The 140,569-nt window shown below is 34.4% G+C and overlaps 8 protein-coding genes across 13 annotated transcripts; 5 read left to right on the top strand and 3 right to left on the bottom strand.

The window, feature by feature from the left end:
* Positions 1–2,993: 2,993 nt before the first annotated feature.
* On the bottom strand, positions 2,994–13,934 carry LOC128992215 (collagenase 3-like). Its single transcript, XM_054415680.1, has 7 exons — positions 13,751–13,934; positions 9,925–10,051; positions 7,621–7,719; positions 6,432–6,600; positions 5,481–5,617; positions 4,902–5,050; positions 2,994–3,186 (listed from the first exon to the last, which is right to left on the bottom strand). Exons 1-7 carry the CDS (start codon positions 13,865–13,867, stop codon positions 3,163–3,165), a joined length of 822 nt encoding a protein of 273 aa, XP_054271655.1. The 5' UTR covers positions 13,868–13,934; the 3' UTR covers positions 2,994–3,162.
* A 5,872-nt stretch (positions 13,935–19,806) lies between these two features.
* Positions 19,807–27,134, bottom strand: LOC128992554 (matrix metalloproteinase-20-like). Its single transcript, XM_054416185.1, has 7 exons — positions 26,947–27,134; positions 24,632–24,758; positions 23,737–23,841; positions 23,297–23,465; positions 22,150–22,298; positions 21,666–21,811; positions 19,807–19,997 (listed from the first exon to the last, which is right to left on the bottom strand). The coding sequence occupies exons 1-7, from the start codon at positions 27,034–27,036 to the stop codon at positions 19,980–19,982; spliced, it is 804 nt and encodes a 267-aa protein (XP_054272160.1). The 5' UTR covers positions 27,037–27,134; the 3' UTR covers positions 19,807–19,979.
* A 9,080-nt stretch (positions 27,135–36,214) lies between these two features.
* Positions 36,215–42,699, top strand: LOC128991968 (collagenase 3-like). Its single transcript, XM_054415282.1, has 7 exons — positions 36,215–36,427; positions 37,315–37,441; positions 38,380–38,493; positions 39,276–39,444; positions 39,649–39,797; positions 41,185–41,333; positions 42,505–42,699. Exons 1-7 carry the CDS (start codon positions 36,344–36,346, stop codon positions 42,520–42,522), a joined length of 810 nt encoding a protein of 269 aa, XP_054271257.1. The 5' UTR covers positions 36,215–36,343; the 3' UTR covers positions 42,523–42,699.
* A 7,636-nt stretch (positions 42,700–50,335) lies between these two features.
* LOC128992551 (matrix metalloproteinase-20-like) lies at positions 50,336–61,451 on the top strand. Its single transcript, XM_054416182.1, has 7 exons — positions 50,336–50,470; positions 51,747–51,873; positions 55,140–55,244; positions 57,090–57,258; positions 59,816–59,961; positions 60,480–60,628; positions 61,311–61,451. The coding sequence occupies exons 1-7, from the start codon at positions 50,393–50,395 to the stop codon at positions 61,338–61,340; spliced, it is 804 nt and encodes a 267-aa protein (XP_054272157.1). The 5' UTR covers positions 50,336–50,392; the 3' UTR covers positions 61,341–61,451.
* An 11,992-nt stretch (positions 61,452–73,443) lies between these two features.
* LOC128992550 (interstitial collagenase-like) lies at positions 73,444–82,159 on the top strand. The gene is made up of 7 exons (XM_054416180.1): positions 73,444–73,813; positions 77,118–77,241; positions 78,086–78,190; positions 78,350–78,521; positions 78,997–79,142; positions 80,958–81,106; positions 81,917–82,159. Exons 1-7 carry the CDS (start codon positions 73,703–73,705, stop codon positions 81,932–81,934), a joined length of 825 nt encoding a protein of 274 aa, XP_054272155.1. The 5' UTR covers positions 73,444–73,702; the 3' UTR covers positions 81,935–82,159.
* Positions 82,160–88,186: 6,027 nt separating this feature from the next.
* LOC128991307 (matrilysin-like) lies at positions 88,187–98,197 on the top strand. Its single transcript, XM_054414103.1, has 8 exons — positions 88,187–88,325; positions 88,686–88,832; positions 89,736–89,856; positions 90,928–91,029; positions 93,588–93,756; positions 94,607–94,752; positions 96,658–96,806; positions 98,009–98,197. The coding sequence occupies exons 1-8, from the start codon at positions 88,218–88,220 to the stop codon at positions 98,024–98,026; spliced, it is 960 nt and encodes a 319-aa protein (XP_054270078.1). The 5' UTR covers positions 88,187–88,217; the 3' UTR covers positions 98,027–98,197.
* On the bottom strand, positions 98,119–136,323 carry LOC128991305 (matrix metalloproteinase-2). 6 transcript variants are annotated; one of them, XM_054414096.1, is made up of 11 exons: positions 136,044–136,323; positions 121,239–121,368; positions 115,874–115,981; positions 112,338–112,506; positions 111,298–111,434; positions 109,956–110,104; positions 105,729–105,900; positions 104,939–105,217; positions 104,427–104,608; positions 103,328–103,499; positions 98,119–98,945 (listed from the first exon to the last, which is right to left on the bottom strand). In XM_054414096.1, exons 1-11 carry the CDS (start codon positions 136,167–136,169, stop codon positions 98,815–98,817), a joined length of 1,755 nt encoding a protein of 584 aa, XP_054270071.1. In that variant the 5' UTR covers positions 136,170–136,323; the 3' UTR covers positions 98,119–98,814. The 6 variants fall into 6 exon arrangements, with proteins under 6 accessions (XP_054270071.1, XP_054270072.1, XP_054270074.1 ...); XM_054414097.1 differs by having other exon boundaries at positions 103,415–103,499; XM_054414099.1 differs by lacking the exon at positions 98,119–98,945 and adding an exon at positions 98,956–99,635.
* Positions 126,576–128,559, top strand: LOC128991306 (piggyBac transposable element-derived protein 3-like). The gene is made up of 2 exons (XM_054414102.1): positions 126,576–126,626; positions 126,773–128,559. Exons 1-2 carry the CDS (start codon positions 126,581–126,583, stop codon positions 128,449–128,451), a joined length of 1,725 nt encoding a protein of 574 aa, XP_054270077.1. The 5' UTR covers positions 126,576–126,580; the 3' UTR covers positions 128,452–128,559.
* Positions 136,324–140,569: the final 4,246 nt, after the last annotated feature.

Raw genomic sequence — 140,569 nt, 5'->3', positions numbered from 1 at the left:
TAATTGTCAAGGTCAAAATGGCCCTCGGACATCTGTCTGTTTTTTAAATCGACCAGCCTTCTACGAAAACGGTCGTAAAATGCTTTTGACCACTTTTAAAACTAAGATATTCTTATTACTTGGTAAAAATCCCAATTCTACCAAGGAAAGGTGGGCTGATAATACCTCGATCTTGGTAACTATTTACTTTGTTATGGGGATTTGAATAATATCTCGAAAACTAGCAGAGTACCCGTCCTTCGTACGGGGTTGGCATATAAGTATAAATGCTTATTGTAGTTATGGGAGAGGACACGGTTTAAGAAAATTTTGTCTTTTAATTTATACGGTATCCTATAGTGTCCTACAGTATCTACCATAGCCCTAATTTTCTACCACTGCACCTAAACCATGAAAAAAAGTTAAGTTCTCATTGTGTACCACAACTTTTTGTTGCTAGTTGGTTAAAATTAGCGTTAGTATTTTTCGCGTTTACTTGTCACAAACATCCATCCATCCATCCATACATCCAAACTTTCTTACTTATAATATTAGTAGGATAAGTAAACTGTTGTAATATTGCTTGTTTATGGATCAATTTTTATCAAACTTGGCAAATGTATTTATTTCATAGTAAGCTAATGATATGTTCCTTAAAATCACACTTCGTTGCCCTCCCTGTAGGCAGCAAAAACCTAGGTACTCGTTAAACCTAATGTTATCGTTGGTGCAATTAGTAGCGCCATTTGAACAGCTACTACAAATCAGCGCTACTATTCTATTTGCTAGCAGCTATACCCGGGCCTTGCATCGGGGTCAGTATGCAAAAGAGACAATGTTGGTTCTTAGAAACATACCAAATGGTTTTCCAAATGCCAAATTTAGAAACAAAATTTAACTGTACTACTTAACTTGATAATAGTACGTTTTTGTTAAATCTTACTGTGATTACTTATTTATGCTACCTACCATACAAAACCAAAGATAGATTTTAAGGTATAATAAAAGAATGTATTTCATGGTTTGCACTGTAAACGAATAACTATCACAATAAACCTCATAAAACTCAGAATAAGAGCCTAGATTGATAGGGCAATGATTATAGAATCTTAATTATTTCCTATATCCATGAACAATTTTTTACAACGAATTATTCCCTCTAAAATATTATTACAGCATTTCACAAATATTAGAACAGACTCAGTATAATAGATCATAAACATAAACAAATGAAGTAACTGAAAGATTCATATACTAATGAAATTCAAATTATATTAACATATGGTTAGACAGCTCCATTTAAGTAATGTCAAATAATGTTTACATTCGGGCTAGTGACATCATTATTTTAAATTTATAATCCTTACCCTCTCTGTTCTAATATTCGTGCAGTATTTAATATGTTTGAACCAGCTGTGTGGAAATATGAAATCAACATTCATTTGACAGTTAGTTCTGCTTGTTTACATTTTTAAACTTTGTAGGTTTGTTCTTTGTTACCATGGATACCATCAATCAATATTTACTTTTAAATCTCTCACCTCAAATTTTTGAAAGCCCACGGGGCAGAGCCCTAGGACAATATCGAAGCGGGAATAGTTCTATATGTATCCTCGGAGCTGTAGCTTCATTTGTGTGCAATTTGAGCCCAGTCGGTTCAGTAGTTTTTGAGATTACCTCATACAAACACACACACACACACACACACAGACACCACCTCTTCTTTATAATAGTATAGATTACTTTATTTTTAAAGTATTGTATTGATATTCAATAAAAACTCAATTTTTCTTCCTGGACGTTGTATCAAACCTGGATCCAGATGTATTTGATCAGTGGGCTTTTAATAAATAGTAACAAAGCCACACAGATCATCTCGTACAATGACTTTACCATTCTACATTCACTAGCATACCATCTGTGGTTTAGTTTATATGTAGTATAAAGAGGTTACGGTAAAATAGTGTCGTATCATTTTAACAATTTGTGTTTATCATCGACTATCGGGTTAAGTTGTCTATTACTACAAATATGTTCCCTTATTGACATTTAGACGAATTTAATCTCAAAAGAATTATTTTTGCCGCTACGTTTGGTAATAGTAGCCTATATTACGTTACTAGTCCTGAAAATAGGTTTTTACCGGAAAAGTGTGGTAGTTTCCGTGCGAGACGAAGTCGAGTGTGGGATTACCATACGAGTCCGGTAAACACATTTTGCACGAGTGACGTACGATATTTTACGCCAAACTACTCTAAGTTAACTTAAAAACAAAAAAATCTGTACACATCCTAATATATTCCCACCGACTAAATGACTAACAATTTTAAGTGAGGTTGTGTTTTTGTTTATAACCACTCATTTCCAAATATAAACAGCTAGTTGGTGTCCGCTAAAAACTCATTACAGTACAGTAGTACGTATTGAAACCCCATTTGATTAAGCTGGCGGCAAACAGCTGTTTTCTTAACTAAATCCTTGAGTAGGTAGTTCGTTAAAACAGTGCAGTGTGGCGTAAAAGTATTATCAAAGTGGTACTAGATTTTTTGTGTTATAGATGTGTCACATTGTACATTTTACTAATAAACATTATTCGTAATTAATATTTACTAATTAAAAACTTTTGAAATCAGTACATTCATCTTGAAATTTTAATTGCGTTTGTGGAGTAAAAATCCAGCGAATATAGCGCCCTTAAAATAACAAAAACATGCTAAATACTAGAAAACATCAGTAACAGTTGAAGTATGGCAAAACAAAACGTTAGCGATTCGGGTGTCAACTTAAAGGCTAAGATAAACAAAAGACACACATTTTTGTTGTGCAGTTTATCAAGGGGACCAAACGTTTTAGCAGCCCTTGCTCATTTCCCAAACTTCATACCATAGTAATGAAATATATTACAGTATTGTTAAAAAGTCAATAAAGTAAATCCAATGTAGTGTAATTAGTTAAAATATACTTAGTATTACCTTTTAACAGGAGTGTGAATCTGAAATTAACTGTAAAACAGATAAGGTATTAAAAAAAAACATTTAATCAAACATAAAAATAGTTTTGTTACAAAATCACAGATAAAACTATAACATAGTACATGAGTGAGTAGTTTTTATTAATAATAACCTATAAAATTGGATAATACATTAATGTTCTCGATCCTGATGGCGACCGTAGAGAGAAGTTCTAGGACTGATTTGGATACAGGCGCTGAAACATCAAACTTATTAATAAACGACTGATTTCAAATCAAGTTTCTTTTATCTAGTTGTGTTTCTTGTACAAAGAGTTTTATTGACCCATTGCGCACTCTGACTATTTAGACAGTCCATCCCCATGTTAAATTTGTAGCCAGTTTTTTTTTATCAAAATCGTCGTAGTTGATGTGAGCCACCGAAAGATTGTGCTGATCTAAATTACTAAATTCTGCCGAATACACAATCTTTTTAACCAAGTCAAACTTAGGGAATGACTTAAGATGAGTTATAGCAACTGGTATGACCCGTCAACCTGGTCAGAAACAAGAAATAAGGTATAAAATAGAATTTTACCCAATAGCGCATTCTGTGACTGGCTCACACAACTACATTCTTTTTTAATTACAGCTGGTCCATGTATGGGAAGTCTACTTCAGTATCCAATAGTCAATGCTATTACTTTTCTCGCTGTAAAACTAACAGCATTTACAATTCAAGCAAATGGAAAAGAAATTGCAAAAAGTCCTTTGATGCAACTATCAAAATAACTAAAAACAATGTAAACGTATTCTTTGGTTAAGTAGTTTTGTAACATGGAAGTTAAATGTTTCTGATATTTTGACCAATTTAATCGCATCGTCAAGACATGATATAATTCCAGTTTATTAAATTTACAAATTTTTAATTTGATTGGCATGTTATGAAGATCTCGTGTGGCCGAAACTCCAATAATAACTGTAACATTGACGATTGGTCGTACTAGACATTCCATTCCTATGTTAAAGTTGTCGCCAGTTTACCAAATTGGACTTAGTGAGTTGAGCCACCGATAGAGAGCGCTTATATAAATTTAACGAGGCTGCACTTTAGTCTATATTCGATTTTTCAATACATTATTTTATAGTTTTCAATTTTAATATTTTTGTTGTTTCCTTTTTTTATTGTTTATATTGAAGTATTTTTGGTCAAAAGTTATATATTGATTATATTAATGAAACGGTTCTGAACTAACCTAAGATAACTAACCAAACTTGCTGTAATTTTTCAAAATTCCATTTGATATTCCTCACATGCATTTTCTGTTATCAAACGGGATTTGGAAATGGTAGGAAGTTGAAGTTCGGTTAGTTATGTTAGGTTAGTTTAGAACCGTTTCATTAATCAATATATTAATGAATATATTAATGAGCTTAGAGCAGTTTCATTTCTTAATCCATTTATATATTGTTTTTGCCTAAACAAGATCAGTCGTCAATTTGTAATTTAAATGCGTTTGCTTAAGATATTAAAACAGAAAGATAGGATATTTACAATCGAATGAAATAATCAAAATATCTATAGGTATAATCGATCGTTTTATTCGAATGAATGTTCGATTAAATGTAGTTATAGTAAACTAAAGTGCAGCCTTCATGTAACACACATTATCTAAGCAACAACGCCCGAATCTGAGACTAGTGCATTATGTGAGTGGATCAATCAACTATGTTCTAGCTGAATAAAATATTTAGTTATAAAATTATTTAGTTATATAAATAATAAAATATTTTTCGATATTAGCAACACCTGATCCGTACTACTTCAATATCCAAATGGTCTTTAGTCCAGAGTACTGCGTTTAAAATTCCCACTATTACGTAGCATGATGCACTATTATCTTTAAGTGTTCTTTGTAAAAGACGAGCTTTGACGTTTTGAGAGAATGAATATTTTTGTGTAAAAGCTCACCTGGATAGCTCTGATGTCATCGTTGCTAAGTCTAAAGTTGGGGTCGTACCCTTGCGCGTAAGCATACATGAGTGCGTTCTTGTACTTGGAATGCTCAAGACCCAAAGCGTGTCCGATTTCATGGGCTGCAGTCAGTAGAAGGTTTACGCCTGCAAAGTACAATTCACCATGAACAAAGTGAAAACACAGTACCTGATAGTAGAGTCTACTTGGTGTTGAGAATGAATATTTGAAAGACAACGAGTACGTATCAAAAGGACCAGTTGAAGAGATACGGTTCTATGTTTTACTCTTACTTATCAATAGAGGACTTTTCCTACCTTTACTTTAAATTATTTGAATCTATATTTATAATTCCATTTGATTTCCCTAATAAAAATATTCAATTTATGTATGGTTTATAACTGTGTGTTATCCGCCATTTAAAACTTTACCATAACAGTACAGGAAATCACTACTTTCCAACAGTAGGCAGCAAGCACTGTTCGTGCATTGCATTTATAGCCACCAATAAAAGAATGTGTTCTACTTTGTTGTATTTTCTGTTTGTACTATTGTATGAAACTAGTTGAATATTACCTTCGTAGGTGTTGATGGTCCATGGCTCGGAGTCGTCGAAGTGTATGTCTCCTCCTGATATGGGGTCGAAAGCGTGAGCTAGAACTCCGAGAGGGCCTTTGAAAGGTTCACAGCTGCCATGCCTTCCTCGAGCAAACCTAATTCGTAAAAATTGTATTATTTCAGTGATACGTTTACATCCAAGCAATGCCTTATTTTTTAGGTTTGTAATATTAAAGCTTGATCATCTCCACCGTGTCTGAAATTCTTGATCTTTCTTTTAAATTAAATGCTTTAAAAGAGATAAAAGTAAATATTTTCTGAGCACAATTTTTTTGGAATATTATGTTTTGTGTTTTTAATTAGAGTATATGTCTGCATTTCCAAGAAATGTACAGGGTATCCCTTAATGACCTAGTGTTGGTACTTAAAACATAAAACCTGCTTTTCACAAACAAATACAAAATATTCCACCGCAGTTTTACAAAAGTACGAATAAAAATAATATTTTCTGTTTGCACATGAATAGAGCTTTTAAATTTTCTGTGTGTGTACAAACACTAACATACTTCAGTACTACAACACTACTGTACTTGTTGTACTTGTGTACTGTACTGTACTTGTTGTAGTTAGGTTAGGTTATAGAATATGTTAGTGTTGAAGAACGCTGGGGCTCTAACTTGCTTTACTCGACCTTCAAGTTACCCGATATTACAACTCTCAAATGAAGATAAAAAGCGGAGGCGTACCTTTAGAACAGAATATGACAAAACTACTTTTTTATAAAATTACAACCAAACTAGGTTTAAGGACACATATTTGAAGTATATGAACCGAAGCTCTTATGATTTTTTTATAGGAAGATAAAGTAAAACCCCGAAAAATGGTTTGTTCTCAAATAGTCCACGCAAACTATGACCGGTATACATAGTGATCGCCAAGGCAAAGTGGCATACAGAGTTAGGTTCTCACTTGATTTCGATGTGTACATTTCCTCTGGTTTTTCTGATAAATTTAAGAGGTGTCACTCTCGACCAAACTTGGAAGGCTTCCTTAATGGTTCTGTCTGTCTCATCCCGGGGAAAGTCGTCTGGGTACTTGGTGATCTTGTAGGAGAGAGTGTTTGTTTTCCATTTGCTACCTGTGAACAATGATGTAATGAACACAATTGTGAGTATTTTATAACCAAACCAACTGTTCAACTACTAGTAAAACTCAAATTCACAGGATAATTATTCTGTACTATTTAATCCTAGGACGATAGACGCAAGAACGCAAGAGCCTGGGATTTTTTCACATTTCTTCAGGCTAGACTTGTGGCATTATCACTTAGAAGGCTAAGGAAGACAAAGTCCTAAAACAGCCTCAGTCCAGTAGGGTTTCAGCTCACTGGACTGGAACATCACGACCACCACCATCGCTAGATAAAACCATTGACTATACACGGAGAAGACTTCCCATCCAATGTACAACTTTGAAGCAAAAAAGTGTGGTGCAATCTGTTGAGATGGTATTCAAACTAATTACAATATTCTGTGTCAAGTGATACAATCAGCTGTTGACATGAATTTTAATTCATATTTCACCCAATACACTAGTACCTTTGACTATTAATACATAGTCAATGCTAGTACCCTCTCGTGAGATGGCCCTGAACTTCATCTATTTTCTTGGCTTTAATTTTTACATTGGATGGAAAGTCTAGATAGATTTATATTGGTAATTTGGTGGGATTTGAACCAGGGACCTCAGGGACCGAAGCCCCCACTCTGACCACTAGAACAGCTCGCTCCCTATTCAGTACTATAACTATGAATGACCTAATGTCTAGTCTTTCAATTGTCATTTCCCCACAATTTCTTCTGAAAAAAATATTCCATTTACAATGACCGTAGGATTCATTTACACTTACTTGTGTGATTTAGAATAGTCTGAGTAACTAGTTTCTCTTTGCTTCACAATCAGATTAGAGTACAGAACTGATAATGTGGTTCTGGAAATGTTCAGTAAAACTAGTTCCAAACCCATTATTGATTATAAAACAAAGATCAGTCGTACATTTTCCTTTTAACTAAGTAAACAGACTGGACTTTATGTTCCTATTAACGTTTATAGATGTATTTTCAAAACCCATGAACGCTGATTATGATTATGATGTTACCCGTGAGCTTGTATGAGCTGGGTCCATTGATGGTTGGTTGGTCCTTTATCCCACACCTTGGCTTTTTCATTAGTTTCTTGGTTTCACGGTCTAACACACCTGCAAAATATTTAGGTGTTAAAACATCAATAGCACATAATATGTTGTGATTTAAATTATTATTTCATTACAAGACATCGTTCTCTAAAGCAAGATTTATATTTTTTTAAATTCCACTTAACATTTTGTGCCTCGAGTTTTGTTGAAATGAAAATGGGCTTGCTCAATCTTCGGGTTAAACTTCTATAGTACACATCCCTGTTATAAAGGGCCCTGTAAAAAGGGACATATGGCTCTAACTTTGCATGACAAAATTAAGACACCAAAGCATTTTCATTTCATTTGCCATAGTTTGGGGCTTGTTTTGATAAAAAGCTGTAAATAATATTGTTAGTAAAGGAGTTGTAAGATTTTTTGTCCTCGGACGCTAGGCCCGTGCACGGGATTGTTTCATTTCTTCAGGCTAGAGCTAGGGGTTGTGGCATTATCACTTAGATAAAATCCATTGGTGATTGAGCGGGATTTGAGCCCGAGACCGAAGTCCCGCGCTCTAATTACTCTTCTATGATTAAGGAATTTTTTTTTTTTTTTTTTTTTTTTATTATTTAATACCTTTTGTTTTTACTGCACCTAGAAAAGTATGTTAGAATTAGTTTTAGCCGTAGTAAAGGTAGGTACTAAACATTCAAGAAAATTAAATTGGTATGATACAAATCATTCATACTTATAAATAAAATATTGAATTGCATTAATTAGTCCATAGAAAGAAAAGCATAAAGATCACCAATAGCAAAAAAGATGTTGACCATTTACTAATAGATACTTTTAAATTTTATATATTTTTAAAGTTTTTTGATAACCTATGACTTTTAATTTAATTTTTAACAACTAAAAAAAATGCATCTAAATCGGAGGTAACATTAAATATCATTAGCCTCACCATGTCAAATGTTTTGATTGTGAAAGTGAATAAAAATGATTCATCCACCTCCAAGGGTTTGCAATTCGACTCTAAGAAAAACTTAACTGGGAAACCAGTGTTTACATTTAGTTTATTTTCAGAGTAATCGACATAATTTGGGGAAATCATTTTTTTTTAATCTTCTCGTAATATTTTACCCTCGATTATCTATTGAATTAGTATTAATAACAATTTATACCGTTTCGATTCTACCCATGGATTAAAGATTTTCCCTTTCTTCCTTGCTCATCGACCTTCAAGGTGAAAGCTATGCCTCAAGAAACATAGCCTGGCAATCACTATTAACACTAGGCCTATTTCCTTCATCGAAACTATAGGAAAGGATTTGGGGTTTGAGAACACAATTGACATATGATGCCAAAAACTCCAGGAGGCCACCCGATACGTTCCTTAACTAAGCCAAGTTGCAGCCCTCTTTGACTATACAGGGTGAATAAAAAGTCAAGACCCCCCATCTAATATTTTTACAAGTAAATATTCAGAGATATCCTTTTAGGGGTCGTGCAATCTTTGCAGGAAGTTTCTTTTTATGATTTTGAAATTTTTGAGTGTCCCCCCCAAAAGGGGGGATTTGGGGGGTAACTCAAATATTTTAAATGTAAACCCCCATCAAGTGACACCTCAGTTTGAAGTGTTTACAAAAACTTAAAGAATGGTGAAAACCAGAGTTCGCTATCTCTTTTCTATCCAAAATGGTAGCCAATATTACCATTACGAACCAATATTAACCATTAATTTTCCACAACATTTGACGGGCTACCATTTTGGTCAGAGAAGAGATAGCGACCTCTAGTTTTCACCAATCTTTAAGTTTTTGTAAACACTTTAAAATTAGGTGTCACTTGAAGGGGGTTTACATTTAAAATATTTGAGTTACCCTCCAAATCCTTCCTTTTGGGGGGACACTCAAAAATTTCAAAATCACAAAATGAAACTTCCTGCTAAGATTGCACGACCCCCAAAAGGATATCTCTGTATATTTACTTGGAAAAATATTAGATGGGGGGGGGGTCTTGACCTTTTATTCACCCTGTATAATTGAGTAGGTTAGGCTAGGTTAGGTTAGGATAGGTTATGTTAGGCCAAATTAGGTTAGGTTAGGTTAGGTTAGGATGACACGTAAACAAGGGCATTGCTTCTTCCAGCAATTCACCCCTACCTGGCTTGGGCTTGGCGCAACTAAGGAATATATTTGGGACCCTTGGAGGGCTTAGCGCAATTAAGGAACTCTTTGGTGCAATTAATGCACGACCGACATGATAACTCCTCTGCTCACTGCTCACCTGTTTCTTCAAGTCCCATGAAGGTTTGGAATTCCCTTATGGCCTTTGCTAGAGTTTCGGCTGCTATGATTTGGCTTGGACCATTGGGATCGGATGGCGGAAGGTAACCAAATTCTGCCAGGTAAGACTGTAAAATTGAATTAAATATTATGGTGCAACAATTAACTACTTGAAATTAGGCAAGTTTAAGACTAGTTTTAAAATATAAACACATAGTTTTTATCTATGTATGTTAAAAATAACTATTTAATCCTTTTTCGTTGTAATACAGCAAAAACAGCCGTGTTTAATACATGTGTTGTGGGACTAAGTAGCATTGCCCTTCTAGTCCCTAGGAAGTTAAAGATTAGTTAAAAAAAGGTTCTATCGTAATCAATCGTATGGATTGTAATTATTTTATCGATTGATTTATTAAGTTAGGATTTAGCTCATTTTTCCACTCAATGTCAATAGTTCGACATATCGATAATGTACACTAACACAATCGTAATTGACGAAATGGTTGAATCACTTACTAAAGAGCTGCTTACTTACATTAGCAGAATTAGTTACAAGCTGGAAGTTAGTTTAGAGTTTACATGAAAAGTTTGTTTTTAGTTTTATAGGCCTACCTTAGTTTGTTAATTAATGATGCAATATGACGAAAAATATAGATCGTCATACGGACAAATACCCCCGCCGCAGCAAACCTGCAGACTAAGCGAATTTCTAATTACCCGACTGGAGTTTCAATTAAATCTGTTTTATTTTTAAATAACACTAGGTTTAACAAGTACCTAGCGTTGCTGCTACAGGGAGGGTAATATAGTGTTTTCTTTAGTTGAGTGTGAATAACTTAGTTTAAAGTAAATACACTTGCCAAGTTTGATGGAAATATACAATACAGTGTTAACAAAACGTGCCGTCGGAGACCTGTGGGGGTGCGTGCGTTTGAAGGGACTTGACCTTGTCTCCATCGACACTCCGATTTTGCTAACACTGTATAAACTGAAAAAAATTGACTTATTCTCCTTAAGAATAACATAGGAATTTTAAATTAACAATTTATTGAATCTCCGTAACCAATAATCGTAAAAACAAACTTAAATATACTACATTATTTGTTTTATCAATATATTAAAAGTTTTAAACAGAAATTGAGGGCCTATGTTTGGTTGAGGGCCAAAAATGAGAAACCCCTATTTTCACGCAAGGTACTAACAATAGTACCCTACTAACAATAGTAGGGGTTATATTATCTGTGTTTGCACGCACACACCTATGCAAGGTGTGTGAAGGCCTCACATGTCTGAATACGGAAGTAGAAGAGAAAGGACCAACACTCATTGAACAAACATTCTTGAAATAAGGCAAACCATTTTTGTGAAGATGTTAATTAGTATAAACCACTCGTTTATTTTGCTTATAGTCAAATGATTTAACATAAGTTTGTTCTTTAATCTTTTATATCATTACAATATATTCTTTATTACCTAAACTGTTTATTAATTTCATATTGTATTTACCGATTATTCATACTTATATTAATACCCAAAGGTATTATGTAAGTATATGCCCACTAAGTGGGCATACTTAGTGCAGTACATTTTACCATCACCATTTTTTATGGTCAAAATCTAGAAATAGCACAGGAAGACCCCAATATCTTTATGATATACTAGCTGTGTACCCGTTCTACGTACGGGTTGAATACAATATACAGTGCAATCCAATACAACAATACAATGAGGAATCTTATAACGTCGATTATCAATTCAAGCACTTAATTTACAGTAATAATAAAAAGATACCCCCGCCGCAGCAAACCTGCCGTCTAAGCGAATTTCCATTTGGCTGAATTGATTTTCAATCGAGCTATTTAAATAACATTAGGTTTAACAAGTACCTAGGTTTGCTGCTACAAGGAAACTGATAAAGTTTGTGTTTTAAGTAAAATAATTATTGCTTAGTAGAAAATGAATATATTTGCCAAGTTTGAACAAAAGATATCCATAAACAAGCAAACTACAACATTTTACAATATTCTCCATAAGAATAACATGGGAATTTTAAATTTACAATTTTTTAGTTTTCTCCGTAACCAATAACCGTACAAAAACACTTTGATATACTGAATTGTTTGTTTTTTTAAGTTCTTTAAGAAGGTTTAGAGAAAAATTGGGAAATTTTGTGTTTTGAGGGTCAAAAGTGAGAAAAACCAATTTTTACCTCATAAAACCCCCCATAAAACCCTGTTCCCATGGTCCGATCATGCTGGATCGCGAACTCATTCAAGTTTATCCCGCCTTACACCTTCAAACCAAATTTCATCAAAATCGGATAAAAATTACTCAAGTTATCGTGTTCACGGACACATATATATACAAATCTATATATATATATATACATATATATAAATTTGAACGAATGGTGTTTTTGGCCTCTGGGGACATCAAAATGAAAAAGTAAATCGGTCCCGGGCCTAAGTCTTACCATGAGACCTACGGTAATAGCTACTTCCCTATAGGGAAATTCGCTAAAAGTGTCTTTTCAATCCTCACTCATATTTCGACCTCGGCTTCGCCACGATCGTAAAACTTGACCTCGGGGTGTAAAGAGTCACTTTACACAATAGTGATGAAATATATTATCATCAGATTAGCTCAATAATGAGCATTTTTTTTAGCTTACAAATCTTTCTTGTAGAACAACTTTGTAATTGCAGTAATTTTTTATAAATCCATAGTATAAAATCGTATTTTAATTATCTAAAATTACAATTTAATTGAAAAAGAAAGCTGTCATCCTCCCCTCTTATCTAAAGTACTCAACATATTTACCAGATTTTTGGGAGAATTAATTGAATAAATACACAATGTTTAATAAAGCTCTTATGTAAAAATCCACAGGGGAAATTTTCGTTTCTCGGGAAAAATTAAATATAACTGCAATATACAGGACGGAAAAATTCCCTGGACTGTTAAAAATTTCAAAAAGTAATAAAGATAAGAGCTTAAAAACTTGGTACACAGTTACTGGGAATTAAAATAATTTACACATTATTTAGTGATGCGCTACCTCTTCAGGAAGACGGCATCGGAAAAAAATCTTAAATGTAAGCATAGGTTAAATAAACATATCAAATTTAAGTTCTTTACTAATAAATACAATGCCGCAAATCTGAACTCAAAACGTCAACCGAGTCAAAAATGGTAGCCGTATAAAGATATCTTAAATCTGCCATTTTGAATATTTAAACGGCTGCTATATTTTAGCTCACATTTGTGGCATTGTATTTTAAGAATTAAGACCTTTAATTTGATGTGCATATCAACCTATGCATACGTTTATGGTTTTCTTCCAACTTCTAGCGGGCGCCTCCCTGAGGAGGTAGTGTATAATAGCGATGCAAATTCAATGCTTCATTGAATAGCTGTCATTTTTGTATCAGTTTTCGTTTGATCTCGGGTTTGCGGCATTGTATTTTACTAACAAAGACATTTAATTTTATGTGCATTAGCACGTCACTGAATAGTGTGTTAAAACTATTTTAATTCCCACTAACTGCTGTGTACCCAGTTTTGAAACTCTATCTTTATTACTTTTTGAAATTAACCGTCCCGGGACTTTTTTCCACCCTTATACACGTGTACAGTTTTGTCGTTGTTCATTCATGTAGAGTTTGCAAGAGGATTAGTTCGTTAACAATCAACAGGTATTTTAAATAAATTTGAGATACTTTGAAAATATGTCAAGTAATTTTTAAATACCTTATCTAAATACATGTTTCATACTATTTCCCAAAGTACCCTAAGTAAATCGAAACTGTTTCAATCGTAATACTCACTGGTGCATCCAGCGAGTCTTCCTCATTGTCTTGAGTGTGTCCCACAGCGGGAGCCGAGTTACCTGACGAAACTAACATAAACACTGTTAAAACACTACAGTAAACCGACACGAACATGTTTAATACTTCAAAATATGACTTTGAAAAAAATAATTTGAGACCTTCTTTAATGAAAAAGCAGCATCGAGCGACTGACTACAGTTTTAAGTTTGTAAGTTTATATATATCTTATGCAGATACCGATACCACTAACTTTGACCCCGGAAAAATCAGTTGAAAACCCCTTTGATAATATTATGGCATTCCCAAACACTTATGCGTTAATTTGATGTGTTGTAATCTTATCTTACTCGACTTCTTACTTATAGTATTACAAGCATAAACCGTCGCGGCGTTGCTAACAGTTTAAGCAAAAGTATTATATCTGATGAGAAATAGTAATAAAAATATTACGGATACGATTAAAAAACTAAATGTAATTTTATTACTTCAATCCATTTACAATCGGTAATGTTTAACATGTGCTCGCCTTCAAATCTGAAGGTCGCCCGGTTCGAATCCATGCGAGATCGTTTTCAGATTCAGATGCCATTTGTCATTGGACTATGAATATAACAAAAAGGCCATCGTTAACAAGACCAGGGTTAGGACTGTTCCCTTTCAAAACGTAAAAAAAATCCACTGGCGTAAAAACACAAAATCATATGTATGTAACTACTGAAGTTAAACTAATGGATAACTTCTCTTACAGGATTACTAATCACTTCAGCCTATTTATTCTGGATTAACCTACACAATTGTTTTGACCGAAATAATATCCGCACTGTAACTCCTTTCACTTAGGATTGAAACTATAAACTGTATCCCTTAGTTGCCACTGCATGATTGTATGGCCTTTCAAGGAACACTACGGGTTATCCAACGTGGGATTAATTTCGTTTTTATCTTTTAGCTATACATCTTAAAACTGATTTCTATTGTATACATTTTTTTTTGTAAACATTTTCTATTTTCTTCGAAATAAAAGATTTTCGATTTTATAACACATGTCGGCCTTAGTCACTATAATAACAAGACTACAAGATCGCGCCACTTATTCTACACTCTTCCTTCACTCATATTTGAGTTAGAATACGCACATAGTGGTGTCCCTATCTTAAATAATTGATTGAATTGATTGATTGATTTTTTAATGCTATTTCTGTCGAATATAGCTCGTCACCTAGCAAAACATTTATTTATATAGGATGTTTTAACCAAGTGGAATGTACACACATAAGTTACTTCTTGGAACTCTCCAGCATTCCAAAATTCATTCTTCCAACTTGATTTCTTTCATCTCAAAATTGTTGCGTTCACCACAAAAAAACAATACAAAAATATTTTTTATTCCCTCCTACCGCTGTTACTGCACATAATCCACAAACATTTGAACTCGTATTACATCAGCGGTATACTGATCTGCCATTACATGATTTTGACCTTTTTCGTAGTCTATATGACATTAATCTTCTTCCCAATAATGGAAACAACGTTCAACCCTAATATTACGAACAAGAACCTCTGAAGATCTTTCTTGAATAGCTTTCATAAATGATAAAGTGATAGTAAAGGCAAGTGCCGTCCCCTACAACACATCAAATGTTATAAGGGAAAATTGTACTTTTGATGTCGGGATTTGACAAAGATTCAATACAGTTATTTAGTTGCAGTGAAACGTGAAAGACACATTGTGAAAACATTTGGTGTAAGTTAACTTGAATTAGAATTTCATCTATTCATTAAAAGCTTATCTTATCTTACTAATATTATAAATGTGAAAGTTTGTGTGTTTGTTTGTTTGTTTGATTGCTTGTCTGTTTTATTGTTTGTTTGAAGTTCAATCACGCTTTAACTACTGGTCGGATTGGGCTGAAATTTAGGATGATGAAACCTCACATTCCCGATTAACATATAGACATATTCTTATCTCAAAAATCCATTCGGGCTCCGCCCCAGTGGCTCTGGAGTTTCCCATGTTAACCTTCTGAGTATTCATATTTAAAAGGGATTAAAGAATTTTGTCAGCTGTTTAATTACACAAGTTGTTCTATGATATTCAATATTATTAAAAGTTATAAGGTTCACCGACAGGGTGCAGCACTATTAATTTTTACTTTCTCCCCCTATACCATAGTACCTATGGAGAAAGTATTGTTTTCGTCAACATTTTCGAGTTTGAGTTTTGAGTGGATATATTCGTTTTGAGTCCCCCTGGACCCAAAAAAGTGCTTTTCGAAGTGATGTCTGTTGTGGGTGTGTGTGTGTGTGTGTCTGTGTGTGTACAGAGCTAGGGACTACACCTGTGGTCCGATTTCGATGAAATTTGGTATGTAGGTTCTAATCCATGGTATCTCCAGGCATTTTTTCATTTTTTTTAAATTTTGATTTTTAATGGGGATTTTCCCATAAAAACAGGAAAAATCTAATTTTCTCAAAAATGGCCCGAACGATTTTGATAAAAATTTTGTATGTTGTAGCCCTTTAAATTCTGAACTAAATGGTACAAATCCCATTTCTGTAAAAATTACGGTTCAAAAGTTATAGTAAATTATGTTATTTTCCCATTAAAAAACCCATAAAATAACGAAAAATAGGATTATCTAAACAAATCCGGTTTTGATTTAACATAGTATGTTATGGTCCTTACCGTTTTGATAGTTTTTTTTTTTAATTTTTTAGAAATGCAGATTTTTAATGGGGATTTTCCCATAAAACCCCATAAAATAACGGAAAAATAGGATTTTCCCAAAAATGGCCGGAAGGATTTTGATAAAAATGTAACTAGTATGGATTAGTCCTCTAAATTCTGAACAAAATTGTACAAATCCCATTTCCGTATATTTACTCTCACCACTTACACATGATAAAGGTCGTTGACAAACTTATGGGGAGAAAGTATGTGTCAGAATGCTGATACCGTATATTTTAATTTATGACAACATAGCAAATTTGAACCAAGCCGCAACAAAGGCTGTGATGCACAATAAGAGATGTTAAAGTAGGATTGTTTACAGTTAAGTTTATGTTTTTAATTTATAAATATGTTTTTGATATTGTGCGAACCTTCGATAATTTCCTTTTTTATTGTTTAGGTGTAGTGGTAGAACATTATGGCTATCGTATATGTGTTATACTATAGCTTCTGTAAATTAAAAGAACCAAATTTTCTCAAGCCGTGTCCTCTTCCATTGCAAACACAAAGTATGAGTATAACTGCAATAAGCATGGTATACTTATATGCCAACCCCGTACGAAGGACGGGTATTCTGCTAGTCCATATATAAATCCCAAAGTTCCCATGAACTTTGGAGAAAACTACAAGTCACGCCCCATATGCTTTATATGTCCGTCATGACGAGAAACCTTGCGCAAAACTATCCATTATTTCATAAATTGCCCTTTAATTCGTCGTAATTCCTTTCTAAAGGGAACTTTCCATATACTTAATGTTAAAAATACCTCAGCTTTACTTATTTGCATGCTATTCTTTCAATTTATTACCTTATTAAAATCAGGTGTGATTATGTGTGATTATTTGTTTATTATTGTATTCTGTTTTGTTTTATTTCACCTTAACTTTACCAATCAATACTTTATTAATACTTATGAAGTCAAACGGGGTTCAGCGCTTACCACAGCAAAAACAGCCGTTTTTGATGCATGCGTCTAAAGTAGCATTTCTACTCTCTAGGGAGTAAAAAGGGTTTTTTAGCCCCTAGGGAGTAAAAATCAGCTGTTGTCAACTCAGTTGTAAATATCTATTGTAAACAAAATTGCATTTATCGATTGTAGTTAATTATTGGCTTATTGTAAATAGTTTTCCACTCATCCTTCACTCCGCACATAGTGGTGTTCCCATCTTATATCTTACTATTATTATATTAATGTGAAAGTTTGTGTGTTTGTTTGTTTGTTTGTTTGAAGTTCAATCACGCTTTAACCACTGAACGAATTGGGCTGAAATTTGGCACGATGATCGCTCACGTACCCGATTAACATATAGGCATATTCTTATCTCAAAAATCCTTTCGGGCTCCGCCCCAGTGGCTCTGTAGTTCCCATGTTAACCTTATGTGTGTGTAGCCACATTTAAATGGAATTAAAGAATTTAGTCAGCTGTTTCAACTAAAAAAGTTGGTTCTATGATATCCAAAAGCATTAAAACTTAAAAGATTTACCAACAGGGTGCAGCACTATTTTTTTGCATTTATGAAAACAGCTAATTTGAAATAAACAGCAACAAAACACTGTGATACGCAATGAGAACTGTCAAAGTAGGATTGTTTACAGTTATGTTTATGTTTTTAATTTCATGAATAAATTGTGATATTTGTGATTTATTGTAAATTATGTTATTTTCCCATATAACCCCATAAAATAACGGAAAAATCCGATTTTCACAAAAATGGCCCGATAGATTTTGATAAAAATTTAGTATGTAGTCCTTTAAATTGTAAACAAAATTGTATAAATCCTATTTCCGTATATTTACTCTCACCGCTTACGCATGATAAAGGTTGTTGACAAACTTATGGGAGAAAGTATGTGTCAGAATGCTGATACCGTTTATTTTCTATTATTTAGGTGAAGCGGTAGAACATTATGGCTATGGTAGATGTGTAATAATATAGTATACCGCAAATTTACAGAAGCAAAGTTGATCAAACTGTGTCCTCCCCATTGCAAACGCATAGCTCGAGTATAACTGCAATAAGCATTTTATACTTATATGCCAACCCCGTACGAAGAACGGGTCCTCTGCTAGTAATTAATATAATTGATATTTGATTGATTGATATCGATAGTATGATGTACACTTACACGATCGCAATAGACGAATATACTGTTTGAACCACTTACTCACAACATCTGCTTGTTTCCATTAGCAAATTAAATAGAACACAAGTAAGAAGTAGTTTTGAGAGGTTATCTTTAAATGTAAACTATTATTTTATTATCAAAGGCTCTGACAACAAATCCAAATCAATATGGCAAACAATAAAGACGAATAACAAATGTGAGGACAAGGGAAATAAACCGATTAAGAGTATTTATGATATTGGTCAAATGGTAAGCGATCCAACTGCTGATGTGGAGATGTTTAATAGGCTATATTTTTCTTAACCGTTGGCAACATGTCCAAAGGAGTTCAATGAATAAATCCCATAAGTTCGGTAAGGGATTCGTCTTTTCTTCATAAAACAAACAAAAATGAGATTTTAAGAATAATTTATCAAATTTAAAAAAATAAATCCTCGGGGGCGGACAAAATGTTACCCAGATTGGACGTTTATTGCAAAGCCCCTAACCAACGTAGTCAACAGTTCGTTCCCTGACCTATGAAAGATATCAGTTCTGAAACCACTGTATAAAAATGGCAAACCAACCACTGCTATAACTACAGACCTATCACTCTAGTTTCAACCATTTCAAACATGTTTGAAAAAACAGTAATAACATGATTAATATAATTTTGAGAAAAATAATATAACGTTTTAAAACCAATTTGGATTTGTAAAAGGGAAATAAACCACCAATGCAATGTTTACCCTTATAACAAAGGTTTTACGGACTCTCGACTCGTGAGAGAATACTTTAGGGATTTTCTTTGGACTGTGCAAGGCCTTTGATACTGTAAATCAAGATTTGCTCATCAATAAACTTAAATCTATTGGAGTGAGGGGGCTGGCACAGGGGTGGTTCTCCTCATACCTTCGAAAAAGGGAGCAATTAGTTGAGGTCAGAGGAGTTGACGGCACTGGGTGTGCTCGACCTTTCGTCTCCTCTCGGGACATCGTCACTTGCGGAGTTCCTCAGGGATCTGTCCTCGGACCTGTGCTAAGTTTCTCATGTTGGTGTGGCGTGATCGTATGCTAAACGACATTTACATAGTACATTGCTTTATAATAGCAACAGATATTCAGTTTTTGTGAGAATTTTCAATACCTATATGTTTTGTATTCTACCATTAGTTATAAGGTTATCGAGATATAGAAGGTATCAGGGATATAGATATGTACAAAGTACTTTATTTAGTTTAATAAATTTACGTAAAAATTTTTACAAAAATGTATTTGCTATTCAACATTGTTGCTGATAATAATAGAAGATTGCAAGTAGGAAAGATACTGGTTCATCATGGTATCCTAAGCTGCTATCACTGTTGTTAGTGTGTGGAATCCAGCACTCAATTTGGGTAGAGGCGCTGAAACATGAAGCATAAATGATTAACTCATGCCCATAAACTTATAACCCATAACCCATCGAAAATATGCACAACGCTTAAGAAATTGTGAAATCAATATAGCTCGATGGACCCAAGACGAATAAAAAGCGCTGAGCCTTGTCACGCCATTGGTTCAAATATTTGTATATGTCTTGATCTGCTATTCTGGCAATTACAGTCTACGTTTTACAAGGACCACAACTTAAAAATTTTAGCCTACCACATCATCATATACACCTTGTGATCACTAAAGCTACAGATCTACTGAGTCTATGATTTTTACCCGCTTGATTAAAAACCGTGTTGAACTTTTCCGAATACAAAAGTACTTTATCCGAACAATATACGATTTAAACTACCAAGATAAATACATTTAAATAACAAAGTTGACATTTTAAATTCATATTATTTTAACATGTTAACTTAACCTCATCGTATAGAAAACATGATTAATTTTTCTACCTGACTAAAACCCGAATATATATTTTTTGTTGCAGGGGCAGAGGCAACATCTATCTACCCAAACATATAAAATGCAAAGCTACTTGATACTTGATAATTGAACACTGCATCGGTAGCCGACAATGTCGGAATATGTCGGCTACTGACTGACTCACTGACTGACTTACTCACTTCAACTCACTGACTCACTTTCACTTACTCGCTCACTCATCACTAATTGTCCTACTTCCCATTTCCCTAGGTGGCTGAAATTTGGTAATCTGATTCTTTAGACATTAAATAGGAAAACTAAGTAGTGTTTATTCTGATCTGACTTTCGGACTTCGCCCCAGTGGCTCTGGAATTCTCCATGTTAACCTTATGCGTATTCATCTTTTTAAGGAATTAATGCATCTTAACAGCTGTTTCAGTTAAGTTGGTTCTGTGATGTCCAATAGCATTTTAAACCAATCAAGGCCCCACTAGAAAAAGTTTTTTTCTAGTGGGGCCTTGAACCAACACGGTGCAGCACTGTTAATTTTTTGTTTGAATTTATGACAACAGTTAAAAGCAGCACCAATCTGTGATACACATTGAGAACTGGTAACTTGTTTACAATAATGTTTTGGGTTGCTAATTTAATAAATAATTTGTGGTACAGTATTGTGAAAATAGGGCGATTTTATTTTTTAAATTCACAATTCATCTACTTATTGACTTTATTATTTTCCAATAAAAATAAAAAATAAATATTGTGTTTGTTTTAGCCCAAAGAAATTTCTAGGAAACGGAATAGCGTGTCAATAATTAATTTTAGTGCATTACTGATCAAGCCAATGACTTGGATGGAAGGAACTAATATTATGGATATGCATGTTTGGGGAATATCAATAACATGAAAAACTACTTGACCGATAGAGCTGTTTTTTTTTTTTATACAAAGCCAATATAACCAGAGGCTCACCATACATCGATGAGTTAAAATTGTCATCTTACATCTTAATACTCTCCTAGGGCTCTGCCCTGACAGCTAATTAAGTCCAACCAATGTAACCATTAAACGCCTTTCGAAATGCCACCCAAACCGGTACGGCAATCAATAGTCTTATTAATAGGCCTACTTATGAAGTCAAACGGGGCGAAGCCCGTGGTTAATAGCTAGTCTAAAATAAAATGCAATAAAATTCTCAAGTTTCAAAGTTTTACCTGTATCGCTGTGATGTCATCCTGGTGGAGTTGAACATTTGGTTGATATGAGCTCGTGGGAAACATAAGTGCTGATTTTATATCGGAATGTTCAAGCCCCAAAGCATGGCCGATTTCGTGAGCTGCCGCCTGTAGAAAGTTGACTCCTGCGTGAAATAGTAATGAGTTTAGAACAAAGCTACGAATAAACCCTTTATTAGACAGACAGGTTCTTTAACAAACATTGTGAGAAATTACAATTATTGTAGTTTCTTTCTAAATTCGAGTTCAAATAGATATCTTTGTGTTAATTAATTGTTGTGAACTCCCCACTGCGGTATTGCCAACTGTTTTTGGATACTGAAGACGACATACTATAGCACTATACTATATAATATATTATACCAGGTCAGGTGTCCCATAATAGTCCCCCCTTTTATTGAGAAGAATAATACCTAATAATATACCTGAATAAAATAAATACCTGAAGTACATAATAGAATACCTGATTCAGAATCTTTATTCCAGTTTTCAGCGTCGTCGAAGTGTATCCTTCCCCTATTTATGGGGGAGTAAGCGTGGGCTAGAGTACCGAATCTGCCATCAAACTTAACACAGGGATCGTCACCGTTATAGTGCTTACCTTGTTCAAATCTAAAAGAAACAAAACTTGATTATATATGGGTTAGTAGAGCGAAAAATAATCGAACTAATTTGAATAATGGTTCAATTTAATTTATATAACTAAATAGTAGTAATTTCACTATCAATATCATCTGCAGTTCAAGCTACTGTACTACACAAATAACAATAAGTAGGTATAGGGTATTCAGCTAAGGATAATTCTGGTATGTGCTTGTTAGGATATCACATAGTTTAAAACTCTAAGAGAGGAAATATTTTAGATAATAATCCATACCAAATTCATTAAAACAAATGATTTGCAAAACATAAATTTTAATTTCAAATAAACTTATAAACATTGTTGTTAATTAATTGTTCTATGAATATGCGATTTCTGGCTGGGTAGCTCCTAACAATCACGAGGTTGTCGGACCGATCCTGAGAAAAATATGTTGCTTTTTGATGAATCGGAACTGGACCCAGCTGTTCCTGATCATTAAATCAACGATCCTGACTAAATGAACCAGGAGATTTGAGTCAGTAACAAAGCTACACGGATCATCTCACAACAGTCTGCACTCATCCTTCACTAATTTGGGTTAAAATACGCACCTAGGTGGCGTCCCTATCTTAATGATTGATAATTGATTAAAATAAGGAAAACAACAAAGGCATAAGCCCGCCCTAAAAAAGGTGTTAAAATATTTTAAACAACACACCATAAGCTTGCATCATCGAATTTGCAAGATTTAAACTCATTTGACTGAGGAAAATTGGTGATACAGGTTTATATCCTGAGCTAAACATACTACCAATAGGTGTAAAAAAATATACTGCGTTTGAGTCATACAAAATGTTAGTGATAAAACCAACGTGGAGTTTTTAGCTTGGACAACACAATCCCTAGTAGTAACATTAATAAGAGTGAGATGTAACTGACTATCGGTAATAATCACTTTACTTATTACAAGAAAAAGAAGACTTAACCGTCATTGCTTTTAATCTAATGATGGAATTAAATCAATGACCTGATGTCAAAGTGGACAGGTCCTCTTCTTTTCCTTATGAATCTTAAAGGAGTCACATTTGACCAAAGATTGAAGGCTTTTCTAATTGCTCGGTCTGTTTCTCCTCTAGGATATCTGGTCGAGTATTTGGAGATCTTGTAAGACAGAGTCCTCACTTTCCATCTGCTTCCTGGTAACACGAAGATGAATTTTGTGTAAACGTGGAATGTATTTGAAAATATCTTATGTGTCGATCGATATTTTTTATTTCCAATTCCAGTTTAAGGGTTAGGAGCTAGTTACGTAATGGAGGAACAATTATGTCGAGGAAATAACTATTAATTAAACAAAGATGTAAAGCTTTGTTTACAATAAATATAGTTAAATTGTTTGTGATTACCATTGCAGTAAGTATAGTAAAACATTGGCAAATGCAATAAATGATTAACATAGCGACTTACCTCCCAACTCGTAGCTGCTAAGGCCATCGGGATTTGGAGGTGATTTGTCCTTTACCCCACAACGTGGTTTTGCCATTTGCTCTTTGGTTTCATCATCTAGCTCCCCTGAAAAGAAAACAATTTTAAAATTGATCAAATTCAAAATTTCAAACCGTCTAGTAACCATAATATTTTTCCCTACAGAAAAAGTACAGTTTTGGTAATCAGTTTTTTGTCTTAATACATGTTTATGACTTTGCAACCTTTACGTACAAGTATCAACTAATAAAATTAGATACATATTTAAACATAATTTTCAATTTCGCATGCAGAACCCTACAGCTCATTCTATGTTCTATTAACTTACGTTTGTTCGTTTGTACGGATATGTTGCTTGCAGGAAACATCGTAAAAGCATGGATTGTCAGAGTAAAATTGAAAAAAAAAATGTTTTTTTTTTAAACCAAACTACTTTTTGATCACCATTTATACTTCCATTAATACCTCCTCCAAATCAGCTTAAATCGTGTCTGAAAAAGTAAGGTTTGTGCGTTTAGCATGTATCTAGCAGCGCGGCGGCCGCGGCCGGGACTGCAGTGACGTCATCGCGCGCAGTCCGCTCTGTCTGGCCCACCTCGGATTTTACCCCCCTCTGAATTAACACCTTACAACCAAACTACGTCCTACCTTTGACCCGAACGATTCTGATAAAAATTTAATATGTTATAGCCCTTTGAATTCTGTACAAAATGGTACAAATCCCATTTGCGGAATAATTAACCGGGATTATTAAAGTATTAAAGTAGTATATTGTGTCCTATACTACAAGAACTCTGTCTTTTAGTCTAATATTTCTGATAACTCTAGTACTTACTACTATATTTTATTGTGACATTTTCGTTCTTAAACCACTTACCAGTGACTGTTAGTCCCATGAACTTTTGGAAATCCCTGATAGCGTTGGAGAATTTATCGTCAGAGATTATACTTCTGGGGCCTTCAGGATCGTCTGGCGGGAGGTATCCATACTGAGCCAGATACGACTGTAAATGACAATAAAGTTTAAAATAAAACCATTGACTATTGGATACTGAAGACTATTGTTGTATTGATAGTCAAAAATAAAACTAGGGATAAAAATAAAGAAACAACTGTAAAACACTAAAAACTTTTCTTTTATTATCAGAATTTATTTTACAATCTGTTCATAAGAATATGAGAACAATTGTTCAACAACATTGACAGGAAGCAAGCACCTGTTCATCAACAAGTCTTGCCAAAAATGTTATTAATCATTTAAAGATTTAAAGAAACTAGCTGCTACCCACGGGCTCCACCCCGTTTTACTACATGAGTATTAATAATAAAAATATTGATTGGTTAAGTTAAGCTGAAATAAACAAAACAGAATACAGTAATGGTAATACAAACAAATAATAACAACTGAGGTATTTTTAACATTAGGTAAATGGAAAGTTCCCTTTGGAAAGCAATTACGACCTTAAAGGGCAATTTATGAAATAATGGATTATAGTTTTGTGCAAGGTTTCTCGCCATGACGAACATTTTAAGTATATGGTTTATGGGGGTGCGACTTGTAGTTTTCTCAAAAGTTCATGGGTACTTCTGGCTTTATATATAGATCTGTAGCTCAGGTCCAACACATGTAATGAACAACACTTTTTAGTCTCGTAATAAGAAATAACTGGTACACTTCCGTATCTGTTGTCAAAAACCACCGAATGAAAAATAATTCAATATATCGATTTTTTATTCTATATATCGTTTGGTAAGTTATGTAAGGTTAACCTAACTAACCAAACGATATATAGATTGAAATAATGCGATATTTTCATTCGGTGTTTTTTGACAACCTAAATGTGTTTGTTATTGTTTTTTTTTATATCATATGGTAAAATTAAATTAAATGCGATATTTATATCGAAATGATTATCACCAATATATATATTGATATATAAACCTATAATATCATCCTATCTTACTAATATTATAAATGTGAAAGTTTGTGTGTTTGTTTGTTTGTTTGAAGTTCAATCACGCATTAACTACTGGACGGATTTGGCTGAAATTTGGCATGATGATAGCTCATATTCCCGATTAACAGATGGGCATATTCTTATCTCAAAAATCCATTTGGGCTCCGCCCCAGTGGCTCTGTAGTTCCCCATGTTAACCTTATGAGTATTCATATTTAAAGGGAATTAAAGAATTTAGTCAGCTGTTTCAACTAAAAAAAGTTGGTTCTATGATATGCAAAAGTATTAAAAAGTTATAAGATTTACCAACAGGGTGTAGCACTATTATTTTTTTGCATTTATGAAAACAGCTAATTTCAACTAAGCAGTAACAAAAAACTGTGATAGGGAATGAAAACTGTCAAAGTAGGATTGTTTACAGTTATGTTTATGTTTTAATTGCGTAAATAATTTGTGATATTTTGCGAAATTAAAAAAAAATTGTATCTATTGTTTAGGTAAATTGGTATAAGATTATGGTTATGGTAGATGTGTAATACTAGTATACTGTAAATTTAAAGAAGCAAATTTAGTCAAATTGTGTCCTCTCCCATTGCAAACGCTAAGTTAGAGTATAACTGCAATAAGCATTTTACACTTGCGCCAACCCCATACGAAGGACGGGTACTCTGCTAGTACAAATATATTTATAACAACTGAAGTTAGCGCGGTTTTTATTAAGTGGCACCGGTGATTTTATCGGGTTGGAAAGCCTGAGGGGAGTACAATTCGTTCTTTGAATTACTCAAAACTATTTAACGACTCGTCAAAATGTAAAAAATTGTAATTTCTATGTTATAATGTCTTTAGATTATGTTAAACGTTTGATTATATTTAATGCAACTACTTTTTTATTCAGCAATTCTAAAATCAAAGACATTTTTACCCATTCAAACGGTCTCTCATAATCTAGCTTAAGTTTAAATAATTTACTTTATTGTAATTGTATTTTAATGTAACTAAACATAAACTCCTGAACGCGCATGTAAAGAAAATAAATGTATGCAGCGATTCATTCGATCATTTAAATTTGTTAATATTTAACCTAGCAACTTGTTAATATTCAACCTAGCAATTTGTTCCCAACTAAATTTATCAACACGAGTAGATTACTCCTGTGACCAAACAAAGTATCGATTAACTTTACTATTAATTGTTGATAACTTTATTTAACACTAGTGACTGTATGTCTTACCGTTGGACCTGATGATATTGCAGCAGAGTATCCTGTAAAAACTAACACTGCATATGTTGTAAAAAATACGAACTTATTGAATGTCCGCATATTAAACAAATATATATATATATTTAAGACTGTAACGTTATGGCTATTAATTTAGAAAACTCGGAACTGCTAACTCGCGAAGTTGACTTGCAGAGCGCGAAACCCGCAATGGATGGTTATATCCCCTCCCGACAGATAGCAACACGCTGAACCAGGAAAAAGTATGATTTAATCGTGGATTTTTATTATAGAGATCGATGGATGTAATATGAATACATTAAATCCAGGCCTTCCCAAACATACCAGCACTATCACTTGATAACATAAATCAAGGTACGTTCAGGTCAAACTAGATGGAACTAAGTAAAGGTGTCATAAAAATATGTTGTCAATTTTTAAACACAGTTACAAGTACAGATTTTGTAGTTAAAAATATGCTCTTAAGTTGGCAGTAATGATTTCTTTACTTAATTACCAATCATCTGATATGCATTGTCACATTGTTGTCTTGTTTTATTGGGGATATTTTGGGTACAAGACTGAAGATGGTTGGTCTAAAACGCAACGCATGTTTATTTGTTATTAATGTAGCCTACATATATTTGTGTATTAAGAGCTGTTGTGCACAATGACTGTTTGTGCTCATCGCACAAGATGTTTCCTACCACCATAATTAACTTACAAGCACACAGATTAACTTTTTAGTTGTATATAATAATACCATGTAGGCTATGTTGGATTTTTTTAGGTTATGTTATTTGCTTACCAGTTTTTTACGTACCTGATGAGTGGCTGTAATTGGTGTAGAAACGCCAACATTGAAATCAGCTGATTAGCGAGCGGGAATGATCCATGTCCCGCTTTAGAGCATAAATGGGCTTTTTTGTGTACTGTTTACAGCTGTGGCAATGTGATCTTTTCCATGCAGTGGTACTGGTAGGATAGCTTATTTACAAAACTCTCTTGGCAAATAATGAATGGTAGATTTACTTTTATCCTTCTACAATACATACTTTTTGATATTGCGGTGACACCGTGTTGATTCTTCTCACAACGAATTCCCAGTAACACTATACCTTGTTGACAACAATGTAAATGCATATCAGCTTATCAGTAATTAGGTATAGGGGATCGTGGCCGCCAACTGTTGAGTATGTTTTGTACCTACAAAGGGACTCTCTGTAGTTGTATTTCAGGTTGTGGCAAACAAAATCCATGCATGGTTCACCATCAAGTGTAAAAAAATAGCTACGGATAAAAGTATTCTTTAAGTTTATTCTGCACCTCGGCTACATTTCATTAGTATTGTGCAATATTTGTATACTTATGAAACGAAAATGTCTTATGAATTTCCTGAAATTACACCAAGTTAATGCAATATTGAAAAATAAATAAGTGGCTTAGGTATCAATTATACAGGGCCAGTGGGGAATTGCATATTAATATTAATATATTAATAGGCAAGCACGTTTCATTCAAAACTTTTTTTCTCAGCATACGGTTAGAAAGATATTTTTCTGTAGCCTAGGTGTGCATAACTCCTTATAAATTAAAATTGATTTAAAATTTTGAAAAAAACTGACATGGACCTTATGGGTTGCCATGCTGGTGACAAAATAATATAAAAAAATAAACAGAATATCAAAACAAATTGAATAAATTCCAATCACATGTTTTATTTACAGCGTGCGGGGAAAGTAGAGAAGTCTGTACGTTACATATTTTTGGTCGAGTTTTCGACCAATGTATGAAAGTTTTCAGAATTTCCTTAAAATCTTCGTCTTTTTTGGCTACGCTCTACATCCTTTGAAGTCAATAGAATTTTAATAACAGAATTAAGGTGATTTAGGTGCATTCAAATTTAAATTATACTAGTGTACCTGTTGCTCGAATTCGAGCAATTGCGAAGCATTACAGGTGACTCAAAGATTATGGAAATACTCACGATCTACACAACAGTTAGATATAATCAAAATCTTTTATAAAATATCTTATCTTTTTTCAAAAAGCTGATCTTGTTTAGTGTTTTTAGTGTAAAAAAATATTATTTATATTTCTTCTACTTGGTTGTGTTATATGACTTTTTCTATGTTTCCATTGTTTGTAAATCGGTTATTTCAATGATTGCTCAAGAAATGTAGCACAGTGTTAATTCAGTTTAATTTTTAGCCTATATCAAATTGTCCAGGATTTCTCGCTCTTTTCCATTGTAATAATTACACCAACCCAAGTTTCGTCTACAGATGCAATATGCCAAAGAATATCACCTACGTACAATCTCCAAGAAGTGGTAAAAAAGACAGAAACCAACCCATACAATAGATATAAGTTAACTCCATAATAAATAATTTTAAAAGTTACTGTGATATTAGGATTTTCCACTGATTTGGTAATAGAACTTTATGTTGCAAAACATGACATGATGCAGAAGAAAATCAATTTTAAAATCAGGAAAATCCATTGCAAATACCGTACTTCATTTTGAAAAATTAAATAAATCACAATTTAAGTATTAACAGCTGTTGCATTAAAAAGTAGTGTAGAGTTATGCATATGGTAGTACAGTAAACAAATCTGAAGAGGCAACTTTAAAGGCTTCTGGGGTAGAGCCCCAAGGGAATTTACCTCGTTCCTCTCTTGATGGCTCATCTACAGACCAAGACCTTTCTTTAGAGACCCCTACCAAGTTTCTACGCCCAGCCGTTCTCTCAAAATAGCTGTCACAGAGAAAACAGTTTCAAATTAATATATAGATAAACTTATATTCAGACAGAATAGTAGACTATAGAGGTGGAAAATAGTGTGGCATTAATAATAAATCAATTATAAAACAGCTTGATAAGGGGATTGTAGAGAAAATACCCTTGAATTTAAAATTTGCCCCTTGACTCTTCTAGATATCAAGACTATGCAATACGGCAAGTCGTCTTCCACAGAGTTTTCCTCTTCTGACTATCACGTTTACACAAGATTTGAGGGTCAATGGAGTGATCGTCTATCTGTTATCGTAGCTATGTTATCTGCAATATCATTAATACAGGTCAATTGATGTTTAAGGAAAATTGACACAATTTTTTACAGTCTCTTGTGGTTTTCGCTATTTTGTAAGAGGAAACGCGTAAATGTATAAATACGCGTTTCTACAGGATGTCTAGCAAATGGCAGGTTTTTGGATTTTTCTTACCACTAAAAATTAAATATTCTTCAACGCCCAAAAATTACAAAAATCTCCCCTCCCCCCCTAAAATTACGGAGGTTCTTATAATTTACGAAAATTGACTGAGCAAGCAAGCACATGTCCACAAAACTCATTGATATTACAATATTTTTGTAACGAAAGTAAAAAAAAATGTAATTTAATGGAAACAATGCAATGGAAAATTAATTTATTTTATATGGTTTAATACAGAAGTATTGATTCTCCAGCTTTATCCAGGTAAAGCCGAACACTGATACTTTCTTATAAATATATACTTTTTGTGGTTTATGTGAAGGTATGTTAAAGGTCTGGAATGTATGGTTTACATAGGAAACGTATCGAGTTTATTTTGTAATATTACTGTTATTTAATCTATAAATATAAAAGAGGAAGTTTGTATATATATTTAAACGTTATGGACTCCGCAACCGCTCGACAGGTTGTAATGAAACTTTCAGGCATTATTAAGCATTATTCAAGGATGGTTTGTGTGAAGTTTGGTGCAACCATCAATTTCGTGATCCGTCAAAAGGGCTTCGCCCCAGTGGCTCTGGAGTTTCCCATGTTAACCTTATGAGTACTCATATTTAAACGGAATTAAAGAATCTTAACAGCTGTTTCAACTAGGCTAAACGATTTCATTCTGTGACGATCAATAAAATTAACAGGTTACAAAATGTACCAACAGGGTGCAGCACTATTAATTGTCTAAATTTATGACAACAGTTGTTGCTAATTTCAATCAAGCAGCTTTGATACAAAATTAGAACTGTCAAAGTACGATTGTTTACAGCTATGTTTATGTTTTTAATTTAATAAATAATATTTGATAGTGTGTGAATAAGGGGTTTTATTTTTTAAGTGCGTAATTCATAAATTTATTGACTTTCTTTTTCCAAAATGTTTATATAAAAAACTATTGAGTTTGTATGGTTTATTTCCCAAAAAATAATGTCTGGGAAACGAAAGTAGCCAGTTAATATTTTAAGTTAATACTTTTAGTGGATTACTAAAAGTTTATCTACGTACTGCAGATCTATGGAATAATAATTATTCTCTTATGCGTTCTCTTCCCGTTGCGGAGCACGGGCAAAGTGGCTTGTCAACTTATAATTTCTTTATAAATTGACTATTACTACAAGCAATTATTTTCACTGCAGTAATACAAATTAAGTGAACATAATTTAGCTTACATTGACGCGTATTCAATATGAAAAACAGTCTTTAGGTTCTCAGTCTGAACCTCTGAATATGAATATTTTCTGTTTGAAAACTGCACAATTAAGTTGAAATCCACTGCTTAAAAACTCTCTTTCACAACTACATTGATTGTATGGATTCGAATTCCACAGTCTTTATCTCTAAGATAACCCCCTAAATAAAAGGGCCACATACAGATTGGCCAATGGTTTAAGGGTCGTTTCTAACATACAGATTGACCAAAGGTCCTAATGAGCAGGGTCAAAAAATGGGGGAGGAGCTTACAGCAGCGATGTCCCGTGTGGGGGAGGAGCTTGTCCATTCAAGTCAAGTATTTGTTAACTTTTTATAATCTTACCAGTCACAGAGGTGGCCAAACTCAAGAGAAGAATTTTACTTTTTAAAACACTAAGTTTTATGTAAGCTGTTAAGTAAACAAATAAGGTTTTTACATTCAACTGTAGCTTAAACAAAACAGTGCGATATTCTAATGCAAATAATAGGCTATAAAATCTAACTAATTGCTTATAAATTCAATATCAATTTCTTGTCAAGTACACAAAGTAAGTTACATTTTTTGGGAGGTCGAGTTGGTTACGAAATTGTTAGTTTGTTTGACCTAGTTATAACAATTAAGATAATGTTACCATTTAAAAGTCCTGAAGTGTTCTTTCAAGATTCAAAGCATAAGCATTCTCGTTTTTATGTGTATACACATTGTTTGAAAATTACCTTTAATATCTGTCTTAGTATTTCGCACACGATGTTCATTTTTAAGTTCAAAAAACCGATCCAGCAATATTCATTATAGTAGTAGTATTTTAACTAAAGTTAAAAAAAGGAAAAAGATATTCATTCCATTGGAAGTGAAATAACCCGAACAAAATGTTCTACCACAGAGTGTCAAAATCTATTCACTTATTCAACATTCAACTAAACCAAAAATTAAAATTCTAAACTTCAAATAATTCTTAACATTTTACCTTAAAATCCTCAAATAAATAATAATTTGTTATTAAATTACTTATTCAGTCAGCTACATTTTCAGTTGCCATTAAAAGAAAATAATAACTCCAAATTGCATTTATCACAGTTATATATTTGTTAATAATTAAGTATTTTTGTGTGCAGCAAATCGACACCTAAATACTTATTTTCCTACAGTCACCTGACAAAGTTGGCTTCCTTGTACTGTTTGTAGTACATAAAGATGCTAAATGCTGCATATTTACACTTTTTCGTACGATTTATACTTTGTCGCACGGTTTATACTTTGTCGTACATCAGGATTTCAACCAAACAACACAAAATAGCGTGATTTTATTTAGCTAGTAATCCGTGTACGCTTGGAAATAGGTTGACAACACTTAAAGATAATAATACTATGATCAGCTGATTGACTATTATAACTACGATTTAACCTGTCATTTCGTGTTTGTAGTTTATGTTCTATTTTCGTTCAACGCTTCGTTTGAACACAACTTGAATATTGTAGTATTTGAAAGATGAATTATAAGTGGGCCTAACATGTTTAACAATAATGAACTCAGTAAAAGTAATTGTGTATATAATGGTAGACAGAAATATCAGAAACTAAAAACATGTTTCATTAAACCTATTACCTGAAAAATCAAGAAAGAAGTATGAACGAGCATACAAACTGTTTTCCTCTTGTCGCGTAAGTAAGAAAACTACAAAACTCTCAGAAAATGTTTTATTGCCATATTTTGGAGAAGAATCTACTTGTTTATTATGTGTTTATACTGATTATTACTGTTTATACTTTTACTCTTGAAAAAGTAACACTTAAAGATATTTCGACTACAATCAACTGGTGCAGTATTTCACATTCCGTTCATGGCTTGAGTTTAGATGTGCCTTTTGCGCGTTTGTATGATATCCCGTGAAAGCATATTTAAGCTCGTCATATTAGCTTTTAAAATTGCATAGTTTGTGCTGAATTCTGTTGTCAATCATCAGAACTTTTACAAGTTTAGAACAAAATTTTTTTTACATCAAAACATATGTCCATAGTACGATTTTGTTTACATCCATACGAAAATGGTGTTATCTGTAAGTCGGTGATGTTTAAGTTAAATCAAGAAAATGTTGTATTATTTTGTATGAAATGTAAAGAAGAAAATGGTTTACGTTAGATTTTGTGTTATCATAGTAGGTGTCATTAGTATTATTTATCTTTCTAAGTTACCTTGAAGAAATTGCGCACGCAATGAAAATAATATAGATATGATGAGACATCATTTTTTCACCCTTATCAACTACAATATATCATAGTACTAATATTGTGAAATTTTGTGAGTTTATTTGTTTGTTTGTTTGTTTGATTGATTGATATCTAATCATGCATTAACTACTGGTCTGATCGGGTTGAAATTTGGTATGAAGATAGCTCACATTCCCGATTAACATATCTAGACATATTCTTATCCCAAAAATTATTTCGGGCTCTGCCCCAATGGCTCCTTAGTTTCCCATGTTAACCTTATGAGTATTCATATTTAAAATGAATTAAAGAATTTTGTCAGCTGTTTGAACTACACAAGTTGGTTCTATGATATTCAATAGCATTAAAGAGGCTACCTCTGTGTCTGGTAAGATTAGAAAACGTTAACAAACACTGTACTTGAATAGACAAGCCCCTCCCCCACATGGTACATCGCTGCTGTAAGCTCTTCCCCCATTTTTTGTCCCTGCTCATTCGGACCTTTGGTCAATCTGTATGTTAGAAAAGACCTTCGAACCATTGGCCAATCTGTACGCGCGCAATAAAAGCATTAGGACTTTTGTACGCTTTGTGTGTAGCCATGGGTGTACAAATTCTTTGAAATATCCAGCGTTACCTTTGTTAATATTGCATGTTTTGTCTATGGGCTATAGCATAGTTTCTTTCAGTCCTTAAAATACAGATCTAGACGGAAAATTACTACGGTAACTTTAGGAACTAAAATTTGCTGTTGCTGATCTTAACTCAACCCTATTTAAACCTTGCATCCAGATATGTTTTCATACAGTTCAGTACTTTTCATTCGAGTTACGTTGTTTATGGTTTGTTGTAAAACTTTTATTTAGCGTAGGCTGGGGACCGTTTCCTTCACCGCTTTTAAGGCCCGTCCAAACCAAAGCGGGAAAGCGGCGGGAGCGGGAAGGTGGCGGGACGAATTCCCGCACGGGATTTTAAAACACATAGTGTTAGATGTGAGCACCTACACTAGAGCGGTACTCCCGCCGTCCCGCAGCGTTGTTCGATCGTCCCGCCGGTTTGAAACATGTTGGATTTTCCCGCTCGTACCGCCGCGGGAACACATGGGTAGATGGCTCATGATGTTAAGACTTGTTATTTTTTAGCCACCTCACCATAAAATTATTGAAATTTAAAGTAGTTTTTGGGTAGTAGATAACCCCCTTTGAACCCACCTTTTGTCTTTCCTTAGATTTGGCATAAGGGTATGGTGGTATTTTGCCAAATAAATGTATATTTTAATTAAATTCATGAACCCAAACAGATCGCCGTCTTGCAGCTTCATCTTCATCCTCAGCTGTTGCTAGCAAGAGCAAAGCTTCTTTTAAATTACGATTCATGAAATGAACGCATAAACCACAAACATTCACTTAACACAACCACTCTGTAGCTAAGATGAAAATGAACTGAGGAATCGTCCCGTTCCCGCTGCTTGCAGCTTCGGTGTGGGCTACCTCTTTCCCGCCACGTATCGCTGCCGCTGGTTCCCGCCGGTCACTCACCCCCTTCCCGCTACCGCACCGCTCCCGCCACTTTCCCGCTTCGGTTTGGACGAGCCTTAGGAAACTTACCATGGGACTGCGATTGCCCAAATCTGTGGTCATTGTTGACTGAACTCACCCCTAAATAAACCCATTATTGTCTGTTACTTTTTCTAACTATTGTGTACCTTAAAAAAAAAAAACAAAAAAAAACAACAATCTCTGTTTGATTGGCATGGAATAGCGTTTATTCAGAGATCACTGTTAATGTTGTTTATAATACGTGTGGTTATACTAGGTTTTATAAATATGTAGTTAATTTGTGGATACAAGGTGGCAGTTTGTATTGCCCTGTTTGAGGGCGCTTGACCCTTATGTTTTATTCGTGAGGCGCAGTTAGTATACATGTAGCAATTATTAACTGAAGTGTTTTCCCCGTTGACCTTTAAACAACGGTTTTTCATTGGCTCGGATAGAAAACTGCAAGATTATGAAAGAGGAAAACTCATTCCATTAAATCTCTTTACATTTATCAAATTGATAGGCTAACACAAACGTTTCAATAGGTTTTGTAGATCTGTGAACAAAATTATAGGATTTTGGGGGGGATGGCACGACACAATAAAAATAACAGGGTTGTATTGTTGAGAACTAACAAAGGAGGGATTGCACTCTCCAGACAAGGTTTTTTACACGGTCATTTTCAAAAAGATGTTTTCCAATGTGTGACCTTTTAGTGACAAATATGTAAATATGTGTGTCTGTGTAAAGTCATTAAAAAAAATCCCGGATGGCCTTATCACTTTAAAATGGTTTTCAAAATGGTCCTATAACTTGTAAATACCAAACTCCTATGTTAAAAAAAAATAATCTAAAATTTTAACACTCATATTTTTTTTTTCCAACCTATACCTACATCAATCACTAAACACGTAACTTAACGTCGTGAACTTGAAAATTAAGTAAGATTTGTGTATGATACAGTGCGAACGCTAGCCTCATTCCTTTTTTTGGAGTGCAGCAGCCTCATGAATATTAACTTTAGTGCCCCACTCTATAAGGAAAGAGCTGAGATATATAAAAGGTCAAGTTTTCCGGGATCAGTGCGGCGTCGTCGTCAGTTGGCAGATATTGCATGTAGATATAAAGACGTTTAACCTTGGTGGTCAAATCAGTCACATAATTTGACTGCAGTGAAAGAGTGTTTTTGTATAATAATTAGTTATAATGTTTAAGTATCTATCAATCGTGGGTTTTCCAACATTACTTTTGTCGATCGTAGGTGCAGCGCCTCTCGATCTTGACCCAGTGGTAAGTAGCCTATTACTCGTAACGAGTTTCAGTTACGAAGTTATAATCTTAACAATCGTTGTATGACAGTTGTTTGCGTATAGTTACTATTAAGGTTGTCTTTTACATAGTTACAACTTAAAATAACTTACTATTAGGAGAAATAAAAGTTTGTGCAAGGAACGTTGCACTGATATTAAGGGTTTCGATTAAAGCCACATTCGATACACATAGTGAATCTTTTGTATTTTGCAGAAAAATATCTTTTGGTTTAGCTCACACAATCGTCGTCTATAATATTGCATTGCTAATGAATTAAGAAATTTTAGCCATGTTTAATTGTTCATATCTTTGATAGTTGCTCTACAAATTGTTCTTGTTAAAGTGTGGTTTTGAAGGGGTATAAGTAGAGTTGTTACAAAATTTGCAAAAACAATGAAGTAGTATATTTCATCACTAGGGCCTAAAGTGACTTTTCGACCCAATCTCAAGTTTTACGATGGAGGTGAAGCCGAGGTGATGAACATTACACATTACTTTTTCGTCATATTACATCATTAATTAACAAACTAAGCTATGAAACGAAAATACGTATCTAAAGATAACTTCTCAAAACGACTTGGAGCTTGTTTTCTATTTTGCTAATGTAAATAAGTGGCTGTTATTCAATCATTTCGTCTATTACGATTGTGTTACTGTACATTATACCGTCGATATGTCAAACTATTAACAAGAATACAACAATAAGTTAACTAACCTGATAAATCAAACAATCAACAATATCGATCCATATGATTGCTACAATCGACATTTACAACAGCTGATTTTTACTCCATGTAAAAATGATACTTTAGACCTTTTTAACAGCTGCTTTTGCCGCAGTATGACGAAAATAATGTTGTTTACAGTCACACCTCTCTGAGTTTGGATACCTTCCACCACCTGATCCGAACAAACCCAGCAGCCTCATCACAGATCAAGCTCTTGCCAATGCTATCAGATCCTATCAGGAATTCATGGGACTGAAGGTGACGGGTACGTTTTGACCATAACACTTCTATCCTCGGTTAGTGAATAAAAATTCTATTAATGTTTTCGAGTAACTTTTTCGACCACTAGAAACAATTAGAAGATTTGCAAAGAGATGTGCATGTGTGTGTTTTAGCACGACAACTCATGTAAAAACCATCCGATGTTGATTCAGTTTGGTTTACGTGTAAATTTACGTCTAGTTGAATTAGTTCGCGGGCCAGCAAGATCTAATCGTAGTAGGTTATAAGGTTTTAAACTTTTCAAAAATTGTTTTATTTATATCCATAAAAACATTAATATGACAAATTGTATTACACCTATTGTGTACCTGTAGAGCTTAAAAAACAACTTTGCAAGCGTTTTTGCACGATTAAAGGTTAAGGAGAAAATAAAAAAACAACTGTACATTTGAAAATTCTCATGTTGTTCTTATGGAGAACAGAAAAACGTTATAGTTTTCTTGCTTGTGGATATACTTTGATCAAATTTGGCAAATTTATTTATTTTATCCTATACCATTTGACTATCACATAAAAACACTTTTCCCTTCCCCGTTGCAGCAAACCTTAGTAATCTTTAAATCTAATGTCTGCAGGTTTGTTGCAGCGAGGTTTTCAATGCTGAGAATGGTTTAACACTACATGTTTCACTATGTAGGTCCATGCAACATGTTTTATACTTAGAACTTAGACTGAGAAAAGCGTATTTCAAGCTAAAGCAACATATAAAACAAGAAAAATAAAAGAATAAATATCTACGATTGCGTTGCAATAAAATAAAATTACTCATTCAAAAACTATACACCAGTTGAAGACAATACTAAGATTAGTTCATGTTTATTTTGAGAGCGTTTCGTTTATTTCTTTAATTTAATTTTCAGCCTATTTTAACCAATGGTGATTGACTACGATCCTATGATTGTATTTTGTTTAATTTGTCAGGAACACTGGACAGTGAGACAAGCGGACAGATGCAACAGCCAAGATGTGGAATGGTGGATCTGGAACAAACACCTCAAAATAACCCCAACTCCCCCAACTCTTTTACGCTTTTTGGTAAGAAATTTATTAATATTTTATCGTTTTACTCTCTACTCTATACATAGTATATAGAGAAAGTATTGTTTACGTAAAATGTTCGAGTTTAAGTTTTGGTGGATATACAGAATGTTCCGTAAGTGAACAGCCAAACTCCGGGAAATTGTTCTACGGGTTAAAGTAGAAAGAAAGTCAAGGATACAATTTTTCCCAAAATCACTTCGTTAACCACATATCCGCAATTGTGCATTTTGTACACAAACGTATGTGTGTGGATGTGTACAGAGCTACAGACCACACCTGTGGTCCGATTTAGATTAAATTTGTTATTTGGTACAAATCTATTGTATCTCCAGGTGTTTGTTTTCATTTTTTAAGTTTTGATTTTTTATGAAGATAAAAACTCAAATAATGAACAACTGGAATTTTACAAAACAGCCCGAACGATTATAGTCCTTTTAACTCATGGTACAGCCCATATCGCTGTAACAGTTGCGGTATTACAACTTTTGTGATTTTACCCATAAGAAATCGTAGTTATTGCCACTGCTTTCCCATGATAAGGGTTGTTGATCAGCTATTGGGATAGCTAATTGGAGAGAATATTTAACAGATTTCCAATACCATTTATTTATATAAACAGTTATACCACAATGGCTCTATTGATTGGCTAAAGTAAAAAAAAACCGTTACACTAAGGCCTGGAGCTAGACTATTATTGGCGTAAAACTATTATTCTTCATTTGCACTTAAACTAGTTAACGTTAAAACTGAAGGTTTGAATTTTTACCCTGTTCCAGGCACACGCTGGTCTAAGAAGCAGCTCAAATACAAGATAACAAAATACCCAAGCAACTTTTCAAGAGAAAAAACAGACAGTGCAATAAGGAGAGCGTTCGACGTCTGGTCGAGCGTCACTCCCCTGACCTTCGTCAAGAAAAACAGTGGTCCTGTCCACATTGAGATCAGGTGAATCAGCTGAAATAGTATTCACCACAGATATAGGTTTTTGGAGACTTTGAGTAAAGCACTAACACTATCTAAGCAAGTACTTGGACTTACTAGCAACATTATCAAGCTCATTCACTTAAGCACCCAAGATTAAGTAAAGTAATCAATTTTTATTTTTATGACCGAATATGTTTAATTATGAATATAATTTATTCGGTATAGGTTTGAAAGAGGACATCACAACGAGATTTGTAAGCCATTCGACGGACCTAGTCATGTTCTAGCCCATGCTTATCAACCATCCTCAAACCCCATTGGAGGAGACGCTCACTTCGACGACACTGAAAATTGGACCCTCGACTCAAGCAAAGGTAGATTTTTAAAAATTGCATGACGTCACCAAAAATTTAAATGTATGAAAATATTACAAAATTTAATCCTGAAAAGTTGATGTAAGAATGAATAATGTACCTGTTGGTTAAATCTAGAACCCGTTGCTGGAGACGGATTTTATGTGGTATAAACGCTTCTTTGAGTTCAAATCCCAGGCTGTGCTGCAACCCCCTTTAAAAAGTTGAAATATTGAATAGTATGAAAAAATAGATTTTTTTCATTGATTAATTTGTATCATTTCAAAAGGTGATTGTCATTTGCTTACTACACCCAGAGAGAGAAAATAAAAGCTCAATACGAATTGTATTATCTTTGTATAAATAAAAGTCCTACTATTAAAATTGAATAAAAGCCCACGTTTAATTTTTTTTTAATAAACCTATCCGAGTAATACGTTAGAGATTTGGAAAAATAAAACACCCCCATAGAAGAAAACCTGAAGTCTAAGCGAATTTTCATTTGCCTGCTAATATTTTCACTGAAATGTCTCCTTAAAAATGTCATATTTATTCCAAATTTTAATAACATTGGATTAACGAGTGCATAGATTTGATGCTTTAGGGAAGAGGGACGGAAATAAAGTGAATTGTTAATGGTTTAGGTTAAAATAAATAAGTTTTCCAAATTTCATCAAAATACGTTTGTAAACAAGCAAACTATAACAGTTTACTTAATTTCCATTTTAAATTATAGTTTTTTTTTCATTTTATCCTTACCTATCAAGTGCATGGCAAAGCTTCAATATACTAAACTATTTGTTTTAGCTCTGCAAATGGTTTAGATGGATATTGCAATTGTCTTTAGGGTCGAAAATGAGAAAAACAATTTTACCCCATAAAACCTCCTATAACATCCGATTCCATAATCATGCTGGTTCATGAGCTAGTTCGAAAAAAACACAGGTTTACTCAAGTTACCCGAATTTCATCAAATTTGGATCATTTTTGCTTGAGTCATCACACTTACTAATTATTACATATATGTATGTAATTTGATCGGATGGTGTTTTTGGCCTCTGGCCCTGGGGACCTCAAAATGAAAAGGTAAATTGGTCCCGGGTTCAGATCTTACATGTGACCTATGGTAATAGCTTACTATTCCCTTTATGGGAAATTCCCAAAACACACTTAACAGTTCTAATTTACGATTATCAAGTTAAGTACAAACCACGAATACTACAAACAGATGTCTCAAGCGTATGAATAATTGAATTCAAAATAGCAAAGAGGTAGCATACATCAAAGGATATAATATTTTAGTACCGATTATTTACGGGTAATTTTAGTAAATACGAACTGAAGTCTAATCATACCTGATCTAGTTGAATCTATTGAAATCTAGTTAAGGAAGTGGGTTTTGTTTTAGGGAAAGATCTCTTTCTCGTAGCTGCTCATGAGCTTGGGCACTCTTTAGGACTTCGCCACTCCAAGAAGAAGCGGGCCCTGATGTATCCCACATATCACGGGTTTGGGTCTCATTTCGAACTTCACCCTGACGACATCAAAGGAATCCAGGTACTGCTACTCTGCGGGCTTATAATAATAATATTTTGTCCTTTCATTATAGTATATCATGATAGACTTAATGAGACTAAAATGAGACATAAACGATTATGACAATTACATGTAAAATTAAACAATTTTATAAAAAAATGGTTATTTATGCTATGTATTTTTGTTCTCCAATTAAATTGTAAAACTGAATTTAAGGACATTTTTAATCACAGCAAGTAATAATAGTAATACAAAGATGTTTAAGGTCCATCTTTTAAATTGGTAGTGTAGCCGTTGATACTTGCTTAAGGTACTCTAAGGAATGTACTCAGAAAAAATGTAACATGGGTTATTTCAAACTTATTGGGTAATCTATTTATTCTTTTTCTGTGCGTTTGGATTTACTATCATACTAACTTTCCTTCCATTCTAGCATTGAGCTAGATATCTATATATTAATAGACAAGCATGATTCTTTAAAACCTTTTTTCTCAGCTCGTTTGCACGCAGGGAGAATCTATGAGTACTGTTGGAAATATATTTTTCCTATAGATGTGCATAAATTATTAATACATATTTTCCCTTCATAAATTAAAATAGGCTCAAAAATAAGCACAAAAATTGAATTTAAAATCTTTAAAAAATTAACTTTGACCTTATGGGTTGCTTTGTTGGTGACGAAATAACAGCGCAATGTAAACAGAAAATCAAAACAAATGGAAGAAATTCCAATCACATGTTTTATTTACAGTGTAGGGTGGAAATAGAGAAGTCTGTACATTACATAATTTTGGTCGAGTTTTCGACCACTGGATGACCTCTAGTTATATCAATGGTTTAAGTTAGACCATTGACTATTAATAGTCAAAGGTTAGACTTTGACTACTTCCAACGTGCCGCTGGTTTGTAAAATTGGTAAGGTGGCAGTGTACGTATAATACTATGTGTCTTGTACGTATAAACCAACCCAAGTACACTACAACATTTGTGCTACCTACTACCCTAGTAGGTATAAACAATATCTAGTACTGTACCCCTGCAGCAGCGCTACCACATATTCTTCATAGACTCGGTATTACTGTATCTCAGAATAAGGTATAGGCCTAGGTGGTAGAGGAATCTATTTAGAATGCCCACCTCTTTAGTAACTAATTGTTGTAAAGCCTATTAATTTATAATGTCATTGCCTTAGACTCTCTATCCGAGATGATTTCCATCAGTGCTTCAGTAAGTTCTGAAGGAGACAATTAAACAACATCGACATAATTTGAGAGGAAGACTACGCTTTGAAGATTTATTTAGTATTTACCTCTGATAATATTGCTGTTTTGATAACTATAGTGTAATGGATGTTGGTGATGCAATAAATGATAACCCAAAACCACAATATGTTCATATTTCCTTCACAAGATGCTTTTTCATTATGGACTAGCTGTTGTCTGTTGGCTTCGCCCGACATACTTTCTAGTTTTATTGTGCTGAAGTTGTGACTTCACTACAGGCTAACATGAACTTTTGAATTGATTTCCTTTATAGTAACAATTACTACGGATTAAATCCATTCATATATTATAGCCTTATCACCTAAGCTAATTAAAAATATGGGACTACTAAAGTCAAACTAAGGGAGAACCTCATTTACAAAATAAACTGTGTTTCTACCAATAGCTTCGAACCACTCTTTTTGAAACAAAATCAAAATTTTCTTATTAAAATAATCTACCCAGTCAATCTCCTTTTACTTATAGTATCAAACTCTTACACTAAATTTGCCAACAGTACAGTTTTGTTTTCTCATATCTTTATTGAAAAGTGTAAGGCTGTTAAAGTAGTATAAAACTCTTTATTTTGTGAGATAATGTTCTCTAATATATTTAAAACGTCTTGATGTTGCAAGACTAATTGTGTCACTAGGATAGAAAGCAGAGAAGATATGGAGATTCTTCACCACCCTGTCCAATGCAAACCGCTGGACGATTAAGCACTAGTTCTTGATGTAAATTACTTTTATTATTGTCCATGTCACAAGGAAAAATACTAACTACGGATGCGTTTTTCCCAGTTGGAACACATAAGGTTCAGTCCAAACTCTGTGGTTCTCGTACCACTTGATTATATAAATATTCTTAGGATAAATAATAGTAAACTAATAAGTAAACAATTAAACAGAATTTAAAAGTTTGAACACTATCCCACATTATAAGATAAACTAGTCCAGGCGCTAAACGGGTTGAGTATGCACTGAAAGTCTGACAAAATTTGACTTTTGATTATTGTTGGGGACATCTAGTAGATGAAAAAAATCGATGATGTCGCATTTCTAGGGCGGTCACAACTCGGGGGGAGGGGGAAAAGTTGCGCGGGTCATCGGTTTACGTTTCCGCGTCTAACTCACAAACGGTTAATGATAGAAAGGCGAATTAAGCGTCTATCTACGCCTAAATATATTGCATTTTAAAAAGGTTATTACAACCTTTCTTCTATCTCTCATACTTTAGGCGCTAATCAACATTTATTGCAAAAAAAAATTTAAAAATACTTTAAAATGAAATATCGGAAATATTGCGCTGGTTTAGGGCATGTTACAAACTATTTATTATTAGAAAAACTAACAAGTAGTACAACAGCACCAAGTTTAAAGAAATCTGTGCAAAAACAACAGAGCTACGTTAATTTCAGTGAGAGTAAACGTGGAAAATTCGTAGTAGTACCGAGGCGCGCATGGACGGTACGGAGCCCACAGTCAATAGGTTTGATGTTGTAAGTAACTATGGGAAAGCTGAATTTTTCTATGTTGTTAGACCATGTTGAGATGATCATTTTCCTGAAAGTCAACACTCCTCCCCCCTTGTGCTTTCCTTTAACCCCCCTTTTTAGATAAATTTACAGTCTCTTAGAAATTAAGCTATAACTTTAAAACGGGTAAGGATAATAACGCAATCTTTTATTAATCATTTTGCGTAACGATATTCTACAAAAAGTGTATTTACCATGGTATCCTAAATATTCATAGATAAAAAATATCATAAACATAAAAAAATAATTTTTACGGATTAATTTATGAAACTTTTAGATTTTTTATACGAGGTCACACAACAAAATGTTTGATACAAAATTTGGGGTGCATAGTTTACATTTTAAAATGATACATAGTTATTAACAGTTTGTTTGCATATAGTGGTTATAGATAGTACAGTATATTGATTTTACAGGACTCTGGCTTTTTTGTGCACCGCAACAATGAAAAAAATTACGTATATCATGGTTTTTGTATTTGAATTTGCCGCTTTATATAGATTATATTAACGTTATGTAGCTCATTCAGTACATATACAGACTGTAGTGGATACATATGAATGAATATCGTGCATTTGCTGCTGTACGCCAGACCCTCATTTTATTATACAGGATGTCTCACCTAAAGTGAACCAATAGATAACTTTTTTATTATGAGATATAGAGTTAACTTCTTATGGGACACTACCCTTTATTTTAAGATGGTTTTTTAGTGGTTTCGAATTTTAAAAATATGTTCGCCATTTTCCAATATGGCTGACAACTTTGTTAGTCCTATGGAATACCCTGTATTTTATGATTGTTTTAGAATGTAACACAATTTTTAAACCTTTTTATTCTTGAGATTTTTCTCTAAAGCTACTTGTTTAGGAGTTACATCGAAGAAGAAATTTTTTAAATTACATAGATTTTTCCCATTTTTGTATTGATATCTCAATTTTTAAATTTAATAATTATACTCCATTATCAATTCCCACCCTTTACTCTACGCCTCTTTAAGATAATTTCCAAGTGCCCGCCAATCTTTGCCATTTAAAAATTCAAAAAAACTCATATTCATTTAAATATAACTTGTTAGACCAAAATTGACGTATCTTTTTTTTAAATTGGACATTCTGCTATAAAAGGGTACACGTTTCATCCAGGTTGAGATTACATAGTGAACATACATAAATTTGATTTTCCATATAGAGTTAACTTTTTATTCGACGACCCCCTTTATTTGTAAAAAATGTTTTTAGGGATGGTTACGAATAAAAAAAATATATCCACCATTTTCCAATATGGCTAACAACTTTGTTATTTCTTATGGAGTACGCTGTATTTTAGTATTCTTTTAGAATTTAAAAGCAATTTTTTTATTCGTGACATTTTTTCTATAAACCTACCCCATTTAGGAGTTACAGCGTGTTATATCTAAAAGAAAGGCTTGTGATGTACATTCGGCATCCTGTAGCTCATAAACGAGTAAGTTGAGAGAGAAAGTGCAAAGAATAAATAAGTCACATATAAGTCCTCGTTCAAAAAAATATATAAAATACGTTAAAAAATACTGATTTTGTTGTTTAAAAAATGTTCACCATTTTCAAAAATGGTAGCTTACTTTGATATTGGCACAATTTATTTTATGTTTTTTTTTTAAATGTAGATGTGTTTAAAAACTTGTTTATTCTTTGTATTTTCGCTCTTAAACTTACTCGTTTATGAGCTACAGGATGCAGGATGTACTCACAAACCATTTCTTCTTCGATGTAACTCCTAAACAAGTAGCTTTAGAGAAAAATCTCAAGAATAAAAAGGTTTAAAAATTGTGTTACATTCTAAAACAATCATAAAATACAGGGTATTCCATAGGACTAACAAAGTTGTCAGCCATATTGGAAAATGGCGAACATATTTTTAAAATTCGAAACCACTAAAAAACCATCTTAAAATAAAGGGTAGTGTCCCATAAGAAGTTAACTCTATATCTCATAATAAAAAAGTTATCTATTGGTTCACTTTAGGTGAGACATCCTGTATAATAAAATGAGGGTCTGGCGTACAGCAGCAAATGCACGATATTCATTCATATGTATCCACTACAGTCTGTATATGTACTGAATGAGCTACATAACGTTAATATAATCTATATAAAGCGGCAAATTCAAATACAAAAACCATGATATACGTAATTTTTTTCATTGTTGCGGTGCACAAAAAAGCCAGAGTCCTGTAAAATCAATATACTGTACTATCTATAACCACTATATGCAAACAAACTGTTAATAACTATGTATCATTTTAAAATGTAAACTATGCACCCCAAATTTTGTATCAAACATTTTGTTGTGTGACCTCGTATAAAAAATCTAAAAGTTTCATAAATTAATCCGTAAAAATTATTTTTTTATGTTTATGATATTTTTTATCTATGAATATTTAGGATACCATGGTAAATACACTTTTTGTAGAATATCGTTACGCAAAATGATTAATAAAAGATTGCGTTATTATCCTTACCCGTTTTAAAGTTATAGCTTAATTTCTAAGAGACTGTAAATTTATCTAAAAAGGGGGGTTAAAGGAAATCACAAGGGGGGAGGAGTGGGGACTTTTGGGAAAATCCTCATCTCAACATGGTCTAACAGCATAGAAAAATTCAGCTTTCCCATAGTTACTTACAACATCAAACCTATTGACTGTGGGCTCCGTACCGTCCATGCGCGCCTCGGTACTACTACGAATTTTCCACGTTTACTCTCACTGAAATCAACGTAGCTCTGTTGTTTTTGCACAGATTTCTTTAAACTTGGTGCTGTTGTACTACTTGTTAGTTTTTCTAATAATAAATAGTTTGTAACATGCCCTAAACCAGCGCAATATTTCCGATTTTTCATTTTAAAGTATTTTTAAATTTTTTTTGCAATAAATGTTGATTAGCGCCTAAAGTATGAGAGATAGAAGAAAGGTTGTAATAACCTTTTTAAAAGACAATATATTTAGGCGTAGATAGACGCTTAATTCACCTTTCTATCATTAACCGTTTGTGAGTTAGACGCGGAAACGTAAACCGATGACCCGCGCAACTTTTCCCCCTCCCCCCCGAGTTGTGACCACCCTAGAAATGCGACATCATCGATTTTTTTCATCTACTAGATGTCCCCAACAATAATCAAAAGTCAAATTTTGTCAGACTTTCAGTGCATACTCAACCCGTTTAGCGCCTGGACTAAACGAACTGTCACTTATCTTGGTGCAATATAGAAAAATCTATTGTAGAATCATAAGGTTATAAAAGTAAACAAACAAACTAAAACAAAATAAAATCTAACAGCTGAAGGATCTTCAATATTTTAAATGTGATTAAATACAGCCCTAAAATTAAGTTCCTGCCCTTAGGCAAACTCCCCTAACTGCCCTTAAGAAATTATCGAAAAGCTGATATTTTTCGGGAAAGTTTCACACCAAGACCTTTCATTTCAATTATGCGGTTGATACAAACGGCCTTACGGTTTTCTCAAACGTTCAGATCCTTCTTAGCTTTATATAGCCTAGATAAATAGATAGAACAGTAACAGGAACAAAAAAAGTAAACGTAACTTCTGATCAGCTGTTACTATTTTATCATTCTTGTTCAAAATCTGTTAGGTATCGGGTAGGTACGCATGTTTGCTTCAATTTCAACCTGTATTATTTTTCAAACGAAAACTATCACTATTATGCTTCAGTTTGTAACAACTAGAACTAAAAATAAGTTTTATAATAGGAAATTTGCAATGTTTTAATGAAGTTACGGGCTATATTTGGTTTAGCTGCTGTACTCGTGCTTTGCAATAGGGGGGGGGGGATTTGTGCTGTCCTCTGTTGTTGATCTTAAAAACAGTACTAATTTTTTACTTTTTAATACTATTGAACTCCATAGAACCCAACTTGTTGGTTTATTTGAAGCGGCAACCTATAACCTCACATCAACAAATTACGAAAAAAACTTTCTTCAGCAATTTTTTCTCTCAGAACAATTTCTCAAGTCACTGACACTAAAACTCAATTAACAGTTTATCACTCATATTTTTTATCTTTAATCTCATACGAAATTCTTGTGTGGGGAAATTCTTGCCATAGTAAATCGATGTTTAGGCTTCAAAAAAAGGCACTTAGAATTATTGCTTAAGTACCCCGAAGAAGTCCATGTAAAACCATCTTTCAGGCTTGTCAAGTTTTAACATTTTACTACCTATATATTTAAGAAGCATTATTTTGGGTTTTCAACAATTTTTCCATTTTCAGGGAGAGTCACACAAACCATATGTATAACACTAGACATAAGAACCTAATTAAGCCCACTAGCCATAGATTATCACTATTTGAAGCATCACCTCAATATATTGGACCTAAATTGTACAGCTTAGTTCCTGATAATTTAAAAAAAAACATCACCAATCCAAATAAATTAAAAACAAAAATGTAAAAACTGGTTGCTAACCAAAACATTTTATTCTTAAAATTAATTTTTAAGTGGAAAATGGTAGGATTTTAAGTTTTTAAATTATTCTGTTTTAATTTGAATATTATTATTTAGCTTTAAGTATTAGAATGTAATTGACAAATGTCCTGTCATTTTGTGATGTAATAGCATTCTGTAAATAAATAAATAAATAAATAAATAACATAATATTCTGTAATTTTTTTAAATATAAACTAGCAGAGTACCCGTACTTCGCACGCAGTTGGCATATAAGTATTCAATGATTTATACCAGAAGAAGACATTCCATCTATATGGACCAGCTGTAGCCAACTTTTTGTTAAAAAAGAACGTAGTTGTGTGAGCCAGTCACAGAATGCGCTAGTGGCAAAATAGTTATTTGTGAAACTAGTGAGCAAAGTGAGCAATTGGCAAGTAGATAATTTTATTCTTAGTTAGTTTAAATATTACAAATAAGTTGTTTGCATTTTCATATTTTTAGGAATTTTTACATGCCACTAGTTGAACTCTAAACAACTAAATCCTGGATAGTGACACAACTGATCTAGTCCGTAACACAGCTACACAGATCATTTCACTATCCGTCACTTATACAGGGTGAGGCAGTGAAACGGCATGATTCCTATACCAGCTGACAAGGAATTGGGGGCTATCAGAGTACGGGGGAAATGGCCATAGCCGTCTAGAAAAGTGGAAATTTCAGTAGCCATGGAGCGTTGGACGAGTGCACAACACACGTTTGCTGGAAAGGCATATTTATAAAAACGTGTATATAATGGTTTGTGCTCAGCGCGCTTTTTGTTGTGAGTTCAGTCTATCGCAGCGGGCTCCCGTGCCATCAAGGAAAGCTACCCTCCTTTGGGTGAATAACTTTGAAGCCACTGCTAGCACGATAAAGCGCTATAAAACGATTGCAGACTTTATGGAAACGCTAAAAACCGTCATGGGGTCATTTCAATTCATAATTAAAAAATGTGTGCAAAACCTAATACGCCATTTTACTGACACTGTATTAAACAATACCTATTTTTATTTTTAAGGTGAAACATTAATTTCCACCCATGTACTTAGGATTTATGTTAAAACAACTATCTTTTTCTTCTGAATAAATTATTCATGATTTTTTTAAATTGTGCCGTTCCACTGCCTCACCCTGTATTTGGGTTAAAATACGCACTTATGGCGTCCCCATCTCAATCGATAAATGATAATAATTAATATGGCCTGTTAAATATTTTTTCCGTATCAAATGTGGTATATTATTATATATTTATTGTGTTTCGATTATAGGGTGTGCTAGTTATAAAAATAACATGAAATCGTATACAGTAGATAAGAGTCATAACTGTTGCTTAGATAAACAAAGTCTAACAACAACAACAATTTTACAGATTACAATACACTGCAAAAGAATATTTGGTGAAATGACATTGAACAAAGATTACTCTCGGAGTACAATATTGATCTACCCCGAGCAAAGCTCGGTCCCTAGGTACTACATATTATAGTGAACAAGTGAATCAGCCCCGGGTCAAGGCCCTACCGTGCCACCCACGGTAATAGCTACTTCTTCATAGGGAAATTTGCTAAAACTGAATGCATTTTTGTACGGGAAAGCTGTGGCTTGAATCCAAAGGATACAGTCGTAAATTGTGATACAAAACCAGTTTGTTGCTGACAGAAATACAAGCCGGCTTTCCGGGGTCAGCGCTGTCGTATGATGGCGATACCCCTGCCTATATAGAGCAGCAGTGGCATCGTCTTCAGCTAATAGTGTTTGTTCTGCCATCACTACTGTATCCTCTCCCTTATTAACCATGTTTGTGTGTAAAACGTTCATCTTCACAACACTTGCGCTGATTTCTACTGGAGATGCCGCCCCTTTGGATGTGACGGTACGTGTTAACAATAGAACAATACAACAGTTTTCAATTATTATGTTTCAAATAATTTTCAGCATTGTGTTTGCACATTATTTTTGTGCTAAAGTTGGGATAATTAGTGGTTATAAGTTTATAGAAAACCAAATGAAACTCAGTAATCAGTAATATATTTTATATGGCCTTTAGATAAATGATCCTAGGTAATGAAACAGCTGATCTTAGTCAGTAACAAAGCTACACAGATGATTTCACCCCATTCTACAACCTTCCCTTACGCAAATTTCGCTTAACATCATAGAGATGAATGGATTATTCCGCCTAGAGTCACCACTTTGTGTTTAAAAAGAACTAGAGGACGTCCAACGGTCAAAAACTCGACCAAAAATGTACAGACTTCTCTATTTTTACCCCACGCTGTAAATAAAACATGTGATTGGAATTTCTTTAATTTGTTTTGATTTTCTGTTTATATTTCTTTGTTATTCGTCCCCATCATGACAATCCATAAGGCCTATGTTATTTTTTTAAATTTCAAACTAATTTTTTGTGCTTATTTTTGAGCTTATTTTAATTATAAAAGGATTCTGCACCTGTTTTCGCTATCGTGTTGTTATAATGACCATTGGATAGCTGTCAAGTTCATTCCATTCCAATCTTTCCAAACATGTTAGTTGGGGTTATTCGATGGACTTTTATCAACAATTGATTATTGCACGTTAAAACAACGTTAAACCAATTCCGCTCGTTAAAGTAATTTTGTAACAAATGTTAACACTGAATACTAACTTATTTTCCTCTTGTCAAGTTCTTAATTATTTATGATGAAAATAGTTATGTTTCCTGGTTTGGAGATATTGGTGCAGGCCTACACATGGGATTCATTTAAGAACGACCAACGGGTGTACAAGAATGGTGCAAGTTAAATTATGCGTGTATTATTAATTTTTGTTTTCATCACAAAACCTGATAAACATTTCATACAGTATAGAACCATCGCAAGCACAATGTTGACTAACAAACACAGGGAGACTACTCTAATTTGACAAGTCCAAAGTTCAACCAAACCGAGACAGTGTGAACAACAAAACACATCAACAAGTGGCCATCTTGAAGGCTCGCTAATCGTTAAATGTTAAACCAGAGAGTGACTCCAGTTATAATCCATTCATCTCTATGGTTAAAATACGCACTTGTCCGTGCGTAAAATTGAGGTGGCATACCCGCCTCAGTTGATAATTGATAAAATTTATGGTTTTTGACTTTGCCACAAGTTATGTTTTAAATTTAGAAACACCTGGCGCAATTTGGATACCTTCCACCAATCGATCCAAACAAACCAAACAGCATTATATCTAATGAAGCTCTCTCCAGCGCTCTTAGTGACTACCAACAGTACATGGGGCTGCAAGTAACCGGTAAGTAACTGGCAGACAAAAATGTAGCAATTCAGCCGTATAAAATGAATAAATCTAAATACTAAAATGCTAGGAGTTAGCTTGAGGTCACTTACCATTTACATAAAAAACTGAATGCTAAAACAGTTTGAAATATCCTACCTTCGTCTTGTTTGCATCGTCGTTTTCAAAACGGCTATCACTTTGTTTTAAAGGTAAATACATATACATATAAAAATTACGAGCTGTTAGCCCGTCCTACGTACGGGAATTCAGTAGTCAGTTAAAACCGTGTACAATTCAGATCAGCTAGTTTACACATATAAAGACAAAGTTTCTTACAGTTTTAATGTGACAAATCATCTTGTAAACAAATGTTGTGTGACCAAATATGTTTTTATTCCATCATAGGCCTATACGATATGCATTTTATATCCGATAATTTTACAATAAAACAGCAATTCTGCAATTTTTATGATGTGAAAAGCGTTGAAGCCGATTCGCACAGACGCACACTGATTATAAGTAGCCTACAGTAGAGAGAGTAATAGGGTAATAGTCAATTAATTGAGAAGTGTATAGACCTAGTCAACGATACCACCTTCCATAGCATACCTGCCTCTTCCATAATTATTATCACCACAATACAACTACTATACACAATTTCCAGTAGGTCTGAAAAGAAACGACCCAAAATAAAACGATAATATCCAATAAAATTCACAGTACACATAAATTAACTTTGGTGTCCTAACATCAAAACTAATCGTCACACCTATCCTTTATATCAATTTCACTGCATTAATTGCTAAATAAATAAGTGTAAACAAAGAAAAGTAAAAACAATAACAGTTTGTTTTGAAACAGCTGTTTGGTTCAAATAACATTCATTTGAAAAAAAAGAACTGAGTAGCAGGAATATAAAAAGTAAACACGCTAGTAAAGCTAATGACGTAATTGTCAATGTTAACTATCCATACCGTTATCAGTTCTATCCTTGATAATTACCCACCCTCATTGATTAATGTACATCGTAATTTCCCATATTATTTAATTTAAACTACAATATATTCATAGTTGAAATAAAAGTGATATTTTCACATTTGGGGGCGCTGATATGGGCAACCCCAAACGTAACCACAACTGAACACGATTTCATAAAAGGATGGTTTGTCTAATTGCAGTATCCTAGGTCAATGTTGACGTTGTGTTCAATCTATGGCATCCACATTTTTATCTTTGTATAAAACCCGGCTGAGGTTGTGGTGGTAATTTAAAATCGTGATTCCTGATTATTCTTGATCTTTTTATGACATCAATATTTCCGGGCCTAATCCAAACAAAGTTAAAGCAGACAAAGCTAATTGTAAACAAAAAGCTACCATGAAGAATTAAAACATGTAAACATTCTTATTTTTCTAATCTTTCCTTGAAAAGTGGAGCAGTAAAATAATTTGCATTTATCCTTTTTTATTAAGATTCGTGTACAGAGCCTCGATTTGTACTGTGGTTTAATTAATTTTGGTCTAAACTATTTTAAACTGTGGTCTAATCATCTCTACTAATCTTACTTATTTCCCATAATCAATGACAAAATAAGAGTAGATAAAATAACGTCGTAGTTCCATAGTTTATATTTAACCAGCTGTTAGTTAAAACAAATTATATTGCTCTAAAACAAATCGAAGAATACAAAGATTGCTTTAAAAATCATTTTAACATCCTAGTATTTTACTATGTATATTTAATTAATCTGTCATCCTCTTACAGAAGAATTGAACGTATCAATGATTAGCATTACACATAGTATAAATAAGTCAACCCTAAGTCTTTACATTTTTATCCAAATGCTGAATTTGTGACACAAAAGCTGAATGTTTACAGCTGTTATGTTAAGCAAATTATTTTATGCCAAAAGGTAGTTTAGAATCTTAGCGTCGGCTGCTAGACTTTTTAAAAATTAAAACTTAATTTCAAAAAAACTGGGACCCTAAACTAAAATTATGGCTTCGACATTCCCTAGCTCTCAAAATTATCTTTCTTTCAACACAAAAATCATGAAAATTCGTCGAGTGGTTGATTCAGAATCGTGAAATAAAAAAACACTGTTTCGTTTTAATATTATAGATAATATCAGTTACCAACCTATGTAAAAACTCTAAAATAAGGTTGAGAAATTGAAAAATTGAAACAATTTGCAGATACGTTGCTTTTTAATCTATGTTAGTGCTGCATCATCGAGGTTTTACTCGCCTTAAGGAAAACATGGAAAATCTAACATGGATCAAGCATAGACACATGTATTAGATACACTTATATACGAAACAATATAATTTATTCAAGCCATCCATAATAGTGTCGCTTTTCTATGGTTCTATACACTGCGGTAGATCCAAAGATCCAAACTTAATATCAACTAATTCTAACGTAATGTGATTCTAGTTAAATTGTGTAGTGTTTGTAAGGTGTTTTCTAATTCAATCTCGACACTCATAGTGGATGATTTTAATAATATCTTAAAAAGCTTAAAAGCGTGTTGTTTTACAACTAGTTTATTTCTTTTCTTATCTAAAATCACTCAGAATCGATTAACATAGTTTTAACGTCAAATGGTTCCAATAGTTTTAAAAATGAACCAATTATCTTTAACATAACAGGATCATCTTAATATTGTTTGACTATTTCCTTTAACGTTTTACAGGTTTAACCTACGACCGTTATCTCAAAGTGGTCATTTCAGTTCAGTTCTTAGAATTAAAACGATTTACTTAAAAGCATTGTTAATTTACTAACAACACGGGTAATGGACCAATGAGGTTTAAGGATTGAGAAAGAGTACAATTGTAATGTTTCGAACGGCAACTAATCAGCTGTTTAGACCAATTTAATTGTCAATGAATGTTGAAATTAGTGTTTGTTACAATGATTCGTTCAATGTCAGTGGTAATGAGAAACCTCTAATTATAACCAAAAACGAAAACTTAACCTCTCTTAGAAGTTTTGTATAATGATTGTTAGTAATTAAAACACTGTCGTAGGTAAAGTAGTGTAGGCCTACGCAACTCGCGTTAGTGTTAACAACACTCGTAGGAGTTTTTAAGGCACTCACCAAGGCTCGTACCTTAAATTTTTGACTCGTGTCGTTAGCACTATCTTTACGCGATCGTTGCATAAACTATATGTTAACACCAAGTAAAGTAAAAGTAGCCTTTACCATACTATAGAGCTGTAATGTTATTTTTTTATTTATCAGTTGTGGACTAACATGGTTGGATGAATACTTGCAGGTTCTCTGACTGATGAAACTAAGCAGCAGATGATCAAGCCTAGATGTGGCATCAGGGACAAGGCACCCCCAGGTGGTGGGAACGTCAACACTTTCAAACTTGGAGGTAGCCTTTGCCTTTTAAAACTATTATTATTTTAGTATTCATTGCTATTACTCTATTTTAGTATTTTTTAATTTTGTAGCTACACGATATTAAAATCTCATCTGAATAGTTCGGGCCAATTCAAGGGCGTATCTTCCTTATAAATTTTAGCGAATAGCGTGAAGAAATTTCAATCGGTCAAAAGAGTGTTGGATGTTATTGAAATTTCCTTTACTCTTGACCACCTCTTTTACGGCTCTAGCAGCATTTTCTTGTCAATAATTGTCCCTGGAACTTCCGTTGGCAGGTTCATAGTGGTAAGCTACCTTCCCGGTCATCGGATCAGGGTAAGTTTGAGAAGGCTTTGGACCGTTCCCTTACAATAAAAGTCAAAAATGGCGTTGAAACAAACAAAAGAAAAGAAAATTGACAGCGCAAACTAGATTTCTTCGTGCAATTTCAAAACCAGTTATGGTACGGATTGAGGTCGGATGTGCTACGTTGAGTTTACTATCCTAACTAGACTAACCGGACAAAAATGGTACTCTCGGGTGTTAAGGAAATTCCTATGCCACGTCTGTTCCTTGTACCGTTTTGATGAGGTAACACATTGTTTTGTGTTTATATGCCTACTTACCGCTTGGAACAAACCATCAAACATTTGTGTGGTAATAAACTAACCAAACCACTGGTGCCTTACTACTTTTAATAGTCCAGTTTTTAAATCCAAATTTAATTTTCGCTATGTTAATTAATGTAAAGAAAGATGCTTTGATTTGGATTCAAATCAGCAATTTAATTGGAAACAGATAATCAAAATACGATCAGAGGAAAGTTAAACTCAAATGAACAACAGAAATTGACCTTGTACCCAAACAGACCCACGTTTAAACAGATTGTCAGCACACAAGAATTTATCTTTAATAAACAAGGTTAAGATTAGAAATCATGCTTGGATCTATTTTCGTTTGAAATATCACTAACACATTACTATACATTACTAGAACTTATGGGATTCGAAGTGTTAAACTGTAAATCATGTGCGAAATAGAATTAACGAATTTTTAAAATATGAATTAGTCTGTTAAAACTCAATAAGTACGTATCCATTTCCAACCGAAGGATAAAGAACATCAACATACAAACCCCAATTCAATGTTGTTTAAAATTATTTGAAAATCATAGATGTTTTATTGCTCCGCGCTCTTACATTGTAATATTATGTACTGTACTGTCATGAAATAGATTGTATTATGTACTATACTACCATGTAATAAATTTTATTATGTACTATACTACCATGTAATAGGTTGTATTATGTACTATACTACCATGTAATGGATTGTAATATTATGTACTATCATGTTATACATTGCACTACCTTTATTACTATTTTAAAACCATTTTCTACGGTTTACAATGTTTTCTTTTTTTCATTTTGAATAATTGGATTGTATTAGTAATTTGATCGTTGCACCCAGATAGCAGTTGCTTACAGAAAGGGACCGGTAAAGTCAGTTAGAGCCTGGTAAATTTACCAATAACTCACAACGTTTTAAAAAGGCATGTATGAGTTTTTTTATTAGTTTCTAGAAGCTATACAATGTTTGACAGGTTTGGCCAGGTACATTGCACTTAATAAATAATGTTTGAAAGTTTTAGAAACGTTAAACATCATATGCAACTCATCCGGTAATGTGTTAACGGAACTAGCATGAAATCACGCGCTCAACAAACGTCGTATGGATACTATTATGCGCGTACAGTAAACATTTACTTCCCATCATTATAGCTTGTAGCGTAATTTTTTTGACTTTATGTTCGATTTTAATCTGTACCACACCCTACACTTATGTTGCTGTTTAGGTACCAGATGGAGTAAGAAGACACTGAGCTACAAAATCACTAAATATCCTAGAAACTTTCCAAGGGACGAGACTGACAGAACCATAAGGAAGGCTTTAGACATCTGGTCCGCTGTGACGCCACTCACGTTTGTGCGAAAAGACTCTGGAAAAGTTCACTTTGAGATCAGGTGATACCGTTTGACTAAGCTGTTATTATAGCTACACTGCGGCTACCCCGCCTTAGCTGTGGCTAAGCTACACTATGAATGGTACCCCTAACAGAGAGGGGGTTTTCTTGAGGGAAAAATACTAGACCATTTTTAATTTTATAACTCGAGGAAAAATGATCCGATTTTGATGAAATTTGGTATAAACGTGTAAACCTACATTTATCCGAACGAGTTCGCGAACCATCATGATCGGACTATGGAAATGGAGGTTTATGTGGGTTTTTATGAGGTAAAAATTGGTTTTTCTTTTTCCCCCATAAAACATAAAATTTAGCAATTTATTTCCAAACAATTTTGTAGAGCTTAAAAAAACAAATAGGTAACTTAGTATAATAAAGAGTGGTTATGTGCCTAATGGTTACGGAGAGAATCCAAAAAAAATTAAATTTACAGTTTCCATGTTATTTTTATGGGGAATAAGTAAACTGTTGTAGTTTGCTTGTTTATGAACATATTTTGAACAAATTTGGAAAACGCATTTATTTCTTACTAAACTATTAACATTTAAACGTAAAAAACACTTCTATCCTTCCTGTTGCAGCAAACCTGAGTACTCGTTAAAGTAATTATATTTAAATAAATAAGGAATGAATGTGATGTTTTTAAAGTGATATTTTACTGATATTTTATGTGTAAAATTTTTCTGTGTCATTGGCAACCTTAATTTTAAGGCAGAGGTATTTATTTTTATAAATAAATTCTTTTCTCTCTGATCAGGCAAATGGAAATTCGCCTAGTCTGCAGGTTTGCTGCGGCGGGGGTATTTAAAATTAGTATATAATGGTATTACAAAGAAAAAATTTAAATGAAGCTATAGCTACTGAACTTAGTTTAGATCACATCCTATTAATTCTCAAATTATGTTAGTGGATTTGGTCTAAGTGGTAACTTGGACTTTTGATACCTTACATTGGACTAGTAATTTTACTAACGTTTTAAGTAGCCAGTTTGTTAAATATAGCAAAAATTAGTTAAACAAGGGCCATGATTGAAATTGAACATTATGATTCTAAACCTGATTTCAAGGTAAAATATAAATCCAATACTCTTTTACTTTTCAAAGATCTAGCTCTACAACATAAAATCGGAAGATTTGTTGTCCACCTACCTCAATTAGGTTGCAACTATCAAAAGGGTAACCTATTTAAACTTCATTTTCAAAAACTGGTTTGTCTGTGCCCTGTGTCTTATTTACAATCTGACTGTATTTTAACTTAAGGATCAGCTGCTGGATTACAATGCATATTTAAACCGTTATAAAGAAAGTTGGTCAGCAACACTGGATCTTTGAAAGTTAAGTCTAGAATAAATTTAAACGCAAGGGGGTTGAAGTTCTTAAGAAAATTACCGTTTTCGTCACCTTTCCTATATCTCTTGATTTCTCGCCCATTTTAACCAAGCCAAAATGAAAGTTGGCTCATTAGCCATAGGACATTCGGTGACCCCAAGAAGACTCAGTATGGAAACTAAACTAAATTCTTAACAGAATAGATTCTGTATGTACAGCGTCGGCTATCAAGACTTCAAACAAATTAAACCCCTCATTGAACAATGTTTTCTCAAATTCAAACCTATAGGTCGCTCATTTCACTGAGATGTGATGTATACTGGAGTATCCAAAGTCAATTATGTGACTTACAGTCATAATTACGAGGTTTTCCCTCATACATTCCAAGGGCAGGAAACAATGTTCAAAACTTACTTGTCTGGGTGTTAGTCAGAGCGAAATTTCCATAATATGATGCTCATTTTCCTCTTACTTTAGCAATCTTCTGATCTCGACTCAGCTGATACTCTGTCAGTAAAGTTATAAAACTTGCATTTTAATTGTGAAACACTTCTGCCCACTATGGAACCTAGTTCTACAAGATCGACGAACATAGAAACTTCGAAACATAGAACTTATTGATTTTAGATCGTATGTTAATTTGTTAACAAAAAATCTTTTTGTGGATTTTTTTCAAAATCGGTCGTTTATCTTAATATGTGTCTTTTTTTAACGTTTTAGCATATGTCACAATTACTTGAACAAACGGATTATGTCAGGTATCCATCTGTGTATTTGTAGATTTTCAAGCATCTTGACCTTGATTTACACTTCAGTTTTCTGTGATATCGATTTTTGAGGCAAATATTAAGTTGTTTGAGAATCATATAGAAAGTCACAAACGGACATAATCAGTACTCAAAATGAACCGTATTTGAGAAACGTATTTCACCTATTGAAACTTATTTTTAAAACTTGTTGAACCAATCTCTTATTGAATTGTACGTTCAAATTTTGTTCTCGAAATCAAGGTCACCATTCTATAAACCCATTTTGCCATTTTTGTTTAATGGAGGTGACAACCCAAAACAGAATAAAGCGTTCCTCTATTGTTAACATTTGTTTTCGAGCTGAATTGCTATTAGTCAAGAGAGGAACCTCTGATTGCCATTTTTTCAGTTACGAAGAGTCTTCTCCAGATACTCAGACTTACCTGGTATAAAATAACAATTATTTTATCTTTTGTAGGTTTGATGTAGGATCTCATGGAGATGATAATCCATTTGATGGTCCGGAAGGCGTTCTCGCCCACGCTTACTACCCTACATCTCACACCATCGGGGGAGACGCTCATTTCGACGACACGGAGCAATGGACCATTAACTCTCACTCAGGTATGGTAACATAACATTAACATAACCGGTATGGATTATAAACATAAACGAATGAAGTTGCTGGCTCGTAACCTATACTAATAGGATTGAAATGTAAAACAGTTCCGTTTAAGCAATGTTAAATCATTTACTTAACCCGCCATGTTAAACTTCCCTATCCCAAGCGTGATGTATACTTACTTTCGGGTCAGTATCATCATTTGTTTATGATCCATACCGGGTCTGTTATAGCATACGTGGCATAACTGCATTCTATTTTGATCGAGGGTTTATTTGATTACAGGATGATTTGTTCTGCGATTCTTTAACCAAAAAGTCAATTGTAAGCAGATAATTTTGTAGCCAATTATTTTTTTGTTTAATATGCCGATTTTTTAAATTAAACTTCGAAGGATCATATGGTTTTGCAGTATTTTTTAACTTTAAACGAAACACGACCATTTTAACACATTATACGTTTAGGGGCCTACAATATAAGCCAGATTTATTTTTAAACTTTTGAAACATTTTTCCTCCAGGAACAAACCTTTTGCAAGTGGCGACACATGAGTTCGGACATGCCCTGGGACTTGATCATTCCAAGGTTAAACGTGCCCTGATGTACCCTACTCTCCAAGGCTACGACCCGAACTTCAGTCTTCACCCTGACGATATCAAGGCTATCCAGGTATGGCCTCCTTGTTTTCAAAGATATATTTCTTTCAAATCGTTGTTAAATATATGTCCATAGGGGATTTTCTTTGAAAACAAGGTCTATACAATAATAGTTTTACAGTTGACAAATTTTAAAATTTTAACATCCTTGTCAAGAATAAGCTCCTAATGCGAAAGTCAAATATTTTTCTTAGTAAATAAAATACGTATTCTCAATGTGTGTGTCAATGCTGGAAATCAAATCATATACAAGTTTGATGTGTAAGAATATTCCTTCAATCACAATCGAGTGTTGAGTAGTTCAGTTTATTTAAATATTTTATCAATGACGTATTTAAAGTTTTTTTTTATATACACCGTACGCCTGTTTTGACCATCCATAAAGATAATTTATGTTTTTTAACCACAACACACACCATACTAATGTTAATCTATCAAAAACTTGTCAAGATTTTAAATCTGTTCTACTATTGTATACTACTATATTATAGCTTCGATCAAACTACATAGACTAAACAACCGTCTACTATAAACATCGAATCATCAAAATTGTTATTAATCTATTCTATTATATTTACGATACATGTATATCCATCTACATGCAATCATTCAACAACTACCAAACCAATTAAGATGTATTTGAGTTGGAATTAAGAGCACAGGTCTTATCACAATAACATAAAACTTTTTTTCAGACTCTCTACCCAAGTTCGTTCACCGGTTGATTTCTTCTTCTACTCTTCAGAAGTCACCATTGGGACTGAAGACTCAAGATGCTTGTACAAGAAATTATTTATTAAATTATTATAGTAAAATATATATTTCATATCGTTTTATGACTGTGTGATTATTAACACGAATTAACTTTGGAAACAAACTTTGATGTAACCAGGTTTGCTCATTTTCACTTTCCTCGCTCCAATAGTTATTTGTGTAACTATTGGGTGTCGCGTTACACCTTATATTTTCCCTACAGTTTCTATTAAGCATCTATAAATTTAATAGGCGAACACGAATTTTGTGAAAATTGTTTTGAAGCTGCTATTCATCCGATCACCAAGTTCAAGGTGTCGTTGGATGGATCGTAGCACGTAGATTTTCCATCTATCAAATCTTAGAAATTCCATAAATTTCCTATCAAACTATACCAAGTTCAAAAATATTGAATAAAAATAGCCATAATATCACAATACTTAGTTGTAAAATAAAACAGAATGAGGCGCAACCTGATTAGCTTAGCCTTTTTGTTCCTCATTTAAAAAAAATTAAAAAAATGTCGATCACGTTAGAAGTGGGAAGAAAAGAATTCTCACATATTGCCCCTCATTTTACAACAGACTACTCTAGCTAGAGTCTAAAAACTGCTGCACCAAGCAATACTTTCAATATTTACTTTCAATAGTTTTTAAAAAGATGTTTAGCTGTGTCCGACACAAGTTTAGTTTACAATCTATATCTATAAAATAAGAAGTATGTATCTTATGGACACCGAAACCACTCGACATATTTTAATGAAACTTTTAGGCACTATTAAGCATTATTCAAGGATGGTTTGTGTGAAGATCCGTCAAAAAGGCTCCACCCCAGGGGTTCAGGGGTTTCCAATGTCAGACTTTTGGAACTGCAATGTTTACAAATAAATATAATTAAAGTGTACTTTTACCACCTGTTTTGTAGGTTTGAATAATCACAACATTCTGTATTAGTCATGAAATTTGAAATAGTGCCACACTGTTTCCCCAGAATGCAGCACAGAAAGCTATTTTACTTTTGGATGATTCCAAATATATTACACCCCAATCGCAGCACACCTGTGCACTCAACCACTTTTAAATTCTCCACCATTAAATATGTAAACACTAGCTGTAACCCGCGGGCTTTGCCCCGTTTAACTTCTTAATTTTCAAGATTATCTCGTTCGCATGGCTCAATCACGTCCTGGTTGAAGTTTGTTCGCTACGCTCACTCACCTTTAGGTTGGAGCTCGTTCGCTACGCTCACTCACCTTTAGGTTGGAGCTCGTTCGCTGCGCTCACTTGCCTTCAGGTTAGCTCGTTCGCTACGCTAACTCGCCTCCAGGTTGAAGTTCGTTCGCTACACTCACTCACCTTTTGGTTGCAAATTAGCTGTTGTCATAAATGTAAAAGAAATAATAGTGCTGCACCCTGTTGGTAATCCTTGTAACTTTAATGCTATTGAACATCATAGAACAGAACCAACTTGTTTAATTGAAACAGCTGTTAAGATTCAATAATTCCATTTCTCATAAGGTTAACATGGGAAACTCCAGAGCCACTGGGGCGGAGCCCGAAAGGATTTTTGAAATAAGAATATGCCTATATGTTAATCGGGAATGTGAGCTATCATCATGCCAAATTTCAGCCCAATCCAACCAGTATTTTTCGAGTTTACTTTTCCCATACACACATACACACATACAGCAACCACCTCTTTTTTATAATAGTATAGATAAAGACCCCTTTATCAAAGTATTATAAACAATAAAAGAGGTGACAATCATGGTGACAATGCCTTAATATTTTTATCTTTTGTTCTATACCCACACAATCTAACATAAATGTTTAAGTGAAACATAGATAAGAAGAATTATAAGAGTGCCTGCTACCTCAGGTATTCATTAAAAGAAGGAACTCCAATATTATTAATGCGAAACTTAAATCCACCCAAGCTGTGCAACGGAACCAGACTGACGATAAAAAAATGACACCAACTTGATCGAAGCAACAATTACCAGTGGTAAGTTTAAAGGAGAAATAGTCTTAATCCCAAGAATACTGATGATTTCATCCGAATTACCCTTTGAATTCAAGCAACTACAATTTTTATCCGTCTTGCTTTTGCAATCACAATTATAAGGCACAAGGGTAATCCCTGACTATCGCCGGTTTAAAATTAGAAAATGCACGCTTTTCACACGCACAGCTGTATGTTGCGTGCCTACGTGGAGGTAGGTACACCTAAAAATTATATATTTATACACCTAATGAAAAAAAAACAAAACACATTGTTTATCCACTGTCAATTAAATAAAATAAATATTATATTTTGTTTTTGGTATACATTTTTATTATTTATACTAAATAACAAATTACCATATAAAATAATAGTTGTTAGCGCAGCAACGCGTAATGGGTAACTGTTAGTAACTGATAAGAGAACAAATGTATCAGAGAAACACTCACTAACCAAGACATTTGTTTTATCACTTAAAAATAATTGCAAACACATTCTCCTCATCCTTATCACTGTTCGGAAATAGGATTATAATTAAAAATCATCACAACATAAAATACGCCCTCCGCAGCAAATCTGCAGACCTAGCGTATTTCCATCTTGGGTAGATTTTCTGGGGAAAAGCATAAAACTATTAATTTGTGAATACATAATGACAACTTCTATAAAATAATCTTGGGGTTTAAACTCTACTAAGTACGAACTGGACGATTTGTTTTATGTATACAGTTTCATGTGTTACCTATTTAACATCACAAGTAAAATGTGCATCAAATTAAATTTGCTATAGACGTTTAATATCTGCGGTTGAAATCATGGTTTAGACGATTTAGACGAATATTTTAACAATAAAATTTTATATTTATTAAAAACTTAATAAAAATTTTATATTTTAGCTAACATTTGTAAGCTAATTGTTTAATTATAGATAATACTATATAGTTTTTGTAAATTGTTTTTTCTAGGTACAATAATTTATTTGATTGATTAGTTTAAAATGCCAAAAACCCGTTACCTGTTCTTTTAGGATTGAATAATAGGTACTATTTAATCTATACTAGGCCCTATGATATAAAAATCTAATGGTGTCTGTCTGTATGTTTGTTACTAATAGGTGCAAAAACTAGTTAACCAACTGGGCTTAAATTTTACAAAAATATAGCTACCATACCAAGGACCATTATACGACTATTCACATTTCGATACTGGCCGTAGGCTTTGCCCCTTTGGCTTTAAAACTTCTGAGGTGAAGATTTTAAAAGTAAATATTGATTGGTCTCTATGGCTGCGATGAGAACACTAACAATGTTTGTTTACATTTGCTTTGACATTTAAATGTAAACAAGAAGAACTGCTAAACTGCGTATTTCACAATTTCAGACAGCTGATACAAAGAAAAATTAAATATAATATTTTCCATAACTATGAGGTAGGTTTATTTTAATCTAAACTTTTATCATGGATTATTTATTCTAAAAGTATGTCAATGTTTATAGAAAATAATTTATAAATAAAAAACTTTTTTAAACAAAACGTTTTTAAACGCCCTAAAAAGTAGAAAATAATTTTTCAAATAATTTATAAATATGTTGAGAGAGTATAAATACTTGTACGATTTAAAACGAAAAACGTTGGGTGCATGCAATTAATTGATAATAATACATTAGTTGAGTAGGTGAAGGTAATTGTAAACTATCTATTGCATGCACCCCACGTTTTTCGTCTTAAATCGTACAAGTATTTATACTCTCTCAACATATTTATAAATTATTTGTAAATTATTTTCTACTTTTTAGGGCGTTTAAAAACGTTTTGTTTAAAAAAGTTTTTTATTTATAAATTATTTTCTATTTTTTAGTTTTTTAATGCGTGAAGATGTTAAATCTATTTCAAGCATCTATATCAGATTAAGACAAAGGCATGTGGGAAATCTAAGGTTTATGTGAGTTTCTTTTCATATAATTATGTATTAGATTGAATGTATGGCCTACCTACTAACTATAAATATATCAATCTATTTAATTTATTGTTTACTTTATAGAACATTAAATAAATAACAATTTACATTATTAACGAACTTTTTTATATCTGCAATCAGATTGTTTATCTATATTTTGAAATGTTTGTATAAAGAATCTCTTGGTAGCATAACCTGTACCTCTTAACCTCTGCTCTTTGAACTGTCAAATTTAAGTATTTACAGCTGACTTAAATTAATTGATATATTTATTTACATTCTTTCAAAATGTAAACATGAAAAATTTGGAAGCCCATGGGGCGTAGCCCAAGGGAAATATGAAAATTAAATGATATAATATTGCATTGTCATGCATTTGTGAGCTATGTTTCAAATTTCAAGTCTCTAGCTTATCGGGAACATCGTTTAAAATTGATATCAAAATTTGTAGGAAAGCGAGCTAATAAAAACAAGCCCATGGGGCGTAGCCCGAAAGGAAATATGAAAATTAAATGATATAATATTGCAATGTCATCCATTTGTGAGCTATGTTTCAAATTTCAAGTCTCTAGCTCATCGGGAAGTATCAAAATTTGCAAGAAATCGATTTAATAAAAACAAGCCCATGGGGCGTAGCCCAAGGGAAATATGAAAATTAAATTGTATAATATTGCATTGTCTTCCATTTGTGAGATATGTTTCAAGTTTCAAGTCCCTAGCTCATCGGGAAGTTAGTCTAAAACCGGTTGCAAAATTTGTAGCGGACAAGAAAGCGACCTAATAAAAACGTTTTAAAAAGATTCTATAACTGTTGCTGTATCAACTTCGGCTCTGCTTTGGATTTTTTTTAAGCGTCTAAGTTATGAAAATAATGTTATTGATATGTTTTCATGGAAACAGTATGAAAATTACAATGTATAGATGTTCTATATGAATTTGGAGGCTACTTTAAATGAATTCTAACTGCTTAACATGTGTTAGATTAAATTAAACATAACTTGCACATCACATTGTTTTTTGTATGTATAGGCCTATTTAGGTAAATTAAGTTAAACTTTTAAACGTTTTGCTAAACCTATGCTTAAATTAAACTAAATAATATCATCAATAACTAAATTATACATCGTTGATTTTTGTTTTCTAAAATCTGTTGTATATGTGTAACTATATTTAATTATCAAATGGTAATACTAAATACTCTTATTTTATCTTAACATAGCTTTCAGTTCACATTTACTTTATTTGATACATTTATTATTTGTGTTTTGCCACACCACTGATTAAATTAAACCAAGGAAAATATCGTAAAACTAAGCAGTACACAGTGTTCTTTTGTTTCCAAAATCAATTAAATATCTGTTACTATGTTTACTTAATGGTAAGTGTGAAAATGTAAAGGCAATGGGACGATGCAATCAGAGATGCACATACTGTATTTGCTGTTACATTTTTTACTCCTTGATGCTTTGATAATTATATTAGTTTTGTCTGCTGTCTTTAATGCTAAATTATTTGGTTGAAATTTTTATAGCAGGTACCTATAGATATAGTTTCTTTCATATTTCATAATACTGTATTGATTAGGCACAGCAATATTTCTTAAGTTTATAACAGCTGACTTAGTTTTGCTAATGATTTATTGTGAGTAAAAAAAATCCAATGTATGTTTGTTTGTTTGTTTGTCCATTATGGACTCCGAAACCACTCGTCAGATTGTAATGAAACTTTCAGTCATTATTAAGCATTATTCAAGGATGGTTTGTGTGAAGTTTGGTGCAGATCCGTCAAAAGGGCTCCGCCCCAGTGGCTCTGGAGTTTCCCATGTTAACCTTATGAGTATATAATTGAGCGGAGCGAGCGAAGCGAGCGAAGCTCTTATACGTCGACTTTTATGCATTTCGTAATACGCAAACTCCTCCTAAACGGCTGAATCAATCGTTTTCAAATTTTGGATGGTGGTAAAGACCATATCGGTGAGTGCCAACATCTATATGACGTTAAAAATAACTCTCAGGAATCCGCCCCACTGGGTCTCAAAGTTTCAATGTAATCCTTATGGAAGCAGTATTTGACACATAAACAAAGACATATGATCAGCTGTTGACTTTTGAATGCAGTAGATAAATAAATAGCTGATAGCATTATTCCACAGATATTAGAACATAAACGGTGGTATAAATCATAAAATAATCAAATGACGACACTAGCTTGAGGTCCGTGACGTAGGAAGTGTTAAAGGAAGTACTAAAGGTGAACAATCTGGAGTGTGGAAACCACAGACAATATGGAAACTGTTTATGACGATTAGATTTAGGTATCTGCATTCCTAAAATTCTATGGGAAGGGAGGAAAACGGATCCGCGACGTAGAAAGTGATTAAGGAAGTAGTAAAGGCGAGCAGTCGGGAGTGTGGGAACTGTTTATGACCATTAGATTAAGGCATTTGCAATCCTATAATGCTATGGGAAGGGAGGGAAACATGTCCGTCACATAGGAAGTGGTGAAGGAAGTAGTAAAGGCGAGCAGTCCGGAGTATGGGAACTGTTTATGACGATTAGATGAAGATATCTGCAATTATAAAATGCTATGGGAAGGGAGGATAACGGGTCCGCGACGTAGGAAGTGATAAAGGAAGTAGTCAAGACAAGCTGTCCGGAGTGTGGGAACTGTTTATGACGATTAGATTAAGGTATCTGCAATCCTATAAAGCTATGGAAAGGGAGGGAAACAGGTCCGTGACGTAGGAAGTGGTGAAGGAAGTACTCAAGGTGAACAGTCCGGAGTGTGGGAACTGTTTATGAGGATAAGATTGAGGTATCTGCAATCCTAAAATACTATGGGAAGAGAGGAAAACAGGTCCGCGATGTAGGGAGTGGTAAAGGAAGTAGTAAGGGCGAGCAGTCCGGAGTGTGGGAACTGGTTATGACGATTAGATGAAGGTATCTGCAATCCTAAAATGATATGGGAAGGGAGGAAAACAGGTCCGCGAAGTAGGAAGTGGTGAAGGAAGTAGTAAAGGTGAGCAGTCCGGAGTGTGGGATCTGTTTATGACGATTAGATTAAGGTATCTGCAATCTAAAAATGCTCTGGGAGGGAGGAAAAACAGGTCCGCGACGTAGGAAGTGGTGAAGGAAATAGTAAAGGCGAGCAGTCCGGAGTGTGAGAACTGTTTATGACGATTTGATAAGTGTATCTGCAATCCGAAAATGCTATGGGAAGAGAGGAAAACAGGTCCGCGTCATAGGAAGTGGTGATGGAAGTTGTAAAGGCGAGTAGTTTGGAGTGTGGAAACTGTTTATGACGATTAGATTAAGGTATCTGCGATCCTAAAATGCTATGGAAAGGGAGGGAAACGAGTCCGTGACGTAGGAAGTGGTGAAGGAAGTTGTAAAGGCGAGTTTTCCGGAGTGTGGAAACTGTTTATGACCAATAGATTAAGGTATTTGCAATCCAATAATGATAAGGGAAGGGAGGTAAACAGGTCCGTGACGTAGGAAGTGGTGAAGGAAGTAGTAAATGCGAGTTTTTCGGAGTGTGGGAACTGTTTATGACGATTAGATTAAGGTATCTGCAATCCTAAAATGCTATAGAAAGGGGGGGAAACAGGTCCGTGACGTAGGTAGTGGTGAAGGAAGTAGTAAAGGCGAGTTGTTCGGAGTGTGGGATATGTTTATGACCAATAGATTAAGGTATTTGCAATCCAATAATGCTAAGGGAAGGGAGGGAAACAGGTCCGCGACGTAAGAAGAGGTGAAGGAAGTAGTAAGGTGAGTACTGTGGAGTGTGGGAACTGGAAACCGTTTGTAGCAGTTAGATTAATGTATCTGCAATGCTGAGATGCTATGAGAAGGGATGGAAGCACGCCACGGCATAGAAAATTGCGAAAGAAGTAGTAAAGGCTAGCAGTGCGGAGTGGGGGAAATGTTTGTGGCAATTCTAGATTAACGTATCTAAAATACTAAAATGCTATGGAAAGTGATGAAAATAGGTCCACGATGTAGGAAGTGGCTTAGGAAGTAGTAAAGTATGAGCATAGTGTGAGAACCGTCTGTGGGAGTTAGATTAATGTATCTTCAATCCTAAAATTCTTTGAGCAGGGAAGGAAACAGACCTCACGACGTAGGAAGTGGTGAAGGAATTAGTAAAGACTGGCAGTGCAGAGTGAGGGAACCGTTTGGGCAGTTAGATAAATGTATCTAATACTTAAATGCTATGAGAAGGGAAGGAAACAGTTCTATGACGTAGGAAATGGTGGAGGAAGTAGTAAGGCTTGCAGTGCAGAGTGTCGGAAGTGTCTTTGGCAATTACATTAATGTATTTGCAATCCTAAAATGTTATGGGAAGAGAGGGAAACATGTCCTCGACGTAGGGGGTGGTGAAGGAAGTAGAAGAGGTGAGCAGTGTTGAGTGTGGGAATGGATTAATGTATCGGCAATGCTAAAATGCTATGGGAAGAGACTGTTGACTGTAGGTTAAAATGATTACGAAACACGAATCGATACATATTTCGATACATGCAATTTTTTACAATAGAAATTTAAAACTGAGTTGACAACTGCTGATTTTTACTCCATAGAGGATAAAAACGATTTTTCCTCCCTAAAGAGTAAAAATGCTACTTTAGACCCGCAACGCATGTATTAAAAACGACTGTTTTTACTACAGTATGACAAAAACTATATAATATGAAACCTTGATGACTCCGCTCAATTTTGTGGATGCCTCTGCGAACGCCACCTAGTTAAATAAAAAATTAAAGAATCTTAACAGCTGGTTCAACTAAACAAATTGATTCTGTGATGTTCAATAGCATTAAAAAGTTAATAGTTTCACCAACAGGGTGCAGCGGTGTTATTTTTTTATGACAAAAGCTAATTTGCAACCAAAAGGTGAGTGAGCGTAGAGAACGAACTTCAACCTGGAGGCGAGTAGCGTAGCGAAAGAGCTAACCTAAAGGCAAGTGAGCGCAGCGAACGAGCTCCAACCTAAAGGTGAGTAAGCGTAGCGAACAAACTTCAACCAGGACGTGATTGAGCCATGCGAACGAGCTCATCTTTGAAAATGAACGAGCATTTGCTATAAAACCACATTAGGACAGGACGACGTCTGTCGGGCCAGCTAGTTTAATATAAAGAAGTGTGAAATAAAAAAAATCTATTATATTATTAAAGTGATACGATGAAATTTTATGTAAACGGTTAAGGTCATTTACCAAATAAAAATATAGGCATATGGCACTTAAAAATGAAGCTTAGAGTATGTAGATTTGCCGAAAAGTATTGATATGTACGAATTTCCTTAGGGCTCTGCCCCACAGGCTGATTTCCAAAGGCCTACGCCTGGCATACTTTTAATGATTACCCGATTTAATTTAATTTAGTTAATGAAACAGCTGATCAGTACAATGAACTGGTGTTTGTTTATTTACTCGAATAAGATGTTCGTGACGCTTTATGTAGATTGAGGAGGGTTATGATTGGTTTTAAAGTGAGGTTGTATACGTTTTGTAAAGTATTGCTCAAAGCTTCATTTTTATATATACATATAGTAAGCTGCATGTGAAGAGGCTTGACTAAAATTGAAGAAAATGGTAAAACATGTCATTCATAAAGCATCAATATGAAGCAATAATTGATGCTATTGCTACACTAAGGTATGTTGTCGTATTCTAAGGGATCTATTAACATCAAAAGTAGGGGTTTGAAAGTAAGTAGGTTTACGCTTTTAAATCAGTTTATATTTTCAAACTAAATCATAGAGTTGCTGTATTTTAAAACACACATCAGCACCACTTAAATAGCTCTCTAGGTCACATTTTCTTCCCATTGCAAAGCACGGGTATAGTAGCTTGTAATTAATTTATAATCTTAGTTACTATCATTGACTTATTTAATCTTAGTTACTTTGACCAGTAGGCCTAACTGGAATTTGATACTTTTAAAAATACTGTTTACAATTAAAAAGGAAACGGAGATACCAACATATGAGCGTGTTTTGTCGTTAAAAAGTGTGTCATAGCACTGTAGTTTGAATTGTAAAAACAAGTTGTAACTGGATAGCTTTGAAGTCATCTTCATGAAGTTCGACGTTGGGTTGATGAAGTGTAGGGTACATGAGAAATACCCTTAAAATTTATAAAACATAAAATATCCACAAAATCTGAAAGCTTAGACAAATTTAAAAAGTTAAATAGAAAATATAACGATTTTAACAAACTAATGGGTTTTAAGTAAAATAATCGTATAACACAGTTTATGGTTGGTGTTAGATAAATGCTGACAAAACTAACTGCTGATAAAACTAGATAACTACTAGCAGAGTACCCATCCTTCGGACAGGGTTGGCGTATAAGTATAAAATGCTTATTGAAGCTAATCTTGCTTTGCGTTTGCAATGGGGGAGGACACGGTTTAAGAAAATTTGGTTCTTTTAATTTACGGTATGCTATAGTATAACACATCTACCATAGCCATAATAATGTTCTACCACTGCACTTAAACAATCGAAAAAATTAAATAACATAATATTCGGACAATATTACAACATTTTAAAATAAATAACTTAAGCATAACAGTAAACTATCCTACTTTGGCATTTTTCCTTTTTGAGTATCACAGCTTTTTGTAGGTGCTTGGTTCAAATTAGCTGTTATCATAGATGAAAAAAATAATAATAGTGCTGCACCGTGTTGGTAAACCCACTAATGTTTTATTGATGCTATTGAATATCATAGAAGCAACTTGTGTGATTGAAACAACTGGCAAAATTCTTTAATTCCTTTTAAATATGAATACCGATAAAGTTAACATAGGAATCTCTAGAGCCACTGGGGCGGGGCCCGAAACGATACTTGAGATAAAACAATATCCTTTCGGGCTCCACCCCAGTGGCTATGGAATTTCCCATGTTAACCTTATGAGTATATCTTTCCTCATATATACCTTTCTATCTGCATATATTATAGGCAAGCATGTTTCTTTAAAACCTTTTTTCTCAGCTCGTGTGCATCGCAGGGAAAATCTACGCATACTGTTGGAAAGATATTACCTTATGTGCATTATCCCTTTATAAATTAAAATAGGGTCAAAAATAAGCCCAAAAAGTATATTAAAAAAAAACATAAATAACATGGGCCTTTTGGGTTGCCTACCATGCTGGTGACGAAATAACAATACAATATACTGCAAACAGAAATTAAAAACAAATGGAAGAAATTACAGTGTGGGGCGGTAATAGAGAATTCTGTAAATTACATATTTTTGGTCGAGTTTTTTTTCGACCATTGGACGACCTCTATTTCATATTTAAAAGGAATTGAAGAATTTGGACAGATGTTTTAACTATACAAGGTCATTCAATAGCATTAAAAAGTTAGTTGGTTCTATGATATTCAATAGCATTAAAAAGTTATAAGGTTTGCAAACTGGGTGCAGCACTATACATTTATGCATTTTTGACACGGCTTATTTGAACTAGCAGCAACAAAAAGCCATAATATACAATGAGAACTGTCAAAGTATGACTGATTACAGTTATGTTTTAATTTAATACTTGGCGACAAGCATTCAACAGAGATACTTGGTGTGTGTTTAACAATTATTCAATGGATTACCACGCAACAATAGACTATAAGCCACACAAATAAACATATCGAATGTACAGCATCGTGTATACACTTCAAAGGATTAAAATGGAAAGATGAGCCTGCTGGAATGTTTTGTTCTGGTTGAAAAGTTACTTTACACGTATTGGAATAGCTGACACGGCTATAAAAAACCGTACTTGGAGAAGCTGAAGAGTCGCGGCATTTGCAGTTTCAAGATTTTATGTTGTAAGATTTTTTAGTCGGAGATGAAACATGTAGTTTTGTGTTAAATGGTTTTCATTTAGTTTTTATTAATTGTAATTTAATCGCCATGGAATTTTTTATCGTAACATGATTTTACATGATTGTAATACTCTGTTTATTTCTTATGCTGTATATACCTGCGTAGGTGAAGCCGCGGGCACAAGCTTGTGATTTATAAACGTAATAGATCATCAAAGAACAAGGAAAACCGCAAAGATATTCCCCCACCTCCCGGCTGTACGACCCGCACTGGCCACGTCCAGTGTGTTCAGCAAGACAGTTATTATAGTTGTTCAAGCGACGCCTCCAATGCCATTTAAACGTATCAGACGAAATGTGGGAAAATCCGACATTTAATCGCTGAGGGATATTATCGAGGGTTTTCCGGGGTCACGCCGTTGCTCTCTGCCAGAAGATAGATATAACACCAGTAGTGGCCTCGCCTTTAGCCGGAGTGGACTGTACTGTAGTGAGGCTGCAGTGAGACGAAGACGTCGGCGTCAACTGTGGTCAACAATTATCTCAATATGTCTGTGTTGCTAAAGTTGGTGGTGTTCACCATTGTGTTGTTCTCAACAGGACTCTCTGCCCCAGTGAACGAGGACGGTTCGATAGACGAAGACGACATTGACATTACAGTGAGTTGAAATTATTTAAAGTTGGACAGTTATGTCCTGTTAAGTAGCAATTAATTAGACAGCTTTGTACACGTATATTTTTTCGCCTTTAGTTAGATGCGTACGATACTCTCCGTTAGTAAATTTACTAAAAAGATAGCACGAGTTCTAGTAGTTTGTATCATAGGCTAATCAACATAAGGCAGTAGGGTATGTTTAGTCTATGTTTATATTGAGTAGTTATATGAGTACGAGTACAGAAGTTTATTTTGCTATAAATCATAAAACTGAAACGATATGACCGTAGTAGGAAATATTCAGACTGTATTGTAGAAAATATACCAAATCATATTATGAATATATAGAAGTTTGAGGAGATTTAAGTCAAATAGCCTATTATAGGGTTTAAACGTTGTTTCAGAGTCAATTAAAACTATTCCATTCCAATAGGCTACTATTTTACATTGCAAAGTTTGTGTTCGTTTAAGGCAGTCATTAGGTGAATAAAAACTACTGATCAACTACATTAGTTTTTAGATCCACACTATTAAAGAGTACTTTACCTACTTAATCCATGTAAAATCCATTTTCATTAACTGTTTCGTCTCTTGTTCACAATCTGACTACGTTTGACATTCAACTGAAAAATCATATATTAAATTAGGATTCACATTCAAATTGTTGTACATAAAGTCAGTTGGTCAGTATCACTGGATCTTTGTAATAAAACTCTAGAAATAAATGAAACGATAGGGGCGAAGCTCTAAAGGAGCTTTAAAATGATACCTTGATCGCGAATTTCTGTAAGTAGGACCGAAAAAAGGCATAATACAGAGAACCCTCATATTGTATTAAGTAGATGGAAGATACCTATTAGTAATCTAGCATTATATTAGCACCCTTTGTCAAGAATAGTAGTAATAGCCAGGAAAAATTATACGAGTTACAGTTTTTATCTTTACACAACTGAAGACTCAAAAACATGACTCTATTAACAAAAATTACGCAAATTGGTAATGTAAACGAAATTAGATATGGTAGTTTTCTACACTACAAGTGACAGTGGCTCTGTTCGGTACGCCATAAATACGATTAAGTACCAAAAAGACATTTTCGCTCGTATGATGAACAACTATTTTCATTATACAGTGGAAATCACCTTCTAATCGTCACAAAATTATACCACATAATTTGAGGTTATACAAAGTCGTCATCAATGTTTACATTTCTGTTGTTTACAAACATAACTTAAAATAGCGATTGATTAGCTGCGTTTTCACAATGTACTAATAAAATGTTGAGTTTAGCGAACTGAAAAAAATACCATATGTTTTTCTGTTCCCTATTTGAATTTACCAAAAACCCATGTTTTTGCGGACGATTTAGAGAACTAAATAGTATATTTCGTACCTAGGGCCGAAAACGAGGTTTTGCCAGCTCGAGATAGTTTTTCGAGACGAAGTCGAGAACCTAAATCGATCGAGAGCTGCAAAACCATTTTCGGTCCGTGGTACGAACACTATTTTTCACCACACTACTACTATTCACAATAATAATAATGAAAACAGATAGTCATCTCAACTGTAAGGTTATGTGATGAAGTAATTTCAGGAATCAGCAAAAATAATAATAAAAAGTTGCTAGGCAACGGTGAAAATAAAACAATTCTATTTCAATACTATGGATACTGTTTATGCAAGCGGACAGCTGATTTTGCGGCCCCGAGATATAAAAACCTGCTCGGTCCCCAAATTACGATGACAGCTGCTGGTATGGCCAGCAAAACGTAACTTTCAGCCAACAATTAACCTATGTAATACAGTACACTAAAAAACATCATAGTGTTGTGAAAAACCTCTTTTTTGCTGACAGTATGATGAAAATTGTATTATCATCTATGTGAAGTGTTTGTGTACGCAAAGTTTACAAGACTATAATCTAAGATTGACTAATGAAGCTTACCACCATAAATAATTTGATTAGATAGTTACGTTAGGGATGTGATATTCAGATTGTCATTTGCTAAACTTATAACCTGTACAGATATATCACACTTTTCCATCAATAAGCAAATGACTAACTTACTTGAAACTGCTCACAAGGGAAAGCAATTTAATTTGTACTATCTTTCTACAAATATTTGCAGACATCGCTTCCAATATTAATAGATACATTTGACACACAAGCCTAGTGGCCTTGGGTTCGACTTTAGTTTTCCTGAATACCTAACAACCACAAAACCAGACCGGTCTGTTCACCATCAAGTCAAGGAAAGTGATAAAAATATTATATCTGTTTACAAAGCTAAGAGATGAAATAGGTATTGACATTTCTCTTATATTGTAAACATTTTTAAATCGTAAACATACTTGAGATTTTCCTGTATCGGTCATACGGTTACTAGTTTTTTAAAACACACTTAAACCCCTGTAGTCTAGTTCAGACTAGACTAACTCTTTAATGTTCACGTAAGGACTATCAGGACAAATACCCTGAGTTTAAGGAAGACAATTAAATCAATGCTAGGATATCCCAGACCTAAGACTCATAGAATGGCATATTTATATTTAGACAAGGGAAATATGCATGAGGTCACATTCTTCATACATACACATTATATTACCAAAATTAGACTGGGACGCCACCTACCTACAGGTGCGTATTTAATCCAGATAACAAAACTCATTTTAAAGGATGAGTGTAGAATGAAGTGATATGTCTTTTTCACCACACTATCATGTTTTTGGCTGTATTACATACGTTAATTGGTGGCCGAAAGTTACGTTTTGCTGGCGATGCCAGCTGTCCATAATTTGGGGACCGAGCAGGTTTTTACAGGCCGGGGCCGCAAAATCAGCTGTCCGCTTACCTTACTTAAAACATGAATGCATTTTAAATACACAATCAAAATCCATAGCATTGCAATAGAATTGTGTTATTGCCACCGTTGCCTAGCAACTATTTATTTTTCTGATTCCTCAAATTATTTCTTAACATAACCTTAAAGTTGTAGTTGTGTTGACTATCAGTGTGTATTATTATAGTGGTGAATGGTGGTAATAGTGTATAGTGTGGTGAAAAATAGCGTTCGTACCACGGACCGAAATGGTTTCGCAGCTCTCGATCGATTTAAGTTCTCGACTTCGTCTCGAACTTAAAAACTATCTCGAGCCGGCAAAACCTCATTTTCGGCCCTAAGTACGAAATATACTATTGTAGCTTTGTTGTGACCAAGACCAGCTGTTGCATTAGCCAGGGTCATTTATTACAAGCCTAATGATCAAGGACAGTTTCAAATTGATTGATTTATTGTTTATCTTTACAGATGCATCTCTCGAATTTCGGGTACCTTCCCAAGATTGATCCTCAGAGACCCCAACTTATCTCAAATAATCAGCTATCTAATGCTATAAGAGACTATCAAGAGTATATGGGACTAGAAGTTACTGGTAAGGAGTAAGCTTTCATTTAACTATTATGACCTACAATATCACATTCTGTCAGTGGCTTTATTTATTTCTTTAAATTTTTCTTTCACAATAATGCGTCCTCACACCAATAATACAAATAAAACTGACTACTTGTCTAGGCTAGGGCTATTTTTTACTGAACTCAACAAGGCAAATATTTTTAGCTTTTTGGCGTAAAATCTTGTTTGCAGTTCTAGTGACAGTTCCAAAGATGACCTTTATTAGTATTTTGATAAAGCGTATTCAGTCATAGTGTCATTGTTGAAAACGGGTTCCCTTCATTTTTAGCCATAACGGATTCATTTCCTTTTACTTTTGATTTCCAATAAACAATCCCTTTTGTCATATAAAAAGTGTTGAGTATGCGTTTATTTATTTATATTTAATAAATATTTAGTAAATAACAATTTTACATTTAGGCTTTCATGAAGCTTGATACAAATATATTATGCAACATGCATGGCTTAATTGATTTGACTAAATAGGAGGGCTTTGTCACCTTGTGGTTCAAGTTAAATTGGAAAAACTTGGACCCCTGTAGGCTATAGTTTATACGACAATGAAAAACTTGGTCCAGAATTGCGTCATCAATTCTTTCCTAGTTTGCACTCAATTTAGTCATGAAACTCCTGATTTAAATCTATATTTTATGACTCTTTTATTCCAACTTATTTTATAGTATGTAGTTTGCTAGAGAATTGTCTTCATCTATATATTAAACAATACAAACCCTAGCACGATAGCTAAGTTTTCAATTCATTTAAGAAGGTGAGCTGTGATTCTTTTGGAAGTTATATAATGTTTATCTGTTTTATGTTTACAGGGAAGCTAGATTCCCAAACAAAGAAGCAGATGGCCAGACCGAGGTGTGGAATTCAAGACAGAGTCCCTCCGGGTCCAAATGGCCTCAGCAACTTCAAACTTGGAGGTAAAGCTAAGTCCTCTTATTAAGATAAACATGCATTCTCTTTTATGTGTACCTGACTACCAACATTCATAACCGTAGTATTCAAAGGAGAAAACTGAATGAATACAATAAAATGTATAGCTGGCCGTTTCCCTAATTTTACTTTATAATGATTTTCAGGAAGTAGGTGGAAAAAAAGAACTCTGTCATACAAGATCACCAAGTACCCCAGTAATTTCCCAAGGGGTGATACAGACAAGACGATGCAGGCTGCTTTTGACATCTGGTCCAGAGTCACTCCGCTAAGATTCGTGAAAAAAGGCCAAAACGCTCGAGTCCACATTGAGATTAGGTATGTACGGAGAAACAGCGTCTTCAAACATATTGTAAACATATTGGGCTTAGATGTGTTTTCTAAATCAAACTATAAAATTACTCTTTTTGATCAGAGCTCAAGTTTCAGAAGGGAGATGAACTAGGGCTGAAAAGCGGTTTTGTCGCGTGATGAACTTTTTCGTCTCGGTTGTGAAACTTGAACTCAGGTCGAAAAGAGTCACTTTACGTCCTAATGATGAAACATACTATATTGTTTTCTGTAGTTTTTTAGCCTCCTCAAAAGAGTTTTTACTTTTCAAATTAAACCCTGTCACAAATTAAGTTGCGGCAGGATACCTTACCATAAGGGTAAACAACACTATGGCTGGGGAGGTCTAGTGGATTTATTTATCCATTAGCCTGCTTCAACACAACTTGAGATAAGGTATACCTATATTCATCCTACAGAAACTTTTCCTAATTAAGTTCTAACTTTGGTCAAAATCCGTCAGGTTTGAGAAAGGAAGTCATGGAGATGATGCGGCGTTCGATGGGCCTGGGCAGACGCTAGCGCACGCCTACTACCCCATAGCCAGCAGATGGGGTGGAGACGCTCACTTTGATGACACTGAGCGGTGGACTATAAACTCTGCACAGGGTAAGTGAAATAATAAGATTAAATCACCCTTGAGTTCTAGTTAGACACTAATTACTATTGGAAAGTATGGGAAGGAGCTGGTCTAGTGGTTAGAGCTTGTTTTATCTAAATGATAATGCCGCAACCCCTATGTCTAGCCTGAAGGCATGCCTAACGTCATTGGACTATACAAGTACTACAAGTGCCTTAGTGCCTTTATGCTGGGGAAGTACTGTTGATTTCTCTATTTTAGGCACATATGAGGAAATCTAAAGGAAGTGCCTCTACAGACAGGCAAAGTAGTTGACGCGGTTACCTGCAGAAAAGTATATGCTTTGCTTTAGCGAATTTTCCTTCCAGGGAATAAGCAATTGCCGTAGGTCTCATGGTAAAACCTGCACCCGGGACCGATTTACTTCCTCGTTTTGATGTCCCCAGAGGCCAAAAACACTATCCGTTCAAATGTATATACATATAAAGCATGATAACTCGATAAAGCATCCGATTTTGATTAAATTTGGTAAAAATGTGTAAATTTACGTTTATTCGAACTAGCATGATCGGACCATGAGAACGGGAACTTATGGGGGGTTTTATGGGGGCAAAATTGGGTTTTCCCATTTTTTACCCTCTAAACAACAGATTTTTCAATATCTCTCAAAACCATTTTTAAGAGCTTAAAAAGGAATGAAACACTTTTTTCATACTAAGCTATTAATATCTAAAAAAAAGCACACGTCATTACCCTCCCTAGTAGCAGCAAACCTAGGTACTCGCTAAGCCTAATGTTATTCAAATCAATTTAATTGGAAATCCAATTTGCTTAGTCTACAGGTTTGCATCGGCGGGCGGGGGTATTTATTTATTGTATGTTATGCATATTTTTTATAGGCCTGTATTTTAGATGTGTGCATATTAATCTACGCTCTGTCCCCAAAATTCAAAATAACAGTATGCAAATTATTTTATTGATAGGTATGTGTATAAACAGTGGGAACATTATTAGATTTGCATAATTTGAATTATTTTTATAGTTTTTGTTTACAATTTGGAAGTACTTACATGTGTTTGGATTATACCATAAAATATACATGTTTTTTCTTTCAAAGAAATTATTTTAGTCACATATTTTTACAAATGTGATGTAATAATGTTTACACCGTTTGCTTTGTTATTCAAATTCATAATCATACTTTACTTATAGACTACCAATTTCCCGATGGTTTATACGCTATCCCTGTGAGAAGGACGGACACTCTGCTAGTATTTAACATCGCTATGTAGTAGTTATTCAGTTTGCAGTCTTGCTAACTGATTTTAGCTATTTTTACGTAGTTGATGTTTTTCCACGAAATGCAATAACTGAATAAATTAGGCCACTTTTACACGATGCAAGTAGGGCAGGCAGGTTACGGAGCAGGGTACTTGCCTCTAATGTATTTCAAGTTACCTGTAGACGGTCGAGGTACCAGCCTCAGGTAACTTGAAGCAGGTACCATTGCCATTGCTACTACTGCTCTGCCACGTTTACACGAGGCCTAAACATAGATGAAGTAAATCTATGGCCTAAAGACGTTTTGCATAGATGCTTAACCTCCAGTAGCCTTAAAACTTAATCAACACAAAGAAATAGGTCCTAAAAAGATTTAGTTCCCCTGATAATTTAGTAAGCGTTATCCTTGTTTGAGTTATTTTTCGCACAAACTAATCTAAAACTGTGTTTTAGGTGAAATTAATTATCCACTGCTAAACAAAATAGGTAGAGATTCCTTTATAAGCCAAGGCATATTTCAAAAATGTTGTTCCATCTAATTAACAAACCTGAATCTGTTACAGGGACGAACCTTTTGCAAACTGCTGCGCATGAAATTGGCCACTCTTTGGGACTCGACCACTCAAACATCGTGGGTGCTCTCATGTTCCCTACACTTAATAGCTATCAACCCAACTTCGAACTTCATGAGGATGACATTAAAGCTATCCAGGTACATAGTCACTATTAAAAAATGTATTTCATATTTCGATATGATTTCAGTATATATCTGAATATTTTTTACATATTTAAATAAATGGCAAATTCACTTGTGCTTCACGAATGGGTGAGAATGCAGAAGATCACAGGCTCTAAACATTCCCATACATAATGTCACATTGATGTATGAAACATAAACGTAAACAAATAGCGTCAGTAACTCAAAAGATAAACCAACTTTGTTATTATAATGGGCGTACGTAAACGGAAAAGGAGTACACGTCTAAAAAAGCTCAAGCCTACCGTTAGACTTTGGCTTGCCACTGAAATGGAAAGACAAATAAATAAATTTACCTTAATGTTCGTCAAAGTAAAAATCAAAACCAATTTGAACTGGGACGAACATAACGGTATTTTAAAGCTCTATAGATAAAATTAGTCTCAGATTAGATTTGTCATTACTGTAGTCTGCTGAAAATCCAAACATAATGCACAAAAGGTCATTACAAAGTCCAAAGATAATGTCTTATTGTGCTGTGAGCAGAACAGTGTTTGTGTTTTCTTTCTCCAGCTAACAGAAACGCAAAACTGTACCTCACAATGTTCTGACAAGATGAATAGTTTTTTTTTTTTCATTTTTACGGAAATGTTCAATTGAATGGCCCTAGAAAAATCTAATTTTCATAACCTATATAATAAGAACATTAGACGATATTGATCGAATAATACTAGTTTGTGCTTAATAGCTTATCCAAATCCAAGAATAATTAAGTTTCGATTTGTCATTATTTCTCTTGAACTAACTGTGTTCTGTATTTTGCAGAGACTCTACCCAAGATAATATCCCTGATTTTGGCTGACGTCTGCACCAAAGGCGATAGACCAGAACAATCGATACTATGCTTTTAAATCAATGTATTTAGATTGTACTCCTGGTTTTGGATCTTACATTTCTGTAATTGTTATTATTACTTGTTTTACTTGACGACTATCTGTGATTTATTATATATAGATACTAGTTTTTACTCTCCTTTATTAAATTAAAGTGGGTCTTTTTTATATGTGTGATGGGTTTCAATGATTTTCCTGAATGGTTCTAGGGTCTTTAAATATATGTATTTTTGTCTACGGAAGTTTATTTAGGTATCCTTTGATCCACTCTGCAGGGCGAGTTTTAATTGTCCCCCCTCCAACCTTTTTCTATCCCAGACCACTTCCAAACATTGTTGGGTGGTAAGTACTTAATTTTGACAAGGTGGTCATTTCCGGCCGCCATCTTGGATCCGCCATATTGGATGCGAAATATTTTTTCAAATGGACAGGTGGGGTTGTTGTTCATTATTTCAAACTAGATTTTTACCCTGATTATAATCCCGCAATCTGTTTAGAAAAATCTTGACCCATTCCAAAGTTATGAGGACTTTTTATAACTTTATTTTTAGCCCATTTTAACATTGTGCATTTACAAACTAAGACAATAATCTCAAAATAGTGCTAGGTAAAGATAAGTATACACCACCAGTCATTGTCGACCTATTTTCACTTGGTTATGACTGATGTAATTTTTTCGGCCACTATCTTGGATCTGCCATTTTGATATGTGGGTAAATTATTTCATATATGAAACTGGTGTTGTGACCCATAATTCCGAATTACATTATTAAGCTGAACTCAATGCCGCAATCTGTTTTGGCTATCAAGTTTTCTTTGTGAAATATTGGTTTTTTTTTTAAATAAAACTGTCAATATTTCAAAAACAAAACATTATTTGGGACAATGAAAACTCACCCTGTATGTTCTAGCTAATATAAGTATTTGGAAGGAGTTAAAAATCAAATCTGTATATACGAGGAGTGTTCAATAAATACTGACGATAGTGTTCATGCAAACAAACGAAATACAACAATTAGTTTTTTTCCAAGTTGGTATGAAGCATTGAAGTATTAGCAACAACTGAATCAGCTGTTAACATTATAACATACTTATTGTTGTCATGGCAACCGATTAATAAACAGTTGCAAATTGTTTCCTCTAGTTTACTATGGATGATTTTCGTGAGCAAAGATATGCAATACAGTGTTGTGTAAAACCACGATTAAAACTGAGGAAAAGTGCTACGGGTAGCACAGGGTAGTGATAAAATGAGTGAAAGCACCTGTTTTAGGTGACATAAAGACTTAAAAAATCTACAGGAATTATGTGAGTTGGAAGGTGGACCGATGCCAAAAGCAATGGTGATTACGTTCTTTGATTATCATGGTATGGTGTATACCCACACTGTACTACAGGGTCAGACAATTATATGGGAAGTACTACATTTTAGCATTGAAACAACTAATCCAAGACCACATCACATCCCCAAAAAAGTGGCCAGACCTCGTCAGACGCTGGAAACTGCATCATGACAATGCTCGCCCCCATGTGTCAATACCGTGCTTCAGTTTCTTGCTAAAAAAGGAATCGACACTGTGCTACACCCCCCCCCCCTAAAGCACTGATCTGGCTCCTAATTACTTTTTTCTGTACCCTCAAGCCAAAAAGGAGCTCAAGGGCCAACGTTTCCCAACTGCTACTGCAGCTGTTAAGACTTTGGAGGTGATTTTGAACGTTGTGTTTTAAGGAGGGCTTTGAACACGTATTCAAGAAGTGGCAGAGGCGCTGGAACAACTGTGTGGCTTTTTATGACACTCGAAGTAGATACAAGTGTTAAAGTCTAATCTTTTATATTAAATGTGTTGACAGAGTACTACCAGTCTTTATTGAACAGCCCTCGTACTTCAAGTTTAATTCCTTAAAACCTTCGAGCGTTGAATATTATTTTGGCCGATTATTTAAAAAAATTTAACAAAATGTCCCTATAGCTTTTTGTACTAATATTAGTGGCTCTGCTCGTGCTATGCAACGACTGCTATGTAAATACTGAAGAGAATAATTTGGCTCGTTACATTTTATGTAAAAAAAAAACAGTCACTTACTCATTGATTTTAAAGGCAAAGTACAACAGTACTTATTGCATGTTTTAAAAGTCAATAATTATAATAAGGTCTATTAACCACACTAACATCATCCCCGCTGTAAATAAAACATGTGATTGGAATGTTTTCCTATTGTTTTGATTTTCTGTTTATATATCTTTGTTATTTCGTCACCAGCATGGCAACCCATAAGGCCCATATTAATTTTTTGAAGCCTATTTTATACCTTATTTTTGAGCCTATGTTAATTTATTAAGGGATTCTGCACATCTACAGGAAAATATATTTCTAACAGAATGGGTGTATTTTCTCTGCGATGCACACACGAGCTGAGCAAGGTTTTCAAGAAACATGCTTGCCTATTAATATAGAGGATACTTGGCCGATGTAATTGAACAGTGTTAATGATGCGATGAACATAAAACTAACAAATTGGTTTCAGTTTTCCTCTCAAACCTTATCACAACTGATGATAATGCTTGAACTTTCGATCGAAACTATCTAACATAAATAAATAATACCATAGCCTTCTCTAACACAAGAATTCTCATAGACGAATGGGTTTATTAAAGTCATAATTGAATAGATTTTGAGTATGCATTAAAAATGTTGATGCAATTTTTTATGCAAATAGTTCGATGCAAAATGAAATAAAATAACGAAAAGAACTAATTTTACAAAGAATTTATGGGAGGTATATAAATATGAGCTATTGTGGATGTGATTTTAAAAAGGTAAATATTTTTCGTCAGTTAAGAAAAGCTATGGGACTGACAATACAATCTAACACAAGGTAATTAAATTGAATAATGTACAACTCCGAATCGCAATGGATATTTGTAATTGTTGCTAATTATAACCAGAATGCTGCAGAGTATATTGCAGCTAAAGTTCGTTTTTTGTAGAACAGATAGAAAACCTAACCTTCCTGAACGATACTTTAATTTTCCTTTCATACAAAGAGGACACGGACTCTAAAAATGTTTAAGTCCTCAAATCAACACAAGGTACTCAATCCAGATGAACAACGGTCAAGGTTTAGACGAAGTAAAGTTGCGAAACCAGTCCTCGGACCTGAACTTGCTCAGTCGTCGGCCATGGTACGTGATGCGTGCCAAAAGTATTGCCAAGGTGTTTCTTTTACATTTTATTCATTTATTCATTCGCAATATACTTTATAGTTGTCATTTATTTTGTTAAATAAAGGACTTTTTCATTTCATTTAAATATACTTTTAACATTATGATAATGTTCGGGCTTCGCCAATATTTGACAATGCTTTGGTTTTGTCAAAACATACGAAAATCTACTGATAGTGGACATAAAACGCAGAATCTAGTATAATAATCGTGTCAGCTGAGAAACGGTGTTTATTATGACTGATAAACTGTGCTTGACTATGGTAAAAGTCGGTTAATTAGGACGGGTGGACATGGGATTTTACAGAGACTTCCTTATAGTATTAAGGAGAGGTCTTATCTATATATTAATAGGCAGAATGTTTCTTTAAAACCCTTTTTTCTCAGCTCATGTGCATTGTAGAAAAAAAAAACTACGCATACTGTTGGAAATGTATTTTCCTATAGGTGAGCAAAATCCCTTCAAAAAAATCAAGTAGACTAAAAAAATAAGCACAAAAACGAATTTAAAATTTTAAAAATTAACATGGCCTTATGGGTTGCCATGCTGGTGACGAAATAACAACGAAATATAAACAGAAAATCAAATCAAATGGAATAAATTACAATCACATGTTTTATTTACAGCTTGGGGTGGAAATACAGGAGTCTGTACATTATATATTTTTGGTCGAGTTTTCGACCACTTCACGACCTCCTGATTGTAAAAACTCCAGCTACAGATAGACCCTAACAATACTTTGAACAATGTTTTCATATAGAACACACTGTATTCAAATAACAATGAAAGTATGCAAAGTGATTGTGTTGGTAATATAAACAATTTACCAACTGGTTAAATACAATCTGTCTTTTCTATATTACAGAACCGAATAATGAAAAGTATGAATTCTTAATAAAAACACATATTTGAATTTTTACTATGTTGATTCTTATTTCTGAATTTATTAATGCCTCCACTTATTGTTGCAATAATTAATCACACTGTTATTAATCTCTTAACATTTAATATAAATAAATAAATAAATAAATATGGTCAGGTTTATTTTGTACCAAATTCCTTGTGAATACCCAAACGCCATGTGGTCGTCTATTTTTTTCAGCTGACTAAATATATTTCATGTCCGGTGATTTAAAAACTGCATCTTTGCTGATTTGTAGGACAAGCCCTGAACCCAAAGTAAAGTTATAGGACATAGTTTCGTTGGAAAAACCTTTCGCTAAAATGCTGATGGTTATTTTGTATTACATATTATATAATTCATTGTTATTTTATAGACGAAATATTTAGTAAACCCTAGAAGAATATTTGTCCAATATCGCAAAAAATGTATTTTTTCGTAAGTTATTTTATTTACAAAGCTAGGCCATATTTAAATAGCTACAGATATTCTCGCAAATTCGGTAAAACGAGTTTAATCAGTGCTCTAGTTTTCCCGGAGTAGCCCGAAACCCGCCAGTTTCCTGGAGTTTTCCCGGTAAAAGTAGCATTTTTGCATTATAGACACAAACAGATAGACAGAAATCGAAATAAGAATCGCACCGACATTTAGGCTAAGCCTATGAAACGTAAAATATCCAATAATTCCATGGTCTAAAAATATTTAGAGATAACTGTAAACTTATGTAACATACTGTATATCAAACATTTAAAAATTGTTGAAAAGGAATACGCTATGTTATAGGATATATATTTCTTGAATTTTATACCTCCTATTTGTATTTGGCAGTGTATTTGATTCAATCAATCCATCGCCAAAGAATTGAAAAAACAAAGAATCTAAAGTGATGAGAACATGTTAAGTATCAACTGAGCATTGACGTATATATAACTTAATTGCATTAACAGTCAATTTGACACGGTATTTACAATGGCATATGTATCAGAGTGAACAATTTTGCTCAAAGGGCGTGTCTAAGGTACCACCAATATTCCTATACTATCATACAAGTGTATTTCCGAGTGAGCAAAACTATTTGTAGACAATGAATATCATTTGACTTTTACTTAACAGATGTTGATAGGCCTACTGTTGTTCAGACTTCAAATAACAGAAAATCATTGTTTGATATGCCATGTCTAACTATCAAAATTCGTACAAATAATGCATTCCGGAATGCACTTTACGCTGAATTCTACAAAGGCCTGAAAATCAGCGTACATAAAGGAGATTTTATATAAACAAAAATTATATGTTTCATACATGTGAGTTCAGGACGCAACCTTCATTTTTCCCCATATTTCCGGACACCTTCAAGAGTAACAAGGACCCTGCACGTGTTAATCAATGACCTATCAACATGGGCAACTCTCAAGAGGATAGCTAACGACAAAGAAAGCTTTGTAGGTTTGGCGATATGCTTATCCGAGGCTAACGACATAAACATAGACAAGAAGGAAAATACAACTGCAATTCTCTAGATAACCTTTAACGTTTGGCATTCATAAAAGGGTTCGGGGAAAGCTCTCTGAAATTTAGAACTCACTCCAGTAAACCATGACAATAGCGTTAGCAACAATAATAATAGTAATTCGTGAATTTAAGCGAAGTGAAGAAAACTACCAACCAAACAAAAATACAAAATGATATTTTTTATATTATACATTATCTGCATAAATCTGTGACAATTCATGCGTCAGAGAATTTTCGTTGGTCGATATATGCAAAATTGCAAGTTTTCCTCCCTGAATGTCCTTCGGATAGAACGTTGAGAACGAGGAAATCCCGACCTTACCCCCTCCAGCTGGAATACCCGGTCCATCCGGTTCTTGCTTGAACTACTTAACTGACGTACTGAGTAGGGATTTTGTAAATATTCAAAATACCCCAACTAACCCTGCCATCCATAACTTAACAGATGTTCTGGAAAAGCTGCGATTAAATCGCCAAATGAATTTGAAACAAGAGTTCTTTGTCCGTGTGTTTGCAGATGGATGTAAACATTCAGTAGAGTTTAGGTCGTCGTATGGACAACAGTGTCTCACATTGGCGGGATTTTGATTAGTTGAATGTCAAATATGATTTATACTTCAAATTTTGAGTATGTTTTTGTTGTGTGTGCATTTGTGTCAAGCGGTCTTTCTGCGCCGGTTCCTTCGCGCTCGCTTGATTTAAGTGTAAGTACCGTAGCTTACTGTCTTGTTAGCGGTTGTTTGAGATTTGAGCTGAATCGCAATGGATATTGTGTCTGGCTTCAGGTAATATGTGATATTTTGTCACGGAGGACATAGCTAAAAGCAGCTGATGTCGAAAGCCTAGCTAGTCCGAGCTCATCAAAAGCTGACCTTTCACCCAGATAACACTTAGTTTATTTCAAAGGCAAATAATATTTACCAGGTATAGTTCGGCCGCTTGGAAAGCGACCTGCGCGCTAATGCTAAACCAATGCGAGGAGGTCGCTTTCTAAGCGGCCGAACTATAATAAAGAGTATCATCAATTTGACAAATTCAGTGTTTTATTTTACGTTCGTTTGCAGGATCTGCAGTCATCTTTTGACAACCTACGTTCAAAGATTGGGAAAGAAGGAGCAAATTTTCACTCAGAGTTTCATTTTAATGTAACCCAAATAGAGACAACAATAGATTCATCTGGCCACACAACATCGACAAAAAGAAGTTTCTCTGTAAGCATTATTTAAAACAAACTTAGAATAAACTAGTCATAAAATATCTTTCAACAAAATTGCATTCGTTTCAGTCTAAATGTTAACACTAAAATTAATACTGGGAAGTGAGCTGGTTTAGTACGGTATGTGAGCATCAGACTTCGAACCCTAAGGGTTCATGTTCAAATCCCTCCTATCACCAATGGATTTTATCTAAGTGATAAATGCAACAACCTCTAAGCCTAACATGAAGTAATTTACAAAAACTTTTTTGACCAGAGCCTAGTTTATAATATATTTTTTATTTGCCAAACAATCATTTACAGATTTTGTAGTAAACTGGCTGCACATTTAAATTGGAGTTTTTTGTATAATGTAAATAAACTGTCTAGGCCAATCATTAAACCAGAATTTAATTAACCTAGTTGGTTATATTGCAATATTGGTAGATAATCATATTATTAAGATCTACTAGCCAAAACATCATCAGGTTAAAATATGTCATGTTGTGCTATCATAAGTAATCATTTGTATGTGAGCTTTTTAGATCTATATTTTTGTAGCATGTATGATAAATAAAGTCAGAAAGCAAAGGTTCATATGACAAAAATTGAAGCTCGATCAAGTATCAATTCGACTTTAAAATCAATATTTTTTAACAAAAGTATTTTTCTAAGTTTTTAAGCTAAAATATTGTTAAGACTTTTTATAGAACCATATCGAGAACAATAAATAAAATAAATAATAAAGATGGATAAATCACAATAAAGAAGCTACAATTTGATTCTCAACACTTGCTGCTCGGATTAGTTTTTTATTCAGTTTTAATAAAAATCCAAACAAATCATCTTATTATTTGACTTTACAAAATGAGTAGTGTGCTATGCAGAGAACCAGTTAAATTCTAACATAACCTTACAGAGTCATCTAGCGCAGTTTGGATACCTTCCGGAAGCAACGGATATATCTCAGATATTGTCTGGAGACATTATTGCCAACGGGATCAAGGAATACCAGAAGTTCATGGGAATACCAGTTACTGGTAAGTGGTAATAAAATAATTATCAAAGAGTACCAGCAGTTCATGGGGGTGATTGCCAGTTGCTAGTAAGGGATTAGGAAATAATTTTTAAAGAGTACTAGAAGTTCTTGAGAGGGATGATTACCAGTTAATGGTAAATAGTTATGAAATAATGATCAAAGAGGAATAGAATTTCATAAGGTCGCTACCATTGAAATAGTGATAAAAGGGCACCAACCAACCAAGAAGTTCATGGGAATGTCAGTTACTGGTAAGCGGAGATAGAAAGATTACCATTGTGATGTTTAAGATTGCCAAATACTAGTAAGTCTTTAGTAAATAAGATTCAGAGACTGTCAGAAGTTGCCAGCTACATAAAATGTTTTGAGAAGAATCACCCACACAACAGGAAAATGAAACTTAATGACACAAAAGGAGAAAATATACATAGTGATGTCTTCTTAACAAGAGAGATGTGCCCATTTAATCCAAATTTACAACATTTCACTTGAAAAATAAAACTGAGGTTTTTAATCAATCAAGTGCAGACTACAGACTTGGGAACTGCAATAATCTTATCTTAGAATGACAAAGACTAGAAAAATGTAATAATAAAAGGTTATTATTAGAATTTCATATATTTTAAATTTTTATATTTCTTTCTTAAATTGCTTCTGTTCCCAATAAAATGCGATTGAAAAGTCTTGTCTGTAAAAAGATCAAATTCTGTTATTTTGACAAAACATGTTTATCAAAATCATTTCTTATAGGGTGCTTTTTGTGTAGAAAACTAGTGTGTTATCTTTAAACTGTTAAGAAAAATGAGGAAATGTAGAGGGACTCACATTTGGATACGTATGGAGCACCAATGGGGTTACGATCTGTAATGGCAATGACTCTTATGGTACACTATGACCCTCTCTGGATGCGGTGCTTTGCAATCTACCCAGTAGTCTACACTATTTCTTCATCTTCTTCATTTCTTCAGCTCCATTTATCCTACAATTATTTTATATGGCCAGTTCATTTTTTTATGTATAACTAATGCCTAGTTGTATAAACAACTTGTCGAATTATGGCGTTATTCTTCAGGTAAATTTGATCAAGCCACCATCCAGCAGATGTTAAAACCAAGATGCGGGTTACAAGACAAAACTCCTCCAGGCTCAAAAGGCAGTAAATTCAAACATGGAGGTAACTATAAAATTATGGATTTTGGAACAGTTTTATCTCTAATGTCAGGTCAACAAACCAGTTTTACCGAGTTTTAAGAAAATCAATAAAAATATAATATTACCACTTAAATACCGTTCCAATGCTGTTTGTCTCTTGTTTCTTTGCTTCATATTTAGTTAGTCCAGTTGAATTTATTACTTTCATAGAGCAAAATGTTTAAAATCTCTAAGTTTCAATTACTATTTTTAATACGAAGATAATGTTTCCTATATGTGAAAAACTGCATGAAAATTAAAATTGAAAAATGCAATCTTTTGAATAAAAGGTTAAATACCTGTAGTACTTGTCCGTGATCCTGTTTTTCAATCTTTTGAATGTATTCTCATTATCATTATCAGTCTAAAGTCAATTATAACTATGGACGTCTATCAGTATAGCCAAGAGGGGCCCAACAGCTCCCTAAAGACGGTGACACACTATCGATCTTTTCCCCGAACAAGACCCCGAACCGAGCAGGGAGAAGGGAGAAGGGAGGTCGAAGGGAGGATGTTCGATAGTGTGTCACGGGTCCGTACACCGATCAAGACGCCGAACAAGACATCAGGCCGAGCAGGGAGACGAGCGCTCTGGAGGCGGTTTTTTGGCGAAAGATCAAAGAAAAGATCGGTCCGATGTACGGTCCGATGTACGATAGTGTGTCACGGTACATTTTTGCCCCGTACATCGTCGCGAGCGCCGCACCGAGCGGCCGCCTGCGCTAGCATTGATAGTTCTGATTTAATATGGCAATTAAACTCTTTAATTGGTAAAATAAATAAATGTTGGGTAATATGTTGCCGTTATATATTATAATCATTTAAGATGTAATGTTTGTGGTTTGTTTGGTCAAGGTTGAAAGTGTAGAAACCGTTAAATCAATTATATCAATAATATTAAGGTTGAATTAAGTAATTGATGTTGACTTAAATTCTTTTAAAAATAATATAAACATTAATATTACTAAAGGCAATTAAAATGATCATTCTGTAACGTTATTTCAATGAATAAAACCAATAGAAATCAATAGATATAACTAAGCATCCTTTCTAGAATATTTTATTTTTGCGACAAGTTTTCAAAATGGGACTTTTAACGGCACTGCCTCCGCGCTCTCACTCGCACACACTCTCTATCTCTCTCCAAACTTCCTTTTGCCGCGCTCGGTGGAATTCGTCTGGTCTTGGTCATGTTCGGGGAAATGTTCGGAGTAAAATTTTGCTGATATTTATCTCCCTTCTCCCTTCTCCCTGCTCGGTTCGGGGTCTTGATCGGGGAAAAGATCGATAGTGTGTCACCGCCTTAAGGCCATGTCACACCGACATCCGCCGCTCCCGCCGCGGAAGTACCGCGCGCGGATGTTTTTCCTCGAGCCATGTCACACCAAAAGTTCGCGCCCGCGGCGGGAGTTTTGGCATGAGGTCATTACAATTCGTTTTACATAAGAAACTCATCTTACCTGTTTAGTATTTCATGTAAATTTGCAGGTTTTAAGTCAAGTGTTTAAGAAGCAATTGAATGTTTATTGATTTGTTAGTGTAGGGCTGCTTTAAAAAGTGAATAACTATTTTTTAAATTTAATTTAGACCTTGTGTTCGAAGCATTTTAAATATGGTTGTGGATAAATTACTGGAGTGTAATTAATAAATGGATAAATCCACTTTCATCTTTTGAACGTTATTTTTCGCTACACTACAAAAACTATTTACTTTTTAAATACAAACAGATGACCATTTAAAAAAAAATGTTATTTTTTGCTAAGCCTTCTATTGAAAATTCAAGTTTACATTGATTGTAAAGTTTTGGTTGTTGCAAATCAAAAAAGTTGATGAAACAATAAAAAAATTGTTTACGTCGGCAATATAAAAATGTTTATTTGAAACATCAAATTTTCACCGTAAACATTATTTTTGCATGGTAAAAAAATGATTTTTTCTGGTGATAAACATAATTACAAAGATAATACAAAACAACATAGACTACATCATCAAACAAAAGAAACATCTTAAATTTAATTTAAAACTGTATTACTTTTAAACTTTAAATAGCTTGGCCATTCGAAATGCCCCTTTGCGCATGCGCTAGACAAAACTCCCGCCGCGGTACTCTCAAAAAATCGCTCAGCAGGCGGACGTGGCGGACACTAACGCACGCCCGCGGGCGCGCGGTAGTGCGGTGTGACTTGGCACATTTGATAACATGGTGAGCGATTTTTCAAAATTCGCTCCCGCCGCGGAAGCGAGCTCGGTGTGACTTGGCCTTTGAGACGATACATAAATACAAATTTCAAAAACGTTTAAACAATTATGTAAAAACCCCATAAATTTGCAATACAAAGTAAATTTTGTTACAAATATTTTGTTAAGTCAACCATTTTGGACATACATTTTAAATATTTCCCAGGGGAGGACCCCTTAACCCCCCCCCCCTTTTACTTGGTGTTATACCATACCCTCAAGTTCCCCAACCCCCTTATACAGTTAGATGGACGCCCATGATTATCACAATACAAATAATAATGGACAAATCTCAATTTTAAGGTAGTAGATGGAGTAAAAGAACTCTGTCTTACAAAATCGGTAAATACTCCAGCAAGCTACAAAGGGATGCCACAGACAGAACTATCAGGAAAGCTCTAAACATGTGGTCAGCAGTTACCCCCCTGAGGTTTGTGAGGAAGACTGACGGACCCGTGCATATAGAAATCAGGTGATGAAGGTTTCCTAAGCTGTGATTCACAGTCAATTCTATTGTATACTTTACTCAAAATATCTTGAGCAATGGTATACTCTGTTAATGGAGCAAAAATGAATATCCTGCTAATCCAAATGTATAAATTTAAACAATTCAATATTTATATTCCAATCATTCCTCTTTGACTGTTTGTAAGTAGTGTATTGGCTGATGTCATGTAGCTCATTTCTAGGACTGTTTTAGTAATTTATCGATTACAAAGATAAATAAAAAAGGTTTATGTTCCTCTTTTATTCATTGCTATGACTGATATTGTATGCTACTAATTTCTAATTTAGTTGTGTAAGTAGTTGAAATATAACAGTCAGAAATATGCTAGTGTAACATTAATGGTACATAGACAAATGAAGGGGTTCTGTATTGAGTTTTTTTCCATGCATTTACAGCATACAATATTTTAACAATATTTTATCCTGTGATAAGATGTGGATGTTATATTGAATATTTTCCTCAAACTTATTATCTTCTCTTTGTTCACAAGCACAAGGTCATGTTAATCTACTTTTCCTCCTCACATGATAAATCTTTTGACCGTTTAGCATCATTAGATTTACTGAAAGAGCTATGTGAGGTATTATTCATAAGCAGATTTAAAAAAACCTCATTACTACAAGCAATCAGTTTCGAAACCATTCAGGTTACTAAACATTATTTAACTAGTCTTAAGCATCGTACATTCTGAATTCTCTGCCACCTCATTTTATGTCTGCATACTTACTTTGTGAACAGGTTGCTCATAGTTTTTTGTGATCTTTACTTTAAAGATGTTTTGTACGCATAAAATATATGATTATTGATTAAACAGATTTGAGACGGGAGATCATGGTGATGACGGAGCATTCGATGGACGGGGTAATACCCTAGCTCACGCTTACTACCCCATAGTCAAGAGATGGGGCGGAGATTTACACTTTGATGACGCAGAACACTGGACCATCAATGATTCAAGAGGTATTAGCATAGATTAAACATACTAGCTACTCTCATACTCCTTCACAATATTTAGGCGGTTTGAGAGGAAGTGATTCCATTTCCCACACTTCAACTAACACCAGTGGACTGCTGATCATCAACTAAACACAAACCATAGCTTGTCCCCTTGTTATATAACCAAAAAGTAAAGTACAAAATGAACTTGAGCCTAAAATAATATTAATTTGTCGACACTAGCGCCCAGTGTCACCAACATGAACTAGACACAAAAAATGAGCTTTAAATTTTACGATGGGACTTCTCGTCTACTTTGTGTTGGTTAGACTATTGTATTATGTAGCTCAAAGTCTAAGATAACAAAAGTATCACATGTCTGATTAAGTTCAAAATCCTCTTGATTCTATCGCGATGGAGTTTTTCAACAAGTTCCTGTAATAGTTTATCTATTGCTTGTGATTGATATATAAATTGCATCGTTAAGGCCAGCTAGACAAACCAAAGAAAATTAAACATGTTTGCCAAACACAGGTGCAGTGTAGCTTGCATAAAGTTGTTCCCACAGTACAAAGAACAAGACTGTATACCAAAGAATAAAATTTCTTGACATGTTTTTCCATTGGTAACAATGGTATGAAAGTAGATTTTATTGAAATGTATCATCTTCCATATTTTTCATCATAACTCCTTCAAGCCAGGCCATAGGGTACAGTTAGTAAAATTTCTGTGCTTTGTGCATTCACTGCTCTGGGCGTTACCCAACCGTTCCATCTACAAACACTGACAAAAAAAATTAAAAAATTCAATACCTCATAACAAAAAATCATGCAAAAGAGAAGTTAGCTTTGTTGCTTTTACACATTCACTGCTGAGTTCTGAGTTGCCCGAGACCATATAAAGTTCATCTACAAAAGTCAATAAACCCTTTTAGTAATTACTGATATCATAACAGATTTACATACTACATTTATATAACAAAAGACAATTTTGAATGGAGATGATGATGTTGATGATTGATTAGTTTTTTTTTCTCATTGATCAGGAAAAAGTATTTGGTAAAATCAAAATTTTATGCAACCACCTTTTCAGATAGAGCGGTCATTTACAAGTGCAGTATTGACCCCATGGCCTTAACCTAAGACTGATAGGGAAGAGTCGCTCGGTAACTAAACCATAAAACCGTAACCTTTTCCTTATGACCGATTAATCGATGAACAAGTTTCAAACTGAAACTACGTCAATGATTGTATTAAATCACATTGAGCTGATCATGATTTCACTTACACTTTACTTATTTTCTTTTGACATTGAGATTAAAGTCAGTAGGATTTGCTTTGCTTTGAAAATGGTTTCATCAATATTAAAACAAAACATGCCAATATTTTTGAGTAACAAATAATCTGATTTGATTACAAAAAGGTATAGTGACTTTTGTACAAAAACAAAACCCAAATTACATGTACAGAGTCACTGTTTGGAAACAAAATAAGCTTGTGTTATTCTCAGTTTCAAGAACGAATGATGAATTAAATTGGTACCTTATAGTTGCCAAGTTCTTGAAGATTCTGCGAGCGTAGAAATCTTCAAGAACCTGGCAAGCATGAGATAAACCAATTTAACAAAATAAGCTTTTAAGATGGCAGTATTGCTTCCTTTTATTCATTAATGATCTGCTAAAATATGCATTTTTACATTGTTGTCTGTAAAAATGCATATCAGTTGATCGGAAAAAAGTAAGGGAAACAGGGCTGCCAATTTATGAACTGATTTTGTCTCTAATAGTTACTCTCTCTGTAAGTACGGTATTTTGATTTGGGTTGTGTTTGATAAAAAAACCACTCTTTATATTTAAAATTAAATGTATTCTTCAGGCATGTGTACATTTAGAATGTAATCTGTTTTCTACCTTCTATGTTTTTGTATTAGGAACAGACCTGTTACAAGTGGCTGTCCATGAGTTGGGCCACTCTCTTGGGCTAGACCATTCAAACAATAGGGATGCCATTATGTATCCATCCTATGGAGGTTACACATCTAAACTCAAACTTCATGACGATGACATCCGAACTGTTCAGGTGTGTACCTTAACGATTTTTAAATTGTTTTCTCTAAATCTGAGAAGATTAATCAGTTGGAGGATTTTAGAGGAAAACAGTTAGTTATCAAAAAACTTACAAAACCCCTCAAAGTATAATTTTTTTATTTCTACTTGTTACAGTTAGTTTTTTTTTTCACTGATGAAGATGTCAGTAGCATAGGCCATATAGGTAGATGATTTAAAACTTATGTAAATCATAGGCGACATTGGTCAATGGTTGTTTGAAGTTGCTATGCATTGATTTTCTCTTGTAGTGTGATGAATTTAAAGTTCAATATTAACAGAAATCTCAGTTAAATGTCTTGTACATTACTGTACAGTAAATAAATAATACATGACCATTTTAAAGTATGAGTTGTATTCTGTTAAATATCCAGAAAATATCTTTAATGATTTTATTTGTATCACGCTTTTGAGTCTCATTTTTACATTTAAGGAAAATATTTCACAGTGCAAAGAATTGATTTCATTAGAGTAACGTTAACAACTTGTTGTTATTTTTTTAAACTTTATTATTTTGATGAACGAGAAATCAAATTCAGCCGTATATTATGTCATTCTGTTTACAAACAATGAACAACAACAATAAGTAAGTGGTGAGGAGCCTCGTTGCGGAGTACAAGTGAAGTACAGATTCATACACAAAAACGGTCCTTACATAAAAACCCGCCCTTTACCTCGTAGATTAAACTTTAATGAGAGTGGCATGATGGTAGGTGACATGTTATTTTCAAGTAAAATGGATGTAAATTTCTGATTGCTAAGTGTTTAACTACACTTTTGTTGGGAGGAGTTTTCTTATTCCTGAGAATTTGAGTATTTAAAACCTTGGTGATGGGGAATGTCACCCATTTTAGCTTGAAATGAAAATTACTATCCTACACACTCAAGAACACAGTCATGTTGTTGTTGCTATTTTAAGAAGAATCCATACTCTAGCTTAAGAAACTTAAGTACTATTCTGTAGTAGTAAGATACCTAAATGATTAAGATTACTGGTATTCGATCTATTCTACCATATATGGTGTGATTATATGGTTATGGTTAGATATGGTTAGATTTTCTATCATAAAAAATTCAACAATTTATAGTTTTCACGTACCCGTCGAAAACTTATAACTTATTTCTGTTCAGTTGGCATTTAATGATTTATAAACTTCAAGTAATTTTATGTTCCAGAGGATCTACCCAGAATAACGGCTCTTGAACCAGATAGAAATTTTCCACTTCTAACTCTGGTGGTAGCAATAGGAGAAGTTCAAAGTAATGTAAAAAATCAATAAATTGAATTACTTCTCTTAATCTCTAATACTTTTATTTGCTCTTAGGAATTTAAACAATAAATAAACCTTAAAACTAGTGCTTACATTTCAATGTTTCTTAATATACATCCATTTTTACAGTTTCATACTCCTAGAAAAGGTAGTTTATATGCAATTAATCTTAATTATATCATGATGTGTTTTTATGTTTTGTTTAACTGCAGAGTAATAATTTCAAAATGAAAATAAGGTCTCACATTGAGCACATATGGAAGATGCAGTTGTAAATTTTGTTTTGTGCTTGATTGCAACTACATATTTAATGATATTGAGCTCTGGGGGCTCTTTAACTCAACATACTTCGATCCGTCTACTGACTAAAGTATAGGAATACTAAAGTTTGTTTTAGCTTTTCAATCAAATGTGTTTTCCCCCTACAGTATCAAAGAAATATTATGAAGATGTCAATGGAAAAAATTATAACATAAGTACCTAAATGCTAAAAGGCCAAAAGCTGTATGTTTACTGATTTAAAGTTACTTTCATAGAAATTAAAGAATATTATTAAAGTAAGCGTTGCTTTGTACATTAAGGATAAAAAACTTCTATGATAAAAATATTTATAAAAGTACAAAATAAATAAAATATAGTTTTGATTCGTACAATATCTTAAGCACATTAATTGAGCTATTACCACAGTCTCATAAAATACACAGCTCTTCATCAGAATATCCTCAGTAGAACCACAAACAGAAGAGCTATCAAGATGGTGGGTGTTATCGAGTTGGCGCTACTGGAGTGAGGGAAGGCCTCGGAATCCATCGGTCTGCTGTCCCTGATGGTTGGAGGGTCATCTAAGGTTTACCAAGCAAAACACATTGTAGTTCTCAATCATCTGTATTAGTCAGTTTGGACATTGGCACGTTCTGATTGAAAATAGTACCTATTTTTGCACATACAAAACCTTGACATCATTTGAATAAAGGTGTAAAGGTGTGTAGCAACACATTACAAAGAGTACACATCAGAAGAACTTAACAGTTAAAAACGTCAACAATCAAACATGGCAAATAAGTTGTACTCTTACACGAATGGCTTGAGAACATATACAAGAATAAATACTATGTTCATTATCTAAATAAAGCTAATTTTTTTCTTCTTTTATAACATTGAATAATTTAACCTTTATTGAGCTTAACACTTTGTAACTTTATACAAATAGAATTTACAAGGTACAGTAAAAGCTTGCAGGCTTTTCAATAAAATCCGCACATAATTGCGACAAATTGTCTAAACTGGGAGTCTTAACACTTAGTAACTACTTTTCACAGTTAAATACAAATATCACAAGTCATGTCATGATTACGACAAAGTTCATTTTGGCGCAGAGCTAGGGTCCAGCCAGCTGAGACTCGTCGGAAGACGTTACTGACGTTCCGCAGAGCGATAGTCTGCAGCAAAGAACGCACTGTGAGATGACGTGGCGTAGAGCGTATATACAGCGTATGTACAACCATACACACCAGAACATTAGCTGCGGCGGGCTATAACATCATACAGCACTATGTAACCACCATCACCTGCTTCTATTAACTTGCACATTTATCAGAAAACTCTCACGGTTTGACTTTAGATTTTCTGGTAGCTTACAGTGTTGGAAATGTAGGATTTTTATGTAATAAATTATTACTTTTCATCACACTGAAAATGTTCCAATATTTATTATATTTTGACCACCCTACTGTATTTAATTTGTCACGTTCGTTACTTGACTTTTCTTAGTTGGCATTCACTAGGCGAGCTAATTTTAGGCATGTTTTTGCTTTAATACATTTCTTTTATGTAGAACATTCATCATGCTCAAATTTAAAAAAAGACTTTTTAGTCATTTTGTCTTCTTCTGGGCTTTAAACTGTTACAAGTTTGACCTATGAAAGTGCCACTTAGCCTGAGAAGGTTTACATCTGCATGTCAAGGTTTCAAAACCCTTTCCTGATTTTAGCACTAATTTTACTATTTCAACCCTGGTAAAATTTATAAACAAAATAAATGTGCAAGATTACAAGTACCTTTCTAACAGCATTGAAGCAATAAAACTACTTTATAAGCATCTAAGCATTAAAAAAGCTTTATTCATGAAGGAGCCATTAATATTATTATTAAGTTATTTACACTTCAATTTTTATTTGTACAAAATGACGATAGAGTAATATCAATGTACTGTATGGGATTCAAGTACATTTTGTGTACTAAATTCATAAATGACTTGAAGAATTTCAAATTAAAATGAACAATTTTTATAACAGAAAAATTATGGGGAAGATGAGATAAAAAAACAAAAGCAGCAAATATAAATTTTTAAATCAGTTACTTATACCTATTTTTAACCAACAACACAAAAACTATATATCTTCACTTAGTAAATCGTAACTAATTTTTGGTACCGTACGCCTTATTTTAGTGAAAAATATTGACTATGAATTTTAATTTAGAAAAAGGGATTATGCACAGGTAGCACACGGGTATCTATATATTAAGTCCAAAGTACCCATGAACTTTTGAGAAAACTTCAAGTCACACTCCCATAAACCATCTATAAATAAAGCCCAAAGTACCCATGAACTATTCATGGGTAGCCTACTTTATTATGTTTTTTTTTTTTTTGTTTTTTTTTTACTCAAAGGCTTTGGTAGGTACCAAAGTTTTTGGATCTTACCTAATGCAATACTTCAATCTGTCCATTTTGTTCAAAACAGTTATTGAATGCAGTGAAAAAGCGGATAAATTATAGATTTTATCCAATAAATTACTTCTTACACCATAACCAAAATTCTTGGTAAACAAACTTTGATACTCAACAGCAGGTAAGTTTACAGCATAAAGTATACTAATTGCATGACTTGACATGGACAATTTTGACCAATGATAATTACTAATAGCTCTGATAGAAGCCAAATAAGATGATTTTCATTCAGTTTTATAACTTTGTTTCCATATTGCATAGCGCTAATACAACTAAATGTCAACTTAACTTAATAATGATCTTACATATTTTATTTTAATAAAAAGAAAGTTAAATATCTTAAATAGCAACATTGTCTTTTCTTTATACACCTGTGGTCTAGTAGAAACTGCACAACCCCAACTAGCATGTGCAACATGCATGGGGGTGATTTTGTCAAATGCATTCAAAAATCAAGTGACCCATTTCCAAAGGTTTTTAAATGTAAAGTAGGTCCAAACAATAAGAACTAACTATCGTGCTTTCCATTCAAAAACTGAAGTACCGTACCTTTTCCAACTTATAAACTAGTGTAACAAATTATTTAGCTGAACCGGATTTTGTATGTGCAAAATATACAATTCCAATACCATCTGTTCATAGATTCATACAAGCAAAAATCAGAACACACCAAAAATCCTGCAAGTATAAGTAAATATTTTAAATCAACAACACATGCATAAGAAATGTATCCCTTGACTCATGCATTTCTGATGGCATTCAAGCATTATGGTAACTAATTATGCATAGCTTAAAATATAAGTGTCAGTTACACAATATTGATTATCATTTTTTAACTATAAATGATTTGAAGATCAGTAAAATCTTGAGGATTCACCTCATTGTAGGAATATGTTATGTTATGACACTTATAACTTAAAAGTGCACTCCTGAAAAATCATGCAAATAATGGATTAAATACTGTAAGATAAAAATTATTTGAAATAGTGAGAAATTTTAGTATTGAGAACAATTTTTCTATGATTCTATAGAAACTTCAAGCCCAGTCTGTATAGTTTAGTTTACAATTTAAGTAATTTTTATTTTACAGTTTTTTAAACATGCAAATTATTAGTTTCCCACGATGGAGGCGATCACCAAAATATTTACACATTTCATATTCTAAAATGTACATCCAAAATTCTGGACAAACACCATATATATAGTTAAAAGCACCCCGCTGCCTTAGGGGAAATTGACTAACCAAAAACACTGCTATCACATAATTACTTGATGGAAAAGCAATAAAGGGGAGCTGGAACTCTAAATATTGGAGCAGATGTTAACCAAAGAATCAAGACCTATAGTAAACTTGTCTTCTGTTTAATTTGTTTTCTAACATTATTACCTTTAGAATGATTTTAAAAATCAGATATGAAAATTTCCAGCAGTTTCTAAAAGTATCTTATGTTAGAAGTAAAATTGTAATACTTCTATCTTCAATACAAATAAGTTGTGATTAACTGTGAAATATATTCAGACGTTACATTAAGCAAATACAATTTTTATTGCAATTTTATTTACGAGTGATTATAATTATTTTATTTGTGTACCTATATGAGAACTAAACAGCACTTTATAAATGGTAGGTCTGCATTATGTTAAACAATACCAAAAATTGCAGAAACAATGATGAGAATGAAATAAAACTGATATAAAAACAATTTATTAATCTAATAAAAAATAATTAAATTAACAGTATGAAGTTAATAATGGCTAAATATTCATCGCTAATATAAATAATTTATTATTGTAGTATCAGAAGGCAAAGTTAGTGGTTTATTTTAAATTGAATTATACTTAATAATGAATATTTTGCACATGGTGATTTAACTAAAGCCCCAAAATTGAAAAAAGGTAGAATTAAGAATAGGATTGCTTGGCGCTTAAAAATAATTTAGTAACCGTCCCAACTAAAACATGCATTTACCTAATACATTAAGTAAGCTCTCTAAGTCTCTCAAACATTTACTAGTTAAAGCGGTTTAATCTCTTCATTTTTTTTTACAAAATTGTCTAATAAGCTGAATTTTTTGTGTGGTGTCCTGATTATAGAAATATAAAATAGTACCACAATGACAAGAATCCTTTACTTGCTTTTTTACTTGCATTGTTATGAAAAATTACTTTTGTGTGAGTCCTATATAGGGCAAACATTACTTGAAACTAGAGCACTTCAGACTCCTCTTTTACACTTTTTTGGCCCAATTTCTATTTCTATTATTTATAACCTTCACGATGACAACATTTCACGAGGATTAAAATATCTTAATGCCGCGGAAAGTTTAAATTACTAGAACGGTAAGCCCCTCAAAAAAGGTTCTTGAGATGTTAATTGCTGTTTAGCACTAATATTTAGTTAGGACAAAATGAAGAGTAATTAATTATTTAAAATCCATTACAATGAGGCAATGAGTCTAGTAATGATTAGTAAGCGAGATTTTTGGTCCTCACCTCCATCGAGAATAATATCGCCAACATCGTCGGAGTTATCTCTATGCCTAGCTTCGTGTGCGTGAGAGCTACCACTATCTACTGTACCAGTGTATGAGCCTTTGGTCTCCGCTCGGCATCCGAACCACCAGTAGCCAGCTGGTCTGGGAAACGGAGGATCAGCACTGTCAACCTGTACAAACATTACTTTCTATTATAAAATAGAAAATTGTCTTTCCGTTTGAATCTACCCATTTATTTCCAAAATTTTGAATACTGTAAGTTAATCTAATGACAAGAATGTACCTAACTGAATACTGTATTGGTGCAACAGTATAACCAGTTTATGGTATGAGACATGTTCAGATGTAGTGTAAGCCAAAAAATGGGCGTTCTAGATAGACTAAACCACTCAACTTCTGGTTCTGAATAAATCAGCTGATACTTCAACGTCACCTTATGATGTGTTTGTGTACTCAACTAAGTACTTTTCAGTGTTTTTTAACCTTGATTTTAGCTGATACAGATGATGACTAGATTTGACATGTTTATACAGCCTATGAGGACGGCACTATACTTCGTTCGCAATATTTAGGCGGTTTGAGGGGAAGTTCCCCACCACTTTTTTTGTATTTATATTGTATGCTGCTTGATCAGCTGTTGAGCTATTATTTTAAAGGTAGGGGTCAAGTGGAAGGGATAGATTAATTTCTTCCCCCTAAAACCGCCTAAATATTGTGAACGAAGTATAGTTCAGATGACGAAACTATTGGCTGCAATTTAAAGAGGATTACCACAAAAGAATACTTACGCCATTTTCAAAAAATATAGTCAAAGTAAACTAATAGTGCAGACTATGGTCACCTAACACAAGAAGATAATCTGTCCACACTTGAAAAAGTCCCCCTATGAAGAAATATTGTGTGGTTATGTGTCTTCTGTGTGCCTACCGGTACCTGTACTTCCAGAAGATAAGGTACGCAAGACTCTACTATTTTACAAAGTAAGTTCACCAGAACAACCAGTACAATAAATCCACATTAAATTTACTGTTGAACAAAATATTTTAAGAATAGCGAATTATGAATTTCTTGTAGTTCAAACTTGAAATATAACAAACCATGAAAGCTCGATCGTTGAACCTCCAGTAGCTGCCGCCCTTGAAGAAGTAAGTGTAACCATTTGTATACTGCAGGGCTGCGTCCAGATCATTGGGCAATCCTTCCCAGTTGTTGATGGGCTTGGGGTACGTACTCTTCACTGGGGGCTTCTGGGTAGGATCAAACCTCCAGAACTTTGAACCTGAAAATATTCAAACTTATTAAACACACACAGAATTGCCGTAGAGGCTTCTAGATAGGATCGCATCTACAAAACTTAGAAACTTAAAATTTAAGAATAGAGCTTTAGTAATTAAAACACAGAATTATTGTAGAGCTTCGAAAGTAAGACATGTTGGCTGAAACCAATGAATAATACATTTCACTTCCAATCTTATATTTACTCTACATCTTTTAGGTCCCACTAAAATTGAAATTAACCCTTGAACGTTCAACAAAGCACATTAACACGTTGAGTGCATGTTTAAGCGTGTTACTTAACGTGTTAAATAATACAAATTTGTTTTGTTACCTTTGTAGAAGTATATTTTGCCGTTGCCGCCCCAAACCATGGCTGCATCAATGTTGTTAGGGATGCCGGTGAATCCATCAGATATCTCTTTCGGATAGTCTCCGTCCATCACTTTCCCCGTGTACCTCCAATACTTGGTTCCCTTGAAGAAGTAAGTTTTGCCATTCTTGTATGTGAATGCTGCATCAATGTTTCCTGGGAGGCCAATCCAACTCTTGGATATCAGTCGAGGATAGCCTTTCTCTATACTGGTCTCAGTCAGCTTCCAGTAGTATAGACCTGATATGGAATTTTAATTAGTTTGTTGAAATAGAATGAATATCTGGGGAAAATGTTATTTAGATCGGGTCTTACAGTACGGTAGAGGTGTGAAAGTTATTTGAGATACAATTATCAGAGCCTTTACTTGTTAAAGAATATTGCTTCTATATTATCAGATATTGTTCTACAAGTAATTGCAAATACCTTAGTCGTGTAAAGTTTAAAACCGTTAATCAGATATCACATATGTTTCAGCTTTTACACCATGTTTATCAAGCACCTTTTGTAAGGAACCTAGTTAACCACTGCAACTTCATCAACAACACATAAACACAAAAATAACACACACCCCATAGAAATAGGGAACATTAAAATTAAAGATAATCAAACTCGGAAACCAACAAAACCACGGTCATGGGCAGTAACACACTCAGGGTTATAACACCAAATGAATCGTTTGAAACTGCAGACGTTCAAGATATTTATTTAGGACTATAAATATGGTGTTAAAAAGATATTATTCCCTCACCTTTGAAGACGTAGGTGACTCCCTCGGCAGAGTTGAAGATTGTGTCAATTGTGGCATCGTTACACAGCTCGCTGTCTTCGCCCTCCTCATCAGGTGGAGCGTCTTTCGAAGGCTTGCCGTCAGAACCTGAACCTGATCCTTTGTTGGTCGAGTCCTTCTCTCCATACAGCTCCTTCAGTTGGCAATAGACATATTAGCATTTTACGAAGTTACAAAACCAACACATCACAGTGAATATTTTAGTGAAGAAGTATAGGATGAATGAGATCACAGCTTTACTGACTAAGATCAGCTGGTTTTTAGCAAGGATCATTTATTAAAAGTCACATCAAAGACAGCTGGGTCCAGTTTTTATAAATCAAAATCCACTGAATGTTCTTAGAATCGAATTGCAAAGCAATCTCATGATAGGCAACACTCTATCAACTCATCTAATTAGTTAGCATGATTGACGCCAGGACAGTTATAACAAATGGGCATAAAAGGATTTAGGATTTTTTTTCTTTTGGGGGCGCAAAGAGAACAATTCCGCAGCAGTGAAGGGGCGGAGGGGGAAGCAATGCCGAGCAGGACAGAAATGATGTGTATTTGTTATTGGGGAAACCACGAAAAGAATTCTCGTAAGTAGGTTAATATGCTAACGCCAGCATCATATTGTGATAATTCCAACTGAAGTCTCATGAGATGATTTTTTTTGTACTTGGGAGAAATTTAAAATTAAAATATTGAAGCTTTAGTAAGAAAAAAGCAATAAAAATTAATCATGCATTTAGGTGAGCTCCCATCATGAGTTAGTTTTTTCTTTCCTTAATCAATAAGGTTGATGATATTTTGGTTCTAGATAAATTCGTTAAAGTTTTGACAAGGATGATTATAAGGCAAATATGTACTTCTGTTTTGTCTTTTTGTCAGTGACGTGTCGTGCTTATGAAATTCAAATACATGTCAAGATAAGTATATTGGACCACCAATTTCACATTCATTTATGAAAATGTTGTTGCAATTAAAAACAGCTTATTAAAATTATTTGAACACTTTAAACAGTAAGAGTGAAAACTTACAGCTATTATTCCACTTTGACAGCTATAAAAATGAAAGAGTATGAGAGAAATGCACAAGTGACAACTCAAAGACATGAAAGGGAAGACTTTGAAGAATATATAGACACAAGAGGATGCTGCAGGGTGTGCATTGTACCCCATTATGTTTTAAGTAGTCCCTTTAACCCACAACTTGACTTAGCAGTTTCTTTTATTCTTTTCTGTTTTCATTCTTCGTGGTTTTATTTTGTTTTTCTCATGAAATGAATTACCCTGCATATACGTATAATGTAAGGGGAGGTGAATCCGCATACACAGCGATTCAAGTAATACGTTTTATAGTAATAACTCCTAATACTATACAGTACCACGCTTTGATAAAATGGAAGATTTACATAAATTGATGACTTTTTTATTCTTTTCCTTTGTATAAATTAACTATTTGAATGGATCTTATTAAGTCAGCATTCTATTTAATTAAACACATTAATTTAACATCGCCTAACTAATTTACAAGTCTCATAAATAATTTGTACATTATTTATTGCACTATATTATGTTATATTAAAGCAATAATAATATCAATATTATAAGTACGGTACATCTAACATTGGACTGAGTAAGCTTTGTTTAAAGCAATAGGCACAGGGGTGCCTTGAGGAAGGGGAGCTGTGGCATACTTGCTCCATGGGCGGCTCCAGTAATAATATTTTTTGGGTAGACCTGACAAGGATCAGAAGGAGTTTGATCGGAGACGAGAGGTTTGAGGGACTTTGTGGAGAAAAAGGGTGGGTTAAAAAATTTTAAATGCAAAAATAATGAGGTTTAATGTTTTCTCTGTACAGTATTTACATATACAGTAATTAAATTTATTTATTTATTTAAAACTTAAAAATATCTACCAAAATTTTTGGTAGGCCCAGGTCTACCTGGCCTATCCTCTGGAGCCGCCCCTGACTTGCGCGACTGAGATTTTGAGGGGAGAATTTATCATTGATATTTTATAGAGAATTTTTATAAGTAGCCCAAAAAAGTGTTTTTTGTTAAATTCATGCACTATCAATACTTGCAACACACTTTTGGCTATTCATAATTAGCATTTGTTTTTTTGCAACAAACATTATGTCTTTGCTATTGTACGATATGCTCTTAATTTTGCCGCGATCTCAGGAGATGATGATGACGTCTTTGTGACCACTGGGAAATTTTAAGATATTGCCCCAATCACTCGAGTGAGAGAGTTAATGTGCCACGATTGCAGGAGATGTTTTCAAATTTCGAAGTGATAATGTGAGGTGATCTCAAAAGGGCCGCGATTATAGATTATTGTTATGACAAATATTATGGTGTGGGCAAATAGAAGACTGATGTCTAAGAGAGGATGAGGAAGAAAAATAGTTAATTTTTTTTAAGTGCCACATATGTGGCATTTGCGGTTTTTCCATTCATGGCTAATGTATCATTTCTGGTTTGGGTGAAGATGCCCTTCCTAATTCTCTTGAATGAGCAGAGCCATTCCATTTCAAAACTGCCCAAATATCCTGACTATTTCATTGTCTCCATAGTTTTGTAATGGAAAACGAACGTTCCTAATAAACATTTCGCAGTGAGTTAGCTGTCTTTTCCCAGTGCCAAAGTTTTTCCTAGGTACTTATGTCCGAAAAGTGCCAGGCTAGCCGTGGAAAAAATCGGTAAAAGTATAAATTTTCATCCCAAAAGTGCCAAGGAATGATATATTGTGCCTCAATCGTAAGGAGATATCAAATGAAATCATCGTTGTTTTAAAATAACAACCGAGTCAACTGATATCCTCATTAAAACTCACATGGTCATGATGCTGGCCTGATACAGTAAACCCCCTCTTAACCGACCTCGTATTAACCGATAATCGGATTATCCGCCTTCGATCTTAAAATAATACAGTTTGTTTTAACCGACCTTGCTATGAGAGCAGCTCGTTATTAACCGCCGCTTTCTAGGAATCTCGGCATTTCCGCTCCCACGCTGGGCGATGAGAACCGAACCATACGCTTATCTCCACAGGATATGACTAAGAATAAGTTATTTTGTGTTGATCACAAAAAATATAGCACAGCCTATTGTCAGTTTGTCATCATCGTTCGTAGCTCGAGCGCATGTGATCTGTTTGTTATCTGTGCGGCAAATTTATAACATCATAAAGTGTGTTTCGATTTTGAGAACTGATTTTCTTATCGCTGGAGTAAACAAACAACGCAACTTGTATGGAGGGCAGGGAAGGGGACTTAACAACTCTAAGGTCAAGATAGATTTTGTGCCTCAAGCCTCCAGTGAGAGGCTATAAATAAAGGTCCTGTCTTGTAACAAAATGGTTGCTTGTATCTTTAATTTTGACAAAAGGTTCTGTACCGTATTACAATGGATTTGTAAAGCATCAATTAATAAATTATAGTACTAAAGTTATTAAAATAGGAATTTTATTGACTCTTGCCTAGTATTATAATATATTCCACTGAAAGTAGGCCTATTTGACTTAACCGTGTTTTGTGTTTATTTGTGACTTTTCTATCAATAGGAAAAAGGAGATAAGAGTAGTTTATTTGATAAATAATGCAATTATGATTTCAAAATAATGATTATATAATTCCAAATGAATAGCACTTCATTATGTTATGATTTTAGGGATTGTCCGTTTTATCCGACCTTTTTAGCTATCTGACCTAGGTCCGGTCCCATTAGGGTCGGTTAAGAGGGGGTCTACTGTATATCGTTGCAATGTACTTTTCGGTAAGACTACGCGGACAACGATATATTGTTGTGAAGTATTTTTCGGATGTTCCGTCCAAAACGATATCATTGCGTGGTGATAAGTTGAAGAGCTTATAAAATGAAGAAAGGGCCAGTATAAAATCGGGTGATTTGCGCTTTAGACCTTAGGGGGGGGGGGGGGGGGGGGGATGGTTGCCTCTGCTTACACAATCTTTTCTACCACAAAAGTAAAAAATCTCATTCTTATACACCAGATACACAATATCACTAAATCAAAACTGCATTGTTAAAAGGTTTCATAACCATGAGGAAGTTTTATCATTTAGGATACCGTACACAAATTAATTGGTACATCTACAGTTAAAGTCTTGTACGATACTCAAATATGATTACGAATCTTGAGTAACTAACATACATTGAAAATGCCATTCACAAGTACCTGGATAGCCTCAATGTCATCACCGTTGAGTTCAAAGGTCGGGTCATAGCCTCGGTAGAAGGGAGCCATCAAGGCAGCTCTCGAGTCAGAGTGAGAAAGTCCAAGAGAGTGACCAAACTCATGGGCCGCCACTTGGAACAAGTTGGTACCTGCAGAAAATTTACTTCAATTTTTGTGTAATCATCAAGATCGCCAAGTTAGCTGAACATTACATTTCAATACAAACATTAAGTTAGCTGACATTTCAAAAAGGGTATACAATGTTATTATAACTCTATCTTTTACAATAAACAAATAGAATTAAATATAGACTGACAGCAGGGCTACGGTTAGCATAAGTTCTGGCGTCCACCGCTAGGAACGCCGTGTAGTTACGTAGTGCATGCGCTTTAACTACACAGTACATCTAGCGGTGGACACCAGAACTTATGCTAACCGTAGCCCTGCTGTCGGTCTATATTTAATTCTATTTGTTTTTGTCTATGCTTTTACATTCTCCACAAAAAATATGTTTAACTCTTTTTAGCACTATGCAGCATAATTCCTAATGATTATTGTCAAGACCACAGATACCCGCAGGGTTCAAAAGTACTAGGCTCTATGATGTTTTAGACAGACTGTAGGGACCAAAGTATATTGTAAACATGAATAAGATTATTCTGTTTTATATACAGCAAAACGTTATATTTCAAAGTGTTATACATTAAAACGTTTTTGGAGGAGAGGAGGAGGGTATTATCCCCTGAAACTATACAAGTGGTTTTTCCTCCCTCCTCGTCAAATTCGTAGGGCGCCCTTATTGTTATATTGGAGCACTATTGTAATAAGCTTAGTTATGTTTACAGTTGATATTAAATTTTTTTACATAAAAGTTTTATATACAGACATCTATAATATTGCACGTTGTTAGTAGATGTTTTGTTTTTCAGAGATCAATCATAGCCTACATGGCATGGTAAATAATTCATATGTGAGTTCGGTACTATGGAAAACTATACGATTAAAAAATAACCGAAAACTGCTCCAAAAAAACATTCAATGGTAATATTATTACATTTGTTAATTTTGTTTTTCTCATCAGCTAGACCAGAATTGGTAACACTATATACAAAAATAACCTCTTCGGAACTACATCATCATTGTATGTCTATTTTATGCAGATGACTATCTCTATTGATTTAATTTCCATACAAATGGTGCATACAACCAAATTTACAAAATCTAAATGTGTTTACTTTCTTTATTTTTAAACAAGATACTTATTATATAATATTTTAAGTTACTTAAAAATCTACAACCATAAGCTTTTTTATCGCTTCACCTAAAGCTCTAATCACAATACCTCTGTAAGAGTTGACAGTCCATTTCTCTGAATCGTCAAAGTGAGCGTCTCCGCCGTAGACGGGAAAGAAAGCATGTGCAAGAGTACCTCCGGGGCCATCAAATGGATCTCCATCCCCGTGCTCACCTCGCTCAAACCTACGAACAATCCAACACTACTGTAAGAGGTCTAGGATTCTCAGGTAAATATGGCTTTAAAGATGTGATAAAAGACTGTTAAATAAGGAGTAGACCCATTTGTATTACGGTATTAAGGAAGTGTAATTTTTTTATTTGAAACTCTGCAGTTTTATCATATTCTTAAGCACAAAGGAGTTGTAGTAAAACAAGTTTGTATGGGCAGCTTTTCTGAGCGCTAGGTTGTAGTAAACGTTTAAGTAAGGGAAGTTAGATTTAATTCTGGAGCGCTAGGTTGTAGTTAAGCGACTATGTAAAGAAAGTTAGATTTCATTCTGGAGCGCTAGGTTGTAGTTAAACTTTTAAATAACTTTTAAGTTTCATGTTGATTTTGGAGCAATAGGTTCTACTTAAATATTTATGTAAGGGCAAATTTAATTTTAATATCTTTAAAAGTTATCCAATGAAGATTTTTTAATTAAATTAATTTTTTACTCCAGTTTTGTTTTAATTAAATGCTACTGAGTGTTTTATCACTATGCACACTGCTTATATGATCTAAAATCACATTTTGCCTGTAAAAATCATTGTATAATGTTAAATGAATGCATAACCCTTCATCTCCAGTGAGGATAAGCCCTTTTCTTTTGTATTCATACTGAGGAGTGTTTAATACACTTATCTCTAGGCTGGATGATTTATTGCTTATTTCTATATATTAACTGAAGAGTAGGATATGTGATAACTACTCTCTTTCATTTCATCCCTACTCTAGGGCTCTAGTAAGCCAATCTCCTTAATTGTATGAGTCAACTGAAGATTTCTGGATTTACACTATGTATACTCCTTATTTCAACGGTTAATTACCGGTGGTGGGAGTGTAACAACGTAAGTGTGTTCCATTACTCTATGCATATAGCTTACCTAATATCTATGTGGGCAGAGCCGCTCTTCTTCTGAGTGAATGTAAGAGGCGTGACGGAAGCCCAGACTCCAAATGCTTCTTTCACTACTTTGTCAGTTTCTGCTTTGGCAAGATTCCTCGGGTATTTTGAGATCTTGTATGTCAAATCCTTCACCTTCCATCTGCTTCCTGGAAAAGTTTAAATTGATGACAACAAGCTGTAAATAGAGTCTGAAAGTATTTTGCCTATTGATCTACCAGGATATACCTAATACAATAAGGGGTTTCTCTGCACGATTTTTACCATTGAAGTGTAATTTTATAGCTTTTGATCTAGTGGAGGGATAAAATGTTAACGAAGAAGGTAACTTCCTTTTGGACTTAGCCCCCCCCCCCTTGTGTTTGTTTACTTCCAAAGTTTACTTACGAAGATTCAGTTAAGCCATAGACAAATAGAATAAATATGTATAGACTATCAAAGGAAGGTTCCGGCGCCCATCGCTAGGAGTGCCGTGTAGTTATGGCGCACACCACTGCAGGCGAGGAGCGCAGGAGCCGTATGCGACTCCAGGCTGCAGCGGTGTGCGCCGTAACTACACGGCAAGCCTAGTGGTGGACGCCAGAACTTTTATGCAATAACTGCAGCACAGCTGACGGTCTTATTCTATTTGTCTATGGTGAAGCTGACCAGCTTTCTTTATAGCAGTTTAGATGTGAATTGTAAACTAACAGCTGATCCATTTCAATGTTGAACCCAGGGCCGCAATCGGTTTTAGGTTTGTTGGGGGCGCAAGGAAGTGAAAAATTACCCTTCAATGTTTAGAGAGGGATGCAATTATCTTGGGCCCGTAGCCCATCACCTAAAACCACAGGCCTGTTTTAACCAAAATCAGATTGTAAACAAGAGATAAACATGTTTATGAAAATGGAAAAATAGGCTACTTTTTTATAATTAACCTAATTGAGAGGTAAAATGGTGTAGATCTGAAATCAACAAATGTTATTTATTGTAGCCTAAATTAGTAGTTTCATTTAAACCTAATAATTGTTTTGAACAACTCTGACAACACTGTTGGTAAAAAAAAAAAAAAAAAAAAAAAAATGTTATTAGAGTTAAGATTATAACCCTAATAATGTAAATGGGTATTTTGATTGGATTCGTTTTCCCCTGAAAAAGGTTTGAACCCTATAAATACGTGCAAGGGGCCCTTGTGTTATTTGAATGATTTATTATACATCATTGGTGATGTCAAAGTAGTTGGCAATACATCAGACAAAAGCCAACGTATAATATTTTTTCAAACTTCATCACACACAAAGGGCAAGCACCCACTTTTAAGCAAGTCGAAGTCTTCTGTTTCTGTAGGAATTGAGAGAATGAAGAGTATTCCCAGGCACGATGCAATGTCACTGTCAGCTCCTTCTGGTATTCTCTACAAGAGAATGTGATTGAAGAATAAAGTTGCCAGAGGTTTTTAATCACACGAGCACTTAATGCAAGGTGGTCTACTGGTATTTCTACCTGGCAAGGTCTCTTGCCTTTTAAAGAATTAATAGCACCAGAAACTCGACATGGTCTAAAATGTTTTATCGGAAAATAATTCCAAGTTTGTTTGAGTTTCAAAGTATTCTCACTGTTGCATTCGAAAAGTGTACTCTCCCATTATTTGGCACAAAACTGCCACGGTCGCCCCAACACCTTCAGAATAGCTCAATGTCAGAGACGACCAACGTACTCAATAGCGAAGGTCGGTGACCGGAAGCCAGCTCCATCACCCGCCATTGTAACTGTTTCCGGTTTATTAAGTGAACACATCTGTAAAATCGATGAGGTTTTGTGACATATGCTAAAGTGGCTATTTTAATCCTAAGCCGTTAGCTCTGAGAATCGAAAGGATAAATCCTACTTGATCACTGTGATTAGTGAGTATACATGTACAACCATTGATTATATACGAAACATGATGCTTTTAATAATATAATCAATGGGTCTACCAGTAACCGAGATGTAAATCTCATTATGTGTTACTTGTTTTTGTACTCAACAAATTCCCAAGCTGTATTATTCGTTTGGCCTATTTAATTGATCCGGTTGATCAGTGATTGGAACTACAAATTAATAGAAACTTGAATAAATTGGTACTGAAAAGGAATATTAGATCAACAAGGGCGATACACTTTTTAAATAATGTGTATTTTGTGTGAGTATTGTGTAATGTTTTTTTTTTTTTTATTGAAGCAAAACGTTTTATTTTTAGTAGGTTTGTGACTGACAGTTTGAGGTTATAGTTGAGATAATTCTGTGGTCGCTGGTTGAGATCGACTAGAGGATCACTAATGCGTTTCTTCAGGAGAACGAGTGGCAAAAACTTGTTGTGACGGAGCATAAATTCTATGCATGATGACTATGGCGGCGCACTAGATCTGCAACGAGGCAGGCCAACAGTTTGCTATATTTTACATTTTACTTTAGCCTGTGTTGTATATAATAGGTTGCCTATTGGCTATTTTTGGTTGGATTTTCCTTCATGGAAAAGATTAATTCATATCTAGACATCTATATAAAATCAAATTTTCCGAGAACGCACAAAAAATACATAAGTAATGAGTTCATATTTTTGCAGAGATAAATAATTTAATTACTAAACTTTTTGGGTATATTCTTTTCACATGTTTATTTGTTCAAATCTATTCCACAATGAACCGTTGCATGAACTTCAAATAAATTCAAACTTGTATTCAATTTCGTTAAGTGAGAATAAACTTCACAAGAAGTAGTTCAGATTTACAAGTTATTTAAATTATTTATAGGCCTACATGAATGAATTTATAACCAACCAATCGCATCACTACATCTGCAATTTCCCTTTACGCTGCTACAAAATTCCCGAAAGAGCGAATTTTATCCTCAGTTTCCTCATAGGAAAGATATCAATGAATTGACCTCTGATAAATCTATATTTTGAGTCTTTCAATCCAAGAATTGGTTCAATAGTTTGAATTTGATCTTCGTGTCCTATCCTAAATCCTAAACCATACGTGTTGATTTACCTTGTGGTGATCCAGCTATTACAGTATTGGTTTTGTCCTGTACAATCTGATTTTCCAGTTTATCGACTGTAGGTATGGCTGAGTTAGCAAATATTTTAAGCGGGTGAATTAGTTGTGTTAGTTGTAGTGCCTAATAATCTAAGCTCACCGGTTTGATCTGAGGAGAGTGGCTTTTGATAAGGTTAAAAACTACACAAAACCCATAAGTACTCAGTCAAAAAATTGATTCAAATCTTCCACAAAAGTTACAAATATTATTGATTAAATGAATACTTTAATACAATAAAGAGCCCAAGTTTATTTTACAAGGAAAATATATAGTTCGCTAGTATAATTTACGCTTAGATGATGTCCTGTGGTTAACGCCACAGCCACCCATATGATATTGATGTACGTACAACCTGCGGTGTGGATCAGATCACGGACTTTATAATCAATGGTCTATTGTCTGTGATCAGATTCAAACTGTTCCGTTATCACCAAGGGTCAGACAGTTATCAATTACCTTGCAGCGCGTAACGTTTGCTCCTGGAGGACGTTCCAAAGCCAATCTTGTCCTTTACCCCACACCTTGGAGTGTTCATCAGCTGTAGTGTTTCTTGGTCCAGATCACCTAGAAACAAATACAAAATAAATAGTGGAATAAATTACCTTCAGAAAACACTTGATGATGACCGAGCTGAAAACAGAACATAATGTTTTATAGTGGATTCCTACATGTTTTGAATTGTTGTCATTTACCTTTCCATTTAAACAGTTTAAGAAATGTGAAAAATTTGGATTAATAGGATATTATAAATATCCTAGTTGCTGCAATACCTACTAAACTAACTCCAAAATTACACTAGTTTAAATGTATCCAGATATATTTAAAATATATTTAAACTTGAACCAATTCATATTATATTAACCTTATGATACTCCTAATGTAAGTACTGCGGTATTTGCTGCAAAAAATATTGTGTTTTTTCAACAAACTTACAATGAAAATACCCCTCGTCCAAGCATACCTGCAACCTATCAAATTTCCAATTTGCCGAGAGGATTTTTACAAAATTACATTTCTTAAGACGAGTAAGACATGTCTGATTTATTTCTTATTTACAGTATTAGCAAAGGTATTGATAATATCTTATTTTGAAAAAATAATTTGATCAAAATATATCTACTGTATAAACAAGCATATTGCAACATTCTACTTATATTATCTACAAAACAACATGGGAATATCAAATGTATTTTTTGAAGCTTCTCCAAAACCACACAAGAACGCTTCAATATAAAATTAACTAGTATATAGTAAATGCTTGTATTGTTATCCAAAGATAATCTTTCTAGAAAAAAAACTCAAGCTAATCACGGGGACTCAATCTACTCCTGTAACCTTTAAAGTGTGGGCCAAAAATGTGTCTATTCTTTATGAAAACAAATCTTAATTATAGTTTAAAATTTAAGATTTCAAATGTATATGAATTTTATCGTTCGCTTATGTTAGATTTTCAGATAAAAATAAGTTTTATACAATGAATATATTATACTTTTTAAGTCGTTATAATAACAAGTAAATACCAAGCATACAGTTACTCGTATTTTAGTTCCCACTTGAGCAGCATTGGAATATAGTATTTATTCCAACATCCTTTCTCAATATAAAAAGATTGTGTACATGAATGTGGATTAACACCCTTGACAGAATGTTCCATAGACTGATTTAAATACAAATTCATTATATGACTTTAGTTTTCATTCGTAGATGTTTGATGAGTCATGAACAATATTTTGTGAGTCTGAATTTCACAAACACAGAACGGATTCGATGTTATTCGAGACGCTGACGAGAACAGTTTGGTTCAGCACCGTTGCGGTCTCCCAGTGACTGCTGAGCAAGACTGATTCACATGCAGACCTCCTCACTACGCAGGCTGATTCACAGCACACCTGTGATGAGCTGTTAGACATTACTCATGCTTGTTTATCCAGCTCTATAGATCATTAAATGGGTGACTAATCGTTCCAAATCTTTATGGATAACGCAGTTTACCGTTACTTAGAAGGCATTTTACGCGGCCTTCTCTTGAAAAACGAGAGTACCTATCACGATTCAAATAATTTAAATGCATTCACTGGATTGGCGAGATTGTCTTTAGCCAAAAAATATGGCCTCACCACTTTGGAAATAAAATTACGGACGATCAAAACCCCAGTTTTGTGCGATTTTTTTCAAGTTTTCTCCCAATGTTTATCACATACTGTACGCCATCTGTGAAATAACGAACAGCTGTTATTGGATCAAGATTATTTTTTCTAGCTGTCACTGATATGTTTACATTAAATGTAGTTTACCTACCGCAACCTTTTCCGATCACGTTTTGAAAGCAAATCCAAACCAAGTGAGATGAAAAACGTGTTTTCCTTACATAACGGATTTAATTAATCGCAAGCGCAATAATGTGTAACCGTAAATCAAATTAAATAACTAGGCATCATCCAGGTCAGGAACCGGAGATTCTTTGTGTATCAAATTGTTCTTGAGTTTTGATATCCGGGAAAAAGACCTTGAATCAGTATTGTATAGGGCTGGGAAACTTACATTTTTAAACCATCGTCACCAATAGATTACAGCAAGGTTTCCACTCACTGATGGCGCTTCAATGGCGGTTGTGTAAAGTGTAAAGTAAATCATCTTGAATCACAACTGCAGTGGGTGATTGTAACAGAGGTTTACGGATTTTGCTAAACTAGCTTTTCCAATGTGTCACTTTCGGTACTACTCACCGCTATGTGCTGCAATCGCTGGACCGTTGGCTGGACTATACAGCCAATAGGCCCATAGCCCATCTCTTGGGTACGTAGCCTACCCAATTATTCAAAACCACATTTCGACGACGATCCTTGATACCATTATATACAACCCACGGACCCAAACTACACTGTAACCATTGCACTGTTTGAGGCAAATGATCCCTTAACATTCCAAGGATAACTGGCTATAAGGAGAACAATTGCAAAACAGCAAAGTATTTGATACTGATCTTACACGTGGCTTGCAGCATTGTAGAATCCCACGCTCGAACAATAGGCAATAACATTCTGCTAAATCATTTGATAGACGTATTTAGTTCACGTTTGATTCATGTCGGGTAGATCGAGCTAGTTTTTACAAAATCTATCTTAGTTTGACCATAGATAAAAGGAGTATAGACATGTCTACTTCTTTTAATCTATGGTCTGACGATGTAAACTAACAGTAACGCTGTTATTCTCTCTAGGTTATGGTGCTAAAATGTTCGAATGAATAGATTTTTTTTACCGAAAACTTTAAGAATATAATAAAGAATAATTGTGAATATGAGCTAAAATTTTGAATTATGTAAACATTTTAAATACCTTACATGCCATAGCATAGTATCGTTGACTTTTGGACGCTGGTCAAAGCCGGTTTGTAAATCCGACATTCGAAGAATACTAGAAAACCTGTCCCATCCAATAACAGATTTAACCAACTTTGAACACAGTCATAAATAATATTTTTGTTTCGGTATTTGTTGAATCATTATTTCAGTTTGATGATGATGAATTCCAATTAGGAGTCCCATTAGGACACTGAGGATAGCGCCTTTGGAGAAGATTCCCAAAAATCTATTTGGAGCGCCTGATTTATGTTAACAATGATAAAGGTACGAATTGTCACGGGAGAGACGTGAAAAGTAGCAAATGAATCTACAATCAAACCTTTAAGCCTAAAATATTGGCCCTTCTGTTCGTAATACCACAGAAGAGTAGACACCCTATTCTTTAATCTGTGGGAAAAAAGTAAGGTAACATCCACATCCACACCAATGCGTGTTGTACAGACAAAAATTGTTCCTATGATGCTTATTGTTTTTTTTCTTTTTCTTTCAGAAATATTTTTTCGAAGTTAACATAATAATGTATTACATTCTATCTGAAGATTCATCTGAGGTGCAAATCTCAACAAGTGAGTGGGTACCGTCCAAGAAATCAAGGTTGTGTCCACACTGGGACCGGTTATCAGGACAGAACTGTCCCCACTTGACATGTAGACAGGTACTCGGATGAGGACATCCTTGAACTTGCATCAGGACCTTGACTGTTACGGAAGCCCGCGGAACAATGGGTGTGAGCCACTGGTGCGCGAACCTTGGATCGGACGTCCGCGGAATCCATCACAGCTCTACCCGCCACGGCGCGACGGTTGTTGCCAAATAATGCCTCATTGTTGACATATAACGGATTTAATTGTTGCATTTACGGGTGATTGTTTCTCTCGTTTCTATTGTTGGATTGTTTTGTGTTCTAGGAAATGTAATGTTACTGTTTTCAAATTGTGTAATCAAACGTGATAAGCTAGCCTCTTAGTTTGTGCTATATTTCTGGATCTTAGGAAGAGGGTCACCACAATAACTTGCTTCATGCAAAAGAAGCTGATGTGGTTAGGTTAGGAATTGTGAAGTTAAGAGTGAGAAACTCTATTTTGTGCTTATACCTTTTGATGGAGAGAGAAAGAACCACCACAGAAATCAGAACAATTAACTATTTGAATTCAAATGAGTACCGGTACTACAAATTCTACAACCAGAGAGATGATTGGTAATAACGCGATAGTGAGGAAATAGCTTTAATTGACATAATCGTGCCATTAAAATATTAGTAGCCGTGATCTTCTTGAAAATATCCATACTTTTTTATGTACATCAAAAGTCCCCACAAAAGAAACAACAAAATTAATAGTTAAGTAGTGATCATATCTCCTAACAGATGTCGTATGTAGTTCCATTGTTAATTTTCAAGTCTTGCCATTGTCAGCGTAGGGCTCAAGTACAATAACCGATGATTGCAAATGACTTTTTAATTAGATATTCAATATATGAGATAATCACTAAAAGTACACTGTTCCACAATGTACAACATATAATTTATTATATTCTTTCTAGGCACCATTATAAGTTTACATAAGTAACGTGTTCCCATTTTCTTGGATTGTTAGAAATCAGATTTGTTGCGAAGAGATATCAAAAATAACATTAGAGGGGGGTTTAAAAATAAAACTTACAATAACATTATTGTCACCAAAGCCTAAGCCGCCACACTTTTTGCCCTAAAAGCTCAAATATTCACAAAACGTAAATTTAGTACATTGATTATCTTTATAAAATAGCAATCAAAATTGTTTCCTTCTTGTATTACATCATACACGAAAAACTGTTACAATAAGAACCCCTCTACCAGCACAATATCTGTTTGATACTCTTTGCCATATTATAATTGCTTGTTTCCTCTACTACATTTGTTTGGTGCTGATTTAATTAACATCTGTTATATTCATTGTTTTAAATATATACACAATATTTTACAGTCCACATAGCTCTTTAGTCATTTTTTATTATAAGTTTATTTCAACCTTTACTTCAACGCAACGCAGATACCCAACATGTTGGTCCTTCGAGCCGGATATTACGGCTCGTAAGAATGCTGTGGAAATTCGATCTCAATTTCTTGATTTGGAGAAGGTTTGGGCTGAAATTGTTCTGGTCCAGGATATTTCTTGAAAGGATTTGGATAATCAACGTCAATATCCAACTCAAAATGATACTATCTAGCGTTTCAATAATGGCATTCCATGTAATTTAGAACATATAAATAACACGCGGGGTTGGACATGTGCCGCGAGGGACCCGAAGTGACCACCGCGCGGAGTTGTACAATCGGTTTTGACAGATTTCTCACCACCGCATGGAGTTGGGATAAGCCCCAAATAATGTAAATACCCGTGCTATATTATGATGAAAATTATATTATAAATGGTTTCACATACGTGACGTAAATCTAAGAAATCAAATCGGATATACCTGTGATGTTGATTCCTGCAAAGGCCTGGAACTCCTGGATGGCTTTGGTAAGGACATCCTCAGACATTATGTGTTCAGACTGAGAATTGCTGACTGCAGGACTAAGATATCCGAACTGGGACAGGTACATCTGAAAAAAGTAATAGCTCAGTTACAATTCATTCAGAAGTAATGGTACTACTAAGGCCGGGGCCACACTCATCTTATCTCGCTGAATTTTTTCCACGGGCGTTACCCGTGGGTTTGAGAGATACATTACGGTATATGGGGCAGGCCACACTAGAGTAAAAACGTCCGTGAACGCGTTTGTCAGTCTCACTGGTTTTACCAGCGAGACTGACAAACGGAATTGCACGTGTATTCTCTACTAACATCCCACGGGCGTTGCACGTAAAACTAGTCGCGGGGCATTGCGGCTTATGGGAGTGAACACACTCATCCTATCTCGCTGAACTTTTTCCACGGACGTTTCTAGTTTTAACCTGTACAGAGAGCGTGGAAGGGGGGGGGGGTGGGTATCACGGACACGGACGATTTTTATTGCCAGTGTGGCATGCTCTGTCAGTCTCGCTGGTTTGCCCGAAAAACCTATCTCGTAAGACTAGTGTGGCCACTTGCAAACGGTTTCACGTGCGTCGCACGTGAAAACGGAAAAACAGTCTCGCTGGTTGAAAATTACAAGTGTGGCCCCGGCCTAAAAGTACCCAGTGGTGTTTTGGTGGTGGTTAGTCAAATACTCCTCTTCCTTGGTTGAAAGTTTACGATAAGTTGGCTTGATTTTCATAAAAGTCTTAAACGATAAATGCACGTCACTTATGACATACTTTCTTATACAGTGACATCAGGAATTCCTGAGCCTTGTCGCATTTACCTACAGAGTGCGAGAACGTTTAGATGAAATCAAGTTTCTTTGTGTCTCATAAATAACATCGTCTCTGTCTTAAAAAAAAAAACAGCTCAAACACCTCCTCATAAATCAACCTTACTACAAAATTACAGAATATCAGGAAGAACATACATTTCTCTTAAATTAACACTCAAACACAAATCATACATTCACCCACACTACAACACTACACACAATCAAGAAGCAAGTACTGTAAGAGGAACGATGAAAAACATTAACGATTCCCCGGTCTTCAAGGACTGCGGTGAAGACTCCGATGGTAAATGGTAAATTATTATTTTTAAAGTTTGTCCCCAACCATTTGGCTATATTTAGATAAGAACCAAGTAACGTGTATTATCCTATTTGATTTACATACATAAGTAAATAACTTTCCAACGAAAACCATTCTAGAAATTTGTGATTTGGAGGATGAAATTCTATAGACTTCCAAAATTGATTTTTTATTATGTAAGAGACAAAGCTTTCAAATCTGAAACGCTTCCTATAGTAGTGTGATGACTCTATTCAAGTAAACTGTATAAAACACATAGACATAAGTCATACCTCTTAAAAAAACCAATACTTGGCAGTTATTCTAAAATTCCGTCAAACCACGATTTAACTGTGAGAAATCACTTTACATGATTATCAAGGGTTTTAAGTAACAAACTGTTGTTTGTATCTCCTTGATGTGTTTCAGTGATTAACCAACAGACTGCAAGACAGAGGGTTTGCTAATTAGCCAAGTCTGTGATGAACTAGCAATGTTAATGTATGGGATCACGCGCCCTTGTCGTGAAGGTCTAGAGTGACCGGAAGTTCTGGTCAGCAGTCAGCACGCTACACGTTACATGCTTCTTCCGCGATGGACTCGGTCCATCCCCACGTCCATTGGACGCAACAATCATTGGAGGAATACTTCATTTGGACCGTTTATCGAATGCTAAGTTTGTAGCAGCGTGTTTTTACACGGACATTCAACTCAGTCGTTATATTGGGTTGGGGTTTTCAATACTGGGGAGGTTAGTAAATAAGTGGTTCTCTGCTACATCCAGTTTTCTCAGTTGAATATACCGATCATTCCTTATCATTGTCACCCACAATATGCTGGTTATTGATCTCTTTTGACTCAGTCTTTCACACTCTGTCAGTAATATTGCCAATATTGGTAGTCTCACTATTGAGAAAGTTAAAGTTGATAAGTTTTTCTTCAGCTACAGCAATCCTTTTGGGTGGGCATTTATTGTGCCAACTAACCTGAGTCAGGTAGTCGGGTATTCCTGAATTTCGACAACTACTCCAGGGAGCCACCCGATACATTCATTAACTGCAAAAAGTGGCGACCCTCTTTGACTGTATAATTGAGTAGGTTAGGTTAGGTTAAGTTAGGTTATGATAGTTTAGGTTAGGATGACAAGTAAACAAGGACATTCCTTCAGACTTGTTAGGAATCCTTCTGCCGGCAACTCACCCCTACCTGTCTTAGGCTTGGCGCTAATAGGAACATTTTTTGGGACCCATTGAGGGCTTGGTGCAGTTAAGGATCTATTTAGCGCAATTAATGCACGACCATTCTTTTCACTTGAACAAACCGATCCTCACTTTTACTGTGACTCACAACACTGGCGGTGATTGGTTTTCTAGGCTAATTGCAACTTTTTCGCCTACATCTAAATTTTCCAGTTGAAGAGAAAGATCATCCCTTGTCATAGTCACTCTCAATCTACAAGTTACATAGATGTTCTTAAGACTGGGAAAGTCGATATGTTTTCCTCGTCCTCAGCAAGTTTTCCCAGTTGAACAGACTGATCCTCCATCTCCATTGTGAGTCATGATTCGCCAGTTTATATCGATGTTCTCACGATTGTTATGATGAACGGCTCCGTGACTGAGGCTGTATCGTACTCCACATCCGTCTGTACCAAGGTTGGAGCGATTGAACGTTCGGAAACCATCTGTAGAGATTACGATTCGTTTAGTTATTGATTGGATGAAAAAAGTGGATTATAATGTTGGTAGGCATTTAAAGATGCGTAATAAGCTATGGTTGACGTTTCTTAACCTTTCCAATAAAGAGACATTTTAAATTTTTCCAATCATTGATCTGTATTTAGGTTACTCTTGAGTAGAAATACTTAGGATTGTTGCAAGTGGAAAAGAAAGGTGATAAAAACCTTTTGAATGTGTTCAATTTATTTGCAAACGAAGATTTATAGGTTGCTGTAATACAACAATCTACAATGAAAGGGCTACAGATTTCTTTCTGAATTATTATATGAGTAAAAAATAAGTAACATACGTTTAATATAACATGGGTTTACGGATAGTTGCATTAGTAATCTAAAAGAAAATATCATTATCACCGTCCTGTCAACACCATGAGCATACCACCACTTTCATAGATATCAATAATTTGTTTAGGAATACTTCCACAATAAACCTAACCCTCTGTACCTGTTAAAAGTAAATAAACAATACAAATTAGCCATGATTCACTTAATTACTGTTCAGCTTGGGAGCGACGGGTGTGACTGTGACGTTATTGATAACACTCTTATCTCAGGAGGCGAGATATCAGTGACAAGATATAACCTCACCTACAACGCTGTATACAGTAGCTGACGACGAGCGAGCTGGTTTAATGGTACGGCGCGGGACTTCGGTTCAGAGGTCCCGGGTTCAAATCCTTCCAATCACCAATGGATTTCATCCAAATGGTTATACCTGAAGTAATTTTAAAATAGTTCCAAACTAGACCCTAGCATCTCAAAATGTGAAGATAGGGCATAAAAAGGAGTATTTACAACGACACGGAGTGTTACAGGGGAGTACCCTGGGTCATCTGTTATCTATCTAATCTTCTTGACTCACCATCACACGTCTCTTAACACCTCAGATCCCAAGGGTCTCTAAATAAATACCGTACAAATCTGGCCACAGATAACGTCGTAAATATATGTAACCTTAGCCCAGTAGATTACTACTTATTCATCAGTAAATAAGTATTCCCTTTGCTTGCCTTTAGTTTTCATATTAGCGACGGATTAACATTTATATCCGATCAGTAGTAGAAATGTATGTTATAGATTTAGATTTGTAAAATAAATTGGGGTAAAGTTGTAAATAAACACAATTTGTCTTTATGGGTGGGTTGATAGACAAGCGATTAGACTGATTAGAGTAACATATCCTAACACTAACACTCCCTCCTAATACACTGTTATCTTTCATGAGAAAATAAATACTTTTAATATCCATAAATATACTTAAATTATTGTATAAGGCTAGAATTTACTCAGTCATGGTTTCGTGACAGGCTTAGTACACAAGAAATTATATAATTACAGTATGGGAAAGAGTAGCAATTTAGTTTAATTATACCACAGTTTAACCTTGGGGAGGTTTTGGTTATCCATTTTTATAGCTATGCTGCATAGTCTGTGGTTCCTTTTAACTTTGGGTCTCCCAAATTAACTTTGACGTTAGTTATTTTTTTTTCACAGAGGTTTTATTTCCACCAGATTACAGAGAAAATGCCCGATTAACCGTGCCGTGCGTAACCGTTTAGTGGTAAGCATTATCGAAATGGGAACTCAGTATTATATTTTACCAATAGTAAAATGTATTATAGAGCTGAATCAGTGTTAATTAACCTCTTATTGCCCATTGTGTAATTTTTTACACGTTCTACAATTGTATTTACTACATTGTTTTTTAATTTTGTATCTCTATGGAAACAGTTTTTTCATGTTTCTACACTACTGGTGAAAAAGTTTTGTTGAGTTGGCAGCACTGGAGCTTTTTTCAGTGATCAAGCTCACTTCCACATTTGGTGCATCCCATTATTGACGCTTTTTGGAGGTTATGTTGTTTACAACATATAAAAGACCATAAAAACAGGTGAGTCTAGCCAAATAAAAATTTAATTTAGTCATTATAGTGTTTGTAGATCATACCTAGCATATAACTTTGATCTAATATATTCTAATTTACATAATATCGACCAAAATTGGTTTGTGTAATTTTTTACACATTGGGCAGCAATGGATATTCTGACTGACAGAAGGTTTGTGTAGTTTATTACACTATGGGCAACTACAGAACATATGTATAAGGTTTATTGAAACGCAAACTTATACCATCTTATCTTTTCTAGATGGATCGGCCAAGAAGACTTGTGCGGAATGCACCAGGAAGATTGAAGGAAGCCTTCCTTATTCCAGAAGACAGCGATGAGAGTGCCATGGATGACAGCGACGCTGATCCCGATTATGAGCCCATTGAACATGCAAATACAGATCGTCTACAGCGAATAGTTGATGGTCTAAGTAGTAGGCGTTTCATAGATGATGATGATGGCGACAATCCGGACGATCCAGCCGAATTTGATCCAGACATGCCCACGACATCTGGCGCTACATGTAATACTACTGGACTCCGGCGTATCACCAGTATGCCTGGAGCTACTGAGCATGACTATTGCCAGAGAAACACTTCAGGTAATATTTTATTTTAATCATTACTAAATTGTCTCGTTGATCGGTTATCTCTCATGAAAACTTGTTTACGATAGTTATACATACTGTATTACTATGTACATAATAGGCCTATTCAGTTTTATTATATTCCCATGAATGAATTTCAGGTGCTGGTGTGAATCTAAATCGGGAAAATGGATCAAATACAAATGAAGATCTAATACATCAAATACAAACAAGCAAAGGAGGTGCAAGAGGTTCGAAGGGAAAAACGAAAAAAAAGGATCTTCCAAAATGGATTGAAGTTGACGCAGACTCAAGTGAAAAACCACCGGTAATATGGGATGACGTCGAACCTGAACTAGGGGAAATTCAAACCCCAATAGATTATTTTAGATATTTTTTTGACACAGACATTTTGGACAGTATGGTAAATCAGTCCAACCTTTACAGTGTCCAGAAAGACCCAAACAAGCCACTAAACATGTCAAAGAATGAACTAGAGCAGTTTTTGGGGATTTGCGTTGGAATGTCTATTTACCGCTTACCACGATCAAGAATGTTTTGGGCTAAAAATACGAATGTGGAAAAAGTCAGCTCAGTAATGTCACGAAACAGATGGGAAGAAATAAAAAGAAACATTCATTGTAACGACAACGCCAACATTCTACCAGTTGGACATCCAGACAGAGACAAATTATTCAAAGTAAGACCACTTATCGATCATTTTCAAGCAAAGTTTCAAGCCTTACCAAAGCCACAGATGCTATGTGTGGATGAACAGATTGTGCCATTCAAAGGAAAATCGGGACTGAAACAATACAACCCTAAGAAGCCTTATAAGTGGGGTTATAAACTGTTTATACTTTGTGATACCACAGGTTTGGTTCACAATTTCGAAGTATACACTGGACACATTGAACCTGTGACAGGAGCTCCTGATCTGGGTGCGAGTTCGAATGTTGTTTTGAGAATGACACAAGTTGTCCCAAAGCATAAAGGATATTTAGTATATTTCGACAACTGGTTTGCCTCACTTCGGTTATTTACTACTTTGGCACAAGATGGAATCGGAGCTTTAGGAACAATCCAGAAGGAAAGGTTTCCTGGGCTAACTTTTCCCTCAGACAGTGAAATGAAACAGAATGGAAGAGGTTCTCTGGTGGAAGTTGAAGTAAATTTCGAAGGTGTGGATGTGCGAGCTTTGAAGTGGTTGGACAACCGAGGTGTAACAATCGCCAGTACTTTTGAGAGTGCAATGCCTGTCTCTCAAATTACAAGATTTGACAGATCATCAAAAAGAAATGTAGACGTGCCTTGTCCTAGAATGATAAAGACATACAACAAATTCATGGGAGGAGTGGATCTTCTAAATGGGCTGATAGCGTACTACAGGATAAAAATAAGATCAAAAAAGTACTACCTGAGACTTATTTTTCATTTTGTTGACATGGCTATTGTGAATGGGTGGTTGAGGTACAGAAATGATTGTCACAGGAGAAACCTTCCAAAGAAGTATATTGTGGACCTGCTTGAGTTCAAAAGTGAAATCTTCAGTGCTTTATGCAGGGAAGGAAAGGATAGTGAGAGAAAAAGAGGACGCCCTTCGTATGACAGAGTGGATGCTGATTATGAACAAAAGAAGCATCGAGGCCCAGCAAAACCTATTCCATGCTTCAACGAGAGAAGAGATGGCATTGGTCACTGGCCAATCGCCACTGGAGATAGGCAGAGGTGCAAGAAACCTGGATGTAAAGGACAGAGTACAATTAAGTGTGGAAAATGTCAAGTACATCTTTGCCTAACTAAGGAAAGAAACTGCTTCACTTCAACTTTTCATATATAATAGAGTTTGTGGTCTTTGGTACATGAAGGAAGCTGTTTTTACAAGTTATCTTTATAGTCATAAGCTTTCTTGCATTGTATTTTTACAAATAGTCACAAGTAAAACACATTTTATAACCTGAAAAATAATCATTTTATTTATAATGCGATAACTCCCTAACTGCCCGATGTGTAAAATTTTACACGTACCCAAAAAAGGTATACAACGTGTAATAAAAAATTTGAAAAAAAATACTAGTTAATATTAAACCTTATTAAACATAAAAACGATAGGAAATAACTTTTAACTCATTTGTATAATAATTTGGGCAATAAGAGGTTTTAAGGCCATCAATTATATTTATGTGTGCTATTTATGACAAATACAATGTTTAACAAAGATGATGTTACTAAGCCAATAGTTTTACATGGAGAGGCAACTTACCCAACAGCTCTTTTAAATATTGTTGGTAAATATTTACAGGAAACTATCAATATAGCAATAGGGTACTTTCCTGTTAAAGGGAACATTCATTATTATGGATGATTTTTTCTCGATATATCGATACTAGCTGTACCCGCGGGCTTTGCCCCGTTTAACTTGATAAGTGAGCTCGTTCGCATGGCTCAAACACGTCCTGGTTGAAGTTCGTTCGCTATGCTCACTCACTTTAAGGTTGGAGCTCGTTCGCTGCGCTCACTTGCCTTCAGGTTAGCTCGTTCGCTACGCTAACTTGCCTCCTGACTTTGGTTGCCAATTAGCTGTTGTCATAAATGTAAAAGAAATAATACTGCTGCACCCTGTTGGTAATCCTTGTAACTTTAATGCTATTGAACATCATAGAACAGAACCAACTTGTTAAATTGAAACAGCTGTTAAGATTCATTAATTCCATTTAAATATGAGTACTCATAAGGTTAACATGGGAAACTCTAGAGCCACTGGGGCGGAGCCCGAGAGTCCGATCAGAATAAAAACAGCTTAGTTTTCCTATTTAATGCCTAAAGAATCAGTGTACCAAATTTCAGCCTCCTAGGCAAATGGGAAGTAAGAAAATTAGTGATGAGTGAGTGAGTCAGTCAGTGAGTCAGTGAGGGCTTTGCCTTTTATATATATAGATTAACAAAATGAAACATATCAGCTGACAACTACTATTGTTCAGTATCAACAAACAATAATGAAATGAAACTGTTCTAAAAAAATAACCTAACATAGCTAACCAAACCTTCTGTGTAACATTCCATGCTTAACTTGCCTTTTCTGTTATCAAAAGGAATTTTTAAATAGTACAGCAAGTTTGGTTGGTTATGTTAGGTTAGCTTAGAACAGTTTCATTTCTTAATCCATATAATAGACTATTTTAGCCTAAACAAGATCAGTTGTCAAAAATTGATCGGTAAATAAATATATCGATATATCGAAAAAATCATCGATAATAATGAATGTTCCCTTTAACAGGAAAGTACCAGAAATAGTTAATATATAAAACTGAAGACTTTAATAAAATATTTTTCAGCATAAACCAACATTGTCATTTCAAAAGTATAAAATAGTTCACGGCAATATGTTTCTTGTTTTGAAATTGTACACGTATCTAAAGCATATCACACAGTGTTTTGTAAATTAACATACATGTGTTAAAATTACTGTAAATGCTACAGGTACTTTTTTACTTGAATATTAGTACTGCAGCGTGGACACTTCAGGAAATTCAGATAAGATAATTGGAGTAGTGCAAAGAAACTCGACCGAGATAAACTGAAGGCCTCGACAAGATTTTGTAATAGCCGTAAAACTGGATGACTTGGGAAAACCTTGGTTATGTTTGGCGGCAGAACTTTACTTGCATAATTTTTCACCGCGACTACTTACCAATTTTAATTTAATTTTGGAAATTACTCTACCGTCAATAACCAACGACTTTCACCATTGCCGATTTGTAATAACACGACCGGTAGTTCGGAGACAACGTAAATCTAATCAGAAAACAAAGGCGAATAGGTGTCTCACATAAGCAGTATCTCTGTGAAAGCAACTAGGGACGAGTTTATGATTAGATAGTTTTATTTGGTTAAAAGAGGGTTTAAATGACTGAAATAACAAGAATCAAATTGTAAATAAAACACAACCCCGACAGTGCACCGGACCAAACTAACGATCAAATTGTCTTCAGCTGTTCCATAAGGATGGAAAATCTACAAAAGGCCTACAATGTTTTATCTATGGTTCATGCATTACATTGTTGAGCCACAAAGTGTTTAACAAACAACTCAGTTAATAGGCAACAATTAACTGGTTACTGGAGTATTCCTCGTGATTGCAAATCGTCCGTGAAAACGATTACTGCGCTTAACGATAAACAATGCGCGTCTTATCGCGTGATGGTAATGATGAATAATGACTCGACCATCGTGACTGTAAACATCTCGGTCAGCTGGTCAGAATAGAAGAGAAAACAGGTGATCATCGTCTGAGTCATATGGTGTTTGCGTTGTTTACCTATAGTGAAAGGTTAACAATACGATCGTAAACAAAAATGGTGCAGAACTAATCCTTGAAGACAAGACATACTGTATTATTCGTCGGAAATGTGTTTGTTTACAAGTTTTATAAAACACAAACATTGTGTGCGTATTTTACGCTGAATATCCGTTATTTTTTTTTTCAATTATCAATAACAGCTGATGCCAGTTTCAAACCATCAAAAAGCTATTTGATTTTCCTAGATTGAACCAACCAACATTACTTACACCACGCTCTAAGGCTATTGTGAGCCGAAATTTATTAATACAGTATTCCAATATTATGTGTTTATAGATCATTTTTTCATTCTGTATGAATTAAAAACTTGATGATTTACCTTCAAGTGTGAATTCAAGTGTATTTTGGGAAATATGGATTTTCTTTGCTGTTAGACCATGTTGAGATGAGCAATTCCCCAAAAGTCCCCACTCCTCCCCCTCGTACTTTCCTCTACCCCCCCTAAATTTATTTTTAGATAAATTTACAGTCTCTTAGAAAATTAGCTACAACTTTAAAACGGGTAATTGTAGTTGGTTGCTAGTGTTTAGATACGCCTACACCCACTTGAATATTGCAAAAATAGATTGTAAGACTATTGAGTGTATTCTCATTGAATAAATATGTGGTCAAAGAATGAAACCAACCAATTTCACTAACAAAAAATACAAAGTAAGGCATCAGAGTCCAAACTGCACTTGGTTAATTCGAACCTTTAAAAGGTTATGACGATTCAGGATGGTCAGGACGGTTTGGAAACATCATAAAGACAAAGTACTGATCTTTGGAGCGATGAGCGTTTCCAAGGAATATCTTCCGAGTGAATAAAAATCGGCTGAAGATAATTACAGGTTAGGTAAGCAATGAGTAAGAGTTGTGTCATGACATGATGGTACTTCTTAATGTTTCCACTAAATTAGCACGCGCAAACATAAACTCTACAGATGATCCATACAAATGAAGGCCGAGTTTAGAATATACTTGTTTTACCATATAACTTTGGACAACCATTTTTTGAAACAATGGATAAAGAGCATACGAAATGAATTTAAATTGAATGCACAAATAATCCAAGGTATAAAAATTCTGTTTTGACATGCTAAAAACTATGTTTTATTTGACATTGTTTAACTACTGTCACAAAATAAATTTTAACAGACGTCTTATAAAAAAATCTTGTCTTAAAAAGTTAAAGAAAGCATGCGATGCAGATTTTGAAAATCTTTGTTGGGAGCTAAACGTCAATTTAGTTATGGCAGGCAAGCGAATGGAGAAAGTGCTAATTTTATAACATAGGGCGTCAGGTTGATCCTGAGAAAAGTTTGCAGCACTTTTAAAGGCCCAATTCCGTGATCATTGTGCTTAATGAGCAATTCTGGTTAAATAAACAACTGATCTTAGTCAATAAAAAGGCTACTTCACAAAAGTCATTAAACTTTCTTTTTAACTTATTCGTGTTTTCTTCTACTCGCAAAAGCTTGTAATCAAATACGTTCACGCAGCTAACCTGAACAAAACATGTAGAGCTTCGATTTTACATGTAAATAGCAAATTGTTTACAGAGATTTTTCATAATTCGCCGCGCATTTTATTTTGAAATGTAAAATTGGTCATTGTTGAGTAGTGCATGAGTAAGCAAGCAGGTGTTCTTGTTACCCAAGGTTCAAGGCAAACTACTCGGTCGTGTAATGCTCTACTTACAACTAAGTCGCTAAACAATGTTTTGGACATTCCTTATACTATATTCCTTATTGAAACACATTATACAAGGGGAGGTCCAAAGTCGACCGAGTTTTAAAGACACAATTTAATATGAATTGGATATGCAGGAGATACCCGCGGCCCGCACTTCCTCAAAGCTTTTCAATTCATTGTACATAATTATGTGTGTTAATTCCATGATCAACGCATTCTTAACTTCTTATTGTTTGGTATGAAAAAAGATATTGGGAGATTTAAATTACGACACTAGTGTGTATTTAGAAGAATTGTTATGGTAGGTGACAGCGCAATACCCCAATTATTGTTTAAACATTCATCAGTTTATTGGTTGGTTTTGCAACAAATTAACATTTGTTGTTAGTTTGTAATGTTAATTTGTTGTATATGCATCTGAGCTTGAAGAAAATATAATAAACTAGCTGTAACCCGCGGGCTTTGCCCCGTTTAACTTCTTAATTTTCAAGATTATCTCGTTTTATGGCTCAATCACGTCCTGGTTGAAGTTTGTTCGCTACGCTCACTCACCTTTAGGTTGGAGCTCGTTCGCTACGCTCACTCACCTTTAGGTTGGAGCTCGTTCGCTGCGCTCACTTGCCTTCAGGTTAGCTCGTTCGCTACGCTAACTCCCCTCCAGGTTGAAGTTCGTTCGCTACGCTCACTCACCTTTTGGTTGAAAATTAGCTGTTTTCATAAATGTAAAAGAAATAATAGTGCTGCACCCTGTTGGTAATCCTTGTAACTTTAATGCTATTGAACATCATAGAACAGAACCAACTTGTTTAATTGAAACAGCTGTTAAGATTCAATAATTCCATTTCTCATAAGGTTAACATGGGAAACTCCAGAGCCACTGGGGCGGAGCCCGAAAGGATTTTTGAAATAAGAATATGCCTATATGTTAATCGGGAATGTGAGCTATCATCATGCCAAATTTCAGCCCAATCCGTCCAGTATTTTTCGCGTTCACTTGTCACAAACATACATCCATACATCCATACATCCAAACTTTCTCATTTATAATAGTAGGATGCTTCCACCCATATGAGACACCGCAGTTTTTCGAGTGGGGCCTTAACAAAACACCAATTTTTTTAACATTCATCAGTTTATTGGTTGGTTTTGCAACAAATTAACATTTGTTGTAATGTATATGCATCTGACCTTGAAGAAAATCAAATAAATGCTTCCATCCATAGAAACTTTCTCCTTTCGTTTATAGCGGAAAAAATATAAGTCTTCCAGTACAAAAGGGAAACGCTACCGAATTTGACATTTTTGTCAAAATAATGAATCACGAATAAAGTCTCAGCTTTTTAGCCAATTAATTACGAAATTATCAACAAACATAAATACAAATTTCTAAAAGGTTTATAAAATATTCAAACTGATAGAACATTTAATTAAACTGCCACACCTTTATTTAGTCCGTCAGCTATTGACGTCCAATCAAATTCTTAAAATCGATTAGTAAATTATTTGTCAGGAAAATCACTGGAGAAACATTTTAAATGATCAACTCAAAGACATTCACATAACTCAAGGTTGTCCAAGAATGAATGAACGTTGAAACTTGTCTCACACACACACACACACACACCAGACTGGGGCGGGTGACTCATATACTACCAGGCTTCGTCTTCAATGAATGACGCACTGTGGAATTACCAGAAGGAATATTTGATTCCAGAAACTTTGTGACAATGCTACGCTTATGTTAAAGGGGGCTAGACTGGGTTATTGATCTTTAGGAAGAGGAAATAATTTGGAATATTCTTACGTCCAGATATCAGCATGTGTAAAAGTAAAAACCAACAACCAACAATATGATTCTTACTTGTACAAATTCCATAAAATTTCCTCGTCCATTTTAAATTATGTTTTGACAGAAGTAATTAGTACGATAAACGTCACATTTAATAAAATTGCATGTCTGTTCACTTTTTTGTTCATTGACAGTCTAGTTTTTACAGCTTCAAATTGGATGATTTTCATGGGAATGTCAATTCGCTATGTGCTCATAATGCGAAAGTGTTTATAATAAATCTCCATAAAACAATGCGCTTGTATAAGCAGCAGAGAAAGGGGACCTTAAGAGTTCCCACGAGGACCTTAATTTTATCACTCTCTATCTATTGTATGTATATAAGAGCAATATTGTATGGGTAACTAAGTGGTAACAGTGTTCGCCTTCAAATCTGGAAATCGCTGGTTCGAATCCTAGCGATATCAATTCTGGACACAGGTGTCATTAATCAATGGGCTATTAATTGATTGCTTTAGTTTGGTACACGCCCGGGGTTTTTTTACCGTTATCTTTCCAAACACGCAATAAACGCGATACGGAAGGTTTTAATGTTTTTCACAGACCTATGAAACCAGGAAAACCCATATTCTACAGCACACGTTCGTGTTGCAAATTCCGGGAATCACTATTGTAATGATAGGATATGATGTGATGTATGACAATATCGCGACGTTTCGGTTCGGTTGCTCCGGCCTTCATCACGATGGGAGTCCAGGAAACCAGGGAGGATCATAGTCATTTATCGAGAGATCACTATCATAACAATAACAATAACAGCTGTCGGCAGCGGTAGATGCTGGATTGACTTCAAAATAGATGTTTTCCTTTCAAATACATTTAAAGTAGTCTTTGATATAATTCTTAATTTCAACACTTTGTAAATAAAAAAAAAACATAGTGATTTTTTAAAATAAGGAATCATAACATTCATTCATAGTCGATATTCATCTACATGCACATGCACAATAATAGCTGATTAATGGTAATTCCGTTTTTTTTATTTTTGATTTTTTCCAATTGATTAATTCAATTTCAATTCGCTGTGGTCTATATTTACCGTGGACAAAAATACTATTCGACAATATTTGGTTGGGTCCTTATTTAATTTTTAATTGAAAGATTGTTTTATAGTTGTAATTGAGTTCACAGGCAAAAGTTTTACTTTTGCTTAATAAACAGCTTACATAAAAAAGTGAACACTTATGTTTTATGGTTAATTAAATTTATAACTTGTTAAGTGGTGATTTCAGATAAACTTTTCCTCCCGTCTTTCAAAATTATTCTTTGAAAATGTACACTTTCACTCTTTTTAACAGTGGCATAACATAACATAACAATCACACACAGTTAACATAAATAACCATTTTTAGAATCAGATTTTTAATACGTGAGTTCCTAATGCGTATCTTTACTTGTTAGAATTTGTTTATTTAACTTTACATTTTGAGAACTGTTATTGTACAGTTTCAGCACGTATAAACCCTCTTATGTTTTATGACTATGTGAGAAGATGCTTAATATCGTTACTCACTTAGATATACACAACTATTACTCAAAAGTTACTCACCATAGCTTTGTTATCGCTCGAGACCGGGAGAGAATCCGTCGCAGCCAAGAGACACGCGAGAACCGCGAACCTCACAAGAATAAACATTTTAGAAGGTGAAGAAGTGAAACTCTTAAGCACTGGCATTGTCTCTGAGTTAATTAAACAACTAAATAGTTAAACTACAAAATATTCAACAGTTAACACATGATATGGAGTACTTTAGGTGGTTGTAATTGCAGAGCTAGCGCGCACCAACTCCTGCCAACCGACCAGCTGATCCTTGCTTCCCGCGCGCTCACAGCTGACTGACCTGGCGCCAAACCTCTCCCGCGCTTTTATATCTCCATCAGCTGACGTAACCTCGGTCGGAAAACTTGAACGCGCGTCCCCTCAGCTTTTTTATTTCCCCGATATTTTGGCGCGTCTTTTGGATGTATTGGGTGGTCGAGCATTAAAATCAGAGTGACATTAAGCTAAACATATAATTTTAATTCGTATTTCTATCAATGTTTAAACAGAACAAATCATTTAAAATTTTGGTTTAGATTAAGTATATGACTATGACTGGAGACATTATATTCCCATGTTAATTGTGTACCTTTTTTATATAAATATGGACATAGTTTGATTGAGCTACCTAAGCCAAGAAGAACAACTTTAGTTTTTGTCTAACTAAGGAGGCAATTTTATATTGTAGCACACTCTATGAGTATAGTTTCTCGAAGATTTCCTCATAGCCGGTCCATATATCTACCCATATATCTACCCCCGGTCTATATATCTATCTAGGATGGAAGGTCTACGTTGGTCTACTGAAGTATCTATAAGTAAATGCTTTTACAGAAATCCAAACCTTGACATTTCTTCTCCGCAACCCCCATGTTGAGTTATCAATAGAACAGTTAAATTGCAGAATGGGTTTAAATTGTTAATTGTAGACGTTTCCGTAAATATTTAGGCTGCTATTGTGTGTAGGGGTGAATCCGTTATCGAGGTTGTCGACCTTTCTTTGAAAGTTAAGGGGAAGCATTTTCCCATATTTTTCATAGTGTATAAATTAAATTAGTGTTTAAATTAATATGGTGATGTGAAAGTGATAAAAGCATAAAGGACTCAATATGTGGCTGTTTTGTGTCTATGGATTAGAAATCATAAAAAATTATAAGTCTAACGTGGTTCATTAAAAAGATTGGGTAGTTATTTATTTTTAAATCGTGTAGACTATAGTTTTTATAATGGAGGCTATTTACATGTTTTATTGGGTTCTGAGCTATAAGCAAATAAATACATCTTTAAATGTAAACAAATTAAATTGTTGGCTATTTTATTCAATGTTGGTGCAGATTTGTAGTCTACACACCTGGAAAATAAATGCCACACCAAACCTCCCCACGTTACAGTATTAAATACAATTTACCAAAAACTGACTTGTGTTTACTCTTAAAGTATTCCTTAAATGCGATAACTAATTTCATATACTACTGTTAATATAAACTAGAGGTCGTCCAGTGGTCGAAAACTCGACCAAAAGTATGTAGTGTACATACTTCTCTATTTTCACCCTACCCTGTAAATAAAATACATGTGATTGGAATTCCTTCCGTTTGTTTTGATTTTCTTTGTTATTTCGTCACCATCATGGCAACGCATAAGGCTCATGTTATTTTTTGAAACTTTTTAATTGATTTTTTGTTGTGCTTATTTTGAGCCTATTTTAATTTATAAAGGGAAAACACAAAGTCAAACGTAAGTAATTTTGTTCTTAACATTTAAAACAATTAACAATATGTTACTTGAATTCTCTAAGCCATCAATAAAACATACTATAAAAACAGAAAACCTAACGTAAGTCATTTCCTTCTTTACATTTTATACAAATAACATTACAACGTTTTACCATAGACTATGATTTTACTTTAATTAGCTGAAACATCACCGACTACAGAGATAACCCCATTTTAACATGGATGTAAACAAATTGTATTATGGCCATCTGTTTTGATGTTATATAGAGGAAGTTATATATTGCTCAGAAAGTGTATTGAGCTCATTAATTTTATGTTCGGAGTGTTAATAGTACAAATTAACTACGGTATAGCTAGCGAGCTAGCGATATTGTGGGTACTTATCCATCAGCGTTCCCAAGTACCTCCCCTACAACGTACAATTTTTCCTACCCTCATTCTCCAACATGTATCGGACAAATGTTTGTCTTCTTTGTAAACTTTGAAGCCAAATTAGCTTTAAGGTTAGAAAAGTAATTTGGCCGCCCGATTTGGTATCCGTGCTGCAGCCGCCCTCCCTACATGGATAAACAAGTTGCCCAGCATCTACTCGAAGATTGGTAAATACATTTCGACCATTTCTAACTCTTCTTAAATATAAGAGATATTGCCCAGCTCGTCCAGAAGTTGTCCAACTGCACCTGTGATTATAAGAATAAGCTCCAAATTCGAGCCATCAACTACACCGATGTTCAGTTCGTAGTTAACTTTATCTTGTGAGTTACTTCGACCTCAAATCTAACCCTACAAGCTCTACGCCTAGCTGATAAAGGTCGAAAGAGGTCACCAATCCAGGTGAAGAATAATTCATTATAGCAAAACGTAAGTGATAATGAAGCAAAATGAAGGATTCGCAACCGACTCGGAGGTATGTGTTCTATTGGTAATTTATGCCGCATTAAAAATATACTTGTAATAAGATAATCTTTAGAGTGTGATTTATGATTTCTTATGTTCACGTTTTTTCACTTCCTAGGTGATCTACATAAATCAATCCTGCTTGCATTTCCCTACAAATTAAAACATCATACCAAACTTACGCAATGATCAAACAATTCTACGATGTATTCTATTGCGTTGTAATAGAATAATCAGTCTATTGTATTGTCAGTTCAACCTGTCCAACATTAAAATACATACACAATATTACAACATATGCATAACCACATTGGCATATCTCAAGTCATTGTGATCACCACGAGCGCGATTGAATAGTAAACTATTTCCGCAAACATTATGCTTGGAAGCGTTCAACCTTAGCGATTCCACAGGCGACCTAGGCCACCGTTTTTCTTGTAAATATTTATCACCTTCCTCCTGCATATACTATTGCAGGACATTGGTGGCGCTATTGACCTTGAACAGTGAAAACAAAATGAGGCTTCTGGCATCGTTCGAAGTGAAGCATCACGACCTATCATGCATTATCACGGACAGTGTTATGAAGCAATAAGTGATCATTTACATCAAATAGACAGTTGCGAGCCAGTTCTTGCCGGCGGGAATGTTAACAGCACGTTACGGCGATATCTTGCCAATTATAAGCGATTCTTGCAGAATACCTTCATCTATTGTTGTCTCCTTGTTTTCTGCGCTTCTTCATTTCCTCATGTCGTTTTAGACGCCGGAGTTAAACACAGATTGTAGCTAAGGTAATTTCATCCAGATTCGATTTCAAAAAGATCTTTCCTATGTCAAAACAGCTATGTGGTGTTGGTGGTACCACAATATGTTGGTTGAATAAAATAACAAGGAAAAAGTAAACAAAACACTTGTAGCATGTGTTTATAGCAAGCTTTACAGCATACTAGCAAATTACAAAGTACAGTACAGAGAAAAAACATTAGTTGTATCTATCTAGCAAAGATTACACTAAAGATTTGATTGTTTCTGGATGTTCTAACCAAATGTATTTAAAAATTATGAGAAGAATATAGTTGTAATTTTAAGGCTAATTGTTGGCACCTTTCTGTATTTCATACACTGTACAGTAAATCACAAATTAAGTTTTTCTGGTTCTAATCCCTATATGGTTATAAACATAACATTTATTAATCTATACTCTTACCTCTTGCCTACCGTTAGTTGTAACAAATTTTAAACTTGTTAAACCAAAGCCACCTCTATTAGAGATGACCTTAAACCCCTGATTGAGACCAATATCTTTTTGAGGTTGTTTACAGTAAAATAAAAACTTCACATCAGTGATGTCGATTCAGTATTACCAACTAACAAAGAACCGTTGTTGACCAAAGAATTATGTGGCGTGAACATGTGGGCACGAGGGGATACAATGATGTGGATAGAAACAAGCATGAACACGAGGTTGAGTTGTGGGTAATCAATGTCAATAAACAGTCGAAACAATTTTGACTACACAGTAGTAGTACTGTGTAGCGGAATGACACGTTCATACTGTTTATAACTTATGTTGTGTATGTGTGGGTTGTCCCAATACAAATTATATGTAAAATTATTAGGTTGACGAAAGACCTCGGACGTCTTGTTATTGGTCACGTCATTTTAATGGAGGGAAATTATTTATCAGGTTTTGGAATAACTTAATACGTATAATTTAGTAATAATCGTTTAAGTTTGATTTAGATATACAACTTCAATAAAATCTCCACCAGTTTTTAATGAGCTGCTGGCTAATGTGCAAGGTCGTGTAGATAGTCAATATATCCCTTGACCATTTTTTTTTTCATGTGACATAAATACTTATATCGTCAATGCATAATATTTTAATAGCAAAACACT

Source organism: Macrosteles quadrilineatus, unplaced genomic scaffold, assembly GCF_028750875.1.
Source record: "Macrosteles quadrilineatus isolate MER2022 unplaced genomic scaffold, UCM_ALF_1.0 Scaffold_4__1_contigs__length_99947679, whole genome shotgun sequence".
NCBI lineage: Eukaryota > Metazoa > Arthropoda > Insecta > Hemiptera > Cicadellidae > Macrosteles > Macrosteles quadrilineatus.
The sequence above is the reverse complement of the archived record's forward strand: the minus strand, read 5'-3'. Positions and strand labels throughout refer to the sequence as shown.

Excerpts from the sequence above, each read along its gene's own strand:
- LOC128992550 (XM_054416180.1), top strand. The coding sequence starts at position 73,703 with ATGTCTGTGTTGCTAAAGTTGGTGGTGTTCACCATTGTGTTGTTCTCA. Across the intron at positions 77,242-78,085 it reads TATGGGACTAGAAGTTACTG|GGAAGCTAGATTCCCAAACA; the intron begins GTAAGGAGTAAG and ends TTATGTTTACAG. Across the intron at positions 78,522-78,996 it reads CGAGTCCACATTGAGATTAG|GTTTGAGAAAGGAAGTCATG; the intron begins GTATGTACGGAG and ends AAAATCCGTCAG.
- LOC128991307 (XM_054414103.1), top strand. The coding sequence starts at position 88,218 with ATGTCAAATATGATTTATACTTCAAATTTTGAGTATGTTTTTGTTGTG. Across the intron at positions 88,833-89,735 it reads CGACAAAAAGAAGTTTCTCT|AGTCATCTAGCGCAGTTTGG; the intron begins GTAAGCATTATT and ends ATAACCTTACAG. Across the intron at positions 89,857-90,927 it reads CATGGGAATACCAGTTACTG|GTAAATTTGATCAAGCCACC; the intron begins GTAAGTGGTAAT and ends GTTATTCTTCAG.
- LOC128991968 (XM_054415282.1), top strand. The coding sequence starts at position 36,344 with ATGTTTAAGTATCTATCAATCGTGGGTTTTCCAACATTACTTTTGTCG. Across the intron at positions 39,445-39,648 it reads CCTGTCCACATTGAGATCAG|GTTTGAAAGAGGACATCACA; the intron begins GTGAATCAGCTG and ends TATTCGGTATAG. Across the intron at positions 39,798-41,184 it reads GACCCTCGACTCAAGCAAAG|GGAAAGATCTCTTTCTCGTA; the intron begins GTAGATTTTTAA and ends GTTTTGTTTTAG.
- LOC128992554 (XM_054416185.1), bottom strand. The coding sequence starts at position 27,036 with ATGCGGACATTCAATAAGTTCGTATTTTTTACAACATATGCAGTGTTA. Across the intron at positions 23,842-24,631 it reads CATGGGACTAACAGTCACTG|GGGAGCTAGATGATGAAACC; the intron begins GTAAGTGGTTTA and ends TTTTCTTTTCAG. Across the intron at positions 22,299-23,296 it reads CCTGTCCACTTTGACATCAG|ATTTGAACAAGGTAAGCACT; the intron begins GTCATTGATTTA and ends TGTTTCTTTTAG.
- LOC128991305 (XM_054414096.1), bottom strand. The coding sequence starts at position 136,169 with ATGCCAGTGCTTAAGAGTTTCACTTCTTCACCTTCTAAAATGTTTATT. Across the intron at positions 104,609-104,938 it reads CAAAATATACTTCTACAAAG|GTTCAAAGTTCTGGAGGTTT; the intron begins GTAACAAAACAA and ends GAATATTTTCAG. Across the intron at positions 103,500-104,426 it reads TCAACGATCGAGCTTTCATG|GTTGACAGTGCTGATCCTCC; the intron begins GTTTGTTATATT and ends ATGTTTGTACAG.
- LOC128991306 (XM_054414102.1), top strand. The coding sequence starts at position 126,581 with ATGCCTGGAGCTACTGAGCATGACTATTGCCAGAGAAACACTTCAG. Across the intron at positions 126,627-126,772 it reads TTGCCAGAGAAACACTTCAG|GTGCTGGTGTGAATCTAAAT; the intron begins GTAATATTTTAT and ends AATGAATTTCAG.
- LOC128992551 (XM_054416182.1), top strand. The coding sequence starts at position 50,393 with ATGTTTGTGTGTAAAACGTTCATCTTCACAACACTTGCGCTGATTTCT. Across the intron at positions 51,874-55,139 it reads CATGGGGCTGCAAGTAACCG|GTTCTCTGACTGATGAAACT; the intron begins GTAAGTAACTGG and ends GAATACTTGCAG. Across the intron at positions 59,962-60,479 it reads GACCATTAACTCTCACTCAG|GAACAAACCTTTTGCAAGTG; the intron begins GTATGGTAACAT and ends TTTTTCCTCCAG.
- LOC128992215 (XM_054415680.1), bottom strand. The coding sequence starts at position 13,867 with ATGTTCGTGTCGGTTTACTGTAGTGTTTTAACAGTGTTTATGTTAGTT. Across the intron at positions 6,601-7,620 it reads CAGCTCATACAAGCTCACGG|GTAGCAAATGGAAAACAAAC; the intron begins GTAACATCATAA and ends CATTGTTCACAG. Across the intron at positions 3,187-4,901 it reads ATGACATCAGAGCTATCCAG|CGCCTGTATCCAAATCAGTC; the intron begins GTGAGCTTTTAC and ends TTGATGTTTCAG.